This window comes from Aphelocoma coerulescens, chromosome 1 (genome assembly GCF_041296385.1).
Source record: "Aphelocoma coerulescens isolate FSJ_1873_10779 chromosome 1, UR_Acoe_1.0, whole genome shotgun sequence".
Taxonomy (NCBI): Eukaryota; Metazoa; Chordata; class Aves; order Passeriformes; family Corvidae; genus Aphelocoma; species Aphelocoma coerulescens.
In genome coordinates this window covers 32,231,917-32,348,172 of record NC_091013.1, presented here as the reverse complement: position 1 = coordinate 32,348,172, position 116,256 = coordinate 32,231,917, and the positions used below count along the sequence as shown (strand labels likewise).

General features: G+C 40.5%; 2 protein-coding genes across 5 annotated transcripts; one reads left to right on the top strand and one right to left on the bottom strand.

The window, feature by feature from the left end:
• The first annotated feature begins 3,255 nt into the window (after positions 1-3,255).
• On the top strand, positions 3,256-57,297 carry UBE3A (ubiquitin protein ligase E3A). Of its 4 annotated transcripts, none has more exons than XM_069006104.1 (15): positions 3,256-3,710; positions 7,452-7,541; positions 13,254-13,321; positions 20,914-21,060; positions 21,668-21,786; positions 25,175-25,219; positions 34,287-34,597; positions 38,501-39,756; positions 47,811-47,955; positions 51,558-51,763; positions 53,948-54,112; positions 54,499-54,654; positions 54,749-54,822; positions 55,286-55,429; positions 55,652-57,297. In XM_069006104.1, the coding sequence occupies exons 5-15, from the start codon at positions 21,767-21,769 to the stop codon at positions 55,770-55,772; spliced, it is 2,643 nt and encodes an 880-aa protein (XP_068862205.1). In that variant the 5' UTR covers positions 3,256-3,710; positions 7,452-7,541; positions 13,254-13,321; positions 20,914-21,060; positions 21,668-21,766; the 3' UTR covers positions 55,773-57,297. The 4 variants fall into 4 exon arrangements, with proteins under 4 accessions (XP_068862205.1, XP_068862195.1, XP_068862223.1 ...); XM_069006094.1 differs by having other exon boundaries at positions 7,334-7,541; XM_069006122.1 differs by lacking the exon at positions 7,452-7,541.
• Positions 57,298-64,957: 7,660 nt separating this feature from the next.
• On the bottom strand, positions 64,958-88,563 carry CNGA3 (cyclic nucleotide gated channel subunit alpha 3). The gene is made up of 7 exons (XM_069006135.1): positions 88,519-88,563; positions 87,107-87,238; positions 83,371-83,487; positions 81,745-81,924; positions 74,001-74,108; positions 72,994-73,100; positions 64,958-69,775 (listed from the first exon to the last, which is right to left on the bottom strand). The coding sequence occupies exons 2-7, from the start codon at positions 87,205-87,207 to the stop codon at positions 68,367-68,369; spliced, it is 2,022 nt and encodes a 673-aa protein (XP_068862236.1). The 5' UTR covers positions 87,208-87,238; positions 88,519-88,563; the 3' UTR covers positions 64,958-68,366.
• Positions 88,564-116,256: the final 27,693 nt, after the last annotated feature.

The window sequence follows — 116,256 nt, the reverse complement described above, 5'->3', positions numbered from 1 at the left end:
TCCTATTCAGAGAAGACTCCTTCCCCTACCTCTGCATCTAGCCAGTGCAATAAAAAACGCCCAGCATTCACATCAGCTCGATCTGTCCTGCACATTTCCACCATCTGTTGTCATCTGCCCCTTCCTCATAATTGCACTGGTTTCTTCAGAGGAAAACCAGTGACACATCTAAGCTATATTACCTCAGAGCAGTGCTGGGTTATGAACTGCTCATTACTAACATGGGACAAGATCTCAAGATTGCAATCCATGGGACAAGATGCAGTTGATGCTCTCTAAAGGCTAAAAAAACCCAAACAAGTGTCAGCTACTATTTGGAAACACAGAGGGTTTAAAAACACCATCATCGTATAAATCAGTTGTGTTCCCATCTTGGATACTGGTCTTTTCTGCTATAAGGAAACAAGAAGATGACCCTGTGTCCTGATAAAAGTTATGGAGACAGCTTCCATGCAATGATTGACTGCCATAAATTCCAGGAAAGTCTTTAGGACCATCATCTGAGCATGCAGGGATAAAATTGTGAAGGCCAGAGTTAAACTGGAGTTGAAACCGGTGAGGGATGTGAAGGACAATAAGAGCATCAGTAGATACATCAGCAGCAAAAAGAGGACTAAGGAAATTGTGGCACTGCTCCTAAATGGGACAGAGTACCAGTGGCACAGGGTACAGAAAAGACTACATCAGTGCCATGACTGCTGGTATGGTGTGGTCTTGGAGCTCCCAGATCCTGAAGGAGATTAGCCAAGCTTGAGGGAGAAAGATGCTGCTCTCGGATGAGGAGCATGAAGTTAGAGACTACTTAGGTAAACAGGACATACATAAGCTCACGGGATCAGATGGCAAGTGATGACACAAACTGAGAGCTAGCCAATGTCACTGTGAGGCCACCTTCTGCCACCTCCCAATGACCACAGTGTTTGTGAGAGGTCCTCAAGTGCTGCAGGCAAGGAGGATCTGAGGTATGGGGATCAAGGAGGATATGGCTCAGCAGCTTCACCTGAAAGTCTGGGAGATTATTTCCAGACACAGTAAGAGCAAGAACATCCAGACTGGGAACAGCCAGCATGGATATACCAAAAGCAAATAATGCCTGACCACCCTGAGATGAGAAGGCTCTGCAGGTAAGAAGAGAGAATAAGATGTTGTTTACTTGGACTCAGCTTGTGACGTGCTTCCCCATAGCATCCTTACAGTCAAGCAGGAGATAAGGACTCGACATGTGAGCTCTGCAACAGAGCATGGGAAAAGTAGCAAGATAGTTCATCTTCCAGATGCAGTTTTTTCAATATTACTACTTCTGAGGTAACAGGAAAGCTCATGGCACAATACACTTTGGCCTGAATTTGAAATTTTAATACACAAAAGTTGGCAGGTTTTGCTACTGTGTGGGAGAGAGCCTCCAGATGCAGAAGGCTGTGTTCATGCCAGTGATTATTTTTAGATGATTACAAATGTCCATCTGAGCACAGCAATGTACCCTGCTTTCAGACCACACTGAAGTACCAGAATACTCCATTCAGTCTTAATATTTCAATTATACATCTGCCCACCATGTCCTCTGTAAGTACCAGGACTCTGCACTGGTTTGTAATAATGCCATTTGAGTCCCCTGCTCTTACCAGCTATTACCCTGCAACAAACACAATAGGTCTTCCAAAACTATGCCAAAAAGACACGTCCTCTTAAACATCTATTTCCTAGCCCAGAACCTGGCTTTAGTATCATATTTTTGAGAACTTGTGTTTATGGTTTTACCAGCTTATTCTAACATTTGAGAACTACTCATATTTCTAGTTTATACTTTTAAAAACAAAACAAAACAAAACAAAAAGCATACTCGCTGCTAGGATAGAAGCACCTCTATTTAATTGCCTTTATTAAGGGATAATGTAGAAAAGAGTCAGATCTATTTTCCTTTTTTTTCTCTACTTATTCCTTCCCCCGCTCTGTGCTTGTAGCTCCACATATTTAAAGCTACAAGAAGCCAGTATCCAAAGAAAGAAAAATTTTGCATGCTTTGCCCAGTTTTAAGTTTATTTTATCAAACTGCTTTTAACATTCACCTGCCAAAACACAACTTTTACTCGTGCTTTTAACATCACACAAAAAGCATACTTGCAATGCATAGGCTGGGTGTAGGTAGGGGAAGGAAAGGAATGACCCAAGAGGCAATGGAAAAATTATGCGCGAGGCAGAGGAGAGAGCCAGGTGTCAGGCAGGGCTGCACAGGACCAGAGGGTTTCTCGCCCACCCTTCGGGCTGCATCCCCAGGTCCCAGTCCCCGACTCTTCCAGCCCCACCAGCCAGCTCTGCCCTCTGTGCCCCCCCAGGGTGCTAGTTTTGAATAACACCAGGCATCTGATGACCTAAATTTACACCGCAGTGGCTTTCTGCCCACCGCTGCAGGCTGGCATAGCAAGGCTGTCGCCATGCTTTGCCACCTCTGGGTCACCCAGCTCTCGGTCTCCCCGTCGTCTCCTCCCTTGCCAGGGAGGGGCCACACACGGCAGGGCTGGCCAGGCCTGGCACTGCCCGTCCTCTCATGCCTTGGCCGACGCATGGCTCTAGCATGGGCTCCCCTCCAGAGGTCACCGGCCGCTCCCCTAACACTGCTCCCTCCTGCCAGCCAGCCATGGCTCCCTGCCCAGATTAAACCCGATAAACCGTGGGCGGGTTGCCACGGGGCCTGCCGGACAGGCTGGACTCTGGTGGGGCTCAGAGGGGACCTGCCGAGGGACTCCGAGGTGGTGGCGGCCACTCTCCTTGCCCACAGCAGCGATGGCTCCTTGCTGTGCCAGCAGTCCCTGGGCTGCCCGCTGGCCCCCACGGCTGCGTGTGCAACTGGGCACCTGTGTGTTCGTGTGTACCTGCCAATCTACCCGTGTACATGCGCCTGGGCAGATGCCTGCGTACGGGTGCGTGTATGCGTGTATAGGTGTGTGTGTATACGCATGTATCTGTAGGTGTGAATATATGTATGCGCGTGCACATGTGTTTGTGTATACGTACATGTGTGTACGCGTCCGTACATGTGTATGCACAGGCGTATCCGACACCCACTCGCCTCTTCCCTCGCACCGCCCCGCCCGCGGCTCGCCCCCCGGCTCCTGCGCGAGCGCACGCGCGGCCCCGACCCCACCCCGCCGCCCCGCGCTGCCCTCTTCCATCATGGCGGCCCCCGCCTCGCGCGCGCGGGCGCGCAGGCGCCGCCTCGCCTCCCCTCTTCCGCCGGGCGCCGCCGCGAGTGCACAGGGCCGGAAGGCGCGGCCCGGCAGCTCTCTATGGTTGCCCGCGGTGGGTAGCGCGCCGCGCCGCCTCGCCGCGCCTCGCCCCCGCCCGCGCTGCACGCCGGGACACGGCCGGTCCTCCCTCCCTCTCTCCTTCCCTCCCGCGCGCCCCGAGCCTGCGCCGCGCCGACATCCGCGTTGTCCCAAGATGGAGGTGCGGGGCTCGCGCTGAGCGCGGCCCGGCCGACACAGGAGCAGGAGGAGGAGACGTGCCCGCCCGCCCGGCCCGGCCCGGCCCGTCCGCCCGCCTCTCCTTCCCCGCCCCGCCAGGCCGCGGCTCCGGCGGCACCGGCAGCAGCAGTAGCAGCGGCGGCGGCGCCTCCTCCTCGCCCGCGGCCCGGCCCCGAGTGCGGCGCGGCCCCCGCATGAGCCCGGGCGGCGGGAGCGGGAGCGCCCGGGAGCAACAACCGAGGTGCCCAGGTCGGTGTGGGCGCTGCGCAGGGCCGGGAGCGGGGATGGCGCCCGGCTCACGCTGGCCCTGAAGGGGAGGGAGGCGGCCCTGGCAGCTCCCCCGCGCCGGGGAGGGGAAGGCGGCGGCCCCGGGGGTCCTCTCCTTCCTCGCCGTGAGACACATGGGTGCGGGGCCGCCCCGGGAAGGCCGGGCGGGCGGGTGGCTCCGAGCTTCTCCCGCCCCCCCGGGGAGACCGGGCTCGCTGGGCGACCTTGGGTGAACCCAGCCTGCCCCTTCCTCAGTTTCCTGGTTCGGTGACGGCTCTGCGGGGCTGCTGTGGGCATGGGACGGCTCGGTGCCATCGGCGCGGCCGGCTGCCGGTATGGGAAGCGCTGCGAGGGTCTCGTAACTAGTGGCCAAGGCCTGTTAGACAAAGTAGGTCTGTTCACTTGCTCCTGTTACCTTCTGTCCAGTCTGAAGAGTTGGATCTTAACCTGTGAGCAGGCTGCTTTGCTGATGCATGTGATCTGTCGCTCCTGACTGCAGGACTTTCTGGGCTTTAGTTTTTAAGCATACCTGCAGTATTAAGATCTCTTAAGGAACGTTACAGTTCACTGTTGATTTGTAAATCAGATGTCTGAGATGATGTGTTGTGGTCATTCAGAAGTTACTACTGCTTAAGAAACAAAACATATTTCACAATTCTCCTTTAAGTGACAAGAACCTGTAATTTACAGACTTGTAGTTATCCTTTTTCTTTTTTCTCCGGTTAAAGGAAATACTTGTTTATGTTTCCTTCTCTTAATGTGTTGGTCTAATTCTAGGACTAAGCATGTGTCTTACACATCACTTCAGGGAGGGTCCCTCTGTCTGTATGGAAACTTACCTGCCTTAGTAGGAGTCTGCAAACCTGAGGCCCTGTGAGAAATCGGCTTCTCAGACTGGTTTTGCCATGCTTCTTGCATGTCTAGCAGAAAGTTTCTCAGTGGAAAATTGTACCCAATTTTAGCTTGATTCTTAACAAAGTAAGGCCTGCGTGATTGTATTGTCAGTTTATTTTTTTTTTTTTTTGACTGGTTGACTGGTTTGAAAGGGAGAGGTCTAAAAGATAAGATTAAGTTCCTAATTCATGCAAATAGCATCCAGTTAGAGAGATTCCTTGCTAAGGGAAAAGCAGTGCTCTGAGTTGTACTGTGTTGTTAGACACTTACGATGGAGGGGAGAGGGAAATGATGGAGATAGTGAGAGGTGTACTACTTGATAAGAATGAAAAGTGCTGGAAAATGGGCTTTTTACAGTTCTCACAAACTGCTTGGTTTAAATGTTGGCTCTGAATAACGCTGCATCCTTTCATCGTGGAAACAGTTGAAGGTACCTTTTAGAAATTAGAAAATATGGCAAAACTCAGTTTAATTGAGTGTGTTGAAAGTATGAAATGTGTATTGCTAAATTGATATAGATATGCAAAGAAAACTATCACGTGTTTCTTTTAAAATAGATGCAGTTTGTAGTGCTTATGACTTGTCTTCCTAACGGTATCATTCTGTCAACTCAGTACAGAGAAATAGTGAAAGAAAACCTAGTCCACTACTTACATTTACAGAGCTGATACTTTTAATTGAAATTATTTCTGTACAATATTACAGATGCTTCATCTCTCTTCTACAAAGACCTTCCATTCCACTCTAAATGTTTGCTATTTAATGTAACATCTTTCCTGCTGGAATTAAGGAGTTCATTTTGTTTATCAGAGGTGTTTGCTGTTTCTCCTCATTAGAGTGTCCTGAGTGTCTCCCAAGAATATAGAAATAAAAGCACCAAGCTAGATACCAAAATAAATGTTTCATTTGTTTGGGTCTATTTCAGGGTATGGTTCTGTGACTTTGCAAAAAAAGTCGGGCTTGAAAAAGCAGAAACTTTTTCACAGCAGTGTATTTTAAAGCCTACATTTCTCAGTCCAAGTCCTCTTCAGAACTCCAAAGCTGTGTGGGTTTGATCCTTTTTTTTAGTAAACAAGACTTCTGGTATTTTCCTTTTTTTTAATTGCTGCTGCTGTTTAAAAATGTGGGAACGATGATTCTTTTGTGGATGGAATTGAAAACTGTGTGTATATGTTGAATATATCTGGGGATATTCTTAACCTGTTGGAGTCCCTGTTAGAGTCCCCGATTGTTTTAATCAACTTGAGAAAATAAAACAGGTTCGTTTTCATATCCTTTAACTTCCCTTTTAAAAGTATGAAATGTCATGTGTACCACAGTATAAAATCATGCTTGTTTCATTATGATTATGTTCTTTGTTGATGTATTCTTCACTAGTTCTCTGAATTCACAGGTTATACTTAACCAGATAAATAATGGGGGCGGAAATATCTTTGAGTTGAGTTTTAAGTCCTAAACATGTTAAATTGTGAACACGTTTAAACATACAACATTTTCTATAAACACTAATTAGTATAGTACATGATATGACACTTATGGAATTAATTTAGTTTTTATGCTTTTGTAAATATGCATCATCCTAATTTTTGCTGTGCAGGAAAGATTTTTTTTCTTTCCCCCTCAGTTTTACTTTTAGTTTACTTAGTGAGTATCCAGAGAGAATTCATCTTCTTTTAAATGCAGGGAATGTCCTTCTCCCTCTGCACACCAGTGTACTCATACACCTGAAGATGAAAGCAACTAATTCTTAAAAATAGAACATGCAATTGAGGGGAAAGGGAACAGAATTCATAAAGTATGTAGGCATTCCAGCATCAATCTTCCTTTCTGGTAGTGTGGGCCAAGTCTTCACTCTAATTAATGAATTGATATTGATTTTTAAACAAAGGAGGTGTGTTTTACAATTTTTCTGAAGTATCCAGTGCGTTTAAGGTAGCTGTGAATTTTATAGAGAAGCAGTGTTAAAAGGTTTTCTGTCACTAATCAAATTCTGATTTGTACATGGAAGAAGGGCAGTAATACATTTGCTATCAGGGTCTGTAATGAAAAAATGTAGAGTATGTTGTTTACTTTCTAAAAACAAAAATCTGCCCCCCTCACAGAAGTTCTATAAGCTGTGCTAAACAACTGGTTCCAGAGACAACAGCAGTGAGCAAATCTCATGTTTGAAGTTAATTTTGTCACCTTAAATACTTTGACCTTAACATTTACTACATTAACTTCTTGTATTTACAGGCAGTGCCTGATGGCCTCATAAGCCTGTGTTGCCCATGAATAAAAGTTTGGAAAAAAGCTGGTTCATAGGAATAGTAATGTGTGTAATGTATCTGGTTGGTTAGCACAAAGTCAGCAAATACAGTCTAAAGGTAACATTTTGCAATGAAGCAACACTTCAGTAACTACACCAGCTGGTGACACATTTCTTCAGGAAAATAACCTCATAGGAGGAATATGAAAAAGAAAATCAAATAATGTTGAGATCCAGGGTTCAGGTTTGGCAGTGTAGCATCTGACTAAATAGCACTTTAAATTGCTATTTTTGAATAGCTGCACCTTCCTGTGGTTAGGAGGGACAGAGCTTATTGACAGAATAACTTACTGGGTGCAAAATTACATTATAAATTAAATATTATTGTAGTTCTGTCTAACAAATACTCTCATGAATGAATCTCTTAAAGGAAGCATTAACTACTTCTTACTTACTTTAATAGGTTGAGCCTGCTTCCCTGTATTATGCAAACTGCTGAATGGAGGAAGGGGGTGGAAGTCAGTCTTTACCGATACTCTTTCCGTTACCGTCCTGCATGGTTCTTTACCCATGTTTTACAGAGTGGTGAAGAATTAGGAGAAGCTGCAGTTATTCAGCTGAGTGGAACTAAATGGGTGGCTTCCTTCTGGACCCTCACTTCACTGTCTTAGGTAAGAGGGGTGATCTGCTTCTTTTGAAGCTACTTGAATTTCCTTAGAACAGAAGTATATATGGGTTTTTTAAGAGAAATTTCTACTTAGCAAAGCAGAGCTTTGAATTCCTTTTTTTTTTTTTTAATCTGGTGGCTTGAAAAGTGCATTCGCAGTTTGTAGCTCTCCCAGTACTTTTCATCGAAAAATGTTGCTGTTTGCATCCATTCAAATAACTTTAAAAATATGCTCTGTGTACTAACATAATTTACTTTTGAGAATCGTGCTTATCTTATGTAGTATGACAGAAGTGGGACTGTCACCCAGAGGTGGATTACAGTGGTGGTGGATAAAAGACAGTTTGACCTGATGTACCACTTGACTGCTTGGTATGGAGTGCATTATTTTTTTTCCCAAAAACTTGGAATAGTTTGGATTGGAAAGGACCTTTAAATGTTATCCAGTCCAAATTCCTCTGCAATAAGCAGGGACATTTTCAAATAGATCAGATTGCTCAGAGCCCCGTCCTGCTTGACCGTGCATGTTTCCAGGGATGGGGCATCTCCTACTCCTGGGCAATCTGTTCCAGTGTTTTACCACCCTCATTGTAAAAAATTACTTTCTTATATCTAGTCTTAATCTACTGTCTTTTAGTTAAAAGCCATTACCTCTTGTCCTGTCATAGCAGGCCCTTGTAAAAAGTTTGTCCTCATCTGTCTTGTAGCTCCTCTTCAGTATTAAACAGCAGCAAACAGGTCTCTCCAGATCCTTCTCTTCTCTAGGCTGAACAACACCAACTCTCTCAGCCTTTCTTCATAGGAGAGCTCCTCCAGCCCTATGATCATTTTTGTGGCCCTCCTCTGGACTTGTTCCAACAGGTCCATGCCTGTTGTGTGCTGAGGACTCCAGAGCTGGATGCTGCGCTCCAGGTGGGGTCTCAGAGGAGTAGAAGGGCAGACTGGTCTCCCTCAACCTGCTAGCCATGCTGCTCTTGATGCAGCCGAGGATATGTTCTGGTCTGCAAGTGCACGTTGCTAGGACAAGACTGGCCTTCCAACAACCAGGATCTCCAAGTCCTTCTGTAGTTACTTTCTGCTGCCAATTCCCTCGTTCTCTAGCCTGTATTGATACCAGGGGTTTCCCCATCCCAGGGTCAGGACCTTGCACTTAGCCTCATTGACTGAGGCTCCCATGGGCCCACTTCTCAATCTTGTCCAGGTCCTTCTGGATGGCATTCCATTCCTCAGGTATATCAGCCACACCACACAGCTTGGTATTGTTTGCCAGCTTCCTGAAGGTGCATTTAGTCCCACTGTCTATCATTGATGAAGATACTAAACAATACCAGTCTCAATATGGACCCCTGAGGGATACCTCTTGTCCATCTGAACATTCAGCCATTGACCACTACCCTCTGTATGCAACCATCCAACCAATTCCTCATCCACCAAAGAGTCCATCCATTATCTCTCCGATTTAGGGTGAAGGGTGTTGTGGGGGACCATGTCAGAGGCCTTACAGAAGTCCAAATAGATGACATCAGTAGCTGTTCCCTTGTCCACTGATGCAGTCACTCTATCATAGGAGGTCACTAGGTTGGTCCAGCAGGACTTGCCCTTGGGTGAAATCATGCTGGCTGTCTCAAATCTCCCTGTCCTCCGTGTGCTTTCATGTTCATTCCTTGCGTGACAAAATGTCAAAGCTGTGACCTAAGTAACTAAAGACAAAATTTAAGTATCAAAAACTTCAGAGTGGTTTGAAACCCAAAGGAAATTTGATCTTAGTGGCCTGTGTATCGATAGGATCCAACAGGATCTCAAGCAGAAAATTACAGAACCTCTTTTTGGGTTTGGTGGTTGTTGCATAATGGTCTGGCAATGATTAGTCCACATAGTTTTCTTTTCATTCTGGTGTTGTATGAGGACTGACAGGACTTCTGACCAAGCTAGAGTTCTATGTGTGAAGCTAGTTCATATCTCCTTCATGGAGAAGACCATGCTCTTTGCTTCCTTTGGCAGACTGTTTAGGACTTTTTAATATTTCCTTGATAATGATTACACCTAAGAAATTGATGAAATGAGGATGTCAGGATGACAAACACCTTCTCCCTTCCCTTTGGGAGCTGTGTGCAGGGGAGGCACAAGAGTGATCTATATTGTGTTGCCAAGCTTGCAAGGCACTGAGAGATGCCAGGCTTGTCTAGGCAGCCAGGGTCTGGCATTACTCCTGTACTTCTGCTCTGGTATGCTCCCTGGGACCCAGGTTGGAGCAGCTGCAGTTCAGCAGGCTTGGGCTGTTAGCAGGTGGTGGAGTGACTCTTAAAGGAGCTGAACTTCTCAAATAGGACGTAGGTCAAAATACTTGAAGAAAGGCTATCACAGTTGTAGATGAGTTTTTCTTTTGCATTATGGTTAGTTGTGTGTTTGAGCTGACTAATGCTTTAAGTGTCTTTACTTTACAATGTGGTATTTGCCATATTGTTAAAAGGAATCAAAAACTTCTGCAAAGCTAGATAATACTGAAGAAGTCTGTCACTACCTCAGAATTTCTGTTTCCAATACAATTTTTCGTTTTTCTTATTTGTATAGCTATATTTGGATAATGACTGCTTGTTTTTTCATAGTGAAATATCTTGTCCAAAGTCTTGGTGATGAATATTGTGTTCTGCTATATGTATAAACAACCCAAGTTTGTTTTTAGAAAGTCCAAGGTATACTAGTGTACACTGTTTGAGTAGCAACACCTTGTGTTTCAGCTGGTGTAGCAAAACTTGCTTATTGTAGCCAAGAGAAATACATACTTAAGAGTCCACACAACCTGCAAATCCCATCAGATTCCAAGGACAAGGGAGCTCCCGAGAGTGTGTATCACTTCTGTGAGACACTGGTATTTCTTGCTTGCAAAGATGGAGCCCTTTACATAGTAAAGCTGTGAAAAATACTCCATTTGCACAATTCCTATAACCTGAATATCTGACTGAAAGAAGGATGTTTGTGAATATTTGTTTTTTACTTGGCTAATGTGATTTTTGTTTATTGTTAAGAATGTTAATTGTGGAAGAAAATTATTCTTAATTGAACTTAAATATTTGAAATTGTGTCAGAAAAATTTATAATACTAGGTATTATTTCTTTAGGGTAGTGCTCTCAGAATTTTTTCTTCTATTCCTGTTGTGTTACATTTACTAGATAAAACCAGATAAACATAACAACCCCAAACTCCAAGTGGAAAAGATAATTTAAGCACCTGTTAGAGATGATTTCATGATATCTTTTATCAAGCCAGACAAAAGAGTTGTGAAGCTTTTTTTGTAATTTATAATTAATTTCTTAAATATTTTGTAATTACATATGCTATAGTGTGGTTAGTTCAGTGCTTTACTGTCTGTGTTAATATAATTCGGTTTGCCTTGAAGCCTCCTTTTTTTAATTGAAAATATCTGACATAGTTGTAAACAAGCAGCTTTTTTGGCTCTGGTCACATGATAGGTGAAGAATTTTTAATGTGGAATGGAAGCAATAATGTTGACCAAGCCTTTAGTCACATTTGCCATTTGCATTTTTTTTAGGCAGATGTGGCTTAGTGCTAATTAAGTATACTAAAGGTGAATGTTGAAGTACATCTGACTTCATGAAATCATTTTCATTCCTTTTAAACAAGCATTACAGAGCCTTACTTCCTTTTGTGTTGGTCACATAGCCTTTGAGTGAATGTAGACTTTAGACTTAGTAGACTGCTGAACTCTGTTCTGCCTCAGTGGTAGCTGGTGAGGAGAGATTGAAGGAGAAGAACTGGAAGTCCAGGAACTTCAGTTTTGTGTTGTTGGATTTGCTCTTCTGTTGTTGTGTGTTATTATGCAAATAACCTGTCTGCATCTCCTTCATTGTGGTCTTGTTTCTTCTGTCAGTTGTACTGTCCTACACTACTCCATAGCTTCAGTTCTGTTGGGAACCATTGTTTTCTTGTCTCTATTGCTGGGCAATAATCATAAGATCTCTGGTAGATGTATTTGCACTGCTTTTTCATGCTGTACTTGGTGCTCTCCTCCTACTCTGTGGACACTGAAAATTTGTGCTTCTGTATCTTAGAGGAGAATGAGAGAATTTTATACAGATGACACTGCTGTATGTCTGTACAGAACAAATGCATACATTGAAGTTTAATCTGGAAGTCCTACGACATAAGGTGTGAAAATATTGGTTGCATTTGTCAGAATACTTTTAACTGAGTTTGTCTAATGGCACCACTGTGAATGAAGAATTATTCTTTAGTAGAATATAAGATATTTTGGATTTCTGCTGTTGATACAGAGTGGAAGTGCTACTTGCAAACAAGAAAATCATCAGTTATTGTCTCATGCTGTTCAGATAAATTTTTCTTCTTTTTCTTCTGATTAGTAGTAAAGTTTTATTGATGCAGTTGCGTATCATTAGCACAGTAATCCTAACTGTACAGAAAGCTACATAATTAGTAGAACTGTTTGTTGAAATAGCAGTCTTTTTTCATGAAACATGTAGGGTGCCCTATATAACGAATTTTTTTTCAATACAAGGAAGTGTGTTCACATTGTTAGTGCTTAGAGTTTTAGTGGCAAAACTGGTCCAGGGTTTCAGTTCCCTGATAAAGAATTGGGCCCTTGACACTAAATGAGTTCTTGCTGGTTTGACATCTTTTAAGATAAAACTGAATGTACTGTTCAGGTAACCAGATCAGGTTTTCCTTTGTGGGAGCTCTGATCCGTGTTGGAGATCAGCCTAAATCAGCTGTGTCGGATTTGTTTGTTCTTAATAAAGTTTTAAACCAAGAAATTATGTATTAAGTCTTCACAGTACTGAAAATGTGATATTCTGTGCCAAATTACTAACTTTTTTGAAAAGTAGTAAGTAGATTTCATAGTATCAGGGAATGGTTTGGGTTGGTAGGGAACCTTAAAGAAAAATCTAATTACAACCCCCATCCATGGGCAGGGACGCCTTCCAGTAGATCAGGTTACTGAGAGCTCCATCCACCTTGGTTTTGAGCACCTCCATTGATGGGGAATCCACAGCCCCTGTCTTTCTTCAGTTATATGCCTATGTGTCTGTTTGTGTCACTTTTTCTCTCAAAGCTGGCTGTGCTTTTAGGTGTTTGTTGAAAATATTTCAAGTATGTTTTAGTCCCTTGTTAATTATGACTTCTCTGAAAATGAAGAATTTATAGAAAAGCTTACTGAACTCCAGCAATTTTATGCACCCAGAACAAAGATTTGGTTCTATCTGTGACTTCTTTTGAGTGTTCATTTTTCTTATTATTATAAATGCCAGTTCTTAAAGAAAAGAAAAAAAAAACAGAACTAAATATGGGGCGGGAAGGAGAAAGGAAATTGGTATTTGTAATGAACTGGATGAATGGAATTGTAAAACTATTGCATCACTGCAGGGGAAATAATAGGGAGTACTATGTGCATGAACTTTGTTTTTGTAGTTTATCTAACAATAATTATTTTCTGTTGTGCATTTTTATGAAAAGTGTGATTAAGTTTTAGGCAGTCCTGTGAGGAGTGGGTAGCTGGGTATGATGATCCTTGTAGGTCCCTTCTGACTTGACATATTCTATGATTCTGTGTTTCCTTTAGTTGCAGGCTCATGACTAATCAAATAGGCACTTTTGAAGGTATTGTCTTGAAGTTGTATTGAACTTCAGATTGGTATGAAGCATACTGCAAGATCTGAATTGTAATGTTTTGCATTATAGGTACAAGAACTGTAGAAGTCCATTATAGAATTTGAAAGAACAAGATTCTGCAGCTCTGAAAAGATATGGTATGTTTGTTTTCACTTACATTGTTCGTATGCTAATAATTATAATAGCAAATAATGATACTTTTCTTCCCTGAGATTAAAAAAAAGGTTGAAAATTAATTCAAGAAGAAGCACACAATCACTTTTCCCCCTTTTTTTTTTACTATGGTATCTATTACTTAGTCATAATTTTCTAGAAAACTGACTTACTTGATTTTTCTTGGGGAAAATAAATACTGAAGATATAACATTGATGAATTCCCTTTTGATTTAACAAGCTCATCATCATGCTGCTACCATCCATTTATTGCTCCATGGATTGGATAAGAATTGATGTGTTTCTGAAAGCTGTACCAGTTTTTTTTATTTGCTGCTGAGCATATTTATAGTGGGGGTATGACTTGAAAAATAAGTTCAGAACTTGCAGAAAATTTATCCAGTCATCACTGTTAAGTCAAATTTACAAATAGGAATGCTGGGAAATACAGAAATATAATCTTTATTATCAGTGTTAACATAAACCCCTGGCACATGGTATCTCTTTTTTGTCTAGGCTCTTAAGCGTCCAGTCAGCTTAAAAATATGTACACGTATTGTGGCAGGGTTGGAACTTGAACTTGTAGTTATTTTAATTGCCATTTCCTAACTTAATTCTGGTGTGGTTCTCTGGTAATACCTGGTATTACTGCACCACTCTGTAGTGTCTCTTGAAGTTCTACCAACTATGAACCAACTTGGAACATAGAGAATTTTTGAAACTTTGAGCATCACTGCATTCAGAAAAACAACTATTAGGTTAATTTTTCTGCCATATTAAATAGGTCTGTTCATGCATATACAAGATTGTATGTAGTTATTTCAAGAACAGCTTCTAAGCAATGTGTGTACTTTTCTCTTTTAACCACTTAAAATGTGGGGAAGAGCTCAGTAACAGCTGATCCAAGTTTTCTGTGCCATGGGTTTATGTCTGGATTTTTCTTTTCAAGATAATTGACTTAGAAATATACTTAAAGTTTTGAAATCACAAGTTTGCAAAAGAGTTGTTTGGTGTCTTTTTAAGTTGTGTTTTGTAGGTAGCTATAGACAGGCTCTAATAAAACTGTTAATTCTATGCTGAAACTTTAGCTGTAGTGTGTACTAATTAAAAATTGTCTCTCAAAAAGCTACAGTGTTACATTATCACAATCCAGATGTTCCTGAGAGAATTGCATAGATTGGTCCTTTACTCTAGTAGGCATCTGGCAGGTAGTGTATATTCATTTTTGCACCCACAGCACCACTGGGACCACCCACCTGCTTCTTGCTCTCCAGTGTCAATACCAGTTCTGTGTACAATGGCTCTTCTTCAAACCTAAGCCATTATTTCTTTATTGCCATTATTCCTGCTGGCTGCTTTTCTTCTGGATGTTTAACTGCTTGCCACTGTATGTATGCATTGAGTCTTTGTAATGGTATGTGCTTCATAAATTGGTGAAGAATTCCCCTCTAATCCCCACAAATTGTGAGTAATAAATACTAATGGAACATCAGAAAAGCTGAATGTTGTGCTACAGAATTGCATGGTTGCTTGGTTTTAAAATAAATTATATTTAAGCAAACATGCTGAAGAATTTGGTGAACAGAAAGATACTTTACATGGAAGGCAGCATGACAGATGGGTGGCAAAAGAAATCAAAACAGAGCATAAGCAAAAGGACAGACAGAAAAAAAAATTAAATAGTAAAGCTGAAGCAAAGCTGTAAAACTTACCTGATTGCAAAATAATTTAACATGATAAGTAGCCAGTAAAAGGAGAGTTACTAAAAGACATTCAAATAGGTGATTGGATTTCACCTACTGGTGTAGAAGGGGCTTTTTTTTCATGGCTATATATGATTTTGGAGGGAGCCTGAAGTAACAGATAGAATATAACTGAAATAGAAACAAATGGTTCTGCTGCAAAAAAAATCAGGTGTGTGTGTAGTGGAAGGCAAAAATCAGGCTGTGGTCTAAGTGAAAAATGCAGAAGCTAAGGATAATTTTGGATCTTTCCTGCTTTTGCAGAGGTGAACAAAATACATATATGATCTCACTGAAATATCAAACCAAGAACAGATGTTGAAGGCAGAATCTAGAATCCAGAGTTGCAGGGACAGTTGTAGAAAATGGGAATAACACACAGGCCTCTAGTTTTGGCCTGAGGGGAGGGAATGGGGGCAAACATCAGATATTCTTCTGTTACTCTGTGATTTTTGAATATCATAGTTTAACCCCGCTGGCAACTAAACACCAAACAGCCACTCTCTACCTCCCCACACGGTGGGGTGTGAAAGAGAATCGAAAGAGTAGAAGTGAGAAAACTTGTGGGTTGAGATAAAGATAATTTAATAGGTAAAGCAAAAGCTGCACATGCAAGCAAAGCAAAATAAGGAATTCATTCACCACTTCCCATGGACAGGCACATGTTCTGTTATCTCCAGAAAAGCAGGGCTCCATCACAGGTAACGGTGACTTGGAAAGACAAATGCCATAACTTTGAACATTCCCCCTTTTTCCTTCTTCCCCCAGCTTTATATGCTGAGCATGATGCCATATAATATGGAATGTTTCTGTGGTCAGCTGGGGTCAGCTGTCCCAGCTGTGACCCCTCCCCACTCCTTGTCCACCCCCAGCCTCCTGCCTGGTGAGGTGAAGAGTGGAAAAGGCCTTGAATCTATGAAAGCACTGTTCAGCAATAGCAAAAACATCCCTGTGTTAATACAAATCCAAAACACAGCCCCACACTAGCTACTATGAAGAAAATGAACTTTATCCTAGTCAAAACCAGTACAGTGGAGAGTATTGACATCAAGGCAAAGTAAGTATACAGATATTATAGGATGGAGCTTTTATATTAATCTATGTTTGATCTCTTTGTATTGAGATGCACAAAATTCTGCCTTTATGAAACTCAGTAACTTGTGTTTTTACTGAAATGTAAATTCCAGAGTAGCACTAACTTTAATTAGAAGATAGTAGCAAATTCAGATTCCCATCCCAAATAATTTATTCAAGTGTTAATTTTTCTCATTATCCTGCATGCTTGTGTTCCTACTCTAATTAGAATTTGTCGGCTTTCATTTTCTATTCAAGGGGATTTCATATGCATTTTTTTCAGTTGGAAGATCTTTATGTATTCTTTTTGTGCTATGAGAAGACTTAGTTTCTTCCAGTATCTGTATTGATAGGCTTGATTAACTTTGAACTCCTTTCATTGTCTAATCACAAGACATTTTCTTCTATCTTCATGCTGTCTTTGTGGCTCTTTTTTACTACTTCTGGAACACTTCTGAAGAATATTGAATAATTGGAGAACTGGGTTAAAGTTTGGAAGATGTGTGAAGTACTTTGTGCAGATGAACAGACACTCTTCCAGGCACCCTTCATGAGTCAAATCTGTCACTCTTTTTGTAATATATGGGATCATGTGTACATTTGTACATCAGTTGTGACTGCTTTAGTCACTTTAGGTTGGCATTTTCCAGGATAGAACCCAATTCTTATTGGTTTTCTAACTAATGTGATTTTTGCATTTGTTGTTACTAGTAGAATTGCTTGGTTTACCATGCAGTAGGAAAAATTCATATAGAGGCCATATTATTGTTTGGTTGGGCTTTTTTTGGCTCCATTAGGATTTTTATGATCAGGTTGTATTAGTGGCTGTTTTATTTTATTGTAGGATCAGTAGTAATTTTGCCTACAAATTAGATGCATGAAGAAAAATTCTCTTTTTATGTTTTGTGCATTGGAAGCAGCATGCAGGCAACAAAATAATTTATATTTCCAACTTTATGAAGAAATCAAACATGCCTATTACATTATTATTTTTTCTGCTTATGACAATTAAGATTGAATTTAGGGGTTTGGTGAATGTTCTCCAGGACATTTGACTCAATCTCAAGTTTTAAAAGGCCAGCTCTCATATTAGGTGTCAGTTCCTTACTGTATAGATTACTGTTTCATTGTGGTACTCAAAGTCTTTCTGGAAATACATAAAATTTGTTCTTGGGACATTCAGAGGGACTCTTGAGAAAACATACAAAAGCTGTTTTCAGTGGTATATTCTGGAGAGAGATGGTTACATTTAATTAAGCAACTCAAATTCTGGTACTGGAAGGTAATGTAGATCATGGTACTTCATTGTACAGTAAATCACCCCTGTTTTCATCATAGATCAAAAAGAGAATCTTAAAAAATTTGGGTCAAAGATTACTTGGGTAGATAACTTAAAATTCTTTTATAAAGGAAATCTAAATTCTTACAGGTGCCACTTCCCACAAGTCCCACTCTTTTAATAAGTCAATCAGAAGTTACAGTTTAAGTAAGGATAGTGTTCATGTTCTGAGGGATCTTCCTAGGCATCAGATACTATGTATCAGCTGCCAGATTTCACTGCTGTCACAGAACGTGAACATCAAATACCCAGGGACCGTAGTAGGTTTACCATGTAATGTTCAATTAAATGATTGGTACCTGGAAGTTATTTGCCTTTTTTTTGGTTGCTGAAGAAAGTATTTACAATCTCCAGGGTGTGGCTTTAGGTTCTGTATGTTGAAGTTGGGGACCTCTTCTTGCCTTGTGTTTCTGCTTGTAGACTTTCAAGGTTTAACGAACTATGTAGGTATATTTTATCAAACTATGCAACAAAGTTGCTTTTAGCCCCTTTTGATGCATGAAGTTGCTTCCTGACATCTTGTTCTTTCACTCATTTTTTAACTCCTCCTTGAGTTGATGGGAGCATTCTTTTAAGAAAATATTCATCTGTGTGCCATCTTGGAGAAATAGATGCTGTTCTAAATCACTGCATAAACATTATTTATCCCATTCCTTTTTCATGAAGGCTAGGTCAAGTCACAGAGTTCTTCAGATACGTGGTTTGAAGACATGGATCCTTGTGTATTGTCTTCCTAACTGTAATAGGGGTTGTTGCAGTCCTGGTTGATTCTACCCCTAGTAAACAGTTACTAGGCAGGCATAGATGTGTCTGTACTGGAGCCTGCCCAGTCCCAAAAAGCCTGGCAGCCATCTTGGGTATCTCAGACATAATCCACAGCCACAAATTTCCTTTCATACCTTCAGCTGCTCAGTGTGTTTGTGAAAGCCTAAACTGTAAGTCGTGCTGATCATAACAGTGAAGACCAGGGGAATTTGTTTGAGTAATACCAATAAGTATCTGCCCTGGGGCTGCTGTTTTCATCTTCTATAAGGTAAGTTAACAAACAGAGAAGGTTTTTTGTAGAGAAATTCCTGTGACAGAAAAGCAGTTGGTTTAGACCAGTTCGCAATTCTTCATAATGCCATTTTCCAAGATCTTGGTGTATTCATCAGTGCGGTTTTCCCTTCCTAATCAAGTAGTGTCTTTTGACTCTCTTAACCAGGTTGGAGGGTTTTTGTGGCTTGTTTGGATTAAGCAGTCAAAATGTCCTTTGTTTGAGCTATATTCAGAATAAGGGATCTCTGATGGCAGTCTCCTTCACCACCCACCCTGTGTTTCAACATGCTGGTCTCTTTGCCAGCAGACTCTACTTTGCTTATGCATGAATGAGTAAGGTTTTAGAAAAATTAATTCTTTCATCTGTGCCAGGGAATCCTTGCCAATCATACTCAGTCCCACAGGAGTGGCAGCAAGGATAGGTGGGGAAGGTAGGATGAGAAGGAGACTGAAGAGAAAAATGATTCATTAAGGTTTTTTGCATCTATATTGGTGAAAAGTAGCATGAGAATTTTCAACTGCAGTACAATAAAAGTCTAGTTTTAAGGTATCATGCAATAAATCAGAAATCCTGAAACTACCTGATTCAAAGCTCTGACCCATGATAAATTCAATTTGTAGATACAAATTTCACAACAAGCTTCAATGAATTTACTTCAGCTCAGTGAGATTTGTGACAGTTCAGATACTCCTCCCATCACAGAACTACTGTAGATACTATGTTCGGTGGTGTGATAAATCTGACTAACAGAGTTGGGTCTGTGTCAGGCCTTGGCACAAACTTGTCTTGGCTATGACTTTGGAGCAGCCAATTTAATGTATATTTTTTAGCATTCCAAAATCTGGTGGTGTTTGAATCCAGCACCAACACTTCATGTGCTCCTTCACTGTTGTCAGTCGAGTTCATGACTTCTCCCGTATAAAACAGCCTCAGGAAAACTTTGTTTTACTAAGGTTGATGGCAGCCTGGTGTTCTAAATACTTCTATTTGAATGGAAGACTGCTGTAGAAAGTTTTTGCCAATAGTCTGGATGATATAGGACCAAGTCTAGGTAGGGAGTGATTGGTCAGGCACGCTCCAGAGCATGAGCTGGTACTTCCAGCATTCAGACAGAATGCAGGTTTCCCAACCAGTGAAGCTTTAGAGATGATACCACTGTCCTCTGACCAGTGTACTAGAAGTTACTTGGGCTAGGTGCTAGAAGCAGTTTTAGAATAGGCATCTGTTTCCTCAAAACTAAGGCTTGCCTGAAACTGGACATTTTCAGGTCTTAATCAGAATGTATTAAGCAGTGTTTTACATCTTCTCAGTTTTGCATCAGCATCTTAGGTTTTGCCTTTCTGTACAGCTGACAGTCAGCAGACATTAAATGGAAAATACCCTGTTCTGTAATGTTGACAGATCAGGAACCTGTCCAACTGACTTTTAATTGTTTTTCTATGTTCCTAGCATTGACTCAGTTAAACTTTGACAATTTACACCCATAAAACATAAGTACTAGAGAACCTCTGTTTTATTTTGGAGATTTTTGGTAGCCTGCTTCTTTTTTACTTTCCTTGTGTCAACTGCACTTGTGTTATGATGAGAACACTCAAATACTACTGATGTTAAAATCATCAAATGGCGCTTTACCTATCTCAATGAATGTACGTGATAAAACTAATAAGCATCATTCTGAAACTAACACAAATTTTGTTCTGTGCAGAGTTTGTGATAGAATGGCAAATTATAGTAAACTGGCAAAACTGGGCAGCTTTTCTGACAAACCTTAGAAAATCATGAGCCTTGCTAAGATCTTACTGCAAGACTCTTGTATAGGTTGGACTGAAGCACCTAAGAAGGTGCAGTAAAGAAATAAATGGTTTTTACTACATATTTAAAGCTGTCTGATGTGCTCTCTTAGTATTTGCACCAGATTGTTATGTCTGCAGGTGTTGCAGAGAGCTGCGGGTGTGCCCTCAATAGCTTTGTGCACCTTCATTCTGTGTGAGGCTTTTGCTGCATGGCAACCTGCAAATGTGGGGTTTCATCTGGGTTACCACAGGAATAAAACTTATCAGGATACTATACAGAGGTCTGTCTTCATAGCTGCTGCTGTTAAGAGAAAGTAAGATAACTTTTTATTTACTAAATACAATATTAACATTGCAGTTTTTATCAAAACTTTATATTAGCAGAAAGCAAATGCTATTTGTCATCTGACTCTCCTTCAGAGGCCTTGTTTCTTTTCTGGCTTTCTCCAGCGCGCTTAGGAGCTCTGGGGGGGGAGAGAGAATGGGATGAATTGAGTGTTGAGGATTATGTTTGGAAATATGTTATCCATTAACTTTAGTTTAGAGTAGATAATAGCAGTAGGTAAGAGACTAACTGGTTCCTTTTCAGCCATGGAAGTAATCAGCTGGGGTGGTCCCAGGGCGCTCTGGGCACGAGTATTGCTGAGTGATCATTGGCTGCCACCTGCGTGACAAAGTAAAGGACCAACCCTTCAATTTATACCAGTGGAGCCAGATCACGGGAAACAATTGACAGGTAAAATATACTTTTGAAAATTTAAGGGAGAGGAAAGAGGACGTGATATAAATGGAGCAAAGAACCTAAAAGATTTGCTATAGATAGCAAAAGTTGCTCCTCTGAAACTTTTATGTAGCTGTAGCTTACTTCTTTTTGGGGAGAGGCACACAACAAAGTTCAGGTTACTTGTTGCTCCCTGGGAACAGAGCCTTGCTAAGAAACAATGTTAACCCAGCTGTAGCAGAAAAACACCTACCAGAATTTTATTGTAGGTGGAAATTACAGTTCATATTTATGCACCCAATTCCAGATCTTTGAATGCTTGTTGTCTTGTCATGGGGTGTTTTCTGCTGGTCCAAGAGATGGGTATGGATTTTGGTTTTTTAGAAAGACTAAAGATAAGTTGCTGAATTTTCAAGTTCACCAGTTGATTGTACTGCAGTGAGTTACTCTAGAAGTTAGAATGCCACGCAAAAAATGAATGTAAGTCTTAATCTCACTGATAAAACAATACTTAGCAGCAATATTTTTCTTCTTTTTATGTTGTTTTTTTTATTATTATTTAGAGAATTGGCTGAAAATAATTTTTAAGGACTTTTAACTAAATTATTTTTTACTTATTTAGAATTGTTAAGCTTATGCTTAGCCCAGCGTGATACAGGAGTGGTGTGACAACTCGGTTTTGATCAGTGACTCAAAATTGTGATCACCCTGATGTCACCGAATGGCCACAGCTTGTAAAAGGTAAGTATGAAACATACTGGGTTGTTTCTCAGGAATTTTTCTACTATAATGTTTATTTTAAGGTATTTAACTTGTATGGCTTGAAATTAGTTTTATAAATAATATTGAGTTACATTATTTGTTTAAGATAAGTCAGCTGGCAAAGTTGACTTACACTCTTGCTAACAGTGATTTCAAAGCTCACTTAGTTTGTCTCTGCCTACTTTCTAAAATACAAGCGCTGTGGTGCTCCATGATATCCCTCTTAAGAAAAATACTGTCAGTTATAAGTCTCTGGTGATTTTTACTGTCATACTGAATTTCTGTATAAATTGTTTAGCATACTCAGCCAAGCATTTGTTCAATTTTTTTTTAAAGTATTTATCCAGGAGGCTTGATGGTGTTAAAATGTGTAAGCTTGCATACCATTACCTCTCTCATCTAGAGGGGTACACTGGAAGTAAAAGGAGTGGCTTGTAGAATGGAGAAGTTGCTCCCTGTGTTATTGGAAATGAGCCACCATTTGAATTTGCTAGCTCATACTGCAGTATTCAGATTAGTTGGTGTCTTGTGATCAGTATCTACAATCTAATTCAAAGCTGAAATTTTAAGAGCATTTGCTCTGAGATTTTCTCTGAACAGAACTCTTGTTTCAGATTTTAAGCATGATGAAAGGACGTCTTGCCGTACTATATAGTTGTTTTTCAGTACTGTTGCCTGCTCACAGGAAATAACAAGGTATCTTGTTTGTAAACAATTGGGTATTGCAAAATAAATAGCTTCTCAGCAAACAAGTGCAATTCCTGTAATTAGATTGATCTTCCACTTCATTTTAATGAGTACTGAAAGCTCATTTTGTTAGGTGCTTACATTGTCATTTGAAACCTTTTAAAATCGAGTTAATATGTGCATTAATAGTTCTGCAAACCATAGTTATAGTAGATCTGCTCATGTTTTAGAAAACAATAAGCTGAAGGAATTTTCACCCTGTTTTCTGCAGAACCACTTTCCTTAGAAGACCAAACCTTTTTTCACCCAGCTAGATGGTATTTTTTTCTTATATTGTTTATCTTACAGAAGCAACTTTTTGGGTTTTTTTTTTAGAGTAACGTGGACTGAACTGTATTGTCCCTTTACAGCCCAGATAAAATTCTCACAAATGATGAGGATAGAAAACGATTTTGGGTATACTGATAGCTGTGTTTACATGTCTGTACTACAGATCGCCAGGCTAACTTTTTTACATGCAAATTTTGGATGCCAATCTGCTCTTTTTCTGTAATTCTTCATACTGCTGTTTATTTTAAAGGCTGAAAGTGATCAGTATTCTTGATGTTTTTCTTTTAACACCACTATTTCCCTTGCATTTTCATAGCAACTAAAAACACTACTCTCCCAAAGCTTCAATGTGTTGTATGTCGCAATACTAGAATTAAGAGAGCAAAGCCTCAAATGTCCAGACCTTTTGCTACTGTTTTCTGAAGTCCTGGAAGTAAATAGAGGAGCTAACCAGTATGAATATAAATATGCATCTTTCCTCTACTCCAGCTTCTAACACTTACATGCCCAGGTGAATAAGTGGGAAAAAAACAATTGAGGTTCTTTTCACTAAGCATTTAGAGGCTTGCTTTGGTTGCTGGAGTTGAAGAGAAATTTCATTTGTTTTGCTGCTGAACAATATTTTTGTCAGCAACTGTCTTGTCAGTTCTGAATTTAATGAGTAACAGAAACGTAATTTGGAGGTAATAAATAGAAGCCAAAATTTTAATTGGGCAGTTTTTATGCTATTTTCCAGTTAAAAGGGTATTTACATTTTAAGCAAGAGTATAAAATTAGTTGGATAGGAAGTTCAGAATTCTGTCCCTAGTGTCAGTTAAATTTTATAAGTTAATGAAATATAAACAAATAATTTCCTGTGTTCTGCATCATCTGTCACCGCACAGTATCCAGCTAGCCTAGGAATTCTAAGTTGTCTGCCAGAAATGCCTTCTAGGCACTGGGTCTGTTTGGTAGAATCCAGAATATTGTTAAGATCTAGTATTTCAGAAAAGGAACTAAAATTTTAGTAAAGAATTTAGAGAGCAGTCCAAGCTTTAATAGGCGAGACCATCCAGTAAAATAGCACAATGAAACAGGAAAAAAAGAATGTATCAGGCTACAGTTGGAGATTTCCAATAGCATTTAGAATATTATAGATAGTTATGTAGTAAATAAAGAAATTTAGAAATTGCATTCCTGTAAGTAAAGATTTTTTTTCCCTGTAAAGCTATGGGAAAGTCTGCTTATCTGTCCTAACTGAAGTCCCGCAGCAGACTCTGGTTAAACCTACAAAGTTAGTTCTATTTGCAGATTTTAGCTCACTTCTGTTTTTAGAAAGCTGTCATGAAAGACATTTTTGTTCATCCAAGCTGCAGAGTTTTACTGTAATGACTGTGCTCTCTTTCCACTCCTTGCACAGTATTTCCAGCATGGTGGTTCTGGTCAACTGTACCAAAGTTTGTACCCAAGTGAAGGTTCCGTAAGGTCTTTTAGGGTATGATTTCAAGGCATCCTAAGATGATGGGAATCAGAACTGCTGCATTTGTTGTGCCTTGTCTTCTGGCTTGTCTGGCTACAAACTCACTGGCTAGGGGGAAGTCCGAAAGGGAGAAAAAAAATACTGTCTAAAAAAAAAAAGTCAACTGTTACATCAGTGCTGTCTTAAGGAAGATGGGAATAAAGAGGAGCTACATAACTATAATTTAGTCTACTTAAGTTAGTATGGAGCTATACCTCTTGAATTACTCTGTAAATTAAGTCAGTGGGGGTTGTCAAGCTAAACACAGGTGCTGCTTGTGTGTTCAAAAATGCCAGGCAATAGCTCTTAATTCTGAATATTACTGGCTGTTCTCTTGGCTGGATTGAAGAAAACAAAGCTGTCTGTGAGATTAGCTCCATGAATTCAGGTGGAGAGATGTGAGATTTGCTTTGAGATTCTTTTGGACCCTGCTTCTAAGCTGCTACTTCTTAGACTCCAGCTTTATAAAGAATTTTTGGTTGCAGTTGATCACTGATAGTCTTTGAGTACACGTTTTGGTTACAGAAGTGGTTATGAAGAATTAGCCCAGAACTGGTGCACTATGCAGCCTGAATGCAGAAGTACTGCCAGATCTCTTCCCTAATGACTCCTGTTGTGTAAGCAGTGGGGAAAAAGTGCTCTCCTTCTTAAGGAAATTTGGCGTAATTATACTATCATGTTTTATGTTATAAACTGTATTCTAGAGTTTGAGAAATTAAATCTGCAAGTATCAAAAAGTTGATGCTTTTAGTGGCAATAATACACTTACCACATTCCACCTTTCATAACTCTTCATATTGTACTGACTTAGAAGTAGAAGCAATGCTTAAGGTTTTCTGTCTGGTTTTGCAGATCACCAGGAGAACCTCACTCTGAGAACATTGAAACTAGCCGAATGTAAGTAAATGAGTGGATGAGTTTGGTGTATCTTGGTTAAAAATGTTCTGAACATATATAATAGTCACTCTTCCATCTGCTTAATAAAAAGACGGCAAAAGTTGAGTAGAACTGTGAAATTACCTTAGAAAATTTCAAATTAATATTTTGCATTTTTAAGCCTCTGTAGAAACTGATTTTTTTTTTTTTTGGAGCGTGAATGAATTGAAGGGAAAGTTCAGAGGTTTAATTTAATGTGAACCAGTAGATGGTAGCATAATACAGTGTCAGAAATCTTACAGCCTATATTCAGACTTGACAGCAGGGATGTAATTTCTACCTGCCATTCACTAACATCTGGCACGGGTTTGAAAACACTTCAGTACTAAGGCACAATACCTGCTGGTATCTGTTGTGGCAGATGGATTGTTGAACTAAGAAAAAAGATTGTGACTTAATTTGGTGAATTTATATGCCATTTACTTCTGACATAAATTCTGGAAACAAAAAACTAGCTCTCTTTCACTGAACAGTATTCACAGAGCATATTGCTGACATGTCTGAACCTTTTTTGTCTTATTTTCATTAGTCTGGAAGTCAAGATTAACTAGAAGCAAAATTGTGATGGGCTGAAACGTTCGTTTCAATTTAAAAATTCAAAAGGTTTGCAGGTTTGCATTAAAAAAAAAAGTTATTTGAGACTTGATTCTTCTTTGAGTTAGCAAACAAAGATTCTTTTCCAGTTATTCAAACTGTTCTGTTATAGAATTCTAATAGAGAAGCCACAAACTGCTCTTCTGGCTTACAGCACAAGTTCCAAAATAATAGAGGGAATGTAGCCCAGTAGTTGTTGTGCTGTCTGAGGCTTCAAAGGATCTGGGTTCATTTCTCTTTTGCCACAAACTTCTTCTCTGACCTTAAACTGTCTCCTTCACGCCTTCCCCCCAAGCAGTTCAGCATTTTACGCACCACGGGCTGGATGCCATTTTCAGGATGTTTTGCAGGCTAGGGACATAGTGTGAATTGCTCAAGGACTTCTCTGCTGTAGCTGCCTAACTTAAGGAGGAGCAAAGCTGCGGTGAGCCCCCCCACATTGGACTGCATACCTAAAAAATGAGGAGGAGGAAACGGTGAGGGCTTTTCTGATGTGTTATTAGCAATTCACTGCAGTGAAACCTTTTCTTGCGCTAGGAGAAGCAATTCTCCTGTATGACAAACTTCTTTTCCCTCACTCATACCATCTGTTACAGAAGTGCTGTCCAGCTGCTTTCTTAGGAGTGAAGGTTTCAGGGCTCCAGACCTGAGTGGTGCCTCTGCATGTTGCTATGTGGACATGCATTAGAAGTCGCAGAGCAAAAGCTCTGCCATGGTCTCTTATTCCTGCTCCAGTAGTGGCCTGTGCTGCATTGTGGTTTATTGTTCCTGCAGCAAGTTGAGTTGTGTCCTTTTGTTTCCCTGGCCTAGCCAAACAGGAGAAATAAGGCTGCAGCCTGGCTATAGTCCACTCTGGATCTTGTCAGTTGGATTACTGTTTTTACACATTCTAAGGAAAGATGTATCAGTAGCACTCATCTAGACTGGTGTGAAACAAAAACTCTCACGACCTAGGATAAATCAGAAGGAAAAGGCAGTAAAACTTTTTTCCTTCTAGGAGTTTGACAGTTCTTGTGTGTGCATGATATATCTTCCTTAAAACCAAGCATGAAAAAATAATCTACAGTAGTAAGCTTTTCTGTGTGGTAGCTGAGTACATTTTCTTTTTGATGTAGACCAGTGATCAGAGTGACCTTGACTTCTTCAAAATAAATGTGAGCCAGTCAAGCTGTAGGAATTCACATATTTGACTAGTAGTTATACAGTATACTTGCGAAACTAATTTTTTTTTAAACTGTATCACAATGTGATAGATACTACAGCTGTTACAGAGAATTTTTGCAATTCTGCTGCAAGTGGCTCTTGCCACGTAAGGTGGAATGGCAGGTTGGGTGGTAGAGTTGTGACCTGCAAGCCTATTGTGTTGCTAAAATAGTTACTATGCTATTTACATGCCTAAAATTCATTAGTAAATGCGGGACCTATGCAGGTGGTTTTTTGTTTGCACAATGAATGATTGGTTTTGCTCTGGTTGGCTGATACAGTTGCTTTATTTATTTCCATATTTTGCATTGCAAAGCTTTATACCAAGAGCATACTCATATATGTTTCACATGTGTGAATGAAAAGAAATTTAAAGAAAATACTCAGTTTCTTACACAGCAAAATCTTCCATGTGTAAGTCTTGCTTATCCCAAGCTTTTCAAGTTCTGAGTTTCCATGTGATGAACATCTTGGTGCTAGCTCAAAGTCAGGAGTCTTTTTACCTTAGCATTCATTCAGGTCTTAGAATTGTTAAGGTCAGCATCTTCTGTCTGCTACTGTCACACATCTCCATTGACTTTAAGCTTCAATTAATATAACTTTCTTAAAAAATAACTTCTTATCTGTTCATGTGTTTTCACTCTATTTTATGATATCACATACCAAGGTAAAGGTATGGCTGTCTTCATACAGCTCTCTGTGCATTCATCTTTCCTTCTCTCTGCTTTTGAGGATAGGATGCTTTGCAATTTTGAAACTCTTCTCTGCTTTTCAAATAGGACTGTAGCAAGGCAGTTTTTCTGCGACAAGATTGTGAGATAGATGCTGTGTTCTTCACTCCCTCTCTTTGTCTTCCTGCATTGCTCCATATAGCCAGGACAGACCTTCTGTTCTCAGGGTTGCCCTTCCTGAGGAAGTGCCCTGCCTTTGTCAGCACATGATGTTCCCAGAAGCATGGTAGATCTAGAACACATGGTTGGGAGGGAGGTCCCTTGGGTTACGCTGGTATGGTCTAAGGGGGGTTCACAATCCAGCCCTGCTGTTGGGGTCCACCACACTGGAAAGAATGAAGTTTGGAAAATGTGAGCTCCATGCATATTTGCTGTGGTGCCAGAAGCTGAGGCAGGCAAAAGGTGTTACAACACTGCTGGAACAAAGGGCTGGGCTCCAGGTCTGGGTGGAGTGTTTGGCAGTGTGGTGTGCAGGGCTCTTCAAAAGCCTCTATGTGGGCAGTGCTGTTACTGGAAGCTTGTCTTTTCTTTTCTTTTCTGCTATTCTTACTCTAGCTGAACAGAAGCAGGAAAACCAATGTGCAAGGTTAGAAGCTGAAACTTGTGCAAAGCAATATGTAACTTCACAAAGATGACCATCTGCAACACCTTTTTAACTGTTTTTGATATGCTGGTCATGTTGTTTCCAGAGTGTAGTATAACTGTTGCAGATGTGTCTTTATGCCTCTGTTAACACATGTACTGGAAATTGTTTTGCTATTAGTACTAAAAAACCTGTTTCCTAGGTTTTTTCTTACCCAGAAGACAAACAGTTTCCATGCCCATTAATGCTTTTTTGGATTTTTTTTTTTTTTTTTTTTTTTTTTTTTTTTTTTGCATTAAGAAAATTGCTTATGAACATTTTGGCACTTCTGAATTCCTAATAGCCATTGTAAAACAGGCTGTTGTAGATTTACACTTACTAAATTTAGCCATCTTGGAGCAATCATAGAATCATCAAGGCTGGAAAAGAACTCCAAGACCATTGAGTCCAACCCTTGACCAATCACCACCTTATCAACTAGACCATTGCACCAAGTGCCATGTCCAGTTGTTTCTTGAACACTTCCAGGCAGGGACGGTGACTCCACACCCTCCATGGGCTGCCCATTCCAAAGCTTGACAGCCCTTTCAGTGAAGAAATCCTTTCTGATGTCCAGCCTAAACTTGCCCTGGCACAGCTTGAGGCTATTTTCTTCTTGTCCTATCACTGGTTGGTTGGGAAAAGAGACCAGCCCTCACCTGGCTATAGCCTCCTTTCAGGTGGTTGTAGAGTGATAAGGTCTCTTCTGACCCTCCTCCAGGGTAAACACCCCCAGCTCCCTCAGCTGCTCTTCATAAAACTTGTGCTTCAGACTTTACCAGCTCCACTGCCTTTCTCTGGACACACTCCAGCACCTCAGTGTCTTCCTTGCAGTGAGTGGCCCAAAACTGGACATGGGATTCAAGATCCAAGAACAGGGAGATGATCACAGCCTCATGCTGCTGGCCACACTATTGCTAATACAGGCCAGGTTGCCATTGGCCTTCTAGGCCACCTAGTCACACACTGTCTCATGTTCAGCTGCTGTGGACCAGCACCCCCAGGTCCTTTTCTACTGGGCAGCTTCCCAGCCACTCTGTCCCCAGCCTGTAGCACTACACAGGGTTGTTGTGACTGAAGCGCCAGACCTGGCACTTCAGTTTGTTGAACCTCACGCTGTTGGCCTTGGCCCAATCAATCCGGACTGTCCAGATCCCTTCCTGCCCTCCAGCAGATCAACACTTCTGTCCAATGTGAGATTTATGTGTAAAAATAATATAAAAATTATTGTGCCCTAAGCAGAAACCATTCAGAAGTATGTTAATTCATGCTGGTATTTCCAGACAAGTATGAAACATCCATGTGTATTTCTAAAATTTAGGTAAACTTACGAACAAAAATGATGCAGTTATGCAGGTATTTTAAACTTCAGGCACATTTTGAATGTAAACATAAACTTGAATTTAAATGCTTTGTATGTGAACTTTAAATTACTACATGCTTCAGATTTTTCAAAAATTCCTTTGATGTTTAAACTTCTGATTTTTTTCTGTGGCAAAAGTTTCCTTTAATGGTATTTCTCTGTACTTAGTTTAAGGTATTTGAGAAATGCAAATTACATTCTGTTTCATATGAACTTTGGAACCAGTACCCTTAATCCTTGTTTTTTATAGTTTTAGACATTCAAAAATTACTGCTGAAAATGCAGACACCTTTGTCTTGGTGGTACATGTTTCTTGTGATACTCCACAGTTTTGGCAGAATTTAAATTAAAAATGCAAAGTACTTATTAGCTGGCTTTTTATTAGCTAAAGAGCATATGAAAAGCCTAAAGGCATTCTTTTTTATGTAACTACTACAAACTAACTCAGTGAATGCTAATTTCATTTGAAACAAAAAGTGTGCTTGTGAAATTGTTGGACTTTGGGGAAGGAAGTTGGGTATCTATTTTAGGTGCCTCTCCTCCTCACTGAAGCAGTGTGAATTGCTTGAGGAGGTTATACAAGGCCCACTGAGTGGGAAGTTATCCTTCAGTCATAAGGATATGCCTGTGAAATGTCTGTGAAATGTTTACAACTGCAGCCACACCAGTGCAGCTTCATAGTTGCATGTGCAACAACAAAGAGTATTTGGAAATATATGTGCAAGTCAGTCACTATTGTAGCCTTAACTACAGTAGTAACTGTGTGCTAATGTACAGCAAACAGGCCTTGAGTTTTCTAAGGGACCAGTTGCTCTTCAGTAGATCCCTTTATAGGAACTTAAAGAGAGCTGCAGTCTTCGCTGGTGTAGCATGAGCTAAGAATAGAGAGTGGTTTTATGTTACTTTGCTTGATGAACCAGTTTTAATGCCTCAGGCCAAGAACTTTAGTTTTCGGCATATTAAATGGCATGGGGAATGTCGAAAGAGATCAAGTTTTCACTTTTGGACAATGTAGAGAGTATGCTACAAGTTCTTCTGCTGAAAAATGTAGAAATAGGAAATGCGGGCTTTTGGCAATGAGCAGTGATATTAACACCTGAAGTATACACCAGTGGGAATGTGGTATGGAATGTCTTACTGTGTTGTAAAATCACACACTGACTTACTCAGAACTGCATTTTCTGTAAGTCCTTTTATCAGTGAACCTCAGAAATGTAGCTCTTGTGGAAGGCTTGGTAAATTCTCTTCTACCTTCTGAGGTCTGTGTCCTCACTTAAATTTATTTATTTATTTATTAAATCATTTGTCTGAGGTAATGTGAAAAGTCTGTGGAATAGCTGCCAGGGAGAGGGGGAAGGATCCAGCTGGATCCCTGTGAGTTTATGGGGGCTTATGGAACTCATACAAGAATACTCTAAGAGGTGGCTGATGTCATCTCAAGGCCTCTCTCAAGGATTTTTCAATGATCCTCGGAATCTGGAGAGATCTCAGTCAACTGGACACTGGCCAGTGTTGGCCCAATATTCAAGAAGGAAAGGAAGAATGACCCTGAAAACTACAGGACTGTCAGTCTCACATCAGTGCCTGGTGAAATTATTCTGGGAGTTATTGAAAAACACCTGAAGGACAACTCAGTCATTGGTCACAGCCAGCATGGGTTCATGTCAAACTTAATTTCATTTTATGCCAAGGTAACCCAACTAGTTGATCAAGGGAAGCCAGTTGATGTCATCTTTCTGGATTTCCGCTGTCACTTGGTGACAAGCTGCAGTCACTTGGTCTGTTTAGCCTGGAGAAGGACACTGGAGGGGAGACCTCGTCATGGTCTACAGCTTCCTGATGAGGGGAAGCAGAGGGGCAGACACTGATCTCTTCTCTGTGGTGACAGGACCCAAGGGAGTAGCATGAAACTGTATCAGGGAAGGTTTAGGCTGGATATTAGGAAAAGGTTCTTCACCTGTAGGGTGGTTGGGCACTGGAACAGACTCCCCAGGGAAGTGATCACAGCACCAGGCCTGTCTGAGTCCAAGAAGTGTTTGTTAGGCAGATGGTGTGATTCTTGAGGATGGTTCTGTGCGGGACCAGAAGCTGAACTTTGATGATCCTTGCGGGTCCCTTCCAACTAAGGATGTTGTCCTATGAAATTCTAATACTGGTTATTCTAGTACACCATATTGTTTGCTTCCATACTTGTTTTAAAACAAAATTTAAAAATACAGCCTTCAATCAGACCTTCTGTCTCTAATAGAGTTTCACAGAACTTGAGTCAGTGAGTCTCCAGCTACAAGTCAAAAGTGTTTGTACAAGCAGCCTTATTGTAGGCATAGCAAAGTTTGAGAAGTAATTGGTAGCTAAAAACTTAAAAAAAAAATATTGAGTCTATCAGAAGTTAACTATTAGAGACCAGTCTAAGCTTAGCTTTATTTACTGGCATCTCAGATATGACCTGATTAAAATGGAGTGTTGTTTAATATGAAAAATATGTTGTTAATATATCAGTGTTTATACATTGATAAAACTTTAATCAAAATAGGTGTGTGAGCTAGAAAGGTGTGCATGTTGCTGAGACAGGTGGCTACAGCTCAGTTGTAACAATCCAACTTTTTCATACAAAATACTTAACCTGCTTACAAATTACAGTATTGCACACTCTAAATCTGGAGGTCTGGAATGATTGAAAGTCAGGAATTATCAAAGCACAAAATTTTGCAATCAGAAATAGTTGTTTCTTAAATCGTGTATTGGTCCAAGTTGTATTAAAACACTATTGCTTTGGTGGGGTTTGGGTGGTTTTTTTTAAAGTCCCTATACTAATGGCTGAAGTATAAAAGACAAGATTTAAAAAACACTTATTTTTAGATGTACATGGAGAGAGGCAGATTCTCCTAAGCCTACATATAAAAATGTGAGAGACTAGAACTCTTTCCTTAGATTAGAATACAGCTATTCCCTGTTACACAGTGATGATTTTAGTCATATTGCTCATGCTGCTGCTTCCCCCCCCCCCCCCCCCATATCCATCCCAAAGTCCCAGGGAAACCTTTCTCTTCAGCTGGTTTTTTGTTTGGTTTTTTCCCTTGAAACGTACTGGGGCATTTGAGAGTTCAGATAGACATCAAAGTAATTGTTTTGCTTGTAAGATGTATTTTCTTCTCTGGCATCATGAGATCTTGAAGGATGAAAAGAAAGAAGCAAAGGTGTTATTGCTGAGTAATATACACCTCAGCAGTCACTCTGAACGTTTTCCCTTCTAAAGTAGCTGCATTGAGACGGCAATTTAACCAGCCATTATTAACAGCAAGGTGCAGCAAGTGCTGAGTAATACCAGTCTAGCACTTCAGTTCTGAATTACTTGTTCTATGCAGAATCTGTGCATGCATCAACATCAGGAAAGGCAATTTTAAGTTACTATTACAATTTCTGATGCTCTAATCTTTATAGTACTGTGTCACTAAAGTTACGTAAAAGGCCCATATGTTACACCTAGTCAAAATATTTGAAATCTTTCATAGTTGGTAGTTTTCATTAATAACTTACTATCTTAAATGAAGTTGAGGTTTGGGGCTTTCTTTCCAAAATGTGGTCAAACATGCTCTTGGTGCTGCATGCAGCTGCTTCTGTCCTGATTACCTGCAGCTTTCCAGTGATTTTTTTACTCTTTGCACATTTTTGCAGAAGTCTGTGACCTTGTTAATAAGACAGTTACATTTTCTTTTGTGCATATATATAGTACTGAGCACATAGACTTGTACAGCAATACAGCTGTGATTTTTCAGAGTATCTACTTGCCACCTATGATGGTAAAAGAAACAGAACGATTTGACAGATACCGCTTTTTTGGGTGTTTTTTTCTTTTTTTTTAGAGAACTGTATAATTTATTTAAGCTGAGGAGAAATATATTCAGCCTTGAGCGCATCTGTAATTGTGTTTTTGGCATCAGTTTAATTAATAAAGGAATATTTTTTGTGCGGATTTAAATAGACTGAATATGATAATTTAGTCATCTGGAATCTTGTTAAAATGGGTAAAATAGTGTAGTATTGATAGTATTGCTAAATAAATGTCTGAATTGTTTGTGTTTTGTGCCTCTTCCGTCTGTCAGTGGCGACCATGCCTCAGTACTATATATTAGATTCAACACCTGTACAACATCCAGTTCTGTTTCGGTTGCAGCCTTGTTTTGCATTCAAATTGCTCTCTTTTGTAGCGACAGCTGAGATTGTTCAGAACTGTACAAGATTGTCTCCACTGTAGCATTACCATAAAAAACTATGCATGAACAGGATTTATTTTTCACTTACATAGAACCCACAAATTAAATTGTGTGTTAAATATATTTGCATTTTTCAAGATGAGAATCATGGATTTTAAAAAAATCTTCTGATGTGTTCTTTCTGACAGAAATCTTGTGTTTCAGTGCCTGACTAATCTCTGCCTTGCTGATGCTATTGAATGAGCTTTGTATGTGAATGCTCCACTAATCCTTGTACTTACTGTTTGAATGTTTGCTACAGGAAGCGAGCAGCTGCAAAGCATCTAATAGAGCGCTACTACCACCAGTTAACTGAGGGCTGTGGAAATGAAGCCTGTACAAATGAATTTTGTGCTTCCTGTCCAACTTTTCTCCGTATGGATAACAATGCAGCAGCCATTAAGGCCCTCGAGCTTTATAAGATTAATGCAAAACTCTGTGATCCTCATCCCTCCAAGAAAGGAACGAGCTCAGCTTACCTAGAAAACAATTCCAAAGGTGCCCATAACAATTCCTGCACTGACAGAAAAATGAACAAGAAGGAAATGCAAGGCCCAAGAGATGACTTTAAAGGTAAGATGTTTACAATTTTCATAAAATAAGACACATTTCATTTGCACGAGTACAAGCCAGCAGAATTCACTCTGGTGGTGTTCTGCTGACTTTAGTAAAATACAGTATTAGACAGTCGAGTATTTTACTATGGTTTTGGAAAAATGGGGGGATTAATGCTGAACACTGATTCCAGACCTAGATCTTGACCGCATCTCTGTTAAAATCAACATGCATTTGTTGTCTTACAATAGTAATGATTTTTGCAAATATAGAAAAGCTTTAAGTGCTTTTGTAAGACTGTTTTGGTTTTGCTAGTTTCGTAACTCTTCTGCAGTTAGTAAATTATAAAAGTTATACTTTTAGCTAATTCCAGATTCTTTGCTAAGAAACTTAACAGATGAAGAAAACGGTGCAGTGGGTGATAGGCAATACATTCACTAAGCTAAAAATGCTTGAGCACAGTTACTTTTAAACCAGTGTAAAATGAAATACTGCTCTGTATATGTTTTCTAACTTCTGTTTCGCTTTTCAAACTCTCTCTAATTGTAAATACATACTAATAGAATAGTGTTAGTTGTTGCCAAAACCTGTGATGCAAACACATCCAGAAACCAGGCCAAATGTAATTAAGGCCGTTAACCTTTGAGCAGACCTTTTTTAACTATTGTGGCAAAAAGTGGTACAAACACGAAGTCCAGATCCCTTTATTTTAGCTAAAGAAGGTGAAATTGTTTACAGCAAAGATTTAAAAAACACTACAGAATCAGCAATAAAACATAGTACTGTGTTATAAGCAACCCAAGATGTTCCAGTCAATAGCAGCATCAGTTTGTTCTTTATCTGATGCAAGGATAAATTTCTCCCCAAATTATTTACGATCTGAATAAGCAGAGAGGCAAGCACTGGGAAAGGGAAGGCAATGTAGCATTAGATGAGAAAAAATCACAAAACAGACTTAATGTGCCTCTTTCTCTTGATTTTTTTGTATTTTTAATGGAGTTTTTCTGATACAGAATTTTCCTTATTCTCTCTAATCATCCCCTCTCCCCAAGGCGGGTACCTAAGAGTCTTCTCAGCCTACCTCCAGAGACAGTCTGTTGGCTACAGCAGCGACTCAGACTTCCTCTTTTGGAGCATCACAAGTACTGACCTTTCTTTGTAGCTGTATAGACAGAGAACTTTAATGCATTCTTAAAGCCCATCTGAGGCTTAGTTACCTTTGGAATTGGATGATATCTAAGGAATCTAGCACTCAGAATTGTTTAAGGTCTATGTGCTACAACAGTTACTGGGAAAATTGCAACTAAGTTTAGCAAAGCCAAGGAAAAGGATGTGTGACTTGTTTTTATGCTTGACATAGGATTGAAAGTTCTAATAAATTGAAAGAAATACCCTTCAGAAGTAATTACCTAAATTACTTTTCTCGAGTTCTAAGCCCTAAGACTGTTACCTTTGAGGAAAAAATTCTGTGGAAGCCATTGTCAGCATCTCAGTAATACCTTAGATAGCAGTCCACAAACAAGGAAATAGTGAAATCACAAATATATAAAAAGCATAGGTTACAATTGTAATCAGATAGGAAGCATCATTTAAAAATCAATGTTGTCATTACCTGGGAATCTATTTTCAATTTTGATGACCAAAATATTAAATTGGAAACAGAGAAGGTCAGTTGACAGGCAGCAAGGAGACAATGATAACAAAGCTTCCATAAGAGATAAAGAAAATATAATTAATGAATTTGCTAATTGTTGTTGGCAATATATAGATCACACGCAGTCTTTTTCACAGTCAAGGATCACTGTTAAAACTTGACTTCATGTGCAGGTTTTTGACTTCATGGTGCAGTATTACTGAGAACATGGTCTGAGAGGAGTTGCTTTACTGGACTGCTTATTTGAAATAGAGGATGTGAGAGGAAAAAGCATGGAAAAGCTCACAGATCCAGACACAAGTCAGCTAAAATTGGCTTGTGTTTCAATAAAGCTTCACTTAGGTTTGTTTTCCTCCAGCTGTTCTCAGTGCTGTAAAGTAAAAATGGGGCAGACCCTTATGGCAGCTCAATTACGGGATGGTCATGGGATAGGACTTAAAGCTGCTAGGAAACTGCTGATGGTATTATTAAGTATTTTAATTGGAAATAGCACATAGTTAGTTCCTGTAATACTAAAACATTTAAAAGAGGGAATGAGGAATTCTTATTCTAAGTATGGAAATCTGAAATGTGTTATATTAAATTGTCAACTTGTGCTGATAATTTTTATGCTATGAATAATGTCTATGGTCCAGACTCAATGAACTTGAGACTGTGGTCCTCATTTTGAGGAGCTGTCTCATGGGACATCATCTGTATCAGCAGTTAAATTTCTCTTAACGCAAGAAAATTAAAACTTCTTTTAAAACAAGTTTTTCTTCCTGAGCATGCACTGCAGCAGACAAAAATAGATGTTGTGTTAAGCTTGAATCCTTTCATAATGGTTTCAGTAGAGCTGTTTTTTTAACAGGACAGATTTTAGTTTTGAGCTTTGTCAGCATCTTCAGATTGGAGTCAATCTAAGTAGCATGACATAAGGTTAACCTTTCCTGTGTTAGATGTGCTCTAAGAGTGGCTTGGGATTCTGTGAGTCAGTAGGTTGTCTGTCTTGTCATCATCTAGTTTTATTTTTAATTTAATGACTTCTTGGAATGAGTATCAGTCTAGGTAATTACATTTCAAAATATGTTAATGTGCAACATCTTTATTAAACATGTCTTTAATAAAATGATAGAATTCTTTCTGCAGAGGTAGGTAGTTCTAGCATGGTTAGTGAATACAGTTCTGAGATGTTTTCTAGATCTCTAGAGATGCAATTAAACAGATTCTGTTTTAATTCTAAATTATGTGTCAGTTCAGAAGAATCTGCTTAAACCAGAATGTCTTTTCAAGGTCTGATCATGTGGTAATCCTACTGTAAATCATCACCTGATACGAAAGCATCTGTGGGTTCTCTTTGAGAAGTAACATAGAAAGCTATAAATAATGTTTTCTTTCTTTTTTCTAAAGAGAAAGGAAGATTTCAAATGGCAAATGGACTCTTCAAATATCTTATTTTGTATCAGGAGTTGGGGGAGAGGGAAAACAGACAGGTCTTTGGAGCAGATGATCTGTGTAAACTATCTTGTTCATCTGAATAGCATGTTGATGAGTATACCCAAATTGCTTATGTTAGTGAGGCCTAATGTACAAAGAAATAATCTACATGCCCCACTGTATGTGTAATTTAAAAGGCAGCATAAATTTCAGAGCATATATTGAGGGTTTTGGGAGGGTTTTCAGGCATTGATTTAGTATAAACACAGTTGGCAGAAAGCATGAAAAAGAGAAATAAGAAATCTTACATTCCCATTAACATACCACAAAACAAGTGATTGAGTCTTTTCTTCAAGGTTTGGTTTTAAGGGAGAAAAAATGTGTGAAGTCCATAAACATGAGCTGTGTTCGAAAAAAGAGGTTGGTGCAGTCTAGTTTGTTTAGTTTAATGATTTACACTAACTGTGCAGATTTACCAGAAGACTGTATTGTTGCAGCCTTATTCATTAAGTCTTGTAAAGTTTAAACCTCTTACTGATTGCTCTTGTTTAGACAATACAGTGCTGTTAACTACCAAATGTAGTTAATTGGCAGCAAAACAGTTTCACCATTGTGCATATTCTCTGATTGACATTCGTGAACAAAGTGTTTTACAAAGTCAGTGAAAGAAATAATGATTTTTCTTGCTAATGAAATTATAAAGTATCTGTCTTGAATTTATTCAGCACTGACACTGTTTTTGCAATTTTAAGGGTGATATGACCCACAGATCTCTTGGGTAGGGCAAGCCAGAAGTATTTTATCATTTTAATTTTTATCTTAATAAAATTAATAACTTTATCTTTTTATAGATGTGACTTTTCTAACAGAAGACAAGATATATGAAATTCTTGAACTATGTCGAGAAAAAGAGGATTATTCCCCTTTAATCCGGGTAATTGGGAGAGTGTTTTCTAGTGCTGAAGCACTGGTACAGAGTTTCCGAAAAACCAAGCAGCACACCAAGGAGGAGCTCAAGTCTCTTCAAGGAAAGGATGAAGACAAAGATGAAGATGAAAAGGAAAAAGCTGCCTGTTCGGCTGCTGCTATGGAAGAGGATTCTGGTGCATCGTCATCTTCATCATCAAGAATAGGTGATAACACACAGGGAGATAATAACCTCCAAAAACTAGGCCCAGATGAAGTGTCTGTAGATATTGAAGCAGTCAGACGGGTCTATGATAGGTTACTTTCTAATGAAAAAATAGAAACTGCCTTTTTAAATGCACTTGTGTACTTGTCACCTAATGTGGAATGTGACTTGACTTACCATAATGTGTACTCTCGGGATCCTAACTATCTGAATTTGTTTATTATCGTTATGGAGAATGGCAATCTTCATAGCCCAGAATATCTGGAAATGGCTCTACCATTGTTTTGCAAAGCAATGAGCAAACTACCCCTTGCAGCTCAAGCAAAATTGGTCAGACTGTGGTCTAAGTACAGAGCAGATCAAATTCGGAGAATGATGGAAACATTTCAGCAGCTTATTACTTACAAAGTCATAAGCAACGAGTTCAATAGTCGTAACCTAGTGAATGATGATGATGCTGTTGTTGCTGCTTCAAAGTGCTTGAAAATGGTTTACTATGCAAATGTAGTAGGAGGGGATGTGGATACAGATCATAACGAAGAGGAAGATGAAGAACCCATCCCAGAATCAAGTGAACTAACTCTTCAAGAGCTCTTGGGTGAGGAAAGAAGAAATAAAAAAGGTCCTCGAGTGGACCCACTGGAAACTGAACTTGGTGTTAAAACTATAGATTGCAGAAAACCACTTATCCCTTTTGAAGAATTTATTAATGAACCACTGAATGATGTTCTAGAAATGGACAAAGACTACACTTTCTTCAAAGTAGAAACAGAGAATAAATTCTCATTTATGACCTGTCCCTTCATATTGAATGCTGTTACCAAGAACCTGGGATTGTATTATGACAATAGGATCCGGATGTACAGTGAAAGACGCATAACTGTGCTCTACAGCTTAGTTCAAGGGCAGCAGCTCAACCCATATTTGCGACTTAAAGTGAGACGTGATCACATCATCGATGATGCTCTTGTCCGGGTAAGTCATGCAGCAGCGTGAAACTTGGGTTTGTTGTGTCTGACCACTGCAAACTACATGGGCTTGGAGTAACTGAAAAGGACTCTCTCTGAGTGCATAGATACTAGATTTCCTCTAGAAGAATCTCAGATAGCTTTATTGTTTGAATTCTAAGCATGATGCTGAAGATTTGTATGTTCAGCAGAACTACTTCTGCTCAGAGTGGTTGCAGATTTAGATGTTTGCAAGTGCCAAATAGCTCTTATTCCCCATTATCAGATCCTGCACAGATCTGAATGGTGAGCATAACCAACTTCTGTTTCTTGTCCTCTGTACTGTCCTGGATTGTCTTCTGATGTAAGGGGTTTTCAGATGGAAGTTGAAATTAAAACCTTTTAGTTGTGTACTCTTCTTGTGGACTTCTAAATTTCTAGAAATAAAGCAATGTTGCGATTTGGTGCAAATACTGATATGATTGAGAAAGGAAAAGACAGACCTCTTAATACCAGAGAAGTATGAGAGCAGCCTGTTTCTGAGTATGCTGACTTACTGAATTAAAACTTAAAGCCATGTCTTCATGCATTTTTGAAAGAGGGGAATCATACAGGATACAAACTATTTTACAGTAAATAGGTCCATATATGACCTAAATACATTCTTTAATTCTAGGACCTTTCCTTTTTTTTTTTTTTTGTTTAAGCTGATAATTTTCAAAAACTCATTTTCCCATGTTCTGTTACTAAAGCACAAGGTTTGCAAATTTTTAAACTTACTCTTGGCTTTAAAACTTGTCATTGAAGACCCAGAGAGATATTTAGAGAGGTTTTAGGGAAATTACCTGATTTTTTGCCTCTCAGCCCAGCTGTTACTTGTAGTTAAATCTGATGACTTTAACTGCCACTGAAGGTCACTTGTGAGAGCCCTAAATGAGCTCCTGCCTTGATTTCTCTGTATGCCCAGCAACTTCTAGCTGGGTTAGCTGCTTCATGGGAATTGCTGATATTGTGACTTGTCGGGGAAAACATTTGTCTTCAGTACCAAAAGAAAAAATAAGCTTGTGGTGCAGAAATTGGCTCCTGTCTGTAAACTCAACTTTATATTAGACAAATAAATACAAAAATACTGTGGTTTTTGATTTAAGAATAGTCTTTGTAATTTCACTGTCTGTCAGACTTAGAGTTGTGTCCAGTTAGGTTTTGTCTTATTATTGTAATGGAGTTTATTCCCTAAATGTTCCGTTTTGGGCACATAAATACTGAAAAAAAGGGAGGGACAATACTTTCTCTTTAGGAGAGTATGAGCTAAAAGAGCATAAGAGCTAGTTTTAGGACGTTCTTTTTAATGTCAGTTCCAGCAGAAGAAAAGCAAACCTTCGTCTTCGTGCTGATAATAAGAAGGAAAATCCATAAATAAGAGAAAAGGCATTCTTTCACATACTGCTTGTTGTGGAAGTTGAAATCTTTGAGGACAAAAAAAAATATGTTTAGTGTAGGTTAAAAAGCTTATGGACAACATCGAGTTGCAACGGGGCCACAGCAGTCACTGCTGTGCACACTCTTGGCCTGTAGGAAGTTTAGGAAATTTAAATCAGATTAAGCTCAAACATACTAATGTAAATTGTGATGCACTTGCAGCAGCCCTTGCACAGCCTAGCAGCCTGAGTTACATGCTTGGACAGTTGCCATGGATCTTCCTATGCCTGTTAATTTAAGCTGCCAGAGCATGCTAAATTATGGTGACCTGACTGTCAGAGCCCCAAGAAAAGTAAGGATTTTAAACTGTTTATTCTGGGACAGAAAACAAAGGGAAAAGATAAAATTGTTCTAAACTCATGTAGTCTGAACTAAACTGTAGTGGTAGCCAACAAGACCAAGTGCAGCCCAGGCATTTCTCAGAAGTGGAAAATAGATTATATTCCATAAAATGGAGATGAACACAGATGTGCCATCCACAGTGGAGGAAGGGAATATGTGCTGTTTCAAACAGATGTTGCAGGTAGCTGTTGTGGGATCATGTGAACTTAAGGAAAATTGTATGGATAAATGTATGAAGTGGGTACAGAATCCACCTTTTAACTGCTGATATGTCTTAACTGATGATACAAAGTATCAGTTCTCAAGGAATATATTTTAAATATTCCCCAGGAAGCATTAGTGAATGGAAACATGTAATTTCACTGTTGACCATAGTGTGCCTAGGTCTCTTTCATTTGTTTCTTCTCATTTTAATATCAGAAAGGATGTAGTAGAAATACATTTAGAGAACTGAGAGTCTCTTCAGAGAAATTGTAAGGTCCCCTTAAGGGTAAAAAAGGTGATGGAGAGGACATAAAAGATGGATGGAGAAGTTGAGTGAGAAATACTGGTTTTCTCAACTGGTAGCCCCTTGTTTTATTATCAAGAATCAGGCTTAATGTAAGTAAATGACCTTTTTTTCACACTGTGTACCTTAAAATGGTGAATGTCTTTGCCCAGGACCTGTAACTCTTCGTGCAAGAAAGATCCATCAAGAGCTAATGGACATTACAGGCATTTTGATGTGAGCCACACACAAACCTCAGGAAATCTCTAAGCTGCCAGTTGTGCTGGTAGCTGGGAAGCTGTTGCAGAGGAGATACTGTTCCATGCTGTCACCTTTTATCAGGGAGTGCCTGATCTGTTCAAGAATTATGTGCTGTTGTTACTGGTACTCTCTGTACCTGGTTGAGAAGTGATTTTAGTAATTTTCACAGTTACTTCCTAGTGGTCTGAAACAGGTCTGGAGGAAGCGCTTCAGTCTCATGTCCTAAGCCTTAAAGCAGTTTGCTCTGTCTCTGATGGGAATCTAAGATGGGTACCTTGAGCTTCTGTAGCAGCACTGACAGCATCAAACCTGAGTGAAAGCAGCACTGGATGAGTTTGCATCATGGATGGCTGCAGTTTTGGGTGTACAGTATTTAACTTAGGAAGGATCTCACTGAAAAATACGAGAAAGATCTTTCCAAGATAATGATCTTCAGTAGTGGAAGCATGTTCTTAGGTCTGTTTAGTGACAAAATGTTTCTAAACATGCTTAAATTACAGGTAATTAATTACCCATGACAACTACCAACATATTTACCCTCGAATTTCATATTTTTTTTAACTTAAGGGGTTTGAATATTTACAGACCTTTTTGAATTGTAAGGAACTACTGTTTAGGTCACTAGACTTGTGTCTTTACAGAAGAGTCAGTGAAGACTTTTTTGAGTATATATGGAATAAGTAATAACTTCCTGATAAAATTATTTTCAAGAATATTGACTAAAATGAGGTTGAGATTGTCTTGATCATATTTTCCTTATTGATGTTGAATATTTTTCAAACAAATACTTTGATCAGCATTTGCAGTTACTTGCAAACACTCTAAATACTGGCCTCTTTAATTAGTTGAGCTAATGAAGTCATTACCAAGCTGTTTTTCTTCTATCAATACTTAATATTTTAGCTTTTATAATTCAGTATGTATATCTTCTCACTTTTTGGACTTCATTAAAGCAAATATGAACACTGGTAAATGATTTTTTTTTGTTACTATTACTACTGTAGGACTTTTTTTCTTTTACTAAGAATTTGAAGCTATGCTTCTTAAAAAGTTGCTTATTAAGAGAATCTTAGTTCCCTGAAACACATACATCTAAGGAAAATTTTGGTTACAAATTCATGGTTCAGTTTCTTTGCATGTATGAAACTTGCCTCAGAAATTTATTTTTCATTTTTTATTGGAAATCATTTAACGAAACATCTTTCTTTGTATAATATACTTCTTGTATACTCATTTGCATGTTAGTCTGAAAAGTCACCCGGGGACAAGGGTAGAATGTTGGAGTTTATAACACTTTATTCCCCACTTTTTTTTAAGGAACCCTTATATTTGGGAGTTGGTAGCTCAGTTTGCAGTTCCTGAAAGCAGTTAACATGTTTGGTTTTTTTTTCTATCTAACAGGTTTAATAGGTTAGCTGTACTGCTGAGTCATGTTGTGTGAGTGTGGTGGTAATGAAAGGAAATATATCCTTAAATCCCCTCTTCTGCCTTTTCATTCCCCAAGAGCTATTTCTTTCATCCCCTTCTTCTGAGTTTACTCTTCCCCCACCCCTATGGCCCAGATTATATGTGGCGTTCTTCTCAGGTAGCAGTAATTTAAAGGGTGTGAGTTATGACACACAACTTCTGCAAGTGAAAACGTGGTGGATTCCTTCAGCAGAATCTGGCTTGTACTTGCTTGCAAATTAGAAACTCACTTTGACAAATTTCTCATGGAATGTAGACAGCTAGTGGGCAGCAACCCTCTCCTGCTAGTAAATACTCGGCTGAATGTCTTGATGACCAAAACTCTTGCGTGACACCTGAACCCAGTAGGCAGATTCTCTCCCATAATAGCAGCAAAGTACTTCAGGAGATTTAACATTGTTTTAGACAAAGTCAAAGTTTGTGTGTCCAGGTGAAAATGTTATCACTGGTATGCCTTGGTTGGATGCAGAGCATGTGACTGTTGATGTTTGCAAGCTCCAAATGCACGAACTGTAAAGTACAGCTGGGGGAAAGGCTGCTGTGTCATTATATGTCAGTAATAGTAACTATTACTTTCCATGCCAGTTTTTAGAAAAACATGTTGACCAACTTACATCATGATGTATCACTAGTACTCTCAAACTTTAATTAGTTGTATTCTGTCATTTTTGCTATCTAGTGTGGAAAATATTCCTGCCTTTGCCTTAAAGAGAACTTTGTTATGCTAGAACTTAAGGTGGTTTGTGATCATTTTTAACTGCATAGAAGTTAGCTCAGTTGCTATCAGTTTTAAGCAGGTTGCCAAACTCTGGTGTTGCATTAAGCTTTTAAATGTTGTCATATTTCTGAGGTTCAGTGAACATTCCTGTCTTTCAGGAAAGCAGTGTTATTCTGTAAACAAAGTAAAATCACCCAATCTCTTAAGCTGTGGTACAGTGTTGTGTTTCAGCAAACAGAATACAGATATTTTTTATAATGTTGTCTCTCAGCTTTCAGCTTTTCAATTCAGACATTGTTCTGCTGCTTTAGACATGCTACACACCTGCTTCTTAGGAAGTCCCTGGAAAACATAATGATTATTTCAATGACTTGGCCAGTCAAACCATCGTGACAGAAAACAACTTCTAAAACTTTGGTAATTCACACAGCTGGATTGTGTTTATCCAGCAGTATCTGTGTTGACAAGATTGAGGTAGCTGTGATTACTAAAAACAAAAAAGAAAGGCCCCAAAAAACCCAGGAACCAGACAACTATAACTGAAATTCATACTTCCCTGCTATAGAAACACTGCTGCAGTTCTGTTAAAACCCAGTGTCTCCTTACTGTTGTGTCTGCTGCTGTTTCCCACTGCATTCTGTTTTTATTGTGAAGCATCAGTGTTGACACAGATATTCAAAAGAGCAGTTAAACCCACAACTTTCAGTTGAGCAGCTTAGCTGCATTTTCCTGCTTATAGAATCTACTTCAAGGAGCATCAGGCTTTGCTCAAAATACTGGCTTTTGGGTAATCCTTTATCTGTCTCCCTTGCATACATCCAGTGCGCTTGTTCTAATCTGCCTAGCCAGCATTGCTCAACTAAGACTGTTTCCTTCCTCTTTTTTTAATGCTGTTTTTTCTCAGACAAAAAACAATTTTGAAATTTCTTTAACTGCTCTAGATGTATAAATATGATCACTTTCCTTAGTGCATTTCCATGACACAAGAGAATCATCACACTAGTACAAAGGGTTGCTGTCCCAAAAGAAAAGCAGAGACAACATTTGCTTTCTCAGAACTCATCAAAATTCATAAAACATGCAATATAGTAAATTACTGGTGGTAAAGACTATGAAGCCAACAAAGTCGTGACTGGGGAGAAAAAAACCCCACAACTTTATTGCTGTCAGTTTTAAGTGGAAGGGATCCAAATAGAAGAATTTCTGTCTCTCCAGCTTAAACATTTAACCTGTATTTACAGTTTTAAAATAAGTGCTAGCTCTCTACTTTTCAAAAGTTGCAGGCTTGCCTTCATGTTTTTTGAACTGAGATTTATATGCTGTGAAGTTACACTCCCTCTCTTTCCAAATGTAGTTTTCAATAGCAGGCAGTGCAATTTTTTCTCCACATGTTCCTTTTGCATGGAGTGCTTCAAAGTCTTCAAACCTGTTATGATAACCACCCTGACTCTGTCACCCATCCTGCCCCGCTGTGCTGCTTGGATCATGTCTGGCTGACTTGGCAGTTAGCAGGAGAAAATGTGTCTTGCTGGTGGTGTGATTTTGAGTCAATGGTGTCATTACTGCTGCCTTTACCTTCTCTGTTCTGTTCCAGTTTTACTTTACACTTCTGTAGTAAAATTATGGGCTGTAAAGAGTGTTGGCATATGTGCATAAGGTAAGGTAGTGAAATAAAAAGTAAGGTTTAGCATGCTAAGGACACCTGCTGGTAAGTACAATTTGCAGTAGCCCGAATCAGAGGCAAATCTCTCAAGTAAATGATCTTGGTAGAGGAGTATGCAGGTTCATCTACTGCTGCTGAGTTTTCTTCACCACATAGGTATGTTTAGTCTAATTGTGCTGTGTGAGTTTAACCAATGTGTTTATGCTTTTAAGTAGCTTATTTCTTAGCAGCTGCAAAATATTCTTGCTTAACTTTTTATTTACTGAAAGGATGCATTTTTGTTGTAATCAAGTGAAGGACCTGGCAATGTGCACTCACAGCCAGAAATCCAACCATACCCTGGACTGCATCAAAAGCAGCATGGCCAGCAGCTCAAGGGAGGTGACTGTCCCCTTCTTCTACTCCATTCTTGTGAGACTCCCCCCTGGAGTGCTGCATCCAGCTCTGGATCCCCAGCATAAGAAGGATGTGGACCTGTTGGATTGAATCCACAGGAGGGACACAAAAATCATCAGAGGGCCGGAGCACCTCTCCTGTAAAGACAGGCTGGGAGAGTTGGAGTTGCTCAGCCAGAGAAGAGGAGTCTCCAGGGAGACCTTATGGAACCTTCCAGCACCTAAAGGGGGCTGATGAGAACTGGAGAGGAAGTTTTTACAAGGGCATGTAGTGATGGGACAAGGGGAAATGACCTCAAACAATAGAGAAGTTTATATTAGACATTCAGAAGAAATTCTTTACAGTGAAGGTGGTGAGGCGCAGCAGCAGGTTGCCCAGGAAGGTTGTGAATGTCCTATCCCTGGAATTGTTTAAGGCCATGCTAGATGGGGCTTTGAGCAAGCTGGTTTACTGGAATGTGTCCCAGCCCATGGCAAAAGGGTTGGAACAAGATGATCTTTCCAGGTGCTTTCCAACGCAAACTGTTTTGTGATTCTGTGACCTCTAATGGCCTTTAGATAGACTTGAAACCCTTTCTTGTAAAATGTCGGATTTTCTATTGGCCTTAAATGAATTTTCACTTTCATAGCAGCAGTGCAGTAGATCTGTTTAAAGGCACTGAAGAAATAAGAGCAAGAGATTTTTGAGACTTTCTCATTAGGGTCAAGGAGAGGGGGTTGATTTGACTGTAATATTACTGTCTTTTTTGGTTTTAGGGGTTTTTTTCCCAGCTCTTTGTTTGAGAAATGCAACTACTCATCAGAGGCTTATTTTCTGTTTTCCACTCTGGAAACATGTCTGTGTAATCCCTTCACAAAGCCGTTTATTGTCAAACATGTGGATCATATTGCAGACTCTTCATTGTCAGATGAATTTAATTAGCCCAGTAACACATATTTTCTTCCTTTTTCTGTGAATTGTGTGCAAAACAATGATAACTTATTTTAAATAAGTGCTTAGAAGAATAGAAATAGAGAAGGCTAACAGCCTGTGAGCTTTAATGGGCTAACAGATCGGTTCTGTGGTAAATTTCTTGCTGTGTTAATCCCCAGATTCTAAAACATGCTTAGAGTGATTTAGCATTACTATTGATTTCTCTGATTTTACTGTTGCGATTTGTGGTCGCTTTCTTCTTTATTTTTGTGGGTACTTTTGGTTTCATTATTTGATACTAAACTATTCTAGTAAACAGATTTACTAATTAAATGTTTCTGTCTCTTCACTCAATAGCTAGAGATGATTGCCATGGAAAATCCTGCAGACTTGAAGAAGCAATTGTATGTTGAATTTGAAGGAGAGCAAGGGGTAGATGAAGGAGGTGTTTCCAAAGAATTTTTTCAGTTGGTTGTGGAAGAAATCTTCAATCCAGATATCGGTATGTGTTCTAATAATTTACTGATGTAACAGATTTTTCTCACAAAAGGTTGGTTGGCCTGGATGATCTTCCAAACTGGATTGTTCCATGTTTATGCTTTCTATGTTCACTGCTGCTTCTCTCTGAAGCTCTCCAGATTCATTGATGGTGAGGAGAGTATTTGAGCACATTGAGGCTCCCCCATGTCATCAGCAGTCATCCTCCTAAAGGAGGAATGATGGAAGGAGTAACTGTGTATAGTTAGTGAGAGCTATCATTGTTTGTTTGGATACAAATCAGTAGTACAGGGTTTCTTTGCAGGGTTCCTTTGTTTGTTCTCTCACCTTTCTCCTCACTTTGCTTTGTGATTAGCTTCTAGAATTAGTAATCAAACCAAAGAGGAAGAGCTTCTGCAATAATGCAAGAGTAGGACTATGGTGAGTTTTTGAGTTATTTCCTCCACTTCCTCCAGCTTAATAAATCTGATAGTCTCCATTCTACAGATCCAAAGTGTGACAGCAATGTCAAATTTGATTATAGTTAAAGAATTTAGAGTAATTTGATATATTAGAGCCGGAATTTTATGTTTGTGTTTCAGCAGTCATATTTCCATCATATTCTTTTTTTCCTTGCTCCCTGCACCAATCATTTATGCAAGGACATGCTTCTTTTAGTGTGCAGCTTGTCTGCTACACTGAAAAGATGAAAATGTTATAAAACTATAAGAATACTTTGTGTTAGAATAGAAATTAGAGCTGCCAGGTTCCTATACTAATTTCACATTTTATGTGAAATATGATGTTACATTGTACTTCCTGTAATGGCTTCCATGAAAGAAGCCTAACAGCTCATGGCTCTTAATTTTTCACTGGACTGTTTTAAAAGAGAAAGCTGCTGTTCTTGATTTTGTATCTTAGAAAATTGATGAAAATACACAGAAATCTACTTTGACCAGGTTAGAGAGGAAGTATCAGTATCAAGTACCCAGAATCAGTAACAAAAATCTGAACCTTGGCATTTGCCCTTTACCATATGCAAACCAGTTCTTACAACAACTGGTGCAGAACCATTGACAAGTCTTAGTGAGTCTGAAAAATGCCATGAACTTGGAGAGATCTGGAATCTGAATTAGCTTACTTTGAAGTATGGCAAAATAAGGAAATCTTAGTACTTTGACTGATGAAATTTTATTTTCAATCCAAAACAAATACATTTTCAACTTGAGATTATCTAAACAGAAGTTATATGGGTGTATTGAAATACTGTTTATTTAGTAATGCTAAAGTCAGCTTAAGCGAAGATCCAAGCACTGTGTATATACTCCCTGCATTTAAAGATAGGAAATAGATTAGATGTGCATGCATATTGTAAATTTTACTTCTGTATTAAAAATGTAAAAAAAAGTACGTACACGTTTTATATTCATAGTAACTTGGCGGGGGGGGAAGCTTTTGATCGACTTTTGGCTTAAGTGTGTAAAAGCAGAAAATGTAGCTTGCATTCAGTGTGTGTGTATATATCTATCTATATATGCATTGCAGTATAGCAGTTCCTGTACCCACCACATATACTAAGTGTGACATTTGTTGATTTATAAATGCTTTCTTTACCTGAGAAAATGAAGGAGATCCTTTAAATGGAATTTAAAATGTCTGTCCTTTAATAGGTTTATTTGGAGAGATGTATATTGTTATTATAGTTTCTTCAACTTTTTGAGTATTTCCATATTAACCTACCCTGAAGTTTTACTCAAAGGAGGCAATAACTCAGAAAAAATCATGGATTTATGTCCAGCAGTCACCATGGTAAAGGGGAAGAAGTGATAACTTCATAGAACTTCAAGGGCAATTGTTTTCCCCTTCTTGCAGGTTCCAGTTTCTTCTGGTGTTTCATTATTATTTTAATGTACTGTAGTCTTAATTTTGTTAAGGGAGTAAAATACTGTATTTCACCTTAAAGTGTTTCCAGATGTGGATCTGGGTAAACTCTTGATCCTTCATTATTAGACATTTTCTGGAGTTGTTTGTTTTGACAGTTTAACTTTTCCATGATATACCAGTAAGTACAAGTCATTGCTTTTATGTACCAGTAATCAAGAAGTTACTTCAGAAAAATTCAGAAAATTGAATACAGGATAAACGTATAAGCAAATAATGTTTGTCTTATATATGTCTGAGTTGCTCATCCATTTCTGATTTCCGGTTGCCTTATCTGATGGGTCAGTCTGTTATTTCTGTGCTCCCCTAATGGCTGACCCAGCCCTAGTCACTTAGGAACATAATCCATTCTGGGGAGTAGCTGGAGTCTTTGAATGAGCTTGTAGTTCATTTCCTTACATGAAATGAGAAAAGAATCTTTATCTCTTGACTGTAGATTATATTTTCAGTCTTTAGATTAATTTTTTGTTCATGTGGCTTTGTAATCAGTTTGTACATCTGCACAGGTTGTAAACAAGCCTATCTTGTAAGAGCTGACAAGATAAATCCTTATGGCAAATGTAGTTGATATTCTTGATCACGTGGATCTGACTTCTGGTGTTTTGAGAATAAGCAGCCTTGGGCATTTTTACTTAGGCTCTGCCTGAAAATCCTGAGACTTAGCTGTACAAGCATGCCTGTCCAGGGTAGTCTCTCTCACCTTAAGTCTATGGGGTTTGCATTTATATTGCTTTAGTATCTAGTCAGGTAAGCAATGGATTTTATTATAGGTTTCATTTAAATAATTTATAGTCTGTACACAAACTCCAGTTTCATAAACAAGAGCTATCTTGTGTCTTGCTACAGCCAGAAGGGTAAGGAACTCTGCCTGTCTCTTGTCTGCACGTTTTCTCCCTGTGCAGCTTCTGGCATGTGTCAGTTCAGCTGTTTGTTGAAGTCTTCAGTGCTCAGCTCATGAGCTGAGCAGGAAATTGGTCACCTGAAATAGTGAACTGAGTGAGAGAAGCAAAACCACTCCCTTTAGACAGTGACAAGGTGTTAAAATTGCAACCCTTTCTGTGAAGCGGTGATCCATTTTCCCCTCAAGTTAAAATGTGTGTAATAGCTGCCATAACAATGGTCCTTGAAACAAGCAAACAAATCCGTTGGGCATCTAACTCTAAAGTCGTGTGTGATGGTCAATCCCTGCTCCATCATCATAGCTTCTAATTCAGTAGTAGGGCTGCATCTAGTCCTGTTCCTTTGCTGAAACTGGCCTTTGAAGAAAGGCTGTCACGTTTTAGTAATTAGAGTCCTTCAGGATTGTTTCATCCACATGTTTTTGACTGTGTTCTTTTCTTGCACTGTTGTATTTATCAAAGTCACAGTCGCTGTTGGAGATGTGCTGCTGGTTCCTCAGTAGTGGAGGGGATGAAAGCTTGCGTACATGCAGCTTCAGTGAGTGTTGCAGGATATTGTATAACAGTTCTCTTGCACACTTTTAGTGGTGATGTGAGTAACAGTGTTCTGAGAAGCTCCAGTCACCCTAAGGTAAGTAGTTTCTCTTTGCCATTCAGTTCAGTATAATGTTAAGTTAAACATGTCTTAAAGGCTAGTGTAAATGGGTTTATAATGGTATGTTTTATGTGCCATTTTTATTGAATTGTAACCATAATCGTTCAATTTTTTGGGGTTTTTTTTCAACAGGGATGTTCACATACGATGAGTCTACAAAACTGTTTTGGTTTAATCCGTCCTCTTTTGAAACTGAGGGTCAGTTTACCCTGATTGGCATAGTACTGGGACTGGCTATTTACAACAACTGTATACTGGATGTACATTTCCCCATGGTTGTCTACAGGAAGCTAATGGGCAAAAAAGGAACTTTCCGTGATCTGGCAGACTCTCATCCTGTAAGTTCCTTATGTTCTCTGAGTTTAATAGTGCATTTTCCATGCAATAATGTAATCTATATTTCAGTTAAACACAAGATCACTGTCAGAACTGAAAGTGAGATAACCGGTGACCTGAGTGAAGAGTCTGTATTTGTTAAAATAAATTCATAGGTAGTAAAATCTCTTGCTACATTTGGTTTGAAGGAGGCAGAATTGTAGTGTCAATGAATAGGGCTCAGTATCAATAAAGCTTTGTTTTATTTTTTTACTGCATAAATTGCTAAATATTACTAAGCATTATTAAACATAAACAAGTATGTATCTTCCCAAAGAGACTTCTAAAATTAGGCTGTTTATAGCTATTTGTGGAATTTCTGTCAAAAAAAAAGTGAAAGAGTAAACATGCAAAGGTGTGATGCTCTTACTGGTTTTTGTCTAAAGCAAAAGACAGATGAGGCAATGTATTAATATCCCTACAGTTAATGAATATCCATATCAGAGCAGTGATCACTGTCCATCTTCCCACACTCATTCCCAGCCAGCGGCTGTACACAAGCAGTGAGCTGTCCATGTGCTTTATTAGATAGAGCACACAAGTGTGTGTGCAGGGTGTCTTGGCCTTGCTCCACCTGCAGAGATCACCAGTGGCTTCCCCTCATGTTGCTAGAGGCGTTAGCAAGCTTCATTTTGTTTCAAACACTGGAACACTTCCCTTTTATAAGCAGTTATACAAAATCTTCATCTTTTCAAAAAAGATTAGTAAAATAATACTGTCTAAAAAGAACTGGCCTTTAACTTTTGAAAATGAGTCATGTGTAATCAAAAAATGTTATCTGGTCTGCTTTGCATGGCTACATACAACAGCATGCCAGATTCAACCAGTTCTCTGTATAATGATGTTAAGAAATAGTGCCCCAAGTTTCCTCTAACTTTTATTACATACTCAGAACTCTTTATGACCAAAAAAAAGTGGATGCATTTCTATGGAACAGGGCAGTCAGGGCATTTCCTAATTTTTCTCCCCACTTTTATGTTTCTCCTCTAACACCTACACAGATTCCTTTCAAAATTATCCTTTTTTTAACTCTTTGTGTTTTCATATGACTTTAACACTTCAGAGCTTCTCAAACCCAAAATGAAATTCACAGTAGTCAAGCCTCCCAATGCTTTTTCTAATGCTGTAGAGCATGGAGAATAGGATGTTCACCAGCCCTCACCACCCGTGGTTTCAAGTCCAGTGATTTTCAGTACAAGGTCCTTTTTAAAGATCCTGTGGAAAAATCAAAAACACACAGATAGTGAGAGGTTGAGGCTTACATGTAAAATTTCATGTTTCAGTTAAAACATTGAGGGGAAATGTATTTCTTCACTATAAAAATACAGTTTCACACAGTTGTCCCTTTCACCTTCGCTTTGTATTCTTTAGCCCCTACACCTCTATCACAGCCAAATAATAGTTCCTTTTCTGCACAGTCTGTGGTTTCTAAGAGATTCTTGGGCTTTTCTTAAGGCATAGCAGGGAGGAAAGCTGGTTGCTCCTTGGAATAGAGCAAACTCTTACAGGTAATTTCAGATTCTGCTTGGTGAATTCTGACCTAACTTGAGGTTTGGTGGGGGTTTTTTTGTTGGTTTTTTTTTTTTTTTTTTGGTTCGTAAATGTCATCTCATATTAAAGACTGCCCCATCTGTGTTGCTTCAGGATTACTTTCTAGTTGGTTTGGGTTTTAAATAAGAACTAGAAGATAAAAGCCTGCTGTCTGAATTTTATCTGATATAAAATAGAGGGGTTTCTCTGATTTTTAACTTAAAAATGTTCCCCTTACTAGTGTAACATATTCTGGTTGCCTAAAGTAAAGACAGATTCAAAAGACTTAAAAGAAGAAGAGCTTATCAAAGGCTTTTAAACTGCAGGTTTGACCACTGCATTTTGGAAGATTGGTGGGTACTAAAAGGCTCTTTTAAGAGAGTTATCACTGATAGCCATGTTTCTTTTTTATCTTAATATCTTTTATTGTTTCTCTTTACAAATACTGAGCTTAGTAAACAATTGTTTGGACTGCTGTGGGAGATTTTTATGTGACTTGTGTCATAGAATATAACAATGGTTTTTCAAGGCAGTTGGTTTCTTGTCTTCTGTTGTATTACTTAGTGAAATCTTATCAAAGCTTATTTGTGACAGACATGTATTTCTTACTCTGTTAGGTTCTGTATCAGAGTTTGAGAGACTTACTAGAGTATGAAGGAAGTGTGGAAGATGATATGATGATAACGTTTCAAATATCTCACACGGATCTCTTTGGCAATCCAATGATGCATGATTTAAAGGAAAATGGTGATAAAATTCCTATTACAAATGAAAACAGAAAGGTACACTGAGCTTTTTAAACAGAATCTGTAGTTCTTAGATATACTGTATGTAGAATTATGTAGAACCCTATAAAGGTTTGGTCTCACTTACAATTTTAAAGTTTCAAAGGCTTTTAAAAATGCCATAGCACAGTGTGGTTGTGAACAGAAAAGGCTTCTCATAGAGAAAGCATTGATACATGTATACATAGCTTCTGGGTGGGATGTTGGACCTGTTTGAGCAGTATTTGAGACTTGTTCTTTTGTGTTGCTGAATAGAAGCTGAGCCCAGATGATCTGCATAGAATTACAGAATCATATGTATTTTGGGGTCTTGTATTTTTGGGAGGTACTTCAAGTGGCATGTGTTGAAGCACTAAGTTTTTTTGGGGTTTATTTCCTTGCAGGAATTTGTCAATCTGTATGCTGACTATATACTCAATAAATCAGTAGAAAAGCAGTTCAAGGCCTTTCGGAGAGGATTCCACATGGTGACCAATGAATCTCCTTTGAAATATTTATTTAGACCAGAGGAAATTGAATTACTTATTTGTGGAAGTAGGGTAAGAATTCTGAATGTACACTAGAGAGTGGAGCTTTTTTTTGATCCTAAGTATATAATTAGTGGTCATTTTTAAAAATATCATCTTCTTACAGAATTTAGATTTTCAAGCACTAGAAGAAACTACAGAATATGATGGTGGCTATACAAGAGACTCTCTTATTATTAGGTAATTTTTTCTAATTTTGTAAAGATAAAAAGCACTTTATCTGCTTTTTTCTTCATAATGAATTTAATATTGTTAGATTTAGTATTTTTGTTGTACTGGAGATGCAAACATCTTGTGTAATTTCACTTTTCTCAAGTATTGTCATTAGAGAAGAGGAGATGGTATAAGCATTGTTGAATCAGTATAATTCTTTAGGAAATAGGAATAATAAAATATCTGCAGAACACAGCCAAATTAATGTTTAAAGACAGTTAAACTGCAGTGTTTGGTAATATTTCTGATCTCTATTTCTGAATCTCATTTATTGGTAAGTACATTCTGAAACTTTTGGTTTATGAATGCAACTTGTAAACTTGATGTTAAGACAGATTAGAATTACTACACCTTCAAAGCTCAATTACTTTTGCAATTTATACCAAAGAAAGTTTATGGTTTATTTACTTTTTGATTTCTTCCTTGGTAGGGAATTCTGGGAAATAGTCCATTCATTTACAGATGAACAGAAAAGACTATTCTTACAGTTTACAACAGGCACAGACAGAGCCCCTGTGGGAGGACTTGGAAAGTTAAAGATGATCATAGCCAAAAATGGCCCAGATACAGAGAGGTAAAAAAAAAAAAAAAGTCTTCATTTTGCTTGGTTTTTTAATAAATGAAAGTGAATTCCCTGCTTTTAAGTTATTGACCTAGTTAAATCTGAAAGTTGAATCTATAAGAAAAGTATATTTTTTTCAAATTCATTCTTTTTGGACTTGTATAATAGAGATGTATTTCTTTTGCATGTTCCAAACTCTGAATTCTTTTCTTGTTTGTTTTTTTTGTCCCACAGGTTACCTACATCTCACACATGCTTTAATGTACTTTTGCTTCCGGAGTACTCAAGCAAAGAAAAGCTTAAAGAAAGATTATTGAAGGCCATCACATATGCCAAAGGATTTGGCATGCTGTAATAAGTATAACAAAAGGGATTAAAAAATGATGGTGATGATGTCCCTGTCCAAAAAGGCCATAAGATAGTGAGCTACAGTAGTCACCTGTGTTTGTGCCTCCCTTCTTTACTGGGGACATTGGGCTGGAACAGCAGATTTCAGCTGCTTATATGAACAAAATCTTTATTTTTTCTTTTAGCGTGAAAGTGTTACATATTCTTTCACTTGTATGTACAGAGAGGTTTTCCTGAATATTTATTTTAAGGGTTAAATCACTTTTGCTTGTGTTTATTACTGCTTGAAGTTGAGCCTTTTTGAGTATTTACAAGAAAACAAACTGTACTCTCCCAAGGAAAATATTGCCATCATTTGTAGACCATGTAACCTTCAAGTATGTGCTATATTTTTGTCCCTGTATCTAATCAAATCAAGAACTGTACTTTTTGAAGAGTTTGCTTTTGAAACTTGAAGTCTTGAAAAACAGTGTGATGCAATTACTGCTGTTCTAGCCCCCAAAGAGTTTCTGTGCAAAATCTTAAGAATCAATAAAGATGGAAGGGAGAACTTGGAATGTTAAATTGCAGCCTTGAGAACTTTACTTTAGTCACAGCACAACAATTAAAATTCATTTCACTATATGTTGTCTTCACATGTCTTGTAATAAACTGTGTTTTTAATTAGGAAACGTTTCTTAGCATATGAAAGGGTAGAAATTTTAGTTAATTTTTTAAAAAAAGAAGTTTACTGGGGAAAGTGCATTTTCAACTGAACAGCTTTAGAGTAGGGAGTGAAGTGTCTGGAAAAAAAGATAGGAAGTTTTTGCTATATTATAAACAAAGCATGTGGAAGTGCACTTAAAATGAAGTTTTATTCTTAATTGCCTATTATGTTGACATTTTAAATAGACAATCCAAAGTCTTCCCTACATGTTATGTCATCATCATTTATTTAATGAATAATTTTTCCTACCTATCAAGGCACATGATCAGTGTTGCACCATAATCTAAAGGGATGGCTACTGTATTTTAATCTCATCTAACAATAAGCAAAATTGAACAATATTAAATGTGAGGCCTACTTCATGTTGTACACTTCCAGCCATTAAATAAACTGTTAGAAAGTAAGTACTAAGGTTATGTTCATCTATTACATAAAGTATTCAGTAGGTTTTTAATTTAACTCTACAGATCATATCAGAAATAAATCCTTTACCTTTCATAGTCTGTGTTTAATGTTAATTTCTCCTGTTGCAATATATGATGAAGGGATTATGCATTTGTAATTGCAGATGTAACTGGCATATCTCTTTTCCAATACAAGCTGCAGCGAGTGTGCAGAGCTGAGCTTGTGCCTTGACAATTGCTATAACTGGCTACTACCGATCAAACCCGTGACTGTGTGGAATTGGCATTAAAAGGCTTAGTTTTGAAATCATTGGAAAAAGAAAAGATGTCTTTCAGGACTATTTTAATAAATTCTTTCTAGTAATAGAAACAGACAATTGTTATGTAACTATGATGCTGAATAAAACAATGACCTTTTTTCACCATGGTTCAGTGAAAAAGAAAACAAGTTACTTTCTTACTTTGATAAATTAGTTATTAAATCGTTTGATTAGAAATTGTTGTAGTACTGCATAATTTGAGGGTTGCAGGTACGGAAAACTCTCCGGAAGTGAACTGTAGTGATGTGGGGTCCAGCGATTTTCCCCTCTGAAATTCAAGCCAATGCCAGATGGCCTGGACACACGGGACTGAAACTTACTGGGGAGGGAGAGGTGCTGTCTGTCTTCTGGCCTTTGAACTCAGAGGTGGCCCTTAGGACCTGCCCTCTTGTATGTCCACATTGTATGTTCCTGAAGAAGAAAACACAAGATGCCCTACCTCTCAGTGTAGGGTGGTTGACAACAGTGCCTGCTGAGCTCTTCAAGTTTGGCGCAACTTTCACTGTAGCTGGTAAGACCAAGATTTGCCAAGTGCCTTGAGGTGCTTCGCTGCAAGCGTGAACACATCATGATACTGCTGTGTGGTATGTACTGTCTCCACAGTCTAATGCTGTCAGGCTATATCCCTGTAACTCTTCATGCTGATTTAGCTGTGGTTTGTGGTTATGCCCAGCTGACAGGTGTATGTGATTCATGTTGGGGTTTTTTATATAGGTCTGAAAGCTGTGCAGACAGCATAACTGGATAGCAATACAAAGCTCTCTAACTCAACTGTTGATGTTGTAAATATGCTCTTTCTGTTTTCCTTTAGCATTAAGATTAAAATAATACATAATTGCATTGGCCTTCAAAAGCATAAGTTGTTTTTCAAGGAATCATTTTCAGGTAAGATATAAGTACTTCATGTTTGACTGATTTCTCATGTAAATATATACTGCCTCCCCCCAAACACCACTGTATTGAAACCTGATCTCCTTAGTGCTGGTATAAGTGCACTAGTTGTTCAGCAGCACCAATTGGTAAGGTTTGAATTTAATGTTGAAGTCTTGTAGCTGCAGGCTGCATTTCTGCCCTACAGAAGTTTCAGCCAGAATTCTGTTGTTTGAAAGGGAAAATGCCATTTTAAGTTGTGTTTAATTTGGGGGTTTTTTTGAGCTCCAGGCATACCTGGAATGTCTTTCACAATATCTAGCAAAGTTTAGGTCTAGGAAACTTGGAGATTTAAGTGTACTAATGTGTCATGGAAATACTTCTCTTGAAATGAGACATAAGATTCCTCTTCCAAGGCAGTAGTCTGATGCCAGTGTGGTGGTGCTCTCTCCACAGGGTTTCTTCAATATGTTGACAAGAAAGTATTTTGGACATCTCAGCACTGCCTCATTTGACAAGTGAAAAATACCTCTTCAAGTATCTCCTTCTGCACCCTAATAGACTGCCAGGATGTTTCCAACCTTGGTGCAAAGGGGCCATCAGGCTTCCATCTGTGTTTTATACAATCACATGTTTCAAAAATGATGATAGTGCAAGAGAAGAAGTAGTGCACTGAAGAGAATCATCTTAATGTGGCACTTTTTCAGATTTAATCAGGAGTAAAGAAGAGGTTTAGCTCTGGAGGTATGTTAGTACATAATGCTGCGTAAACAGAGCATCACCTTCTAAAAGATGAAAGGTTTTGCTTCTTGCTAAAAAGATTTCAGGAACAGCTGTTGGTGCTTTAAGAGGCCTCCAAGACACAGAGACTAGACAGGAGTAAGGGAATAAAAGTAGCAGGTATGTATTTGAAAGGCCTTCAGAGGTACCCCTGGGGAGCCAGAGGCTGTTGCCAAGATGGACCCCAAGGTGGACGACAGGTCACGAGTTCTTCACACTTTTATAGGTTTGGTTCATTTGCATAGCAGGGTTAATTCTCCAATTAAAGCTTCAGTTTAATGATGTAATTCCCCTCAGTTTAACCCCCCCACTTTAGAGGCTCTTTGGTTTATACTTTTTGGCCTAGGACAGTCTTGGTGTCCTTGGAGAGTAGGCCCAGGGAGGCTTTGTTATGTCTACCTAGCACGAGAGAGCAGAAATTAACAGGCTACAAGAAACTTTCAGAGTTACACACTAGGCAGTACAGGATTTGAAAAATATAGAAGTTAAAACCTAAGGCATCACCGTCAGGAGTGAGCATAGTTCAGTTAACTAAGTAATTGTGTTTTGTGAACTTCTCACTGGGCTTGTCTTCCATTTGGCAGGCAGCGGCCTGAGACAGGATGGTGGCAGCCAAGGGGCCCCCTCCAACCTTGCATTCTGAGGAAAGCTGATGCTGGAATGGGCTGAAAATGTGCCCGGGGCTCCAAGCAACTCCATGTTACAGTAGTCAGTCTGTGCCTCTCACCCAGCTGGCTTCACTGCTGAAGCAGGAGCTTCCTGTCACATCTGACACCACACAGGTGTGATGGACATGGGGGGCTTAGCCTCCAGGGAGCTGCAGTGTGAGCTGCCCAGGTGCCTGCAAGGGCTTCTGCGCTGTGGAGCAGGGAGTTGGACACAGGTTTCCATGCTGCTGATGTTCTGGAAGAGGACAACCCCCACATCCTCAGCTTTAAGGTGTTTCCCTCGCACTGTTGTAGCCAGTTAACCTCCAGGTAAATTTTTAATCTCACAAGAGGATTAAAAATTTCCTGATTGTCTCAAGAGTTTTTATGATGAATATTAATTGGGTGGAATGTTTGAGCTGTGCCTTATTTATTATGCAGAAAAACTCCATCATTTCAGCATGCAAGATGGAGCAGGAATTTCTTCCAAGTTAAGCTATTCAAAAATCAAGCCTTGCCTAACAAAAGATGAGTTTATTATGCTTAGTCTGAGTCACAAGGGCTTGTGTTAAGTTCCTTAAGTTCTTGTTCATAGTTGAAAGTTTTAATTGTCATAAAACTCGTAAGAGCATCGGGGACTTAATAAAGTTAATTTTAAGAAATTCAGTTTTATACTGTATCATGGAAGGGACACTGCTTTAGAAATAAGAGTTGATACTGGCATTAGTCTTCAGACAGATCACTTCTTACACAGATTAATTCATTAGTAAAACCTTGAAATGTCATTGTATTTTTCTCTAGTGCTCCATCTGAAGATGTCTTCAGCTGTTGATTTTTATTGCTATTCATTAACCAAATTTTAAAGTGTGTGGGAAGGTGGTTTTAATTGCAGATACACAAGTGTAGTTTTGTTCTGCAGCACTTGTAGGATCAAGAGAGCGATTCTGATAAACAACTGAAGTTTGCCTAGTGTGCTTGTGTTTATGGATGTCTTGCTCAATAGATATCCTGTGTTGGGAGTTCTGTGTGGGGACATGTCTAAGAGACAAGGACATTGGAGATGCAAGTGAAGGGTGGGAATCATTCTGTTTTAGGACAATAAGATTGCATTAGGAACTTCTACATTATTTTGCTGGGTAGGTTTGTGCATAGTTTTGAGACTTGAAAATTGAGACCAGAGCTGACTGAAAGTCAGACAGCAATTGCTGGAGCTAGACCTGTGCCCTTGGAAGGACAGACAGCACAGCTCAACTACAAACAACTGCACCTGCTGCTCCTGCGGCGTTGGCTCACGGCTTGGACTGACCAATGTCAAGTCAAGATAAAAAATGCAGAGATTTGTGGCTCAACCATTACATGCAAAGCTGACATGAAGCCTTTCTTGTTAATGTCACTGAAGGCTCTGGGGTATCTGCTGTGCCATTGGTGTCATGCACAGAGAAAATCCTTTAAATCTGTCTTCCCACTGCATCCTTCTGCTTCCAAACCTGTATAGGACAGCAGTGTGAGTAACAGTGCTCAGGAGTAACTGGCCATGAAATGGCAACTAGTTGAACTTTCCTGTTCCATGTTTTGATCTGCCATACATCATGTGTTGCTACGTTTGATTTAACATTTCCCTTTGCAAGCACTCTGTTTGAGCAGCAAGGGGTAAAGATCAGGTGAGCCAAGATGTTAAAATTGAAGGGGTTTTGTTTCCTAACTGATTTTAATAAAAATGGGAAACTTGGCAGAATAATGTTTTCTACATGAAAGATTTTTTTCTGAAGAAAAAACTCCTTTGGGCCATGCACACTGCTTTTTAATTTTTGTCATCTTTGCATGAAGAATACTATGAATTTTGTAGCAAGCCACCTGAAATAAAACAAAAGACATTTTGACTTTGCCAGTTTGGGTACTCCAAAACAGACCTCTTTGTGAGCATCTGATAAGGGTTGCTCTTGCACTGTTTTTTTACACCTTGAATCTCTCTGGGGAGGGTCTAATTCCAAAATTAAAATCCCCAAGATGATGATACCCTTTCTAACAAAATTCCTGTCTGGCTGATTTGGTGTAGGGCTGGAGCCACCAGGCTCTCCTTTTTGCCCTAGCTGTAGTGGCCAGCAGCCAGCCTGGGTGAGAGCATTGCACTTGTGCTAGGATTTGTTCCAGACAACATTCTCAGGCCTTTCAGAAGCAATCCTGCTCCAGACCTTCAGCAGTTTGGACAAGCAGTGTTATCATCCAAGGCAGTTTTCTTGCTAGCTTTGATTTTGGAGGAGAAAGGATTTGTGTGTTTTAGGCCCTAGGAAAGGTTTCCTGGGTTTGAGACTATTTCTGGGACCACCCCCATCCTCTGTTGCCACCTTCAGAGGATGAATTTAGTCCCTTCTTTCTCTTTGGTGCTCTTGGCTTCTTTTGCAGGACAAGGGCTGGCCTGGAGCCAGCACTTTTGGACACCATGTGCTGCTGCAGCCCAGCAGTGGCACTGGGGGCAGCTGGCGGCAGTGATTTGCCTGCTGCCTCCAAGCCTCATTGCTGCAGGGCTGTGGGTGGTAAAAATGGGCTCTTTCAGCAGTTTCTTCCTGGCATCTGCAAGGTAGAAGCCTCCAGCAGCTATACTCTGCTGTTTTTTACCTTTCTTCTGGGAATCTTGGATCCTGAGGATGATTGCAGCCTCGGGAGTCTCCTAGTGACTGATGGCAGCGTCAGTCGGTCTCATCACCTCCTGGGTTTGCTCTGAACTTTTCCCTTCACCCTTCCCAAGTAAGAGTGAAGCTGTGTAGGACTAAACCCCCATATGGAGTAGGCAGCTCTGCTGTGCTGCACAACAGGTCTGCTCTCAGCACTGGCAAGCAGTGGCTGGGGAGGGGGAACATGCCCTGCTGGAGTCATTCCTGTCACCGATCAGTCTGGCTTGGGCCCCTTCTGGCCACCAAACTAAGTGTAAATCAGCTTAGAAAACTCTGCAGGGACTCCCTTCTCTGCTTTCTCTCTCTGGCTCCAGATTGCAGCACCCCTTCTGTACCAGCCTCCCTCCCCTGTGGCAGGAAGCTGAGCAGCTCGGGGTGCCTCCCTTGCCCAGCATGTCTGTCACCCGTGCTCTTGGCTGTGAGTTTGAACTGCCAGCAGCTGCCCAAAGGTGCTGCATGGCTCTTTTCTCGCTCCTTCCTCACTGCACTCATCCTTCTTTGGCTGCCAGTGCTCACAGCTGGTGCAGTCAGGTTATGGCAACAAAACTGTCAGCCAATTGAAAGTGTTTCTCCTTGGGGCAGCTCCTCTGTCAATCTACCTTGAGCCAAGAGCCTTCCCTGTGCTATCAGTGCTCAGGTTGAACTATGCACAGAGAAGTCTGGCTGTGGCTGACAGGATAAATGAGCTGTGGTGGTAATTGATGTGTTTGGAAAGGCATGAGGTGCTTTTCTAGAACAGCTCTGCAGCTTTGTGCTGCTAGAAATAAGCTTTTTTCCTGACATTGATGCAAGTGTGGTCAGAGGCAGCTGTTACTGCAAAGAGATGAGGCATTAGGTTTTCAATAGTCAGAACTTAAAAATCCCACCTCTGGATTGTTTCCTTCACTGAGAGTCCCCAAAGCTGCTGCTGTAAGAGAGGCTTTCCTGGGCCAAGCATGGGACCTGTGAACAAGCAGCCTGAGGACTTAAACAGCCTAAATCTACGAGTAATCTGAGAACAGTGGGAATCCCACTGCAGGAAGTTGGATTAATTATCTGCACTATTATGCAAGTAAAGTATTTGTACTTTGATGAGGAACTGGCAATTGGTTCTCCTAAAAAGAGTAGATCTTTACAGCACAGTTGGTTTGACTCATCAGCCCTGGAGACAGGCTACACAATAAAATCTTCTGGTGTTTCTCTGTCTCCTTCTCTGAAAAGGCAAGTAGTGCCTGTGGCTTCTTGCCATGCTACTCACCTAAAGGGGCTGCTCAGGTGTGACTGCTGTGGGGTGGCTCCCCTTCCAGGGCAATGAGAGAATATAACTGTTGACAGTAAGAACAGAATGGTTTGGGGGTTTTTCCTTGTCAGGAGACTAAAGAAACAATGTATTAAAACAGAAAAAAAAGCTAAGAAATTAATAGCTATTCATCAAGCTGCCCATTGCTCTGGAATACAGCTGTGCTTTCCTGATTTTCCATGTTAGTGTTCTTCAGTTGCCCTCTTACAGAAAGGTTGGTACCAGCCACCACAAATGCTAAGGAAAGAAAAATGAAATAGCATCTGTTAGTAAATTCCTTCCATGTTTTAGTACTCTACCCCAACTTACCTGTACAAATAAGACAGGTCTCTGTTAGAACTGGATAGTGTCCTCCTCAGCCTCTTGGGAAGACAGCCCATGGAAGCTGAGCCATTGGCACTGCAACCTGCACTCTCCCTGGAGGAGCCCAGGTGATGTCCCAGCTTCTGATGAAGGAAATCTGTGAGACCTGCTGTTGCTTCTGGAGTAAAGCTAATGTTTGTGTTCATCCTTAAATAACTGCTTAAAGAGTGCAAGCCTTTCCTCCTCCTTCCGCTCCTAGGATGTGGAGTGGGGAGGACTGCGAAAACAGAACAGCAGAACTGTATTTGCTGCAGTGAAGCTGCAAGGGCAGTTGGCAGCAGCAAGCCTCAGCCCTTGAGGGTGAGCTGGAAATGATTGTAAAATCTGGATTTCAGAAACAAAAGGCCTGACCATTTTCAGCCCTAGAGCTTGTTCCTCAGGGCTTGTGTTTTTCCCTCCTCAAGCGCCCTTCTCATGCTCTGGACTGTGGATGGGGCTTGGGAGGAGAGGGGAGTCCCAGACTGATGGCTTTCCTCAGGAAAGCTGCCACAACTGCAACCTTGCGCTTTAACCGCCTGTACAGTTGCCAGATCCATTTAGTGCATAATTTGTTTTGCTCTCAGGGATACATGAGGGGTTTCTGCAAATGCTGAATTATGTAGACAAGGGTTTGATTCTTTCTGTTTGTTCTAGGTTGGAAACATTACTAGAACAGCTGAGGGACCTCGAAGTCAAGTGCAGATGCTGTCATCTTGCAAATCTTGAGGGTGAAGAGCAGCTCTCCTTTAGTCTGCCTGTGTCACCTCGCTGGACAACCTGGCCTAGGTTTGGCCTGTGAATGTCTCATCCTTGGTATCAGCAGTGATGCAAATACGAGTGTGTCTTCCAAAGCCAGCAACACAGGGACCAGCTCAGAGAAAGCACTAATGCTTTTGTGGGGGAAAAGGACAATGAGCAGTTTGGATTTTAATGTAAAGTAGAGCCCTCTTATTGTACATTAATAAATATTTGGCCAGAATGAAACTCTAAAGCTGATGCCTTGGAGACAAGAGTTAAAAGCATAATTGTACCTTCCCTGGGCTGTTTCTGAAGAAAGCTGCACTGTCAAGCAAACCCCAACCCTTGGCTGTACAAATACATCAGCTGTTTTGCTGTCACTGCTACTTCTGAAGTCCAGGTAATTGAATTTTCCAGGGTAGTTTTCTGCTGTAAAAACTGTAAAATAAAATAATAGTAGGGAATGAGGGTAAAAGGATGGGGTGCTACTACTGCGAGCACTTCAGAGAGGAGCAAGGCTGAAATCATTTGCTGTCAGAGTACCGGGTTCATAGCTTGAGAGCCTTTCCCTGTAAAAGCCCACTCCAAGCAGGAGCATGTTGTGCCACTCCACCGCCTTTCCTCTCCTTTTGCATGTGGAGCAGATGTTCAGACATCTCAGACTTTGCCCATCTGGTGTCTCACTCTGCACAGGCAGTTTGGAGCAGCAGTACCAGCCCATGGCTACCCACTTAGGCCCATGTGAAGTGAGTGCTGTGGCCATTAAACCTATTTCTAAATATAAGGCCTATGTTCAAATGCTCTGTAAGCAGTGCCCTGTTCCATGCTTTCTCTTGGGGCAGGGTTGAAGGACTTGTCCAGCCCAGTCTGTGCCAGGCAATTTTTGGTAGGTGACCTGTGTGCAAGTAGCAGAAAGCTGCACACACTTCTGCTAGACAAGACACTGTCCCTGCTGTGCCACCCTGCCTGGAGCTGGGAAGGGAAAGACAGGAGACAGGTGGCAGCAGCATGAAGAGCCTGGCAGGCTCTGCACCCCATGGGACCTGGCACCCCTTGGGCAGTGGGATAATGGTCAGGCTCTTGTGCCTGTGTGGTATCTGCAAACAGGGATGGTGTCAAAACTGGGCCCACGACCAAAGCTGTGTGCCAGCTGCCCTGCAGTGAGGGGAGACCACCATTCCCTCTTGGTTTTCTGTCACTTCAGATTTCTGTTCCAGCTAATGATTTTCCGGGCTGTGTAATGTTGACATGATCAAAGTCTGTCATGAAACACTAAAATCTAGAGGGATATGGATAAGAGAAAACAGAGAGTTGCTTGAATAGTACTCAAAGTATTTTAATGTACATGTTGTAGCCACATTAAAGAAGAGGAAAAAACATCTTACAGAGATGAAGACATCAAAGGATGTGATTTCATCATGCCAGAAGCTGTATGTTTCAAAGTGACTGAAGCCAATAGCATCAAAATGCTCTTTTTCTGGCATATGAAAACCAGATCAAGAGGCACGGAAAGGGAAGAGCAAACATGTATTTAACTGATAGATTAGGCTGTTCTGATCCATCAGGTAAAGAAGCAGTCCTGTGTTTGTAGGGTTTTTAAACAGGTATAAATTTGGTATAGAGTACTTTGAACAGTTTTTACTCACCCTAGTGGACTGGAACAGCTGTGCTGTGTTGGGTAGACAGGTCTTTACAGAGAATGATGACTGATGGAGAACATGTTGATATGCACAAAACCCCTACCAGATACCAGGTGGGTTTGAGTCACACAACAGTGAATGTCAGCCAAGGCGAGTGCAGTACCCACCTCTGTCACGAGGTGAAAGTTTCAAGTTGAGCAGCCTGTGACGGCACCGTCAGTGCTCACAGGGGCACCCTGCAATAAGCCCAGCTCCACCTCAGCCCTGCCTGCCTCTGGGTGGGACCAAGGGCACTACACCCCTGCCAAAACCAGCCTCTCGCAGCTCCCCCATTTCTCTCAAGCCCTTAAAGAAAGTAAGGACAAGATTCAGCTGATGGAGTATGGAGTAGCAAAGTGCCACTGGCCACATACAGATCTTGGCTACTTTCCAAACCACTTGTTACCATCAGTGGATACTTTGGTAACAGCAGTTAAGCCCAATTTAGGGAAGATCTGTAAGTGTAGTTGGTTTCTAGGCTAACAGTAACAGGAGTTTAGACATGGGCCATGTGTGGACTTCACTACCCAGTGGTCGCTTTGCCAGTGTTGTTGGCAAAGCCCCATTCCTTAATCACTGACAGATTTGTCTCCCTCATCAGGCTCAGAAATGTCAATAGAAGGGGAGAGCTGCTTGCCTAGCGACAAGGGCTTACTCTGAGCAGTAGTACTCAGTTTAGCAAAACTGTCTCTTTTCATTCCACTACCACCCAGTTACACCACCCTCTTCTCAGTGAGTTTCTCACCAATTTTCCAACAGGCCATCAATCCCAGATACTGTTGTAAGTCAGGGCTGAAAACAATTAAAAGTCAAAGCACTGCCCTTAGTAATACCTAATGCCACTGGAGGATCCCATGCTGTACATGCTGAACAGCCTCTGCTACTCCATACTTTTCAAAAGCCAGTGAGATACAGGAGGATGAAAGTAACATAGGGAAAAAGTTGCATGACAGCAAAATACTGTACAGCAAAAAATGAAAGCTAGTATCTTCTGCATTCTCCCTAACTAATGGAAACATGGTAATGTGACAACTATTTTGGAGAAAAGATGGCAGTAAACAGCAAAGGGAGATGGAGTAGACATCCTTAGAAGAAATGAAAAGGAGGAAAACAAAGGCCTAAGTGAGTGGAATGACTTTGCAACACAGGGCTTGTTCTCCCTGCCTTTCAGCAACCCTGTTGTGGGAGCAAGCTGCCTGGCAGGCAAGGAAAGCCTGCCCTGCTGGGCCATGGGATTTCTCAGTAGCCTCCCTCAGGGACTGCCCACGTGCCAGGGAGTTCACTCAGCAACCTACATATGGGAGCTGCATGCACCAGGGCCCTCTTTTCCCAGGTTCGGTGAAGCCATATTGCCCCAGACACCTTCCACCAGTGGGCTTTAGGGGACTCCTTTCCAAGTGTGGGTTTTACCAGTGAGGATGGAACTGGGCTAAAAAAAGCAGAAGGGAGGATCCCCTCCTCTCTCCCCTGGTGAAGCAGTTGCAGACCAGCAAAGGCTGTCACAGACCCTGCCAGAAGTGACATGAATAAACACTGCTACTCTGTCAGCATGGTCCTTTGTGCAGAGCCCAGCTCATTAGAAAGAATCAGACTAAAGCATCTGGATGCACGGCTATTCCATACACGTGCAGGGTGCACTGCAATGGCCAGGTACCTGACACTGCTTAGCTGTTGTCCAACTGTTTGCACAGACTGTGAAAGAACAAAGATTTTGAGAAACCCAGACATACATCCATATATTTAATCAGCTACTAAAGTAGCAAGTTAGAGCAGGGTACCCTATAAATATTTTTAAGCTCTCAAAAAGAAAAGAAATTAATCCCTTCTACTTCAAGTACAATGCCTTCTTAACGCATGATGCGCAGGAAGAGGCAATGTGTCAAGACCCACAGGTACCAAACAAAACAGACATTCTGAGCATGACTTGTAAGAAACCCACTCTCAGTACGAAAAAGTACCCAAGTGCCAGACCAAATCTCCCCCAAGAAGAAAGTGACAGTGTTCTATTTACAAGAAAATACTGCTTCAGTTAAAAATGCTAAAAACATTCTCTTGAGTTCATATAAAAATAATTATGTCTATGTATGCACACACATATTTACATACATTTATGGCTTTCAGTGCTTCAACTTTCTCCAATAAATGAGGAAATATAAATACTCCATTACTGCTTTTTCTCTTCCTCAGGTTTTTCAGCCTCTGCTTCTGCAATTGATAAGCTGCCACTACCATATTTTTTCACTCGGGTTTCTACTCTGGCAAGTCTCTGTTTCACCTTTTGTTGAGCTGAGGAGTATTCTGCCAAGAGCCTCGCAAACCTAGTCTGCAGCGTATCCAGAGCTACTTCAAGTCGTCCTATTTTTTCTTCCAAGTCTTTTGGGTCAGCTCCCGCTTTTGCTGCCTCCTCATCTATTAAATTGTCTTTCATCAGAATTTGACGTCCTTTCTCTTCCAGAGCCTTTTTGGCTTCTGGATATTCTGTGAGAGCTTCCATTAAATCATCCTTAGACAAGCAGAACAAATCAGAATAACCAATACTCCTAATGTTGGCTGTCCTCCTGTTGCCAGATTTGCTACCTTTGATGTTTAGGATGCTGATTTCACCAAAGTAGCTGCCATCACTTAGGACTACAAATTGGGTTATGCCATCATCCGCCACCACAGCCAATTTTCCCTCTTTGATAATGTACATTTCTCTTCCAATATCTCCTTTTTTGCAAATGTAGTCCCCAGGACTGAAGACCGTAGGTTTCAGTTTCAGCACCAGCTCAATGAGAAGTCCAGCTTCACAATCCTGGAATATACGCACTTTCCTCAGTGTGTCCAAATGGACATTGATGGCAATTTCAGCTTTCAACTTGTCAGGCAGATTTTTGAGAACTTCCTTCTCATCCACTGTTTTCTTGTTGGTCCAGAGGTAATCAAACCACTTAATAACCCTGGCTTCCAAATCCTTAGTCACTTTTCGGAATTGCATGTACTGTTTAATGGAATCCACTTTGGCCTGGAACTCTGCCCTGGAAGCATTCATGTTGGAAATCATAGAGCCGACATTACCGACAATGGTAGCAAAGATGAGCACACCCACCAGGAAGTCGATGACCACAAAGAGATACTCCTCATCTTTCACGGGGGGCGGTGTTTCTCCGATGGTTGTCAGTGTGAGGGTCGACCAGTACAGGCTGTAAATGTACTTCCTGGACAGGCGCGCGTACTCCGGAACAGACACGTTGGGATACACCCAGGAGTCGGTTCCAAACCCGATCACCTTCGATATCGCAAAGTATATACACGCATTCCAATGGATGATGATAAGAATGTACAACACGAGATTGCCGATACGGAACATGTTCGGATAATTTGTCCTGGTCTCAGTACGGTCAAAAAACTCAAAGAGCCGAGCGATCCTCAGCAAGCGGTTAAATCGGAGTTCAGGGTAGTTCAAACCAAGCTTGACATATGCCAGGTCCGTTGGCACAAGAGACAGCACATCCAGTTTGAACTGCATAGTGCTGGTATAATGTTCTCGTAATTTCTTCTCGTCCTTAACTAGCAAGCCTTGTTCAAGGAAGCCTTCGGAGAATTAAAAGGATTTTACTTGTTAGAATAAAAATACCATCAGCGGTAGTGAGTGACTTACATTTCAGACCTGAGCATGTTAAAATTTGTACTGTTATGCCTACAGACATTGATACACCATGAGGTCATTTAATTGCATATTTAAATATTTCAATCAAGTTTCAAAGCTGATATATAATGATTAAGAACAATGACTCTATTATCACCACAGTGCTCCCTGAGGCTTTCCACTCTATTCTGGGACAGCTGTATCTTTTTCTTGTAAGTATCTTTGCAAAAAAAAAAGAGTCTAATTTTTAATGAATCAATGGCATAAGTCATAACTAAAAGTTAAGCAAGTATTAAGCAATTGCGTATGAAATAGGAGTGGAGTATTTTTAAATAAATACCAAGTAGGTATAATGGATTGTTGGAAACTTTTTCCAAACAATATAGATATCCTTGAAATAAAGAAATACAGTTACCTCCCTCCCTAAATCATGTTTTTCCTCTCGTGTCCAATGTTAAAACTGACAGGATTTTCCTTGGTTTGCACTTTTTTGTGTTTCTAGTGAGAGAGCTACTAAGCGGAATTTCACACATCAGTATTTCTTCATTACAAAGATTTTGAAAAGTGTTAGACTAAAAAAATTTACGAGTAGATAGAAACTGCAGTAAGAGACCTTTACTGCAGAGAGTACAGCCACAGTGCTCTTTTGTGCCTCTGAGAGCATTAAAAATGTTCCACAAGGAACAGTCTATGCACTGCAATATACTTGCTGCAATTGCAAGTGGAGATATCCAACTGTTGGCCCACCAGGCCACTCAGGAGAAAAAGTCCACTGAGAAAAAAACCAAAGCATTCCCAGTATATCCAGGATTATCACATTTGATTAATCCCTTAGCAATCTAAAGTTTTCTCAGGGAAGTATCTGGTGAGGAACACCAAGCTGCATTTCTTTGTGCCCGACACAGCACATCTGTATTTCTGGAATGTGTGGTGTATCTGTAGATGCCTCATCTATTTGTGTGTATCTGGCTTCGGATCTGCAAACTGATGGCAACTACAAATGGAAGTAGTTCCCGTGCTATGCATTTGTTGCCTCCCAGAAAACTGCTGAAAAAGCTGGTCAAATATGCCCTTTAGTTATACAATTAAACAGAAAAGCTGGCTAGCCTGATGAATTTCTGATACACAATTATGCAAATTAACGTTGAAAACACCTTCCTCCTGAAAGGAGATAAAATCTCTCTGCTTTTTGTTCCCTTATGGAACTAAAGTCTTTTAGTAAAATCTTTTGAAAGCATTAGAATACAGGCTATGCTAAACACTACCAGCTGCTGACACATGAATCTCTTCTGTTTCACAGTGTACAGTCACCAAATAGGTGAAATGCAGTCCAGCTGGTCCTGCAGCTAGACAGAAAAGCACCATGGAGAAGCTGATGATCAGAGTAGTTGTGGGGCTACCCAGATCTCTGTTCAAAGGCAGATCCTGCCCTCAGACAGCAGGAAGCCACACTCTTCCCCAAAGGCTTCCAGGGCAGATGGACCTTGCAGGCTCACAGGAAAAGGCAGCAGGCAAAGGCAGATCCAGGAGGAACTGTTAAGAGAGTTGACAAAGACTTTGCCACCTAAAAGCAGCAACTTCTTTCTTGGAGTGCCTGGAACTGTAGCAGACACCTGCACTAATGCATTCGGGAGATGGATCCAGCAATTCTGCAGTTGCAAGCCAGGCAGCAAATTCAAATTCCAGCCAGGCTTTAACAGCCATATAATCATTATCAGGACAACTCATGGAAATTTGTAACTTGCCTTGCCTGGACATGCCTAATTTCTGCTCTGTTCTTTCCCATTACAGTAACAGATATAACTGCAGAAGCTAAATTTAGTTGGCACATTTGACATTTTAACTACACAAAGAAGATTAAGCCCTCCCATCCTGCCCCAAATACAGCAGTCTTGTGATTTAGGCTGGTACCTGAAACTGACTTTCCTGTTGAAAAAGGTACTTGCTAAGTTTAAGAATTTGGCTTGCTATGACTTATGTGCTTCCCACATGACAGCATTTTTAGCCCGTCTTGTAATTATGTTTACAACTCGTCACAGGCCATAATTAACATCAAGCTGTTAGTATGACTTTAAATAAATAAATAGATAAAATTGATAAGATGTTAAAATGAAAGATTTATAATTACTCTCATTTTTTTAATGATCAGTGTTGTTTTGGACCCTTTCAAGGGACGTTTTGAGGCTGTGTCTGTACCAGTGAAGAGAATGAGACAGGAAATGTTTTCTGGCCCAAGACTAGCTACCACAACAGTTTCTATTCACATGTAAGTTTTTCCAGGCCCCTCCAAAAACACCACCATGAACAACACCCAACCTCTGCTGTCTTCCTAGCTGTGCCCAGACACCAGGTGTTCGCTGGCATGGACCAAAGTGCAAGCACCAAAGTGCATCAAGGACTATTCAGCAACTTGGTGATATGGTTCACTGTATGTCATTGCTTAGGCCTATATTACAACCTTGTTCAGTTTAAAACAGATAGCACTTTAGGGTAAGAATCTCAGCCTGCCTGGATTACAGAAACAGGGGCAAGAAGTTGAAAAGAACCACTTCACACATAGCATGGCACAGCCCTCACAGATCCTCTGGGTTCACACTTCCTCCACGAAGGCAGGACCTAAGCAGAGGTACCCAGGTTAAACCTATCCCATCACCAGGCAGTGGGAAACCCAGCCAGGACCTTGTAGAGGCTGCAATAAGCACAGCTGGTGGCAGAGGGGCTGCACTGCCTGTTCCCAGTGTAGGACCTGAACAGACTGAAGTCTGAGACAGGTGCCAGGTCTTGCACTTGACCAACTCAATAACCACTTCTGACCAGGATGCTGCACAGCTTGGTTAAGAAAACAGCACTTGTGAGGTGCAGTTGGTTTCCTGCCCCAAGTGCCCTATTGTCCCTTCCCCACACAGCCTGTTACAGTGGCTATTCACTCAGTATCTGGCATGCCTGTTACTGACAGAACTGAATTTACAGACAAGTGAAGAGCAAGTGTTGGAATGTCCAGTCTTAAAAAAATCTAAACTGATCAGACATTTAATCTTCCCAAAGCCTCCAGTGTTGCGTTCTGACAGGATATTACAGTGGTCAGACCCCACAGGGGAATCTTTGTTTCCACCCTTTATATACAGGCAGCATTTGAAAACACTAAAATCCCAGAAAGACTCACCTGTTCTGAATCTGATGAGCATGTCAAGAACATAAATAATATCAGATACATAATCCAAGAAGAGCCACATTTTAATATGGTCCATTTGTAGCTCATCAAAGCAGGCTCTAAAGAAACAAAAGATTTAAAGAAAAAAATTAGGCCAACTGCATAAGCAGAGTACTTGCATTATGGGTCCTAGCAGCATGTTAGTGCACATTTCTGGAACAGAAATATTACAGGCAGCATATCTCCGTGCCCAGACATCTGCACACTGGAGCTATGTCCAAACAGACACCAGGATCTTTCAGAATTCAAAGGTGTTCTGGACAGGAATAAAACTCACACATATATGCCACACAAGTGCACTTATGGAGGATTACACATATCCCTACAATTAAAACTGCACCAGATTTCACAGAATAAACATCTCCATGAAAATAATTCCCAAATAAAATATTTTTTTCTCAGTGGCAAGCCATCCTCATCTCTCCCTACCATCTTACACAGTGTAAGGAAACCATTTCCACAGCCCTCCATCACTTTCACTAAAGCTGATTTCCACATTCTACCATGAAAAAAAATACTCGAGTTAAATCTTCCTGCCCTTCGAGCATCCAAAAGAGGTATTTTATGAATTTAAGAGGCCCCACCACTGCCCACATTCCTCCCTTCTGTTGTCTCCTGGGTGATGGGAAGCCCTCATCCCTGGCAGCGCTTAGGGAGCCGGCTGCAGTGGCCAGGACACAGCTCAGCCGCCAGCCAGCAGGTGGCGCACAAAGGCCACACCAGCGCTCATGAGGATGCTCATTCCAAGTTACATCCACCTGCTTTTAGACAAAAAGGGGAAAAAAAATAAACACTGGCACCTACTCCCAGTGGTACGTATAACATATATCCCAAGGGGTATATGAACTGTAAATCTTCTAGGAAAGTCACCCAAAAGATACTGCAGGGAGATAAGAGGGTGACTTACATAGGAAACATAATGATTGAAATGCAAAATTGTTACTAACTAAAATCCGTACCTGCACACTAGCATACACCAGTTATAGAACACGGGTGCTGCAATTATGGTCAGCCAGTTGTAGTACAGATTGCTTGAAGGATCTATCACAAAGACCTCTTTTTTCTGCCTGAAAAGCAAAACATGCAGATTTACACTGAAAATGTAAGCAAGCAACCTGCTGGATCTCCCTATTCTTGAGACTGCTCATCTCATCATGAACTCACAGCTGCCTGAGAAGAGAAAGTATCCACGCAGGCAGCACAGATGAGATACCAGGGAGCCCATCTGACAAGCTCTATTTCTTTGTTTGACCCAACTTTGGAAAAACTAAGTAAGAGTGGAAAGAGAAACACAGACATTTGTATCTCCCAGGCTGAAACCCACAGCCTTGTGTTTTAAGCACCACAATGAAAAAAAAGTTAATTGTTAAATGTTTCTTATTATCGCTCTGGTTAGAAGGTTACCTTTCATCGCTAGAGAAAGAGCCTTCCTTTGCAGGCTGATTTTTGATTTGTAGCAAATTCTATTATGGAAATGACTGCATAAGCACACATTTGAACAAGTAAAACACATGTATTCAAATACATGTCTGTAAAAGTAAGAATCTCTGTATGCATATACACATACAGTGTGTGTGACAAAAGCTGAAATGTGTCTTAGTATGTAAAGGCAAATTTCACACATTCACAGTCCTGGCTCCTTAGGCCTCACAACAAGGAAGTGATGCTAAAGGAAGCATACAGGTCTGGAATGTAAAGACTTAAAGAACAGCATGGCTAATGGCAAAGAGTATGCTCAGAAGTGCCCACCTCCAGCATGAGAAAGGTTGATATGGAATAGAGAGCAATTAGGCATGTAATCAGAGGAAATATATATTACTGGGTTTGAGGTCCACAGCTGCAAAATTATTTCAACAGTAAAAGTGTGATCTATGGACTGTATAATAGTGTGCAGAATGTGTGAGCAGGCAGCGGTTGAATACATATTTGTGTGGCTTTTCCTAATCTCCAAGAATGTAAATATATTAAAATGAAATTATAATTTATTTCATATTTGTGTGTATTTCTGGCATTACCATTGCTGTCAGCTGAATGTCCAGGTGATGTGAGTAAAGGAAGCAGCTTTAATCTAAAAAGTTTGGGTTGGACTTGATGATCTTAGAGGTCTCTTCCAAACTGGTGATTCTGTGATTCTGTGAAGTATTTACTTTACCATCTTCACTACTGGTTTTAAACCATTTCTTCTAGAAAGCTGGTCACCACCTCAAAGCTGGTGATCATGAAATATGCTCTTTATATGTCAGAGTACACTACCTTGTAGACATTAAAACATTCATTTTCTTTGACAAAATGTTTCAAAACACTTTTGGCTACTGCAAAGCTCAGGCTTTCACTACAGAGTAATTAAAGCCAAAAGAGAGTGCTTAGAACAAAGGCTTTCTAATTGGAAAAAAAAAAAATTAAAAGCTTTGATTAATAAAGATCTTAAGATCAATCAGATTCCATTTGGAATGCCCCCAAGTCTATATAGCATGTGCCACCATATACATACATATAAACCTACAGTATATTACTCTAACATACTCCTTAACTGTGAAGTCCACTCAAATACGTTCTCTTTTTATCTGCCATCATTGTTACTTTCAATCACTGGAAATACAAATGGTACCATATTTGGGTCAGCTTTAGGGGAACAAAGCAAGAACAGGATCCATTTCTGTCAAAAGCATTCAAATTACCTCATTTTGTTGCAGAAATACACCATCCCCTAACCAAGAGAAGCAAATTTTAGTGATCACTAGCAATGAACTGAACCATATTAAGTAATTAAATATACTAGTCAGTGAAATAACTAAACTTACTAGCAAACCTTTAATTTTCTACATATAAGATATTTCTACATGGTAACATGAACCAGACTTTTGGTTCATCTGCTCTGAATCATCATGAAATTCTGGAACAGTGAAAAGTCTGTGCAGCTCTGCAAAGAAGGCTGCTGTCCTAAAGTGTTCTCATAATTAGAGTGATCTTCAAGTAACCAGAGGTAGCTCAATTACCTTTTACTGACATAGGAAGCTGTTTCTGAAAGATCTAAACACAGGTCTTCAAGATGAAACAACTTTGCTGAGCAGTTGAAACCTTCCCAAAGGGGAAAATGGATTAAAGATTTGACAAGCTAAGAATCTGCAGTCTACAGAACAACAGTTGTAAAAGTGTTACAGTGAAATGCTATACCATGTTCTGCAGTGTAGGAGACACGTTATAATCACATATACATTCTTCATACTTACTCTTCCTTTTTCTTGTCATCTTTTTTGTCATCTTTTTTGTCATCTTTCTTTTCCTCTTTCTTTTCCTCTTTCTTTTCCTCTTTTTTCTCCTCTTTAACCTCTTTCTTTTCTTCCTTTTTGCTGTGCAACATAATGCAAGGCTTAGCAATATTACCAATACTGAGCGGTTAAGGGGGAGGGTGGAGGTTTGGGAAACTAGACTAGGCCCCAGACAGAGCAGGACAGGCATCTAACTGGAAAAGAGGGTTTACAGGCTGAGACCTCTCACCCTGGCACCACCACACTATCATATCAGGTAACCAGCTGGCTGATTCTCTGCCTTAGTCACCCACACCTTCTTGACCTTTTCACACATCAGTGTACCAGGCTGATTTTAAGTAAATGTTTTCAGTTTGACTGACTCTTAAGAACCCAGGCGTCTAAAAAGAAACCTATCAAAGGATGACAGAATGTGAATGGCTGAACAAACTGTCAACGTTCTTTGCTCAGCCAAAACCTCACCGTGACTGTCTGAAGCTTTCATGGTAATTATACAAAATGAGGCTAAATCTCCTCTCATACTTATTTAAAACCAGCAAAATTTTAATTAATTAATTGCCTCTGGATCTGACTTGCCCCATTCTTAGGTTTGTCTGAACAGAAAAGTCTTGTAATATGTTACACAGACAAGCCCACAAATACTTTTCAAACCTGCAGAAAGTTAATGTCTTTCTCAAGATTCTGTCAATACTTTATCTTAAAGCTAGATTTGCTGCATGCCTTGGTCAAGAATCATGTAATGTGATGTGAAGAACCTTCCTCATTTACACGAGCAGAAAATCCATCATCTGAGATCTCCTTCTTTTTTATTTGAAATTTGTCTAGTCCTTGAAGCAAAAAGTGTCCCCCTTAGACAGAAAAGCCTAAGAGTGCTCCTCACACTACAGTGTATGTGGGTAACGAAACTCCCCACACATAATGTCTGGTTTGAATGAATGCCATGGATTCCCGCTCCCTTGAGAGCTTTGTGTTCTCCTCTGAACAGCCAAGACTGGGTGGGAGTCTCCCTTTGCACTGGTGTCAAGCATGGACAAATGAGTTTAATGACAGCAACATCCCACAGCAAGGACAGAATATGCAATAATGCTGCTTGCAGGACTTGTACTTTCCATGCATGCTTGCTCACATTGCTCAGGCCAGAAAGGTCTGTGCTGTGAATGGCAGTCACATCTAGGAATGTGCTTGTTACAGGGAGAAAGGAGGACTCCAAAGGAGATGACAGCCACCAATTTCAAGATAGTAGCAGCTTTCACCAACCAGCAATGAGCACCTGTTCCAGTTCTCACCCTTAGACATTTCCACAGTGATGCACCACCACAGTGTTCTTTGGAAAAGCCAAGACTCATTTGCTAAAAAATGCTGAGATCCTCCACTCTGCCACAGCCAGGGAAATACCTACCAAGCTGACCAACACCACTGAAACCCTCAAAATTACACAGTGCAAGGGAGTAAAACTGGAGGGGAAAAGAACCTTTGGCTTGACTGATCTTCTATTTCTACATGCATCTCAAATCAAAGAAAGAGTTTTTCATTTGCCAAGGCTGATTTCCTACACAGCAGTGGGAACTGCTGCTCAAGAATTTATTTCTGTCGCTGACTGCCCAGAACTTTAACGCTTCATTTTCCAATCTGCCCCCAAAACTCCTCCCTGTTTAAAAAACGTCAGGAGTTCACTGCAGATTACTATGCATGGTGTCTGATCTAAAGGCAAATGCACAGTTGCTGCTGTTAGCATTAACATAGCTCCTCAATACTTCAAATGCCTGGCATTCTTACCAGAAAGGCAGAGTTACGAGTAAACAGAATTTTCAAAGGGTAGGGCCACTGTATATTTGTGGATCTTGTCATGCAGGAAAAAGTAGGCTGAGATTGAGAATCGATCAAAAAGTCTCCGTGGTGGTGAACTTCAGAATATTTTGACAATTCCAGCTGCCTCCTATGATTAAGTTTTATTTTTTAAAAAGTGAAAAAACTTTATTTCACACAACATCTAAAACCAATACTTTTTTTTTCTGGCCTGAGATCTCCTATAAACTCATCTGTCAACTACAGGTATCTTTCATAAGTGAGGTTCTTCCATTTATGTTGCCTCTGTTCACCTTTCTGTTGTGGTAACTCCCAACTTATCCCACTCCCACCTACTTGCAGTCTGGCAATGGAAGTTACTCAGAGGAAACAGCTGGCCATAACCAAAGACTTGAAAGCATCATGTACAGTTCCCCAAGCCCTGGCACACTTAGGTCTTTAACATAATGAAAACTCCACATTTCTTTTTCTTTACCAGTGACACTGAATAAACTGGAATCCAGTAACTAACAAAACAGTTTGTGTCTGTTCTCTTTGACCCCAACACAGCAGCATCCATGCTGTGTTTCTAAGCTGTGTGCAGCTTTAGACTTAGAAAACTACTTCATCAGCCCTTATAAAAACACTGTCATAGTCTTTGAATGAGTCAAATATTTGCATTTCTCATCTGTCAAGTACTTTGCAAATCAAGTATGTTTCAGACTGTTTGGCAGGGAGACAGACAGGTCTTGTCTTCATTTAAAAATAATGAAACATTGAAAGGATGAAAGTTTAGCCCAAGGTACACGAGTCATTGTCAGAAACAGAGTAAGGCAGAAGTATTTCTGTCCTAATCAGTCCTTTGGGCTCTCTCTAGCAGGCTTGGCTCCAAGCTTGTAGCATTTCTTTTACGCCAGTCTAAATAAAAATCTGCACATTTCTGTCACTGTTCACTGCACACAGATTTTCTTTTTGAATAAAAGTTATGCAAACCAAACCAAAAAGTTGCTTTAGGAGCAGGAAGATCTCTTGTTCAGCTGTGTGCACAAAGGTTTTGCAGCATCATTTAAAAGGTACAGTTTAAACTTGCCTATGATAGAATTATTTGGAGAAAAAAAACCCCAAGAGTTTTCTAGAAGTATTTCTGACACAATCAGAAGTTGTACTGATTATTTTTAAATTTTTTGTTTTCATCTGGAAAGCAATGAAAAAAATTCCTATCATTATTCATGAGAACAGATCTGCTGCTGGATACTAAAGAGCAGATGTGTCTTCAGATAGCTGTGGTCTAAGACAAACAACGAACATTGGTGTTGGGTGAATTTAAATTGCAGGAGCTCTTCACATTGTTCCATAAATTTCTCTTTGGTGTAACACTGTGAAATAGCTTGTCAATCATATTAAATAGACTCAAAAGGACAACTTCTGTCAGAGCTTCTGTGGCAATACCAGCCTTATTATGGTGCCTGTCACTCACTCTAAAACAACAGTATCTGCTGAACTGAAATACACACTTTAAAAAGATGCACACATAAGTGGGTTTTGGTGGCCTCATCAGTATCCACTTCTCATTTGACAACCTGAAATTTTTGGGGCACTTGATTTGCAAAAGGGGACCACTGTGTTAAAAGAGGAAGACCATTATTAGAAAATTAATACATGAATCTCATGTAAAAACTGAAAAATTAATGCATCAATTGGTAATGCAGTAAAATCAGCCAGCTGAACTACAGAAGGTAGGGACTAAAAGCTTAGTTAAATTCACTCCTTGACAGGAAAGGGTAACTTCAGACAAAAAGAAGTTCACAGGGAGCACAAAGGATGCTTTTCATGCTAAGAAAACTAGATCTTTCTCTATAATAAAACTATATTCTTAGGATCTCTATAATAAAAATATATTCTTAGGAAAGGATTAGGAAGAACTAAGGAGTTTATACTACAAATGTTACTAGGCTGGATAGGGAAAAAAGAAGCTGCTGGTAGTAGAAAGGTCTTTGGAAGTTAATAGTACTTACTCTTCATTGGTGTTGTTGCTAAAGTTGACATTGAACCTGGCCAAGGGCCAGTGACTGCAAGCAAGTTAAATAAAACACATTAAAGAGTGTAAAGACTGCTGGTATTTCACACACGTGTTTACCGCCTCGACAGACCGACTCACGAGCTTCTCACATACGCTCTGATAAGATTATCGAGGTCCATTTTTACTGCTTTGATAAGCCCCTTTGCATAACTGCTTCAAGGCACCAGTTCCTTTTTGCCATGTGCCTGGCATACACATTTGTGACCACATCTGATGTCTGAAGCCTGTCCTTAGGCGTATTAGTGCATGGCAAGATGCACCTCACTATTTTTAGCCCTGTACTCATTGGGCTACTATTTTAAGCTTTCTTCAATCCTTTCAAGTCTTCTTCACAGATGCAGTGTCAAGGCTTGTGGATAAGTAACAAGCATACCTACCACTGCTGCAGAATTAAGCCTTCATGATACAACAACAGAGAGTTACTGTCAACCAGCAACAGCATAGAACTGAGAAGGTTCTGAGAATGGGTGCTCTTAAATTCACTTCAAATATAACCTTATACAGAGGTTTGTTGGCCCAGGATCAATGCAGTTCTCTCTAATTACTTCCCATCTGCAGTTGCTACTGATCCAGACACCTGAGAAATCAGGCAACAATCTGGCTAATTCAATAAAATGTGCTCTTGAGCTGAATTTCTAAAGTAGATCAACTGATAATAATAAGGCTGTGCTGGACCACAACAAATCAAAGTAACCTGTACAATGCACAGACCCTCAAAGGTTTTTGCTTTAATCTGAATTACTTGCTGAGATTTTTGAAATTAATTACTTGCTTACCTACCAATCTTTAATTATGCAAAAAAATATGGGACTCTCTGCTTCAAAGCCTAATGCCAAACAGAAAGTCAGCTTTTGTCTTGGGACTTCATTTTCCCATTTTAGCTGGAGTTAAATTTAAAACACTGTATCAATCATTTATAAAGTTAACAATAATTCATCAAATCAAAAACTGTAACACATAAAGGTGTCTCTTTTGTTTTATTGGAAAAAAATTAAGACTGAGCCTGCCTTCCATACCAAAGACTGTGTATGTGCTAGTAAGTGAAATCAGCATCCAAACGATTTTGTCATTTCTGCATCAGAAACTTTCGTATTGTTGTCAGATGGACTTATGAGTAAGTATAACAAAGCAATGACACATTTTGCACAACTGCTTATTTGAGTTTCCTAACACTTGCAGATAATGCACATTAAGATCCTGAAAAAGCAAAAGTAGAAACATCCTAGATTCTTGAAACAGAAATTGCATTCTCCTCAGTCGAGAGCAGTTTAGCAACACCAAGTTGCCTATGATAAAATTCCAGTTCTGAGAAATCATTCTGCCTGAAGCAGCATGATAAAAATCCTTTACTTCAACATCTTGGTCACAGTGTGTTTGAGGGCGAAAGAGAAAGTCTGCTGAAAGTGCAGCACTTCAGTTAGTGAAGATTCCTGGGCAGCATTAGATACTCTGTTCATCTCCCATGCTAAGCTCCTTACCCTCTTCCTAAAATACAACTAACATCCTAATTACCAAGAAAACACCTTAACTTGAGTCATCTTCACTTAAAGTACAAGCATGTCTTCTTACCTGTTTGCTCCCCCGGGCCGCTCACGGGCACCCAGAAAGGAGCGGATATTGCTTTGCCTGGTGGACACCTCTACGAGCTCCGGCCCCCTGATACGTTCTAGGAAAGAATCAGGCCTTTGGTCTTCATGGTGCAAGTGTCTCATGGCCCATGACCTTACAGATAAGACAAATCGTGACAGCCTGCATGGGACACACATACAAAATCGACTGAACCAGACAGGAACGTGAGATGGCTTAAAACACCCACACAAACACCAGCCCAGGAGTATTTTTCTCCACATCTCCACCTGTTATGAAATTAAATTTGACAGAGTAACTGTGTGAACCCAGTCACTTTCCACAATTTCACAGATCACTTTCTGCAGTGGATCAGAAAAATACCTCATGCAACAGTTCCTACTCTACTGTATCAGCTCTGCAAGAGCAACAGAATATTCTTGCTGAGTGTGGGGCCTTTACATCTCAAAGTGAAGTCTATCAGATTCAGGTGTCTTAGATCCTTGAGAATTTCCATTCAAGAGCCATGTTATGTCACCCTCATATTTAAATCTAAATTGCTAGGCATTTGTGTTTACATCACAAACTTCCTTGCATATTCAGAGTATACGTAACTGTAGCTACACACACATGTAATTCAAACTGTCCTGAAAAAGGGTAAACTATAAACAAAGATTAAAAAGCAAGTTCTCAGTATGAATTTATATATTCATGTGCTTTATTTTTACACAAAAGACACATCTATTAGCTTTTTCCATCTAAACTCAACTTCTTGCAGACTTTGTAATCTACATCTGGCAGTGCCATTATCCAACAAGCAAACAGGGAAATACAAGTTTATTCTCCACTACTCAAATGGCTGAAGTGTAAACAATACTCTTTAACCCTAGTTTTAAAATAATTTTGTTCTTTGCTCTTTGAAAAACACTTTGAAAAAATGCTTAAACTGACTGTGGTCTGTGCTGTGTGCAACAATGGTATCTGAAGGCAGAGCCCTGCAGTCTCAGATGCAAAGTAGACACAATAAGGTTTTGAAGCCTCACTGGGACAGGTTTAAGTCCCAGTAAATTAAACAATTTAAGACAATGGTTGGCTTTAATTTTGCTGGCTAAGGCTCCAAATCCATTATAAACGTAACTGGATTCTAAAAACTGAGAGAAATTCTTGCACTCAAAACACAAGATCCCTTTTCTCCTCCCTTGCCAGAGCCATCTACCAAAATGGAACAATCATTATGTTTTATTTGCTAGGAAACAAACATTGCATCAGCTATCAGCCAGAACCAAACACTTACCCATTTATTTTACAGTCTGGCCTCACTTCATGCATTTCCCCAGCATTCAATGTATTTTCAGATACAATTATGTAAAAATAATTTATTTTTTAATATTTGACAAATTTGTTTGGGCTTATTCAGCCTCTCTCAGATTCAGAGATTTTTATTAGAAATAAGTAAGTAATGAATCAAGGTCAAATGCAACTTCTGTTACTTCTTACAGACTTTCTTCAGCTGGACTCCATCCATTTTCTTGGAAAGCAACGGCTCTTATTTCTTTGCCTCCAAATTGTGACCAGTCTCTTTCAGCAAATTGAACTTAATACTGGAAATTATATTAGTTAGTATGTTACCTTGCCATTGCTCCCCTGCCGGTGAAGGAGCTCGCCTGGGATTCAGGTACGTGCCTTCCCTCCACAGAAATGACTCCCTGCAGTTCTGAGGATGCATCCTCATACAGTGAATGGGTTCTACAAAAACAAGTTGGTTTTTTAAGAATTCCACGCAGCCTTCACCAGACTTCCCCCCATCTGGTTCTCTCCACCACTGCATCAGGAAAGCAGTCCAGCAAATTGTCCTCTCCCTAGTAAAACAGCATATATTTGATAACCATATTGCTAAGCCCATGTCCCTACTCTTCTGTAGCCATCCAGTATGAATTGAAGTCAGTAGAGGCTCTGCAAGACATTCCAGCAAGCTCAGAAGCTAAAGACTACTTATTAGCACTTACAAAAATCAGCATTTGAGAAAAATAGATGAAATTTTAGTCTTATCTTCCGGTAATGGAGTTTTGAAATTGACTTCACTGGAATCTGGACTTTATTAGGGTTCACTCCAGATTTATTTTTATAGTACTCCTCAGTTTTCTCTGTGTTTTTCAGTCTTTAGTATTCACTTTTACAAGACTTTGTTACATCCATTAAGGATCACTTTTCTCCCCCTTTGTAATGCAAACAAGAACTCTCACATGAGTCTGTTAATGTGTGTTGCCAGGAAAACACTGACTAAAATGATACTTGCAGTATCTTCATAAGAACTGGCAACAGCATTTTGAATGCCCACAAGAGGATAATTAGCAGCTCAATTTTATGTGCACTCACAGCTCAGAAACTAACAGACTTCATTATTTCTACCCAAAGAACAATGCTAAAATAGATCCTGACGGTCCCAGGATTCTCAACTATTAGCTTTTTTCTACTTCTCTTCCAATAACAAAACATCAACAGACATCATTTAGTATTGAAAAACTTTTATAACCTAGTTTATGTTGCCAGTGCTGAGAATATTGTGGTTGCCAAAGTTAACGTCCTTCTACAGGACAGTGAACAAACTCCTGGAACAGACACTCATTACAGATTGACAGATACATAAAGCCCACATTCAGCCCAAGAACTCTCTTGAGCTGAATGCTGTGAGAATAGTACAGTTTGTCCACCTTTTTTACTGTTTCCTGGAGAAATTGCCTACAAACCTGCTGGAGAAAGGATACTGGACTAGTCAGTCTTTCAGATTGCACTACCATAGCTGGTTTTAAGAACTTTTCTTCCTGTTTACAGAGTAATATACATTTTGTGAGATGTTAGCAATAAATTCTAATATTGTTAATGGCCATGACTAATCAGTATCTAAGTTCCCATTACAGCCAATGGCCATCTCAGAGCTTAATTCAGCTGCTACAGAATAGGAGTCTAGTATCATTTGGAACATCTCACAATACTTTATTGGACCTCTCCAGGGCACACAGGTCTCTCCTCACATCCACCAGCACCAGCTAAACACTTCAAATACTCTATGGTATCTCAAATAGCATTAGCCACCTATTTTAGGCAACTAAATACCTCTCATAATCATGAGAGGCAAAGGAGCCTGCAGAGTTACTGAATTTCAGGGTAAGCTGAGCAGTTCCCTGCATGCTGCTGACCATCAGTACTGACTACATCTCCACTCAGGACAGCAGGAACATAGGCACCCACTCACATGAAGACACCGAAATCCAGATGTCTGCAGGGCACTGCTGCATCCTAGTTCCAACCTTGAGATAGCTAACCTGTGTCTATAAGCCAATGGGCTGCCTCTCCTATTTGAGCTGTTTCTACACAGAGGCTGGGTTTTAAAAATGGAGTTTTGTTTGTTATTTTATGGGTTTTTTGATTTTTTTTAACAAAATGAACCAACTTTATAACATGCTACAGAGTAAGGATATGGGCACATGAATCAATGCAGCATAAATGAGCACAGCATTTTACAGATCAGTAGCAGCTTTCTGTTAACTGTTGCAGTTGGTAATGCCTCATTTCACAGCAGAAAAGTGCTTAAGCACATCCTTAGCACTAAGCATAAATTTAACACCCACTGACTTTAATAAGAACTAAGTAACGTGTTTAATTGCTTTGTTGAACTATAGCTTACAGGAGCTGGAGGAAGGTAAAGGCAAAGAAGAAATGCTGTTACTCTAGAAAATGTGGTGCTTTTTTTCCCAATGTCTATAGTTGCATATTTTAATACGAGAAGAGCTAACATTCTGGATGGTTTCTGTCTTTTGGTACAGACATATTCTAAACCAAATCTGAGTTTAAAAAAAAATATAACAAAATTTTTGAATGGTATTACAAAGATATTGCATACGTCTTACTAGCAATCATTTCAACAATCCAAAAATCTTAAATGTGAGATCTCTTTTACAGAGCAAGACTGTATCTTTTTATTCATCTATGAACTCTGTAATTAATGCTGATAATATCAAACTTTCTTTTAAATAAATGCCTCTTCAAGACCATCACCATGATGATACAGTGCAATTCATATTTCAGTTCCTCTATCTGTCAAAGTCACTGCCTCTGAAATTGCAGATGACCACAGGGATTTAATTCTACATTTAAACCTTGATAACCCCACTCTCACATCCCTGCCAGTAATTCCATGCTGTGAGCTGCCAATCACTTAATTCTGCTACAAATAGGACATTTAAAAAAGGAGAGGAAGAGGCTCATTTTGATCTGTGTTTTCACTTTTCCTAAGACATCACTTAATGGAGAGAAAGGGACAGGGCTCTTGTAAATCTCCCTAAGGAGACCATGGGGTAGTGTAACTATATCAAGCAAGCCTTACTGTGCAGAACAAATCAGGTCCACTTTCAGTACTGCAGGTACACCTGTGTGACAGAAGGTATCATGGAAGCAAAGCAAGAAGGAAAAAAGGAACAATTCAAACAGAGCATCCATAGTAGCTGCTAGGGACATGCAATCCAAAAATCACCATAATTCAGGGAGTCCTATCAGCCCATCAGGATTCTGGGTGCTCTAGTCTGGGTATGCACTTGAACAGCAAGAGACAATCTGACAAGGTCCACATAGGGGAGGTGGTTGGCCACAACAAGCCAAAAGCAGAAAACTTTTTCCACATCTTCACAGATGCTATGGATAATCCAACATCCTTCTGCAGGCCCAGCAGGCTTTGCCCAGTCTAGAGGAATGACTGGTACTGTGCAAAAGGTAAATGCAAGCTCACTGGCACGTTTCAAACAGCCACTTTAAAACTACCAAAACTAGAGAAAGGTAAATGTAAAGAAACTATTACATTTCTTCTGTACAGGGAGAGACTCTGAAAATCCAGTACAAAAACGCTGATATTCTTTATACACTACAGACTTTCCCTATCACAGGAACTAGGCAATTTGGAGAGGCTGCTTTTAAAAAAACTTCCCAAGGCTTTTCACTACATGGTGCTGGAAGGATCTTTTTTTTCACCAGATCCTACATACTCTGTTGGAAGCACAGACCCTGCTGTCTGTGTGGTGACTCGAGAAAGAGGTTTCTCTTTAATGAGTTAGTGTAATTCCCACTGATGTGAAATGGGCTTTATTCCTTAGGTGATATAGCTCTTGGTTCCAAAATGGCAAGCCATGACAATCTCCCTGTGTCCATCTCTCCTGTACCTGGGATATATGTGGTTAAGTCAGTTAAGTGCACTGGGTCAACAATCTCATTATACAGTGTTCCCATAATTTTAGCTCCCATGCCTGGAGATACAGGAGTTCCACAAATTATGGAGTAATCTATCCTCTTGACTGTGATGAAAGGAAAATGTTACCTGATATAGCCATTTTCAATCCTTTCGATATCTTCATCAATAGTTCTGACAGACAGGCTGTGCATACCAGGGTAGGAGTGCTGGGTGTTGATTTTTGCCATTTTGCTTTACATATCAGCATCTACATGACAGCTGAAATGGGAAAAAAAACTTATGAAGGCTGCAAAAGGAATGTCCTCAGTACTTAAAAAGAGTTCTTTATTAGAACAGTGGAACAGCAAAAAGCAATTTCAACCATTTGAAGAACAGTCAGTGATATTTGCACACACATACGACACGTGTTTCTTGATTTATGTGCAGTAGACAGAAAAAAAGAAGTGTTAGTAAAAGTCTAACAAAGATTCATCATGACCAAAAAAAAAGGGTTACATGACACTATATTCTTTTAGTCGCTGGCCTTTATGGATACCTACACTGTCATACCTATTATCCATAGTAAAATTGCATTTAAAATCTCATTAAAAGGAGGTTAGTTAGGAAGTCAACAAAAAAAAGCCAGGTAATGCATGTGCTAGGACAACCCATTCCACTTTACCTTAATTCCCTTGTCCTAATTTTATCTATGATTAAGCTTTTTATTCCAAAAATCCATATCAACCAAGCAGATAATTAATGACATTCATCCCTCAGCTTATTATAGGCTATGCTATAGTTCTATATTATTAAAACTCTGCACTAAACACACGCTAGGGGATTTTATTATCCTGGTTCAAAACAGTCTCTGTTAAGATATTTAGCAGCTCATCTCCTACAAGTTTTAGGAAATTTATCTGAATTCCTTTCCAGATTTGACCTTCAATGCCTTTCCTCCAAATTCATATCACATCTACCACTTGCAAAACAAGTTTTAAGACTCAAGACAAGTGTCTTACAAATGCAGATTGAAAGACTTTCAGTGAAAGCTTTGAATTTTTAAAAAGGAAAAATATAAATTTTGAAACTCCATTCAGGAGCCTTTTCTGTTTGAAATATTACTAGAATGATAATCTCGCAGGATCAATTAACTCCCTCAGACAAGGTAGTGTCCATTTTTCACCTTCAATCCTCTGTTTTACTGACCACACAAGATTCACCTTTAACAGCAAATGAAATACAGATCTTTCAGAAGCTAACTCCGTGACCTGAATTATTCCTGGAGCAAAGCTCACTATCCATGATTATAAGGTTATGCACTCACTTTCTTAAAAAACAGATACCTGAATTACCCTCCACTCAATTCCCAGACAATTAAAAAAAAACATGTACAACTTTTAAAATCATTTAATATATTTTAAATATTTTTTTCATTCAGAAATCATGAAATTACTCTAGAAACAGCCTTGGGCATCACTTAATATCCAAAATTTTTATTAGTATTTCCCATTACTAATTTTGCCTCAGTGTAAAGCAGTTAATGTCTAACTGCGTCTCACCTTAAGCTGAGCCTTGTTCATGCCAATTAGCTGAAGTTTTATTGGGGAAAAAAATGCATTTTTATTACACATGGATATAAAAAAATTGAATTCTTTCAACCCACATTCAGACTGGAATGTTCGCTCAGAACAATCAACTTCTACAGTGCAGACAATTTATGCTAAAAACATAACTCAGAGTTTTAAAAGCTTGATGGTGGGAAGAATTGTTCATAAGATAAATAAAAAAGCATTAAACCTTTTTTCTGAAGATGTAATTTCAGCACAAACTTAATTAATTCAGTTAACTTAAGTTCTTGACTAGTTCTGACACTTGACACAACAGTTACAGTCAGTTCTGGTGAGTCACAGTCAGATTGATGTCTACCTACAGCCGTTCTTCAAAACAAGGGTCACCTGGTTTATAACCTCCAACAAAGTAAGTAACTGTTAAAACAATAAAACTGTTAAAACATTTAAAGCATGAGCTAATAAAACCCTTCCAAAGTCTTGGGATGATGTAGATAATTTGCTACCAACACCATGTATTCCCTCACTGAGAAGACACATTGCTTCTGAAAGTGGAGATCAGTGAACAGTGCCTTTCTATGTTTCAGATGCTGTAGGGGTGGCATGTGGATTTCCAGACACATTTGTGCATCAGTACCCGACAGTTTGGCTAAAAAACATTAAGCACAGTATTTCCTTAAACTTAAAACTGAAATGACTGAAATTGGGTATTACTAGTCTAGAATTAAACACTTTTAATCGATACTGGAATTAGATATTCCAAATCTCCTGAAAGGCTTGACTGTGCCAGTGGAGCACTGAATACAGGAAACCTTACTTAAGACTTCCAAAGGCTTGGTCACTGAAGAAGAAAAATCAAGTAATAGCATATGAAGCCAAACACTACTTTGAGTTAAATAAATGATAACACAGAAAGCAAGAACAGGATTAAATAGCCACCTTCACCACTACAAAAGTTTAATAACAGTATTCCCCAGGGCTCTGTAGGAAAGCCTGTTGTTAATGATGCTGATGAAAAGAAGGAGTGGCAATACAGTAAGATCTCAGGATGGTAAAAAATTCTATAGGCAAGAGAAACAAAAGGAGTGCAGGGAACCTCAGGGTGGCCCACATCAACTACAGCAATTTTTCAATCTGATGACAAGTGATGTGCAACACAGGCAAATGGAAGTCCATGAATAAAGGCGAAAAGCACGTAAGCTACTGCCCTACATGCTTCCAAATGAACCATATGCTCTCAGAAAGGGAACCTGAAAGGGTAGATTTGGATTAAATACTAGGAAGAAATTCTTCACAGTGATGGTGTTGAAACACGGGACCATGTTGCCCAGAGAGTTGTGGATGCCACATCCCTGCAAGTGTTCAAGGCCAGGCTGGATGAGGCTTTGGGCAACCTGGTCTAGTGGGAATTGGAACTACATGGCCCTTATGGTGCCTTCCAACCCAAACCATTTTATGAACTTAGGACATGTGTACAGCTCAGTGAAACAGCGGGCTCACTGCAGGGCAGGCTTGCTGACACAACAACTCACAGTGTATACATGGAACGTGTTGATGACACAAAAACCACTAAAACTGCTCCATGAAACAACAGTGCAGACTTATCTGGAACACTCTTAAGTCCTTCTCTTAAACCGAAAGGATAAAGCAAGGATAGCAGCATGGCAAGAATGACTGAGGACACAGAAAAGGGAGAGAATGAAAATGGGGCTTGCCCACCCTAGAAAGTGAACACTAGAAAGTTATAAATTAAAAATAAGTAAAATTTCAGCTCATTTCAGAACCCTTACAATAATTTCAGCTGTAAAATTCGCATTCAATATACAGTGTGATCTGAACTCTTATTCTGCACTATACTGGAGAAAAGGAGGGGGGAAAAATTTCCCAGAAATACAACTCTACTATTAATCAATAAGATACATGAATATATTTTTGGAAGGAGGTAGGAAGAGTGGATGAGTGTGTGTTACTTGTGCCCAGCTGTGGTAGAGAGAGACTAAATGCAGGACTGACAGAAATAAACAGTGTAGTAATTTGGATACAGTGCAGGTGCTGAGACCTCCTGAAGCAACATGGTTTGGCACTGCATAAAGCAGTCTGGCACTGCCTAAAATTCTGACAAATTACTGGCTATCTGATAAAGGAGAAATATTTGTTCCTTCTAGGCCTCTAAGGATCCTAATGATAAATGTGTTTAATAGTCTAGGCAGGAGATTGGCCTTTCAACCTTGCATTCAAAATATGGCAAGCAACCGACTAGAGAGCAGCTCAACAGGAGTCAGCCAGCAGGAAAGTCCTGAAGAGTCGTGAGGCTCGGCAAACACCTTCTGCAGGGCCACGGACAGACAGCTCTGATCATCTGGGACCTGCAATCCCAAAACTGCCACGAAACGCTGGGTCTTACAAGGCAGTTTTAAGAAGTGAGTAGAGCTCAGTTTCATACTTAAAACCACAATTGTTAGGGTAGAATGGTAGGTTGGCCTTGGCTGGCTGTCAGATGCCCACCCAGCTGCTATCGCACTTCCCCTCCTCAGCAGCTCAGTGGGAGAAAGTAAGATGAGGATGCTCATGGGTCAAGAAAAAAAACATGAAGAAAAATGACATTGGAAGACCAATTGTCATCACAGGCAAAAAGGGCTCAAATTTGGGGAAAACTCAATTTATTGCAAATTAAAATAGAGTTGGATGGTGAGAAACAAAGACAAAACACTCTACCACTCGTTTTTCCCCAGATTCAACTTCACCCCTACATTCCCAACTCCTCCACCTCCTCTACCTTAACTAGCAGCACAAGGGGTGGGAAATGGGAGGCTGCAGTCAGTCCATAATGCTTCCTCCCTGCCACTCCTTCCTCCTCACACTGTGCCCCTGATCCAGTGTGGGTCCTTACTGCAGGCTGCAGTCCTTCACAAAGTGCTCCAGTGTGGGTCCTCTCCATAGGCTGCAGTCCTGCAGGATAAACCTGCTCCAGTGTGAGTCCTCCATGGACCACAGTTCTTGTCAGGAGAACTTGTTCCTGCATAGGCTCCTCTTCGCTGGCTGCAGTCTGCTTCAGGAAATACCTGGCTCCACCAAAGGGTCCTCCACAGTGGATGTCTGCTCCATCATGGTTCCCTCCAAGGGCTGCAGGGGAATCCTGCTCCAGCACCCAGAACACCACATCTGCTCCTTCTTCTCTGAACTTGATTTCTGCAGAAATGGTTTTCACCTTTTTTTTCCCCTCAGTCCCCATACACTGCATTTGTGGTATCCTACTTTTTCTTCAATGTTTTTTCCCTAAAGTGACACCATCTTGGCCACAGGGGATGAGCTGGAGCTGGCTGGAGCTGTCTGTGTCCAGCCCAGGCAGCCCTGGCTGCTGTACAAAGGGCCCCACAGCCCCTGCCAGCCCCTGGGCACTGCACCCACCCCACACTGGTACCCACCTTTTATAAAAAAGTATCTCCTACCTGGGAACTACACTCTCTGCTCTGGATATTTAAAGCTAGTAATTACACTGAGGGTAAAACTTGATTACCTAAAGGCTGACAGGTCTGGTACTAAGTTAGGCACTTAGAACAGGCATTTATCTTACAAGTGAGTTAACAAGAGAAATAGACGGACAGACAGACACATAGTCCTCTGAGCCTCAGTCTAGTCACCAGCAAAGTAAAACTTGAATTCCTCCTAGCTCTTGAAAGACTGACATCTTTACCAATGCGTTAAGCAGAATTTTAACATGCTTTCTCACCTAGCCTTTTTTTCCTTGCTACCAAATGTACTTACCTGAAAGAGATGAATAATAAATCCACACTCAAGAACACTGCATTTCAATGCCTGCATCACTGAGACTGAAACTACAGATAAACAAGATAGATGTGTTATTGTACTAAAAATGTAACAAATGATATACATTAGTGATAGCACTCTGTACTTGAAATGCAAATGTTCATGCTGTTTTATCCTCATCCTTTTGGATTCAATAGCAATTGAGGTTTTGTGTCCAACTATTTTAAATGCACTGTCTGGTACAAAATAAGTATTTTTAACAAGACAGCCAGTTGTTTGACAACAAATATGAGTTCAAGTAACATATGAAAATTTCGGATTCACATAAGTATTTCCTAGTTTTGAAAATCAGGTTCTATTATCTCTTTAGAACTACATCATTAAAGACCTAGAACTAGAGCTACAAAGGCTGTAGTATCTAAATTTTAGGAGCTCTGCCATCCAGTGGATTTCCTACAGTAGGCATGCAGAAATGCAGGTAAGCAGGAATAGAGCACTAAGAAGGACACTACATATGCAAAATGACTGAAGCTAAATTGGGATACCGAGAATAACTGGGCTTCCAACTCCAGCCCAGAAGGAGCAGTACCCGACTCCCAGCCATAACTCCCATCTTCCACAAGTCGATTCACCTGCTTGCAGCAAACTGCGTTGTGCTGAGCAGCTGCACCTCAAAAATGAGAAACCTTTCAAGTGGGCTTCAAATTCAGCAAGCCAAAACCAGTTTCCCTCCTTTTTCCACAGCCTGCTACCAGTAGATTATGGGATACACATAACTTTCTCATGGGTTTTCAGTGCTCTGAGAACACATATGGCAGCAGGAGTATCTGTTTTCAGCACCCACTGCAATCTGGACACAGTCAAGACCTCTGAGCAGCTTTGTGGCTTGGGTTTCAGACAATTTTGCGCCTCTTTTTTGCAGGGAAAAAACCCAACACACAGGCACACACTTTAATAATACAAATTATAACAAATTTAGGAAGTTGATAGCTATCAGCTAAGCCATCAAAGTGAGCCCTACAGCCTGTCAAACATCTGTGAAGGAACTTTGAATTACTGTAGTCTCTCTCAAGAGCATTAAGAGTTCATGTTTGGGCTACTGTAGCAGTTCCCTTTTGGGGCAGAATATGTCAACCCACCCTAACTTAATTCAAAATTGTTAACCAACCAAGAATTAATACATCTGATATGAAGCAAATATAGTTGTTTATCAGGTGATAATGACAAGCTATTTATACCACCACTTAGTATTCTTAAAGCTTATTTATGTAGAGTAAAAGGACTACAGACAGAAAATATAGCAGAGTTCAAAAAACAGCTTTTCAAGGTGAAATATGTATCACCATCACAAGTAAAAGATGACTTTACATGCAATTTTGTAGTGGATCCTATGTGTTTGTGTAGTTATTAAATACTGTTGTTCTTGAAGCTTTCAGCATTTTATTTATTGCTATGGAAGCAGTGATAAGCTGCATAGGATCACTTACATCATTTTAGTTAAGACACATTCCAAATCCTCACACAGCCTTTCAGGTTCAACCCTGATAAGTCTTTGGGATTTATTCTGGGATTTGACCTCCACCTACATGATCCTTGTTATATCACTTGCTAATAGTGTAGCTCAGCTGGGCATTATGTATCTTGCGTATGCTATGTGTGACAGGCTGCAGCTCCAATGATTCAGTACTGGCAACAAATGGACCTCAAAGACTGGACACTGGAACTTTTAAGTACCTTCTTAGATTTGATTTGAAGAGAAGGCACAACCTTTGCTTCAATGATTTGGAGGTTTGTAAATTCACCTGCAGACTGGACAAATTCACCTGCAGACTGGACTCTGGCACACTCTTACGGAAATCAGCTTTGTATGAAGGCTATTATATCAAGCCCAGGGAGCTGAAGAAGCAACCAGCAGTACACCTTACCCTCACAAATTCATTACAGTTTAAATCAGTAATTCTTAAATTCTAGGACCTCTTTTAAAAGCACACTTTTCAAAATGTATTACTCTCTTCTACATCATATTGCATTTTCTACGAGCACTGACATCTCCTGAGAATGCACAAAATTTATATGCATAGCCTAGTAGCCTCAGTACCAAAGGTGTCAAAATCTCTACCTTTCACATACTTTAGATGTGCATGCACCTCACAAAGCACTTCACTATTCATGTATGTATAATTTATAGTTTTAGAATGAAATGCACATGACTACCATTGATCTATTTGATGGCTGAGTCTCTGGCACCTTGTAGTACCAAAATAATCATTTAAATAAATTTAATTATTTGGACTGAGTTTCCCTTCTGTAACTGTGACCTCTTAGCAACGCAGTTCAATTTTCTAAGATTTACTAAAGTTTTCTGCAGACCATCTTCTGCAGATGAATTATTTTTTTAATTGGATACTTTTCAGGAGAAACTAGCTGTGGATGCTGAATTTAATATTCTAAATTAAAACACAGTAAGTTAAAAATTACAGCTGCCTGGACAACCAAGTCACATCGTGTTGTTCTGTTGCCAGTATGGTGCAGGTATCCATGTTTCTGTACAGCAAGTAAGCTCTGTACAAGGCTTCTGTAGCCCACTGTTTAAAATTCACCGGTTCTGCCAACGTCTCCTGTCAGTGCATTCATGTACCAAGGTAACTCCTAAAAGCGAACGTAGCAGGGGCATGAATCCAGCATGAACACAGCAGGTTTACACTCCTGAATGCGTGCCTATAAAATAAATATGTATGTTTGCATGTGTGCACGTGCATACGTGTGAGTGTTACCCATTTAAATTCACTCCCTGCCCACTTTATGTGAACGATCGGAGCCATCCCATTTGGCTGGGGAAGGGAAGCACGAGAGGTAATCGAGTCACGTTTCACAAGCAGTAACGAGGCATCCTACCGAAGAGGATTTAAGAGATGCTAATGAAAGGAGATGGCAACATTGGAGAAGGCTGCAGGACAACGTGCTGAACCGAAATGACTGAGCTGGGTGCAAATTGGATGACAAAGGCTGGGATATACAGAAGGCAAAGCTGAGAGATGCTGATATGGAAGGATGACATATAATTTTTTAAAGCTGATGTGTTCTTCCCTCAAGTCATGCACTACTTGTTTACCATGATTACCCTTGCTGATTCGACATCCTGACAGTCCCATTATCATCTGCAACATGCATTTTTCTAATCAGATGGCTTTAGCATGCATGCTCAATGAAAACAACATGAGAAATACCAGAGGAAAAAAAACCACTGTGCTGACTGAAGACACACAGTTATGCTATTTCGAAAGCTATAACATCTGAAACTACACTTTGCTCACTTGTAACAAGGAAAATTACAGATTTTAAATGCGCTTTGAATGCAACAACTACGAATCTGGAAAACAAAATACAGCTAAAACAGGTAATTCAAGAGGTACCAATATTTACATTTAACATTATTTCTTCAGAGATCTAAAGTAATATTCAGGTCATTTTTCCTTGTCGTCTTCTGACTTTTTCCTCTTGGCAAATGAGGGGACCTTGCATTAGAGAAAGACACTGATTATAGTTATTATTATATCTTGTACAGTCTTAGGAAGACTATGGTCTGGATTACACTACAGGAGTTTTACAAAAGATGTCATATTGCTAGAACCAAGGTCAGTTTATTGGAACTACCAGGAATCACTGGAAAATAATTCCCTTTCACTGCCTGTAGTATTTGCTAGCATTTTCTTTATATAGGGTTTGACAGCCTCATGCTTACACCACAGGCACCGGACAGTGGAGAAGTTGAGACACATGGAACAAGCTGGTAAAATTAAGCCTCAGTCAACAGGAGTGGATAAATCCCCTCAGCCCCACTTCTGTTCAGATTTGTGCCCTGAATCCAGTTTAATTGTAAGTACAGATCTCTGCATCAATTAATCAAATTAACACTTTTCTTTAAAATTAAATAAATAAAGTTTACGTTTCCATTTCAAGCTTCTGAACTAAGGCTTAGAACTGAAGTTTGATGCGGGACACGATGCCACTCTCACGGGCATGACAGAAAGGCAGGCTTACTGCCTCCTGCTTCAGACTCACCTGCCCACGCTTTTCCCCGCAGCATCCGAACTCTGGCGCTCCGTCCGTCCGTCCGTCCGTCCGTCCGTCTGCCTGGATGCGGGGTCCCGGGGCGTTCTCGCTGAGCGCGGTGCGGGCAGCGCTGCCCTTGGGCGGCCCGGACGCGCTCCGGGAGCCCCGGCAGCGCAGCGCGCCCGGCCCGGCGGGGGCGGCGGGGCAGGGCAGGGCCCGCCGGGGCAGGGCAGGGCCCGCCGAGCCGCCCCTCCGCGCGGCGCGGGCGGATTACGGCCGCAGCCCGAGCGCCTAAGCCCGGCTCACCGGGAAAAGCCGCTCGAAGGGCTTTGCGATCCTGTTAAGTTCTCGGAGAGGATCAAGACGTCAAAGCGGCTCGGCGGCGCCCCGGCACATTTCGTGCCACGCCGAGGAAAGTTGGGAGCCCGCCGCGGGCAGGGCAGGGCCGGCCCGGAGCCGCTGGCGGAGCGAGGATCCGCAGCCCCGGGCGGCGACGCCAGCAGCGGCGGGACCGGGCGGGGCGGCTGCGGGCGGCCACTCGCCCCGGTGCCCGCGGCAGCCGCTGTCCCCCGGGCGGGGCGGAGCCGTGCCCGGGCGGGCGCTCCCCCCTCCTCGCCGGGGCGGGGGCCGCGGCCCCAGCGCCCCTGGGCCGGGCAGGCTCCGGCCGCTGCCATCCGCCTCCCGCCGCGCATCAGCCGCCGCCCGCGGTCCGTGCCGCCGGGAGAGCCCGGGCGGAGCGGGGAGGCTCGGCGGCGTTCCCGACCGCGCTCGGGAGGAGAGCTCGGGGCCGGCAGGGAGAGCCGGTTCTCCGCCGCCCTCCCTTGGCACACACCGCCCGCGGCAGCCGGCGGAGGGCCGGAGGCAGCGGCGATGCTCAGGAAGGCAGGTGGGGACGTGCCGCTGCCAGCTGGAAGCGCGTCCCCCTCGGCAGCCGTCGGGAAGTGGATTTCCCAGGCCCCTGCCTCTCCGTCCCTGCGCGTCCTGACCGCAGGGAGCCGCGAGGGGATGGTACCCCACAGCCGCTCCCAGAACTGCTGCTGGGGCCGACACCCTCTCCATCACGAGAGGCGCTTCTCCTCGGGGTACCGATGAATAGGTTTCTTCTTCAGAGCTCTGGCCCTCGCTCCCTGACCTCCTTGAGGGTGCTGACCCTAATTTTTCTCTGCTGCAGCTCCCTCGAGGCTTTCACACTCCCCCGAACTCCACCTGTTTAGTTCTGATTCTGCTTTTCACAGGGTTCAGAAGAGCTGGAAAGAAAGAGTGTGTATGATTCACAAAATGATTCTTCAGCTGGGAAATGTCAGCAGAAGCCATGTCATTTCTAACTGAAAGGCTGCTGCACTTTGCTGCTTGTCATTTGAGCTAGATTGAACACAACAGGACATTAGAAATGCATTCTAAGTGCTCGGGTTGTTTTACATAAGAAAGATTAACCACATCACAAAACAAGGACTGAGGAGATGAGAAAGGCCATGGCTAAAACTCTTAAAAACCCATCAGAAACTCGAGCTTTTTATCTCCTATTGCTATCACACCAGGCTTCAGAGTAACAGGGTTTTTAAGGGTCAGAATAGAAACCTTAGGCAGAAAGGCAGAAGGCAGAAAGCATTTCAAGAAGATCATGTCCTTTCCTGCTGGACTGATCCCTCAGGAGTACTCCAGGCAGCATTTTGGAAGCACTGGTACTGGAGCTAACCAACCAGATGTGCACCAAGTGCCAAGTTGCTGCTGTCCCTCCAAAGGCTCAAGCACTCGTTGCACCTCCCAGGGGTTACACGTAGATGCGTGCCCCTTGCAGGTCCTGGCTTCCTACTTAGACAAGGTCTAGTTGTACACCTTGCCCTTATGTTCTGGTTGCTATGTGAAGGAAGCCTGTGAATGAAACCCAGGAAAAAGCTGTGGAGGCTTCCAGAAGGTCCCAGATCTGGACAGTAAGGGGATCAGGCTGAAACAACAAAAATGAAGATCCACATCTAGAATGGCATCACTTTCCAAAATCTGTCATTGCATTCAGTGGTACTGGTGCACAAAATTCTGGAGAAAAGACAGTATTAAAGTTGTAATACATCTTCACAGTACCTCAAAACCTGATGCCTAGGAATTGAAGATGACAGGGAAAAAAATAAATACCTCTTTCCTTTTCCATTTTATTACTTGTTAGGTAGAAATTAAGACATGCTTATTCAGGGAACAAATACTGCTTCTTTCCAACATTTTCATAATTTCCATGAAATTGTCTGTCTTAGTTTAGTTCTTGCTTCATTTGTGCAATCATTAAGCCAGTCCCCTGAGAACCATCAACAAGTAGGTTCAACCTGCTGACAGCTGCAAGATATCATCCATCAAAATTATTATGTTCATCAAGGCACTACTGATGATCTATCTCAGTGGCCTAAAGTTATTGGTCTTAGATAGACACCTCTTTAAAAGACAACCATGAATTACCATGTCTAATTTCAACAAAGTATTTTTCAGTTTTATATCCAAACTAAAGATTAATTTTGTTCCCAGATGTCTGCAATTAAGCAAAGCATCCATGATAGTTTGTGATTGGAAATTATAATTAATAAGAAAAGGAAAATCTGGAGTTCCAGCACCTCAAATTAGAAAAGAGAGGGGGAGAAGAAAAAGAAAGAAAAAGCAACTCCTTATGTTAGTCTTTCATACCTTGATCCTCAGATACCTGGTTATCAGGGGAAATATTGTGGAAGATTAGCTACGTGAGAAAGGGCACATAAAACCTCTGCCGCTTGGTGAGCTAGATCTCGCTCAACATCGCACACATCTTGTGTAACAATTGAAGTTGCAAAAAGCTGCACTTAGCCTGCCTAACAACTGAGCCACCATTGAGTTCTTATTGCTGAGCTAAGTGTTTTATTGCACAGTTAGCAAGGTTAGTCTTTGGCAGTAAAACAATAAAATACTTGTGGTTAGAAAAGACAAAGAAAAAAGAGAATTGCTGACCACAGAAGAGGAACTAGGAGGGGTTAAGAAGTCAGCTAAGACTACGTGAACCACTTAGAATGCGCCTTTATGAATATGTATGAGCCTATTATTGATAGTATATAAGAAGCCTGTATACGATCAATAAAGGGAATCCTGCTGATCACTCATATTGAGCGTCTGGGATTTCCCTCCATCACGACACCTGGTTATTAAACACAGTCTTCTGTGTCATAGCTTGTTTTCTCAGTTTATTTGTTTCCAGCTTATTTTCAGCTTGTAAGTGAAACTCCTCTGCAGCTGTTGGGGGCTGACCTGGGCTGGACATCAGATGCCCACATGAGTGGCACAGGGAATGGGGGCTATGATCAGTTTATCACATGTTGCCTCTCCTGCTCCTTCCATCTTCCATCCACCTCTGCTCCAACACAGGGTCTCTCCCACGGGAGACAGTTGTCCACAAATTTCTCCAATGTGAGTCCTTCCCACAGGCTGCAGTTGTTCACTAATCACTTGCTGGAAGATAACACTGCAGTGTCCTCCTGCATCCAGCAGCACTAGACCACTTTGTAGAATGTTGGATCCATGAGGCAAAAGGTAGATCTGAGAAGAGGATAAAGCCAGCTGGACTGTGACCTGTTCTGTAAATCTGCCCTGCTCTCTGCTGGCCTGGGCTCAGAGCACTGACCTGGAGTTCAGTTTAAATAATTTTACCGAGTCAGGCCCTGAGCTGGAAGCAGGCATTGTGTCAGAGCTGTCCTTCCACATGTTGAGGCCAATTCCTGTCATTAGTAATCTGAGCAAAAGCCCCAGTTTTTCAGTCATCTGAGGCAGCACACCTCACAGAGCAAAACAGAGAGAGGCAGGCCCTGCAGGGAAGATGGTCAATAGCCAGAGCAGAAATTCTACGCCTGATCAACTTTTGTTGTCAAAAAGAAGTGCTTAGTGTCATTGCTAGAAGTCTCCTTCTGAATCTCTTAGGTGATTAATGATAACATATGTGGTCATTAAGCACATATTTCAGCCTAGAGAAGAGGGAACAGAGTGGAGACCTCATCTCAGTCCACAACTTCCTTGTGAGGGGAAGCAGAAGGCAGGCACTGATCTCTTCTCTCTGGTGACTGCTGACAGGACTCAAGGAAATGGCTTGGAATTGTGTTAGGGAAAGTTTAGGTTGGATATTAGGAAAAGATTCTTCACCCATAAGGTGGTTGGGCACTGGAACAGGCTCCCCAGGGCCGTGGTCACAGCACCAGCTTGACAGAGTTCAAGAAGCATTTGGACAGTACCCTCAGGCACATGGAGTGTTTCCTGGTGCTGTCCTGTGCAGGGCCAGGAGTTAGACTTCAGTGATCCTTGTGGGTCCCTTCCGTTTCAGGATATTTTATGATTCTATGTAATGATGTTTTCCAAGGAGTGAAAAAGCATCCTTTCACTGCAGTGAACTGCAAGTTCTCCATTGCTCTAAACTGATATATGTCCCTGGTAATCAATGGAGTTGAGCTTATTTACAGTACCTGTGGCTTTGGCTACACAGCTCTGTTTTGAGGGGTACTGACATTATTCTGCTAGTTCTCTCAAGACTGCTGGGCTCAGCAATAAAGCACTTCCAGGATGCATGACAAAAGAATAAAGCTTAATAAATAAATAAGTAAATGGAGGAATGTGTTATAAAATCTCATTTTCTTCAAACTGAGAAATCGTAATTTCCTGTTTGCATTGTAGCTCTGCCCTGTTTCTTCTGATTGTTCCACTTCAGAGGAATTAAATGAACAAAGATCTGTGAAATAATTGGACTGAATTGCCAACCTGAGAAAAGCTCATTTGGTTTCCTCCCAAGAGAAACACTGATTAGATCCGCCTTAGAAAGCCATTCTCATTTGAACAGTGTGAATTATGACTTGGAGAGGATCTGTGGAATTGGAGCTTGACTGAACAAAACTGTGAAGTTAACACATGCAAATGCAAGACAAAAAGATTCAAAAGACAGAATAAACAGAAACAGAGAATAGAAACATCCAAATGAGGCATGTGAAATCCACATCACAGGTATTTTCACAGTTTTTTAACAGCCTGAACCTGTGAGGAACTGACTACTGTAGAAAACTGGACATGGCCAAGCTGCTTTCATAAACTAGCCCCACTAGAGCCAGGGATGTCCTGATAAATAAGAGCAAAAGGTCACATGTACCTGCTTAGTGTTCTACACTGTAAGCTCCATGTTGTCCTAATTGTGAATGAACTCTATTTATTTTACACCACTGAGGTGAGGTACAGTAAGGGGGAAAGATAGGACTCTGCTGGTTTTTTTTAAGCAAAATTAGTGAGCTTTTACCTGGCTTGAGTAAAAATAAATGCTGAATGCAAAGTAGCTGCTGTGTCCCTTTGAAATCAGTGAAAAGCATCCCACACGTTTTGGTGCAACAGGGTTGGGTCCTTGTTGCATACACGAAAGCCTTAGCATCCACCTAGAGCCAGTCATTTTTCCAGGCAAAACCACAATGCAAGCCATTCCAGGCGGAACTATCCAAAGAATGAAGGTAACCCTCTAACACTGTTTGGTGTTCCTGCCACAGCAAATGGAGGCATTTGCATAAGAGCAGACCAGGGCATGGGCAGGTGAGGAGCCTTCCCGCCCGTGGCCCCAGCGAGCGCTCGCTCCCTGGAGCAGTTTTGTCCCACAGCGTTTCCCAGATGCCCCTGCCCCGTTCTCTGTCAGAAGAGCTCCCCGAGGGATGGGGAGCACATGGTCACCATCAGCAGGGACACTGGCTCCTGGCCTAGGAGAGGTGTGGAAATTCCTGCTGCCTGCAAGGCGAGCTGTGAGTTCACTTACCGTCTTGTGTGAGTCAGACTGCCCGAAGATACGGGCTCCGCGAGCCATGCAGAAGCACTACAGACGATCAGGGAGCTGTGGAATTATCCTGTGAATTTTCATGCTGCTCTATTTAAACAAACACAATTGCAAATGCAGCCTTGTTAGTGTTTCTCAGGTGGCTAGCTTCGGATAATAAATATACACAAGAGCACTTATTTTGTTATGCTGGTTCTCAGGACAATCCTATCTCTTGGTGAAATAAAACTATCCTGCTGTCTCTAGGGGAATTTCAGCAAAATGCTAGTCAGGCCTGAGGCACTGATAGGGAGACAGCCCAGCTCCTCCAAACAGAATAAATTGACATTTCCAGTCACATAATGGCGGTCCATTAGCAGCAAGCACAGGAAAGAGAGGCACTTATGTGAAATATAAATTAGGGCTTAAAAGCCATTCCCATTGTGCTGTATGATGGCAGTCACTGCCATTGCTGGGCCTCGCTAATGAGTCTGAGGAAACCCAGCTGACAGTCTGCAGCCAAGTGTTGGTAATCACAGATTAAAGACGTCTCTTTCATGAACCCAGAAATACATTTACTTGGATCTAACAACAGCCTTCACAGGTGCTGTGATGGACTGTCCTGAGATGCAGGAGACGATGAGTGGTAAATCTCTAACTGCTGTCTGTAAGCACTGTCTCAAGTTGTAAACTTAGAACTGAAGAAATCAAAGAACTTAGAAAAGTCTATAGGAGGGCTACTGGGAGTTTGAGTAGTCAAATGCCTCATAGCAGATAGCAGTGACTTACCTCAACAACTGAGTAAAAAGGAGAAGAAAAAATCCTATCAACTTCATTTTAGGGGTTGGAACTAGGTGATCTGTAAGGTCCCTTTCATCCCAAGCCATTCTATGATTCTATGATTTGCCTTGGAGTTATTTTAGCCAATACCCTCTACTTCCATTTACTTTATACAAGGCTCATGTCATGTACAAGACATGTCTCACTAATATTCATGTTACAGTAGTCATAAAAAGCAAGCATTTGAAAATGTGACAGAAAGTTCAGTATTTCAGTAGTGCTGAGTTCTGCTGAATATTCATTTATCTGGCACTGTTAAATGTCTTTCTAGGGCTTTCTGGGGAGCAGTGATTAAAGCATGGCAGGAGCAGCCCAGCATGGTTCCCCACCTCATACAAGTTAGGTAAGGCAAAGGCAAAATGCTGAAATAAGAAACACTTTTAAAGAACAAATATCACTGGCTGGGACAGGTGGGAACTGTTGTCTTATGAAATGGAAACAGCCACAGACAACAAAGCCAGAGACTCAGGAAATCTCTGCCAGTAGGAGCATTCTGTATACAGGCTTTGCTTAAACAAACAAGCAGTCTGAGAGCTGGGGTCAGTGACATCAGCAAAGGAGCACATCGTTTGCTGATGTACCTGAGCTGAGCATGTTCCTGGCTCTCACTGGAATCTTGGTGGGAGAGACAGGTTCCTGTTGGTTGACTCTTGTCTCTCTTTGGGGGGATGCCTTCTTTTGTAGTGTGAGCACCAGGCTACCCATGCCCTATCTCCTTTCAGCTTACAAACCCACATGGCTATGGTGTGATAGCCCATGGCATAGCCCATCAGAGCTCAGCAGAATGCAGATATTCCCCAAGACAGTGAAATTATCCTGGTTTCAAGCCAGCCTGTCCTAGTTCCATACCAACAGGAGTTTTATTTTGACAAACTAATAACATACTTCAAAGTCCTGTACAATGGTCAAAGACAATCCATAGCAGTAACTACCAGCAAAAGCTAAGTTTCAAAGTTGGTACTGCCAGTGCATGAGGAATGAGGAGGACTTATGAGGAGGAGCTGAGGGAGCTGGGCTTGTTCAGCCTGGAGAAGAGGAGGCTCAGGGGGGACACTTTATTGGTGTCTACAGCCACTTGAAAGGAGGGTACAGCCAGGTGGGGGTCAGTCTCTTCTCCCAGGCAGCCAGTGACAGGATGAGACAAAACAGCCTCAACAGGATCAAGTTGTGCCTCTTGCCACAAGCAGACCTGTGGAATTGCCTTGGGGGTGTTACAGCTGTTTTTATGGGGCTCAAGGCAGGGGTGTCAATATGTCTTTGCCAATATCTCTGTAGCACCTATGAACACTATTCTGTTTCTTGTCAAATTGATGTCACATTCAGAGGGACATCAAGGCCCTGTAATGCAGCACTCTGGATTAGCAGCCTGCAAAGAGATTGCAACTAATCTTCTGATGTCACTTGGAAGTCAAATGAGAAATGGCAGCACAGCTGCCATTGGGAAAAGAGATTTCCCAGAATGGTGCCTTCTTTTCAGCACAGAGGAAATTCAGGGGAAACTCTGAGTGGTTTTCCTGAGGGCTAGAGACAGACCCATAGAGTTTTTGGGAAAAGCTTCAGAGGCTGGCAGTAAGACAGAAAAACTCATGAGATTAACACTGCTAAAATCCTGAGTGACTTAACAATGCTTACACCTTCCCATGCACAGAACAACAAATAGTTGCTGATTTGATGCTGGTAATGGTTAGAGGGGAAGGAATGATTTCACAGAATATATTCATTAATATTAGCTTCCCACTTATTGCCTTACATATAAAGAATAGCCCTGAAGGACAAGTTTCATGACCTTAGCAAGCAGCATTCCTAAAGTTTATCCCTAAGCCCTGTTCTTGCCAAGGGAGGTGGGGATTGTTAGAAAGCAAGATTTGCTAGGTGTTTTTATGCAGAAATAAGGAGATTAAAACTGAGCTTCAGACACTTGTGTCACACTACTCAGAGAGAGTAGGAAGAGAGAGCTGGGAAGGAGAGCTCTGCAGTTTCTTCTGCCCCTTTCATTGTCATGCTGCTGTCTTTTTTAGAGAAGAACTAAGAGTCCTTTTAGCTTTAGCAGCCTTCTTTGAGTGACAAATAATATTTAATTCTAGGGCTATTTCATGTATGTTGTCCTTATCCTCAAAGCATGGACTGATCCATATAGGAACAGCTGGTGAATGGCATGTGGCTGTAATTCAGAGGTAGGCAAGCCAGATGTCTGGTTTGCATGGCAATTCTGAGTCAGATAACTCATTTACATGGACTCTTTAAGTACAGAAGAGGACCGTCTTCTCCACAATCAAAACCTTGAAATGTGAGCAATCATCACTCATAAGGAAACTCCATTCAGCTTTCATAACTGTGTCAAAAATACAGCATAAAAAATGAGAGAAGTCAACTTCAGAAACTTCTGGTTGCTAAAGGAAAGCCCCAGCATTCAACAACATCAAATTGTGATCAGGATGTTCTTGGCACTGCAGGAACCACAGTTATTTTCAAAAATAAATCATAAACATGTATACTACATCAAAACTATTGAAAAGGAACATTGCAGTGTGTTGCTTTTTCTGAAAGACGTAGGGTAGGTCAGGTGATTAAGTCACTGCTGCACTCATTTCAAAGAATAACAAAACTAAAATTAGGACAATACTCTAGAAATTGCTGTACCACACTGAAGTCAGTAGTCACTTTAATTGTGGCTATGTTTTGTTTATGGATAATATGCAAGAGTGAACAGTAGAGGGTGTTAGCTTAAAGGAAAACTTGAGTTCACTCTGTGGAATATGCCCTGTTTAATACAAATCACAACAAAAGAAATCAGGCCTGGGAAGTACAGCCATGTCTCGGTGTAAATGGCAATAGGGAACCTGTCCATCACCTCACCTCAAGAGCAAAGTAAAGGAAAAAAGGAATTGCAAACAAACCCCTCTAAAAATCACAGAATTTTAGAATTAATTAGGTTGGAAAAGACCTCTGAGATCAGAGTCCAGCTATTAACCTGGCGCCACTAAACCATATCCCCAGGTGTCCCATTTACATGTCTTTTAAATATTTCCAGGGATGGTGACTCCACCACTACCTGGGCAGCCTACTCCAGTGCTTGACAATCCTTTCAGTGAAGAAGTTTTTTCCTAGTGTCTAATCTGAACCTCTCCTGGTGCAGTTCGAGGCCATTTCCTCTCATTCTGTCATTTGTTACCTGGCAGAAGAGACTGCCCCCCTATTTTTATGTCATTTATGACTAATTAGGAGACTTGAATTATTTTTCAGTGGGGCTTGCAGATTGGATAATTATTCTTTTGATGACTTTCTGGGTAGCAGCTCAGAAAATGTTTTCAATTAGATTTTTTTTTTTTAATGGCATGCCTTAGTATCACTAGATTTGCCTTTGTTTTCTGCAGTTTCCTAATGTCAAAACAATTTCTTCCACTCTTCACATAATTAGGCAGATATAAATGGTAATGGATATAAATGAACAAACCTAAGCCTCTCCTGCAGTACTCACCAGAGGGAATGACTTTACTGACAGGGCTCAGTGCTATTTTAGGTGCTGTGGATTATCTCCTCCAGCATCTAGCAGCCAGGCAAAATGAGTCTTTAATAAGTCTTATATATGCCAACATGAACCAAATGTCTTGGAGACCCTTAGATGTCTCAGATAGCACTAGACTGATGTTTAGGCAGCTGGCCTTCATCCTGTTTGTTTCAGTTCTGTGGGTCTGAAGAGAAAGAATATATAGAGAGATTTTTAAAACTCCTTAACTTATTTAGACTTCCTCAGGAAACATATTTGTGGCTACAGCATTCATGAGCATCACATCTAAAATCCTGAATTGTGGGACTTTTCCCCCTCTCCATTCACTTAGATGCTAAATCTGTGTCCTGGACCAAGTGCTTGCATTTCGATTTCAACTCTCAGATGAAAATCAGCAAGTGTGGGTCTTACCACAAACTTGACTACCTTTATTTTTGTACATTTCAATGTACATTTTAGTTTGTAAAACCCCATGAACATCACAAATGAGACACATTTTTAAAGTATTGTACAGTTGTAAGTACCAGGTGAGTATTATGGGGAATTAACTGAAGTCATGTACATTGTTGTCCAGAGCTCCTGTAACAGCAAGCCCTCACAGTTGTCTGGGGCCACTGCTGGGAAGATCAAAAGGGCAGTGCCACTGAGCTCAGCATTACACAGCTTGTAAGAAGTCCAAAGCCCTTGTAGAAGTGCTCGTAGTTTAATTCAAGAAAAAAAAAAAAAGCCAAACAGAAATAGATGTGCATGTAGGTACAATGTATAATAAAAATTTCTTTATTATTACCTACTTTGCCAGAGCCACTGCATAAATATTCTGAGAACTGTCTTTGCTGGTTTCTGTGCAGGAGTGGCCTTGTCTTCTCAGCTTCTCCCTGACTTCTTTGAAGTTAAAAAGTGTTTGCCAAAGCACCTGCAAACCACATACACACAAGGTCACTTTTATACAGGAGCAAAAGTTTCAGTTGCTGGTGGGAGGTGAGGAATTTTGTGTTCAGTGCTTTGGCATGCTGTGAACTTCGAGGCTTTTGCAGCTCAGTTGTACAGGTAATGGTCAAAACTGGTCAGACTGGTCATTTGATTGTATTGATCTCTTAAAGCAATACAAAGTGGGTAGGCTTGGAAAAGGGAGAAAAAAGGACCACAGGCTAGTACTCAGTAGCCAGTTTGTCACTAGGAAAGTTCCTCTTGGTGGATCAGACACCCTGCACAAAATGTCACACATTTATGAAAGAAAGAATTCCCAAAATTCCCACCAACCATGAAAGATGTTGGGGCTTTGCTGTTTTGTGCCAATTAAAAAGCACATCTCCTTAAGCTTAAAACCTGCAATCTCCTGCTGCTCTTACAGCCAGAATTAAGCTAAAGATTCCATGGTAAGAAAATGAGAAAGAAGAGGCAAAGAAAATGATCTTTTGTCCTGGAGGACACAAAGGAAGTCTGTGTAGCTTTTGTGCTTGGGCTGAAACCACACAGTGACAGAGTGTAGCTGCTCTCTGACCACAAGGACTGGCAGAACTGAAGGGATCAGCAAGCACAGCATTGCTCATCCCAGCCAGACCTAACATGGCTGAATGCATTTAGCCATATATTTAATTAAGGGAGCAAACAGGCCAACACTCAGCTGCCAGCCCTGCAGGCATACTCACAATGTAATTGTCTGGAAACATGTTTTTAAATTCATGTGCAAACGATATTTAGGCACTCAATACCAAGCTGTTAGGCCGAAGTGCTGCCTCTTCTTTGTCAAGGAAGGGTCTGAGTTACCTTCATCTGTAAAACAGCTGCATAAAATAAAGATTGATGGTAAGTCCTGGCAGGATTTTCTTGTGGAAGACTTTTTCTCTGGTGCAATACCTCTTACAGTTTATCTACAGGCAAATTACCCCATGTCACCCATTAAGATGTAAATTTTTAAAAATGGTCAGTAAACACCAAAATATGCTTCTGTTGAGGAAGAAAAGGATCAAGATAAATACTGAAAGGTATAACACACTGTGCCTTGGTGTCATGTCTGCCGCCATTCTATGACCTATCAATTAAATCCAATAACATCTTGCCTTTTTATGGACAACTCAGATTCAGTATCCATGACTTCCTGTAACAGAAATCCCTACAAAAACTTGCTTAATCCCTGTATTTTGTATGCTTGTATTTATATTTTTTAAACAATTTGCACACCTAGCAAGGGCAAAGCTCTTTCAGTTCAAGGTGACTTTCATGTTAGATCAATGAAAACAGCAGAAGAGAATAAACAGGCAGCATCTGTGGGTGGTAAACGAATGCAGGATGCATGAAAAGACTTTTCATAACAAAGCCAGGCTCTGCAGACAGGCAGAGAAGGTTGAAAACATGAAGTATAGTAGAAAGAAAACAAAAAACCATTGTGCTGTATTTGCTGTCTGCATTCACTGCATTGCCTGAAATTACTCCCCTCACACATTTCTTGGTTAAAAATTTGGGTTTCCACTGCAGCTGTGAAAAGTGACTAGATTCACAGCATATTGTACTAGAAGGAGCATGGGGAGATGGTGATTCTGTGAATTTCTGGCATGTAAGGAGACCGTCTCCCCGCAGGAACCCCTCTCATGTTCCCAGCACAGTTCCACAGCATCCCAGCCAGCAGGGAGAGCAGTGGTCCAAGCCTTGAAGAGCCAGAGCCTGCAGCAGCTGCTCCGGCAGCGCAGCGCCCAGAGCGCAGGAGAGGCAGGGGCACTGCGGCACCGCGCACTGCGCCAGCTGTGCCGCCAGGCAGGGGCTAACAAGGCACTCCAAGGAAGGTGTCACGTCAGTGATCTCTCTGAGGAGAATTTTGGGCTTGAAAAGTCATCATCCCCAGATATTTATTACTTACTGCTGTCCCGGATTCTGTTTTCAGGCGCAAGCACCCAAGCTCTACTTTAACTCTGAGCCTACGAGCATCTGTGTAGCTCCAGCATTGTAGGGTAGGTCTTAAACCAGTGTAGGCTGCTTCTTATCTGGGCTGACCAATGCAGCATCAGTGCTGCAATAGCCACTGCCAGGTGGCTTCTGGTTGACTCAGGGGACTGACAGATCTGTTTGCAAAAAAAAAAAATCTGCATACGTACAATGTAAAACAAAGATGAGGTGTGTAGGGATCTCCATTCTCCTCATCACTGTCTGACAAAGCAAAAACTCAGCATACAGTCACAAATCTGAGCTCAACATCAGTGCATGTAGCTAGCTGTGACTACATATCAAAGTCTGTGTCACAAATTTCCCAACATCCTTTCCTCAAAAGCCACAAGCAACTTAAGATCATGTGGAAAAGAGGCAGAGAGGCAGCTGCTTGGACCGTGCAATGCTCAGCTCTGAGTTACCTGTGAGGGAAACTGTCTGGAGCAGGGAATGCCACTGGACATGGACAATTACCTCTTTTAAACCTGCTAAGGACTGATACATGAGGCAACTTTCTCAGGAAGGAGTGACACTCCCAGTGCTAAGATTCTAACCTTAATAGCTTTTGGAGTGGAAGAACTGGGCAAAAAGAGCAGGTGTTCAGTTTAGGCCACAGACATGTTTGTATTTGTTTGCTTCTCACCTTTTATTACAGCCCTGTAATTAGAAGACCAAGCTTACAATATGTTGAAATCATCCCTCACACAATTTTGCCCTTCAGCATGTTTGCTGTTAAATTGAAACCTGGGCACTACTGAGCTGGGTTGAGGTGTGTCTCTGCAGAAGCAGCAAGGCTGCATCAGCAAACCTCATCCCATGGCTTGGGCAGAGACAGCACTTGCTTAATGCTGTTGGCCTGGCTCCAGCGCCACTGTGAGGAGGACTGGGATCACTAACTGCTCGGTTTTCAAGAGCACTCAGCATAAACCTGCATCCTTTTCTGCCGAGCACTCTCCCCTCCCAGGAGAAGCACCTCCCAGCTGGAGGAAAACCTCAGTTTTGATGCCAACACTCTCATTTTATCAACAGGAGAGGGTTACAGTTGGCCCTAGAGCACTCAGAGCTGTGGGGATGTGTGATTAAGAGGAGCTATGTGCTCTCTCAGAGCATTGCTGGATTTATGCAGCAGCCAAGCTGTAGGCAAGCAAGGAAACAGCCCTGGAGGAAATGGTCCATTGCATACCTGTACAGATTGAGCCAAGGTTTGTTATCCAAACTTCCACGAAGATTCAGTTTTTCTCAGAAGATAGGACATTGATCTGATTTCCCATTTTCACAACTGAGTAGGTTACTGATGACTTTCTAAAGGAATTCAGGCTCAAACACTTTTCCTGACATTCTATCAGCTGGTACCAACAGGACAGGTAACAGGTGTTGTCTCCCTATCCCTTTCATGCAGTGCTGAATGCCAGGGGCTGAGTCCCAACCTTGGGTCCAAGGCCTAATCCAGAATGACAAATACATATGCAGGTGAAAGTTCTTTTCTGCGTGTTTGTTTGGGGGCTTTTGTTTAGTTGTTTTTGCTGGGTAGGCTATGTTTCCTTAGCAAATAGGAAAAGTGCCATCTTAGCAGTTGGAAAAGAATCAGAAAGACGTAGTCTGAGCATAGTCTCAGCAGCCCAAACCCCACCACTGCCAACTTTGTGTGAGGCATTCTGATGAAGCAACAACCTGGATTTTTGATGATCTGGTTATGCTCCCTTGACAGAATCTGAAATCAGGCCTTCCTGGTCGAGCTCAGCTATCTGGCAAATCCAAATGGAAAATTCATCTTGTTGGGAGAATGTCTTGGGGATGGTTTATTACCCCATTCAATTTTTGGGGGTTTTGATCTGTTTTGTTTGTGAACGGGGTAGCTGCTGTCCTTGCCCCACCCACAACTCCCTCCAGAAAAGACAAGACCTGAGATATTACTGCTACATCAAAGCAGAGCAATATCCCAGTAGTCAGACCCAGTTGTAAATGTGTCATGCATCTGGAACACAAAAAAGATCTGTAATCAAATTGACTACCACAAAAGCTGGAATTCACCCAATATAAATGTACCACTGGGTTACAATGTATACACGTGTACACTTTAATTTTCCCTGTTTCTATTTGCTTAGATGTATCTTTCCAACACCATTTACTTCAGATGTAAAGATAAATACATTCATCTGCCTGGAAAGTGCAGAGTCAAGCTTGAGAATTTCTTTAATGTCCATTCACATCTCTTCTGATATTCATACTCTTCAACAGCACAGCTGACCCTCGGCTGCTGTTTCTCTTTCATACCTCCAAAGTAAGTCTGCAAAATCATAAATTATTTAGTATTCATTCATAAGTTTATTTTTGATTCAAGAACTAAAATTTCCCAGTTACAGGTGCTAAAAATCTTTCCTGTCTTCAGCTTCATCCATTCCTCCCAAGCTCTTTCATCATGCACCCTTCCTGTGGCTTCCTTTGCTCTGTGCAGTGGTGCTGAGGCTGTCTTGCCAATCCTCACTGCTCCATGCTGACTCTAATAACCCTGGGGATGTTGCTTTTACCAGGCTCTGGAGAATTTCCCACAGCTGGAAAGCACCAGGGAGACTTCAGTGAGCTGGAAGGTGAAGTTCTCAACAACTGCAGTTTGACACCTTGATGAACACCAGGATGATGAAATGGAGAGGGAAGATGCTAGGAGAGAACCAATATCTTTAGTGAGAGAACACACTGACCCACCATGAACTTGGATGTCACAGTTCAAACACCCCTGAAATTTATCATGGAACAAATAACTCAATGACTATGTTAACAGAGCAGTAGTTTTGCATAAAGATCTTTTGCTTTCATCCTCACAAGTTCAAACCAGTCTTGATTTTAGGTATATTTAAGAATTCTCATTTTCTAAGTCTGTAGCTTGTAGCTGTTGTATTCACAGGCCAACCTTTGATCTTACTCTTTTTTAGGAATCATCTTCCAGGAACTGCTGGGGACAGGGGCCAGGCTACACGGACCTTTGTCTGACCCATGCTTATCTTCTTTCCTTTTCTATTTGTGTCACTGAAAAGTCACTTTTTAGTCATATCAAATGAGACCACCAACTACTAGGCACCCTCCTGGCACAAAATGATGACAATCATAATGATTGACAAAACACCAGAAGCTGGAGGAAAAATGAAAGAGAATAAAACAGGAAGAAACAAAGTAAACAAAAGCATATACTCTATTTTGCTTCAAACTTTGATTTTCAAGGATCATGTAAGAACTTGTGTAACAGAAAACAAAACCATGGAAGGAATCAGAAGAATAAAGAAGGATAAGTATATGATGTACAGGTTGGGGAAGCAGCAGCACAGATTGAATATATAGAGTATGAGACCTGACTATGATTTGTTTTAGGAGTGATTTTCATCCATGGCTACCACTTAAACTCTTGACACTGCAGCTTAAAAGTGTGCCTTTGAAAACTGCCTAATGACTGTGCACCATCAGCACTTACACACACAAAAGGAGCATTCTGATTCTTCTTCTGCACCCTAAGAGACAGAAATCTAGAGTTCCCGTGTGTGTCAGGAAATTTCTGGACTGTGTCCTGTCTGTCTGCAATACAAAAGCATTGCCAGACTAAAATACTATAAGGTTTTGTGGCCATAGTGCTTCCATGAGTAAAGTGGAAGCTGCACTGCTAAATGAGTGTTCCCCACCACACACAGTTCACAAGCTGTTTATTTCCTTTAGCCAGTGCACAGGCTCTCTGTGTTTCTTCCTAAGATGCTGAAAGAACACATTCTGGTCTTGCTCCTAGGATCTGGACTGAACTGTCCTCCACCTCTGCCCTCAGATACCCCCAAACATGCCTCCTAAACCAATGGAACTGCACTTTTCCCCCTTGCTGTCTCCATGTTTCATTCTTTATGGGGAAAGAGAGTTTAGCACACTTTCCTCTTTCCATGAGTGGACAACCCCGAGAGAAGACAGAATGTTTCTGGCCAAGCTGTAACGTGGTATCAAGAGACAAACAAAAGCTAAATTTGGCAGCTGTTGGGGAGCCCTTAGCCACACACAGCTGCAGTAAGGAACAGATGCAGGCATAGCTGAATTGACATCAACTGCTCATTAAATAAGCCATGACCAACAGATGGGAACACTGCTTTATTATGATAGCCTTCTCCAAATGCTGAATGGACTAGATGGAAAATGAGACTGGGAAACGAGTGGGTGCTAAAAATGGGAAATCCTACTGTGGGAGATCTAGCCAATCCACTACAATGCCAGGTGCCACAGCTGCTCCACTCTTGAACCCAATTCAGAGGAACTATGTTTGCCACAGGAAAGGCTAGAAAATGTTCATTTTCAAAGGTCTCCCAACTACACCCTATTGGCAGTTACAGTAATTATCAGCATAATTGCTTCAAGTCACATCTCATTATAAATGAAATTGAGATTTTGGCTCTCATAGTGATTATTTGCTAATGCATTAAGCAGTGCAGAGTATTACTGTGTATCATACCTGTACTTCATTCCAAATTTTTTCTGATTTATTTTGTTTTTACTAGATATACATTTTAGAAAATTGACAAGGAAGTCATGTGGAATGAACATTGATTTTAGGCATTACAGAACAGAGACAAAACTAGAAAGGCAGAAGAATTTTTCTACAGAAAGAGATACACAATTTTATTGCATCTATAAAAACAATTATTGCAATAACCAAGGACAGAGTTAAGTATCAACAATCTTGTTACATCAAATAGTATTATTTGAGTTACCAAGACTAAGAATCATTAGCCAAGAGTCAGTAAGAATTTGCCAGGCCTTCATTTGCTCTCTTACAAACACACAGAGCTAACTGAAACAGTAAGAGTGGCAAGCATACACATCAAAATAATAATGTTTCAAATATAGTAGTTCTGGAAGAAATAAGACAATTCACTTCAACACAATAATGAAGCTAATATATGTTAAATAATGAACACAATTACTTAATCTTTATTCACTTCTGTTTATGTTGTTTCTGCAAGTGGGACCAGCAGGAATGGGCTGTTAATTCCTCTTAACAATCAGAAATATTTTAGCTGAGCATAAACCAAACCAGAAACAGCCCAAAATGCCTCCTTAATTCATAAAGGGCCCACAGCTCTGTGGAAATATAAGGCTTTATGGAAGTACAAAACTTCATCAACCACCTATATAAGAGTGATGTAGCTGAATCCACATTATTTGGGGAGCACAAAAATCCATCTCAGGATCTGGCAATTCTCATTCAAGTTTAGGAGAACTTACATCCTCATATAATAGATGAATGTACACATGAAGTCAGCAGAAACATAGGCAGAAATGTTGATTAACACATCAGTTAGTTATAAAACATAGCCCAGTCAGATTACTAAATATATATTTGTATATGTGTGTGCATGCATATATATGTATCTGGACATAAGAAGTGACAAGACAAACCTTTGGGAAGGAAATGCAAGAAATGCTGATGGCATTAAATGCTTTTAATGCATTACACAATACACACATAGGGAAAACATTTCTATAAAGATGAAGAAAATGCCTTTACTTCAGTCAAACAGATCAGGACTATTGAGCTTTTTCAAAAGTTAAAAGATATCCAAATTATTTAGGTATTTGATATTACAATGAAAAGAGTACGTGGGAGGAATAAACATCTTTCAGATCAACTCAGTTTAACAGACTGCATTTAGAAATATGAAAAAAAAGTATAACCTTGTTCCTGTACAAGACATTTAACTACAAAAGTAATTATTACAGCTATTCAAAACATTTCTCTGAAATGCTGACTGTTTTAAAAATCTGCCTTTGTTACAAACAATCCAGAAATAATGAAGTAATGAAAGCAAATACTAGGAAAAGGATCCAGCAAATACTGGAAAGGGATCACTCTGATGAACACTGGTGTGTCCAGCATATGAAAGGCAGTAATTGTATCAGAGTGATACAGGGGTCTGAAGAGGAAAACAGGGTGTTTTACCTCACTTGTGCAATTTAGGCTCCTGACTTGAATATCCAGCCTTATTTCAGCATTACAAAAACTCCATGAAGGGAAAGTCCATTGTTAGATACCAGATATTTTTAATATGTGGTCCACAGAGACTAACTGAATAATTCATTAAAATGGCAGGGCTTTCCAACTTCTCATCCATGTTATTTAACACCTACCCACATCACTGTAATCAAATATGACAACTTCTAAGGAAAAGTGTTAACCTGCATAGGTGAATCTCACAGATCTGGTGCTCAACACATATTGAGCTGCCAAGCAGTAAGTATAAACTAATAGTTCATACTTGACTGGAAGGTGCGCAGAAGGAAAAAGCAATGCCAGGCAAATTCGGTTTTTTTATTCTCTTCATCTTTAAAATGAAATCCAGCATTAACACAGTTCAAATAGATGTGTATGTCAGGGGCCAGATAACACATTTGATATAACTTACAAAATTATATACACAGAGTGCTGTGAAACATTCGCATGGTATGAAAATGGAGTAACTATCTACACCCAAAGAGGAGAAATAGACAGTCACGTACAGAGACTGGATAAAGAGGTATCTAATGAAACCATGTGAGGATGACCATATAGTGTTACTTAACATCTTTATCACCTCTCTGACTTCTTTTCTGATAAAACACAGAAGGATATGTAAAGGAAAACAAACTTTAGGAAAAAGAAGAAAAACATACTCAATACTGATGGTGTAACAAGAAGAGACATATTCAACCTGCATACAAAGTTGAAGCCTGTTAGAATACTATGAGATTATTTGCTAAGTCTAGGCACAATTAAAATGTGTAGATAACCACTGGTCTTGTGTAATCTTTCCTCCAAGCTGCATGGAATCAGTTACAGGACTTGCTGATCACAGTAGCATTATTT

Coding starts and splice junctions, on each gene's coding strand:
- UBE3A (XM_069006122.1), top strand. CDS start 21,767: ATGGCCACAGCTTGTAAAAG. Junction 21,787..25,174: donor ATGGCCACAGCTTGTAAAAG/GTAAGTATGAAA, acceptor CTGGTTTTGCAG/ATCACCAGGAGAACCTCACT. Junction 34,598..38,500: donor CCCAAGAGATGACTTTAAAG/GTAAGATGTTTA, acceptor ATCTTTTTATAG/ATGTGACTTTTCTAACAGAA.
- CNGA3 (XM_069006135.1), bottom strand. CDS start 87,207: ATGGCAAAAATCAACACCCAGCACTCCTACCCTGGTATGCACAGCCTG. Junction 83,488..87,106: donor ATTGAAAATGGCTATATCAG/GTAACATTTTCC, acceptor TTGTTTTTGTAG/AACCCATTCACTGTATGAGG. Junction 73,101..74,000: donor TGGTGTATGCTAGTGTGCAG/GTACGGATTTTA, acceptor TTGTTTCTTTAG/AGCCTGCTTTGATGAGCTAC.